General features: G+C 53.8%; 1 protein-coding gene across 1 annotated transcript; it reads left to right on the plus strand.

The window, feature by feature from the left end:
- Positions 1-27,725: 27,725 nt before the first annotated feature.
- FHOD1 (formin homology 2 domain containing 1) lies at positions 27,726-88,184 on the plus strand. Its single transcript, XM_065416354.1, has 25 exons — positions 27,726-27,902; positions 48,887-48,993; positions 49,843-49,907; positions 59,728-59,795; positions 61,707-61,812; positions 63,660-63,754; positions 65,982-66,093; positions 68,224-68,318; positions 68,511-68,654; positions 69,451-69,680; positions 70,159-70,266; positions 71,439-71,462; positions 73,824-73,877; positions 76,260-76,390; positions 77,417-77,533; positions 78,852-79,705; positions 81,117-81,269; positions 82,923-83,105; positions 83,585-83,704; positions 84,728-84,889; positions 85,056-85,246; positions 85,647-85,839; positions 85,924-86,086; positions 87,140-87,316; positions 87,941-88,184. Exons 1-25 carry the CDS (start codon positions 27,726-27,728, stop codon positions 88,021-88,023), a joined length of 3,912 nt encoding a protein of 1,303 aa, XP_065272426.1. The 3' UTR covers positions 88,024-88,184.
- Positions 88,185-139,994: the final 51,810 nt, after the last annotated feature.

The raw sequence follows: 139,994 nt of genomic DNA on the forward strand, positions 1-139,994 counted from the left end.
GTCTGGGAGGTGTGCTGGGCTGTGAGGGTGTGGAGGGCGCTGGGCAGTGGGGAAGCTTTGTGTGTTTTGGGGTGCTAGACAGTGGGGGCCTGTTGGGGGGTGCTGGGCAGTGGGGGGAGATCTGTGTGTGTCAGAGCACTGGGGGTCTGTGTGGGGCATTGTGTAGTGGTGGTGGGGCTGTGGGGAAGGGCACTGGGAGGGAGGGAGGAGAAATCTGTGCGTATTGGGAAACTAGTGAGTGGGGGGTTCTGTGTGGGGTGCTGGGCAGCTGTGGTGGGGCTGTGGGCGGGGGGGGGCGCTGGGCAGGGGGGGTGGTGTGCACAGCACTGTGCATTTGTGGTGGAAATGTGAGGGGGTTGTGGGGGGGCTCTGGGCATAGTGGGGCGCTAGGCAGGGGAGCTATGTGGCGCAGCATGGGCCCACCCCCAGCAGAGTGTGTGCAGACTGGTCCACCTAGCTCATGGCAGAGCCAAGGAAAGGAGGCACCTGCCTTCCACCCAGGGCAGGCCAGGGCTGAGCACGGCTAAGCTGCTGCCCAGGTCACTTACCCACACTGGCAAGCAGGGATTGCACCTGGCGGCGTACATCTGCCCGCTGTACAATCGGGCGCTATTTGTCCGGATAGTCAGGTAAAATTTAAAATTTGGTAGTGAAATAGAAAATGAGTCGATTGGGAATGTCCCATTAAACCCGATTGGGATCTGTTATCTACTGGCAATTTTGGTTTTTTAGGTTGTTTTGAGGTGTAACACAATTTACAGTAGGGATTTGTAGTTTACAGTTCTGAACCACAGTGCATACCATAGGACAAACTACAGTGGGCCCGTAATAACACGTAAGAAGCACAGAGACTGCGCGGTTCTTTTCAGTGGCTAGCTAGCTAACGGTCTTCAGCCAAAAACCCCAGCTGAAATGGCAACGGCAAGGGAGGAGCCAACTACCAAAAAACAAAAAAGATAGTGCAGATACAGGACAGAATGGGAAGCCACTTACCCCTGGATTCGGAAATCCTACGAGGGTGATTCAAAAGCCTTTTGTAAAGCATGCAGGAAGGAATTTAGCATTTGCCATGGCGGTGAGTCTGATGTTAAGCATCATGCTGATTCAAAAAATCATGAACAAAACGCCAAGACTCACAAGAGCAATACCCTGGTCTCACATTTTTTCAGCAGGCCAAATGAATCCTTCAATAACAAGGTTATCGCTGTTGAGCTAACTCAAGTTTACCATACAGTAGTCCATCAGCACTCCTATCGCTCGTGTGACTGTGAACTTAAACTGGCACCTACCTTGTATCCAGATTCAACGATTGCGAGCATGTCAGCTGTGGCCAGACTAAAGCAGAGGCATTGATGAAAAATGTGCTGTCACCGCTCTCAACAGAATTTTTAAAAGACCTCAGCAAGCCAGATGGTCCCTATTTCTCAGTTGCCACAGATGCATCTAACAAGGGCAATGTGAAAACTTTCCCCTTATCGCTGAGATACTGGGCACCCGAACATGGGGTCCAAGATAAACTGTTAGATTTCTATGAGCAAAGCGAAGAAACTGCAGAGGCAATAAGCAACACGTTATTTGAAAAACTTGCAACACACAAACTAGACCTAAACAAAATGTCTTCCTACAGTGCTGATAATGCAAACATGAATTATGGAAAGCGACAATCAGTGTACCAGAATTTAAAAAAACAAAACGAAAATATCTTGCCTGCAAACTGCCCTGCCCATGTTGTGCACAACGCCGTGAAACGTGCTAGCAATACCCTACACGTTGACATTGACTCTGGTGATTAAGACATTTAGTCATTTCAGCAGTTCTGCTAAGAGAGTAGCAGCATTGAAGGATATGTTTGACTTTGTGGATATGGAGTATGTCACTTTACTGCGGCATGTTCCGACGCGCTGGTTGAGTCTTTTCCCAGCTGTAAACAGGCTTGTAAATATGTGGCAGGCTGTTAAGTGCTACTTTGTATCTCTAGGCAGTGAGAAGTGCCCAAAATCTCTATGGATGCTGTTCTCGGACATGGAAAATGGTGAACAAGGTGAGGGGCCAAGCAAAGTTGAGGTTCATCTGTTTTTCCTCCAGAATGTCCTGAAAATCTTCAATGATACTGTGCTCTGTTTGGAAAATGAGAGTATGACAGCATGTGAAGTGTACGCCATAATGAATACTCTGAGAATTCAACTTCAGCAACGGAAGAATGATAAATTCTTTGGCTCCAGAGCTGAAAATGCATTAACTGAGATGCTGCCTGTCACTGCTGCATGTCTCCAGAAAGACTTCATGACATTTTATGATGTGTCGATCCTATATTTGGAGAAATGGTTTGATTTTTCAACAACTGGCTACTTGTTCAAAACCAAGTGCTTGAACATCAAAGTTAATAGGGCATTCGAATACAAGGATCTGTCTGCGGCCGTGACAGCTGTAAACCTCCAGAAAACAGTGGATCTTGATCAGCTCTATGATGAGTACTGTATCATCAGACATCAACTCCAAGTTGGAGCCTGGAAACTACTCAGTTGGGGAACTCTGGTCTCAAGTGCTGAGAAACAAGGACGGTAGCACTGAATTCCTGAACGTGACAAAGCTGGTGTCATACGTGCTCAGTATACCAGTAAGCAACGCATACACAGAGTGTGTATTTTCAATCATGAAAGGTGCATGGACTGATGTCCGGAATCGAAGCAGCATAGACTTGGTGCGGAGTGAAACCCTTGTCAAAATGAATTTCCGGATGAGTTGCAAGGACTTCTACAGCTTTGTGATTGCCCAGAAGCAAGTCATGACTATGGCAAAGTCATCCAAGAAGTACTAGACTTCTGGCATGTCTGAGAGGTATGCAAATTGGAAAGTTGATTTATTGACTGAATAAAAAACCCGGCCCTTTACCCCTGTTGTTTGTTTAGTGTACAAATAAATCTGTAGGTTTAAATATGGATTACGGCTAAGTCTATAATTTAGTCAGGGGGGGCGTGACACTCACTGATTCCAGACCGCTGTGACTTAGTTTGCTTCAGCTGTCAGTGGCTGAAGCTGGGGCTGAAGGCGGGACTGGGGGCCTCCCCTCTGTGACTGCGGCTGGGGCTGGAGCCAGGGCTAGAACTGCGACCCTTCGTTCCCCTGCCCTGCAACTGGGTCTGACTTTGCAACCAGGATCTTGCGCCCCTGTCCTGCGGCTTCAGCCGGGCGCTGGAGCCGGAGCCCTGTGCCCCTGGCCCCGTGGCTGCTGCTGGGGGCTGGGGCTGGAGCTCGAGCCAGAGCCCTGTGCCCCTGGCCTTCTGCTGGGGGCTAGAGCTGGGGCCACGAGTCTTTGCCCTGTGGCTTGTGGTGCAGGCTGCAGCAGGGGCTGTACACCCCTCTTGCACTTCCTAGGGCGGTGCGCCCCCTCTCATGGCTCCAGTCGGGGCTGTGCACCTGTGGCTCCCCCACCCCCCCGCTCGCCCAATGTGTCCTGATATTTCACTCTTGCAATCTGGTCACCCTAAGGCAATATGATATTTTCTGTCTTATTCTCTGTCCCTTTCTTAATGAGGCCCAACATTCTGTTCGCTTTTTTGACTGCCGCTGCACATTGAGTCGATGTTTTCAGAGAACTATCCACAATGACTCCAGATCTCTTTCTTGAGTGGTAACAGCTACTTCAGACCCCATCATTTTATATGTATCGTTGGGATTATGTTTTCCAATGTGCATTACTTGGCATTTATCAACATTGAATTTCATCTGCCATTTTGTGGCCCAGTCACGTAGTTTTGAGAGATCCTTTTGTAGCTCTTCGCAGTCTGCCTGGGTCTTAACTACCTTGAGTAGTTTTGTATCATCTGCAAATTTTGCCACCTCACTGTTTACCCTTTTTTCCAGATCATTTATGAATATGTTGAATAGGACTGGTCCCAGTACAGACCCCTGGGGGACACCACTATTTACCTCTCTCCTTTCTGAAAACTGACCGTTTATACCTACCCTTTGTTTTCTATCTTTTAACCAGTTACCAATCCATAAGAGGACCTTCCCTCTTATCCCGTGGCAGTTTACTTTGCTTAAGAGCCTTTGGTGAGGAACTTTGTCAAAGGCTTTCTGAAAATCTAAGTACACTATATCCACTGGATCCCCCTTGTCCACATGCTTGTTGACCCCCTCAAAGAATTCTAGTAGATTGGTGAGGCATGATTTCCCTTTACAAAAACCATGTTGACTCTTCCTCAACAAATTATCTTCATCTATATGTCTGACAATTTTGTTCTTTATTATAGTTTCAATCAGTTTGTCCGGTACTGAAGTCAGGCTTACCTGCCTGTAGTTGCCGAGATCACCTCTGGAGCCCTTTTTAAATTTTGGCATCACATTAGCTATCCTCCAGTCATCTGGTACAGAAGCTGATTTAAATGATAGGTTACAGACTACAGTTAGTAGTTCTGCAATTTCACATTAACTCTTGGGTGAATACCATCTGGTCCTGGTGACTTATTACTGTTTAGTTTATCAATTTGTTCCAAAACCTCCTCTAATGACACCTTAATCTGTGACAGTTCCTCAGATTTATCACCTAAAAAGCATGGCTCAGGTTTGAGAATCTCCCTCACATCCTCAGCCATGAAGGCTGATGCAGAGAATTCATGTAGTTTCTCCGCAATGGCCTTATCGTCCTTGAGTGCTCCTTTAGCACCTCGATCGTCCAGTGGCCCCACTGGTTGTTTAGCAGGCTTCCTGCTTCTGATGTACTTAAAAATGTTTTTGCTATTACTTTTTGAGTCTTTGGCTAGCTGTTCTGCAAATTCTTTTTTGGCCTTCCTAATTATAATTTTTACACTTCATTTGCCAGAGTTTATGCTCCTTTCTATTTTCCTCACTAGGATTTAACTTCCACTTTTTAAAGGATGCCTTTTTGCCTCTCACTGCTTCTTTTACTTTGTTGTTTAGCCACGGTGGCACTTTTTTTGTTTCTCTATGTTTTTTAATATGGGGGATACATTTAAGTTGAGCCTCTATTATGGTGTCTTTAAAAAGTTTCCATGCAGCTTGCAGAGATTTCACTTTTGGCACTGTACCTTTTAATTTCTGTTTAACTAACTTCCTCATTTGTGTGTAGTTCCCCTTTCTGAAATTAAATACTACAGTGTTGGGCTACTGTGGTGTTTTCCCCACCACAGGGATGTTAAATTTAATTATATTATGGTCACTATAACCAAGCGGCCCAGCTATATTCACCTCTTGGACCTGATCCTGTGCTCCACTTAGGACTAAATCAAGAATTGCCTCTCCTCTTGTGGATTCCAGGACCAGCTGCTCCAAGAAGCAGTCATTTAAGGTGTCAAGAAACTTTCTCTCTGCATCCCATCCTGAGGTGACATGTACCCAGCCAATATGGGGATAGTTGAAATCCCCCACTATTATTGAGTTTTTATTTTAATAGCCTCTCTAATCTCCCTGAGCATTTCACAGTCACTATCACCATCCTGGTTAGGTGGTCGGTAATATATCCCTACTGCTATATTCTTATTATTAGAGCATGGAATTACTATCCATAGAGATTCTATGGTACAGTTTGGTTCACTGAAGAATTTTACTTCATTTGATTCTGCGCTTTCTTTCACATCTAGTGCCACTCCCCCACCAGCATGACCTGTTCTGTCCTTCCGATATATTTTGTACCCTGGTATTACTGTGTCCCATTGATTATCCTCATTCCACCAAGGTTCTGTGATGCCTATTATATCAATATCCTTATGTAATACGAGGCACGCTAGTTCACCCATCTTATTATTTAGACTCCTAGCACTGGTATATAAACACTTTAAAAACTTGTCACTTTTTAGCTGTCTGCCATTACATGATGTAATTGAATGGGACTTCTTTCATTTGACTGTTTCTCATCAGATCCTACCCATATTTTATCATCTTCCATCCTCTCCTCCTTACTAGGACATGGAGACTCTCCATTAATAGATCCTCCCCTAAGGGATGTCTCTGACTGAACCACATGCTCCTCTGCACCTGTCGGCTTCCCCCCAGCCCTTAGTTTAAAAACTGCTCTATGACCTTTTTAATGTTACGTGCCAGCAATCTGGATCCATTTTGGATTAGGTGGAGCCCATCCTTCCTGTACAGGCTCCCCCTTCCCCAAAAGTTTCCCCAGTTCCTAATAAATTTAAACCCCTCCTCCCTACACCATTGTCTCATCCATGCATTGAGACCCTGCAGTTCTGCCTGTCTAACTGGCCCTGCGCGTGGTACTGGAAGCATGTCAGAGAATGCCACCATAGAGGTCCTGGATTTCAATCTCTTACCTAGCAGCCTAAATTTGGCCTCCAGGACATCTCTCCCATCCTTCCCTATGTCACTGGTACCTACATGTACCACGACCACCGGCTCTTCCCCAGCAGTACACATAAGTCTATCTAGATGTCTCGAGAGATCCGCAACCTTCGCACCAGGCAGGCAAGTCACCATGCGGTTCTCCCGGTCATCGCAAACCCAACTATCTAGGTTTCTAATGATCAAATTGCCCAATACTAATACCTGTCTCTTCCTAATAACTGGAGTTCCCTCCCCCGGAGAGGTATCCTCTGTGTGACAGGATACCACATCATCATCTGGAAGGAGGGTCCTAACTATGGGATCATTTCCCTCTGCTCCAGTTGGATGTTCTCCTTCCCTGGGACTTTCATCCTCCTCAACAGCACAGAGGCTGCCAGACCGGGGTGGGACTGTTCTACTGTGTCCCAGACAGTCTCATCTGTGTACCTCTCTGTCTCCCTCAGCTTCTCCAGTTCAGCCACTCTGGTCTCGAAAGCCCGTACATGGTCTGTGAGGGCCAGAAACTCCTTGCACCGAATGCACACATACGCCACCTGCCCATAGGGTAGGTAATCATACATGCTGCATTGGGTGCAATAAACTGGGTAGCCCCCACTCTGTCACTGGATTTCTGCCTGCATTCTCTTCTTACTCCTGCAGCTTGTTCCTTTGTTGTTCTTTTGTTTTTATCAGGGGGTGGTTTTGGCTTTAAGTTTACAGCTAGCCCCCTCTCAGACTTCCCCTCTGAACTCCCTTGCAAAACTCCTGTTAGCTGCTCCTGTTCGCTAGGCCACCCACATAGCAGGCCCCAGCATAGAGGGCATAACTGGGGCTGGGGAAGAAGAGGGAAGGGGCATAGCCAGGGTGCACTGCACTCCAAATATTCACAGCTACCCACGGCTCCTAGACCAAGGCAGAAATTTAAGCGGCCCTAAGGCTGCTCTAACTTACCCCGAGGCCAAGCAAACCCCGAGTGCCCCTGGGATATGGGGAGCACATGCCCAGAGGTGGCTTAAAGCTGGGTGCTGGGAGAGAAGAGCTGAGAATCAGGGCCCAGGTCTCTATAGCTTTCAGACAGTCTTTGTGAGTGCCAGTTGCTGACTCCACAAGGTGCTTTATCTCCTCTTGTGTCTGGGAATGGGGCCCTTTGGAGGAGAGAAAGAGAGGACAGCTCTCTCCTCCGGCTTGCTACCCTCGGCCTGTCAAGCTGGTTATTGCCACTGGTGATGTGCCAGAGAGCTTAGCAGTGTGACAAGACCCACAGTGGGTGACACTCTTCTGATGGGCTGCTGCTCAGGGGCCCTTCCCCTGGGAAGTTCCTGGGTTCTCTTTGCTCCCTGATCTGGCCCAATTCACTCCACTGATCAGAGGGAGCAGCAAAATTTTAACAGAAGCTGCCACCTCCCTGCCAGTTTACTCTTTTCAGGAAAGGGAAGTGTTACCCCGCAGAAGAGACACTGAACCGCAGTACCTCTTCCTGTGCAACGCGGCGTGAACCATACCACAGCTGACTGGGGCCAGGGGGAACAAAAAGCCCATCCAACTGCAGTGCAACGTTGCCAGTGCCCATGAGCCTGTTGCAGGGGCACAAGTAAGACTCACACCTTGGTGGCTAGAATCACTTTTACAAATGCATTGTCAGTTGCTGTGGCCAGGGCCGGCTCTGGCTTTTTTGCCTAGGGCCTCCCTCCCCCCCCCACCCCCACCCCCCACCCCCCAGCACGGCAGGGGAGGGTGCCGAGCCCGGCCGTGGGCCCGCAATCCCCGACCGGCCGCAGCGCCGGGAGCAGGGAGGAGAGCCCAGCTGGGGCTCTCCGCTCTCCCCGACCGGCCGGAGCGCCGGGGGGAGGGCGGAGAGCCCCCAGCGGCCAGAGCGCTGGGAGGAGGGCGGAGAGGCCCCAGCGGCCGGAGCGCCGGGGGGAGGGCGGCGAGCCCGGCCGGGGCACTCCGCTCTCCCCGACCAGCCGGAGCGCCGGGGGGAGGGTGGCGAGCCCGGCCGGGGCCCCGCCGCGCCGCCCCCCTCCAGGCGCCGCCCCAAGCACATGCTTGGTGGGCTGGTGCCTGGAGCCGGCCCTGGCTGCGGCCTGACCTTACACCTCGTGACCTCGGGCCCGGGCAGCGTCGCCTTCACCAGGGAGTGTCGGGATTTGGATCTATTTTTCTACCTTTTTAATTGTTTCAAACATCAAACCTGAGCCATGGCAAGAGGCTTTGCTGAAGACCTGGCTTGCCAGCGTGATGCATGGTGCTTCCCTGCACACAGCGGCTCCAGCCGCCGTGGGCCCCTCGACCAGTTCTGAAGAAGAAAAGGTCGGCAGACCCCCCCACCCGTTTATTACTGTGTCATTTTAATATGTGCTCACAACTCATCCCCATGCCATGACCAATCACAGCTGAAGTAGTAATAACGTGGCACTTAGATTGTCAAATACAGCCGTCACTGCTTAAAGTGATCAGTTTGGTGCAAGACGGATGCCTTGCTAGCATGATTTAGCATCTTCCCATCCCTCCGTGGAGGTGCGAGGGTACACCTTGTTTCTTGCCTTCTCAAGCCAATGGAAAAGGGTCTCTTAACATCCTCACTTTTCCCATCTCTTTTCATTTTGGATGTTCCACAGGCTTCAACAGACTTCCCCGATTGTTCAAGAGTTTACAGAGAAATGGCTGAGAGATGCTGTGATGGGGCGTTCACCTCATACTTGCCCTGAAAGAGTTAAGGCAGATTGATAAGAGGGGGTGGGGGGTACTTAACCCAACAGGCCACAGTTGAGAGGAATCGGGGACTAAGCAATCCCCTGACTGAGGGCGGCAGCCCAGCTGGAGAGGAATGAGCTGGGTTGGGTTTATAAGAACAGGACATGGGGGGCAGAAGGGGGCGGCTGGGAAAGGCTGCAGTCTCTCCTTAGGTGAAGGGAGGTGTGTTTGGCGGTTACAGGACAAGTCGTCCTTGGTTGTACCCTGGGAGTGGGGAGTTAGGAGGCTGGCAAACCTGGAGAGGGCTCAGGGAAAAGTGGTAAGGTCTAGAAGGGAACAGACCTTGACTGCTGTCTAGAGGGTCCCTGAGCTGGAACCTAGGGGGCAGGCCTGGGTTCCCCGGTCAGCCACTGAGGGACAGGCACTATGAGGCAGTGAATGGGAAGAATGCCCAGGATTGTTGAAGGAGACTTTGGTACCCCGCAAGGAGAAAACATGTAGTGATCTGACTGGAGGACTGAGGCAGCAGCAGCTTGTGTCATGAGACGACTGCAGACCGAGTGAGAGAGGTGGAGAGAGATGGCGTACAACTGCAGGAAGGGGAGTTGACCTGGTGAGTTAGTCCCCAGAATGGCCAGGAGGAGGCGCTATCCTAGCAGTGAGTGGCGTACTCCTGTCACAGACACCATGTCTTGCAGCAGCTTCTCGTTAATGACTCCATGGATTACAAGAGCTGGTGATGCTGATAAACAGTAGCAGGAGAAAACTGTGTGTGGTGTAGTAGTTTGCCATGTTTTTGAATGGAATCGTTGAGGCTGTTTTGCGGAGGGTATGTTGAAATGGGAAGACTGACTGATAACAGTTTGAACCATAGGTGTGATTGGCCTGTGTCTTTATTTGGTTTTGATGGCCACCAGTTCAGAGTATCCCTTGCACTCAAGCAACGACAGTCAGGCGCTCCAGCACAGCATGCCCAGTCAACGCCGCACTTCTCAACAGACTGTTTTCAAAGATTTAAACATCTGCAGAGATTCAAGGGGCAAAGCTTCCCCAATAAGAAATCGACTACACACTGTCACATTCATACCTTCCATATGTCAACCACTTAGCAACGTTCCGCACCCCGGGCACTCATCTAACGGCAGAGCAAAGAAGTGGCTACAGCTTGTTCTAGCCTTGAATGGTTCGATGTTGTCTAATGTTCTTTTGTGTTCTGCGAGAAGCCCCATTATTAATAAAGGAAGAAGGTCAAATTATTGTTGCCTTTTCTCTCAACATGACTGACGTCATGTCCTCAGCCGGCAAAGCCTGCTTTCACAGGCTAGATAAGATGCTTCCAAAGCTTTTGAATGGTCATTGCCAAAAATACAGGCAGATTTTACAGTGTGTTTTATACACCCAGCCCTGCAAGTTTCCTCCGTCGCAGTTGCACAGCTATCTGCAGCTCCATGGTAGTGCTGAAGCCCCTAGCACTGCACGTTTTTTCTGCAGAAGTGGTCGGTGGCTCTCTGGTAGCACTGAAAGGATTCTGCTGCGAGCTTCCTCTGCAGCAGTGACAGACGTGCCTCCCTGCTCTATGGACTCACCAGAGCTATAACGCTGCGAGCTTCCTCTGCAGCAGTGACAGACGTGCCTCGCTGCTCTACGGACTCACCAGAGCCATGGCGCTGCGAGCTTCCTCTGCAGCAGTGACAGACGTGCCTCCCTGCTCTACGGACTCACCAGAGCTATAACGCTGCGAGCTTCCTCTGCAGCAGTGACAGACGTGCCTCGCTGCTCTACGGACTCACCAGAGCTATAACGCTGCGAGCTTCCTCTGCAGCAGTGACAGACGTGCCTCCCTGCTCTATGGACTCACCAGAGCCATGGCGCTGCGAGCTTCCTCTGCAGCAGTGACAGACGTGCCTCCCTGCTCTACGGACTCACCAGAGCTATAGCGCTGCGAGCTTCCTCTGCAGCAGTGACAGACGTGCCTCGCTGCTCTACGGACTCACCAGAGCTATAACGCTGCGAGCTTCCTCTGCAGCAGTGACAGACGTGCCTCGCTGCTCTATGGACTCACCAGAGCTATAACGCTGCGAGCTTCCTCTGCAGCAGTGACAGACGTGCCTCGCTGCTCTACGGACTCACCAGAGCTATAACGCTGCGAGCTTCCTCTGCAGCAGTGACAGACGTGCCTCCCTGCTCTATGGACTCACCAGAGCTATAACGCTGCGAGCTTCCTCTGCAGCAGTGACAGACGTGCCTCCCGGCTCTATGGACTCACCAGAGCCATGGCGCTGCGAGCTTCCTCTGCAGCAGTGACAGACGTGCCTCCCTGCTCTACGGACTCACCAGAGCCATGGCGCTGCGAGCTTCCTCTGCAGCAGTGACAGACGTGCCTCGCTGCTCTATGGACTCACCAGAGCTATAACGCTGCGAGCTTCCTCTGCAGCAGTGACAGACGTGCCTCCCTGCTCTATGGACTCACCAGAGCCATGGCGCTGCGAGCTTCCTCTGCAGCAGTGACAGACGTGCCTCCCTGCTCTATGGACTCACCAGAGCTATAACTCTGCGAGCTTCCTCTGCAGCAGTGACAGACGTGCCTCCCTGCTCTATGGACTCACCAGAGCCATGGCGCTGCGAGCTTCCTCTGCAGCAGTGACAGACGTGCCTCCCTGCTCTACGGACTCACCAGAGCTATAACGCTGCGAGCTTCCTCTGCAGCAGTGACAGACGTGCCTCCCGGCTCTACGGACTCACCAGAGCCATGGCGCTGCGAGCTTCCTCTGCAGCAGTGACAGACGTGCCTCCCGGCTCTACGGACTCACCAGAGCTATAACGCTGCGAGCTTCCTCTGCAGCAGTGACAGACGTGCCTCCCTGCTCTATGGACTCACCAGAGCCATGGCGCTGCGAGCTTCCTCTGCAGCAGTGACAGACGTGCCTCCCTGCTCTATGGACTCACCAGAGCTATAACGCTGCGAGCTTCCTCTGCAGCAGTGACAGACGTGCCTCGCTGCTCTACGGACTCACCAGAGCCATGGCGCTGCGAGCTTCCTCTGCAGCAGTGACAGACGTGCCTCCCTGCTCTACGGACTCACCAGAGCTATAACGCTGCGAGCTTCCTCTGCAGCAGTGACAGACGTGCCTCCCTGCTCTACGGACTCACCAGAGCCATGGCGCTGCGAGCTTCCTCTGCAGCAGTGACAGACGTGCCTCCCGGCTCTACGGACTCACCAGAGCCATGGCGCTGCGAGCTTCCTCTGCAGCAGTGACAGACGTGCCTCCCTGCTCTATGGACTCACCAGAGCCATGGCGCTGCGAGCTTCCTCTGCAGCAGTGACAGACGTGCCTCCCGGCTCTACGGACTCACCAGAGCTATAACGCTGCGAGCTTCCTCTGCAGCAGTGACAGACGTGCCTCCCGGCTCTACGGACTCACCAGAGCTATAACGCTGCGAGCTTCCTCTGCAGCAGTGACAGACGTGCCTCCCTGCTCTATGGACTCACCAGAGCTATAACGCTGCGAGCTTCCTCTGCAGCAGTGACAGACGTGCCTCCCGGCTCTATGGACTCACCAGAGCTATAACGCTGCGAGCTTCCTCTGCAGCAGTGACAGACGTGCCTCGCTGCTCTACGGACTCACCAGAGCTATAGCGCTGCGAGCTTCCTCTGCAGCAGTGACAGACGTGCCTCGCTGCTCTACGGACTCACCAGAGCTATAGCGCTGCGAGCTTCCTCTGCAGCAGTGACAGACGTGCCTCGCTGCTCTACGGACTCACCAGAGCTATAGCGCTGCGAGCTTCCTCTGCAGCAGTGACAGACGTGCCTCCCGGCTCTACGGACTCACCAGAGCTATAGCGCTGCGAGCTTCCTCTGCAGCAGTGACAGACGTGCCTCCCGGCTCTATGGACTCACCAGAGCTATAACGCTGCGAGCTTCCTCTGCAGCAGTGACAGACGTGCCTCGCTGCTCTACGGACTCACCAGAGCTATAGCGCTGCGAGCTTCCTCTGCAGCAGTGACAGACGTGCCTCCCTGCTCTACGGACTCACCAGAGCCATGGCGCTGCGAGCTTCCTCTGCAGCAGTGACAGACGTGCCTCGCTGCTCTACGGACTCACCAGAGCCATGGCGCTGCGAGCTTCCTCTGCAGCAGTGACAGACGTGCCTCCCTGCTCTACGGACTCACCAGAGCCATGGCGCTGCGAGCTTCCTCTGCAGCAGTGACAGACGTGCCTCCCTGCTCTATGGACTCACCAGAGCTATAACGCTGCGAGCTTCCTCTGCAGCAGTGACAGACGTGCCTCGCTGCTCTACGGACTCACCAGAGCCATGGCGCTGCGAGCTTCCTCTGCAGCAGTGACAGACGTGCCTCCCTGCTCTACGGACTCACCAGAGCCATGGCGCTGCGAGCTTCCTCTGCAGCAGTGACAGACGTGCCTCCCTGCTCTACGGACTCACCAGAGCTATAACGCTGCGAGCTTCCTCTGCAGCAGTGACAGACGTGCCTCCCTGCTCTATGGACTCACCAGAGCTATAACGCTGCGAGCTTCCTCTGCAGCAGTGACAGACGTGCCTCCCGGCTCTATGGACTCACCAGAGCTATAACGCTGCGAGCTTCCTCTGCAGCAGTGACAGACGTGCCTCCCGGCTCTATGGACTCACCAGAGCTATAACGCTGCGAGCTTCCTCTGCAGCAGTGACAGACGTGCCTCCCTGCTCTACGGACTCACCAGAGCCATGGCGCTGCGAGCTTCCTCTGCAGCAGTGACAGACGTGCCTCGCTGCTCTACGGACTCACCAGAGCCATGGCGCTGCGAGCTTCCTCTGCAGCAGTGACAGACGTGCCTCCCTGCTCTACGGACTCACCAGAGCCATGGCGCTGCGAGCTTCCTCTGCAGCAGTGACAGACGTGCCTCCCTGCTCTATGGACTCACCAGAGCTATAACGCTGCGAGCTTCCTCTGCAGCAGTGACAGACGTGCCTCGCTGCTCTACGGACTCACCAGAGCCATGGCGCTGCGAGCTTCCTCTGCAGCAGTGACAGACGTGCCTCCCTGCTCTACGGACTCACCAGAGCCATGGCGCTGCGAGCTTCCTCTGCAGCAGTGACAGACGTGCCTCCCGGCTCTACGGACTCACCAGAGCCATGGCGCTGCGAGCTTCCTCTGCAGCAGTGACAGACGTGCCTCCCTGCTCTACGGACTCACCAGAGCTATAACGCTGCGAGCTTCCTCTGCAGCAGTGACAGACGTGCCTCCCTGCTCTATGGACTCACCAGAGCTATAACGCTGCGAGCTTCCTCTGCAGCAGTGACAGACGTGCCTCCCTGCTCTACGGACTCACCAGAGCTATAGCGTTGCGAGCTTCCTCTGCAGCAGTGACAGACGTGCTCAGCAGCTGTGGAGTAGTGCCAGGGTGCCTGTCATGGGATGGGCAAGTTTCAATATTTCACCTTTTCTGGCCTGGGGCGGGGGGGGAGTACTAATTGGCTGGTCTCTACTTTTAACAAAGCAGCAGCAGCCCTCATTCTTTAAAGACTTGCTTGGTTAATTTTCAGCCAACTGACTGGCAGATCAGCCACTACTGATCTGCCAGCTGCTGGTGGCCGTGGACCATGACTTGGAAAGCACTGGCCGAGGAGGGATTTTCCTCTGAAATCCTGACAGCAGTTCAGGGGAAAGTAGCTTTGCCCTGTGACATGCTGGTGCTAATGAGCTTGCACATTGGGCCCCATACAGGGCATGGCCACGTTTCCAGAGATGCTGAGTGGCCAGTGTCATCAACAGGAGCTGTGGGCAGCTGCATCTCTGAAAATCAGACTCTGGGTCTTCCCCAGCCAGGCGCCACCAAACCTCTCCCATAGTTGGTCTCTGCAGCTGGCCTGAGAGAGAGGTGGCTCGTTCTTAGTGATGGGCTCTGGGGTTAATATCTTGCAGGAAGGAACTGGTTCTAATCTGGGGAAGGGAGGTGGGGAGTGATGACCAAGCAGCCACGGCAGTAGTTTGGCTACCACCAGGAGAGCAGAGGATGCTACTGTTTGACACTCCATGGAACAGCGGATTACAAAACAAAGCCTGTGAGGGCCCTGCGGCAGGGCGACGACTCACCGGCACGGCGCCTCCTGCTGGTCGTCCAGGGAATTAGCTCTTCTCCAGCTCGGGAGCGCCCTCTGCCGGCTGATGTCTCACCTGCCTCTGGCCCCCGTGTCCCTCCTGGACCCCGGTGCCCTTTCTCTTGGGGTTCTGCTCTCTGCAGTATCCCCACAGATTCTGGGTCTCCCCACCCAGGGGAGCCCCCAACCCTCTATCCTCCCCTTGCCTCAGTGGCTACTGCCAGTCACCATCTAGCCCCCGCTCCCTGGGAGAGACGGCAGTGTATAAACCACTCATCATCGGCAACAGGGGTTGGACCAGCGGCCTCTGCCTATATCTGGGCTGCCCCTCTGCAGCCCTGGTACCTTTTTGTGGGCCCTTAACTAGGCCTGGAGCCTTGCTAGGCTGGAGCTCCCCAGCTCCCTCTGCCCTTCCCCAGCACTGCTGCACCCTAGGTCCCCTCCTCAGCTTCCCAGGCAGCCGGGTCCTTCTCTCTCAATGAAGCTAGAGAGTGTCTCCTCTTGAGCGCCTGGCTCACAGCCCTTTTATAGGGCCAGCTGTGGCCTGATTGGGGCGTGGCCTCAGCTGTAGCTGCTTCGCCAATCAGTCTTTCCCCAGCCACAGCCCTCTCCAGGGCTGCTTTTAACCCCTGCGGGCAGGAGCAGGATGATTACCCCGCTACAGGCCCCAAGGAATGACCACTGCGGCCAGGCTAACCTAATTGGCACCAGCGTGAAGGGGGCCTGTCACAGGGTAGCTGAGAGGGGGTCAGGCACCCAGCCAAACTGTGACAGGGCCCCAGCAACCTCAGAGTGAGGGAGACGCCGGCTGACTCAGTAGCCGGCTCTGCAGTGGCCTGAGGGTGAATCAGGCCCACAGACCCCAAGCTGAGTTTGCAGGGCTGGTTGTCAGACCCCCATCTTTCCACGGGCACACCGAGCACAGGGGACCCAGAAAAGCAAGAGTCCCACAGTGCCACTGCTACAAAGACCCTTCTTGGAGTAGAAGTAAGAACTCTATTCAGGCAGCACAAGCCCAACCCTCAGGCACAAGGAAGATGAGCGCTGGGATATGGAGTTTGCTTAAAGTTTGGCCCCCCATTGCCCTGTATGGGGCTAGGCAGCCCTCCAGAGTATGCGAGATACAACCTCACAATGCTCTGCCCTCAGTCTTCAGGCTACTCTCACCTAAACTGTAGCTGCTCCATTTCCCAGACCTGAAGAAGAGTTCTGTGTAAGCGCCAAAGTTTGTTCTCTCACCAACAGAATTTGGTCCAATAGAAGATATCTCCTCCCCCACTTTGTCTCTCCAATAACCCAGCTACAACACGACTGCACGGCTCATTACTTAACAGAGACAGCTCAAGGAGGAAGAGCTGTTTGGGGACGAACAGGCCAAGGCTGAATGACGAACACTGCAGATGAATGGATAGTAGGACTGTGCACCCTGAGCCGTGGAATGCAGCCACTCCTCTCTGCTGTCACACTATTACCGCAGTCATCTGTACGACAGGACCCTCCTCCTGGGCTGGGCTGGGGTGGGGAGCCTCGCAATAAGTCTTGTGAGACTTTGTGTGTGTGTGTGTGTGTGTGTGTGTGTCCCCGTCCTATGCCAAGTAGCAAGGATTTGCAGGGGGAGAAGGGCGGCCGCTGAGCTCCATTCTCTGTCTCCGAGGCTGTTGTGTTGCCTACTCGCCCAAGGCTGTTGGCTCCCTGCCCAGCAGCAGCAAGACACACCTGGTCTCTGCAGACAAGGCGGGACACAAAGCTGCGTGGAAGCATCTAGTTACCTTTGTAATGTGCAAAGGTGCAGGGCTGTGGGCTTGTTCACCTGCCACAGGCCTCGGTTGATAGGTCCTTTATCTCCTCTGCTCCGTGTCCCTAGCAATGAGGGGCTGCTTCATTCCCCCGTATTCAGTCGCACCGGCCACTATAATCATCCCTACATCTTTTGAGGCTGCTCCTGGAGCTGCCCTGGGGGCCATTAACTCCCCCGTGCTTTTCCCCGGTCTCCCCTCGTCATAGACGTGCCTGCCTTGCAGTGAAACCCATCACTGCCTCACCTCAGTCCCCTCAGCCTTCCCCACGCAGGCTGGAGCTGATGCCCTGGCCAGGGATGTGGTTAGTGTAGGCCCATGGGTGCAACTGCACCCACAGAAATCAGACCCCGATTAACCAGTGTGCACTTGTGTAGGGCCCCCCTCTCAGGTTTGGCCCAGCTGTCCCTCCGTCATGATGGAGGGGCGTCCGGGCCAAACTTGAGCGAGTGGCACCGGAACCTGGCGCACAGGGTCACAGCACTGCTCAGGTTTGGCACCTGCCATCGATAGGATGGGAAGCAACTGAACCAGGCCCAGATCCCACCCTCGCCATTGCCGGCATCATCACACCAGGCCCAAGGTGCCCCGCCAGGCTGAGAGCCAGGAGGTCGGAGTGGGACCAGAGCGACCCCTTCCATTGGCAGCAGGGCTAGAGGCAGCACCGGGCACAGGCCCCACCCCCAGTTCTGCACAGGGCAAATCCCCCTCATCACTGCAGCGAGGGCAGCAATCCCACAGGCCTGGGCCTGCTCTGCCTTTAAAGGGCCAGGACCTAGGCAGTTTGGCCTAGCAGTCACCGCTGGGCTAAGGTCTGCCCACTGGGGACAAGAGTCACGGGGCCAGAGTAGAAGGAATCGCCAGGCCAGGTCCCATAAACAAGGGTCGGAGTCAGGCTGGGGTCAGAGACCGGAGATCAGAGGCAGTACCGGGCTAGAATCGAGGTTGAAGTCAGGCTGGGAAGTCTGGCATTGCAGCAGGGCACGTCTGTGTGGCTGCCCAGACAACTTCCTCGGGCAGCCCCTGGGGTTAAGTCGGGGCACTTGGCCAATCAGAGGGCTGCAGGATACTGTCACTCTGGGTCTCTTGGCAGGTACTTCCTGTGGCACCTACTCTCCACAGTGCTCCCTGGGTGTGCCGCTGCATAGCCTCCTGGTAGCACTGTTGCCCCAAGCTCTGTACACCTTGGGTCCTTATCCTGACCTCTAACGTGGCACCCATTGACTCAGGAGGCTACATCCACCTGTGCCTTAGCCTTCCAGCTAAGTCAATAATTAAAACTTCCCCCCATCTGGAATAACAAAAGTCTAACCCCACGAAGAGTTCTTTCATCCCACTTGGGCTCCCCTACAGCCTACCTTCTGGGCCCCTATGATGAATGTACCCCTGTAGTCACATGCTACTGTAATAAGCTTAGTACAAAGTATGCCTTGGGAGGTTTCGTTTGAAAACTAATAACTTGCTGGTCAGTTACATCATGGTGAAATGTATCTACACAACATTATATGTGAAGCTATGAACATAAGCTGAAACCATGGCTGACGTGTGTTTACCAGACAGGTCTAGGAAGTAGGTGAACCTGTTTCTCAGAGACAAAGGACAAGTCCAGCCAGGTGTTATCAAAGTTGATGGGCAATTGTCTATCCCAGGGATCGGCAACTTTGGCAAGCAGCCCGCCAGGGAAAGCCGCTGGTGGACTGGGCCGGTTTGTTTACCTGCAGCGTCCACAGGTTTGGCCGATCGCAGTTCCCGCTGGCCGCAGTTCGCTGTCTCAGGCCAATGGGGGCTGCGGGAAGGGCAGCCAGCACATCCCTTGGCCCACGCTGCTTCCCGCAGCCCCCCTTGGCCTGGAGTGGCGAACCGCAGCCAGTGGGAGCTGCGATCGGCCGAACCTGCGGACGCGGCAGGTAAACAAACCGGCCCAGCCCACCAGCAGCTTTCCCTGGCGAGCCGCGGGCCAAAGGTTGCCGATCCCTGGTCTATCCAGTGGCTATTCTTTGACAAGGAAAGGGGGCAGGAACAAAGAGATGTGATCTTAGCAAACATCAGCATAACACCTCTTCCCCACCAGACTCCATGTCTCCTTGCTCTCTGCTGGAGAGAACTTTTTCTAGGGGTCACTCTCAGGAAAATGCATTTCAAAGGGTGACTGAACTATAAAAGTGAGTGGCAAAAACATCCCAAGTTCTCTCTCCTTGCCCGTCTCTCTTTCACCCAAAACCAGCTGTTGGACATTGGGAACAGATCCTGGCCTGAGAGCTTAGTCAGCAATATTACTGGAACCTGTGGTAAGGGACTTCACCTTGAATCAAGTCTAGGATGTTAAGTTTAGAAAGCCTTTTATCTTTGTTTTTCTTGTAACCATTTCTGACTTCAATGTCTCATTACTTGTACTCACTTAAAACCTCTCTCTTTGTAGTTAAATAAACTTGTTTTATGCTTTAATCAAAACTAACTCAGCATTGTGAACTGTATGGGCAACTCCATTTAAAATGGCAAGCTGTTGTTTCTTGATTCCCTTAGAGGGGCAACAGACCGAATATATCTCAACTGTCCAGGAGAGGGCTGGGAGTGTGTTGGGGTCACTCTACAAGTAGTAACCAAGGCTGGTGGAAGCCAGAGCGTGACTGGTGTGTGCTGACAGGCTGCTGGGATCAGAGATGCTGGACCAGGCTGTGGCACAGATGCTCAGGGTGTGACTTGCTTGCTGGAAGGCTTTTTGAGAGCGACTCAAGCTGGAAGCTACACCAGCAAAGCATTGTGAGGCACCCAAGGTTACAGGGCACGGCTTACACCCCAGAATGTCATAGTTCCCTTTAAGTCTCTTTGCTTTGGGATTGAACGCTGACTACTAGGCTACTTCCCTGGAGTTTCCTGCTTGTTCTAGACCCTACTTCAGGGTTTTCCACAGAAGCCCAGCTCAGTCCTTGCTATTTTCCCCTCAATCTGATTTTTCTCCGTGCTTTTAAAAGGCCCAGCTGTTTTATCAGGCTGTCACCTGACCCCAGTTAGGCTGGGAGGATGCTAATTATGCCACAGGTGGGGCTGATGGAACAAGGATGGCTAGTCCAGGCCTCCTGGCCCTGCACTGGTAAAATAAGCACATCACACTGGATATTGTTTCCCCATGTCCCATACTCACCTAGCAGCTGTTAAGAAGGGGATGCAGAGTGTTCTTCATTTTTATTTTGGTAGATCTTGTGTTGTGCTCATTATAGACACTGTTAGGAATTCACTGACAAAAACAGCGTTACTGCAGAGTTAAATTTGTCCAGTGGCATCTCGTGCCCTTCCAGAACATTGAGCTACTAGGATGATCAGGGGAATGAAAGGCCTGTCTTATGAAAGGAGACTGGAAGAGCTTGGCTTGTTCAGCCTAGCCAAAGGAAGGCTGAGAGGGGATCAGATTGCTCTCTGTGAATACGTCAGGGAGTAAACACCAGGGAGGGAGAAGAACTATTGAAGCTAAAGGACAATGCTGGCACAAGAACAAATGGATATAAACTGGCCGTGACCAAATTCAGGCTGGGAATTAGAAGATTTCTAACCATCAGAGGAGTGCAGTTCTGGAATTGCCTCCCCACAGGAGTTGTGGGGGCAAACAACGTAATTAGTTTTAAGAGGAAGCAGGACAAATTTATGAGTGGGATTGAATGACAGGGTTGCTTGTGATGGGGGGAGGAGGGGGCAGTCAGGGTCTGGTTTATATCTTATGTTCCTAAAAGCTCATGCTTCAGGGTTCCAGCTGACCACTGGCAGGAGTCAGGAAGGGATTCCCCATCCAATGTAATATGGGGTGGGGGGGAGTCGATCTACCTTCCCTGAAGCCTGTGACATAGATGAGACATTGGACAGTGTGGGCCAGGCTCTGAGGCAGCACCAAACATTCTCTCTCTCAGGTGCTTGGCTGGCTGGTTCTTCTTCACATGCACAGGGTCTAACTGCCATATTATCCCCATACACTTCGTTATAGTGGGATGGGAATAATGATCGCGCTTTGAAGTTTTTGGCATGTGTAGTTACCAACAGGACCGGTGAAAGAAACCTCAGCTGTGGTCTATGTCCCAAACACTTAAGCATGTGAGAGAAGACTGGTGTGACTCTCTCCTTCTCCACCCTTCCCTCACCAGCCCCTGCAACATATAGCCCCCCTTCCTCACACACCATGTCCAGTTCACCCTCCCCTTTCCGTCCCATTCAGTAGTTAGCAATTTGGTAGAATTTGTGAATTTTAAGAAAAGCTGTTTTATTTAGGGGGCTATATTCTGGGAACATCTCACTCAAATAGCCCCAAATTTGGATCACTAACCCTACCCTGCACCCCTATGAACCACAGCAGATTTCAAGATAAGCTGAGGAAGCATGCCAATTTTAGAACAATTAGAAGAATCGACCTTTAAACAGAAAAGTCTTCTCAGTCTTAACTGTATCAGAGCTGGTGCTCCACTATAATATTGTATTAAATTAATCATCAGCAAGGGCTGTGCTATATATGGGGGGGAGGGATAGCTCAGTGGTTTGAGCATTGGCCTGCTAAACCCAGGGTTGTGAGTTCAACCCTTGAGGGGGCCATTTAGGGAACTGGGGTAAAAATGTGTCTGGGGATTGGTCCTGCTTTGAGCAGGGGGTTGGACTAAATGACCTCCTGAGGTCCCTTCCAATCCTGATAGTCTATATCCAGATCCCCAGCACAGGCCAATCCTGAAAGCATAGGAGGCTCAGGGAGGCGTGAAGTGGCCTATTCATCTCAATGGCATGGTCTCCCTTGAATGAGAACAGGTGGAGAGGAGGAGAGGAATACAGCCTGAAAAAGTGCTCTGCGATAGGTGAGCTGCTCCATCAATCGCAGTGGGTGTCCTTATTGACTCCACCCCCTGGGAAAGCCTGTCATATGCTTGTTCTGACCTCAGTCTCAGCAGTGTGTTCTTGGTGCATGTTCCCAGCATGCCTGTTCTCAGCTCCCCATGCAGAGAGGAAGGGCTTCCCCCTTTGCTGGATCACATGGGGGACAGGGAGATGGGCTCAGACGCTTTCAGAAGGAAGAGGGCCCTCAAATTCTGGCTCACAGAGAGAAGGGCTTATACACCCCCTGGGGGACAGGGGATCAGATCCCACATTGAGGGGTGGTCAGGGAAAGTGGCTTAGACACTCCTAGAGGGACAGGAGTCCCCAGGCTCAGGGGGAAGGGAGAGGGCTCAGACAATCGCAGAATGACAGGGACCCACTGATACCTTCTCATATGAGGGGGGGGGGAAAGGGAGAGGGGAACGGACCATGAGAATGGCAAGGCCCCCAGATCCCTGATGGTGGGGGTACGGAAAGGGGCTTAGAAACCTACATGGGAGGAATACTACTGCTCTGCTTTAATACCCAAACACTGAATATTTTCAAATATTTCTAGACTATTCCAAGTGAATACTTTAGCTGAATGGTACACCCTATGCACACCCTACTGTCCTGCGTTAGCAGGGGACTGAATGTGTAAGAACTGCTGCAGTGGAACAGACCAATAGCTCACATGGTTAGGTCTCTTGTTGCCCATGTTGGAAGTGCTAGGGGGAAAGTGAAAACCTCTCTCTAAGGAATCCGTTCAGTATCAGACAGTTTGGGGAGATTTCTTCCCGATGCTGGTGCTGAGCCGCTCACGTCCTGACTCAGGAAGGTTTAGAAGAGATACAACTAGATTATTTTCTTACATTTTGGAGACAGAACTCCAGGCATCCTTCCAGAAAGGCCAAACAGGTTCCTTGTCATCCCTTAGTCCAACCAACCTCAGCATTTTCTCATAGATCCTGATTCTCTAGCAGCTCTATTTACCCAGCACCCTTCGGTTTTCCTTGATCACTAGGGTGACCAGATGTCCCGATTTTATAGGGACAGTCTGGATTTTTGGGTCTTTTTCTTATATAGGCTCCTATTACCCCCCACCCCCATCCCAATTTTTCACATTTGCTGTCTGGTCACCCTATTGATCACTCTGCTTTTGAGGGTTGCTTGCTACTTCTGTTCCACTTTGAGCTGTCCAAGCAGACTCTAGCATTCCATTACAGCGGCTAAGCCAATCTGTATTACACTATTCAGCCACTAGGTAGCACTTCGTGCACAATATCTGATTTAAACAAACCTCACCCAACCGGGCAGAACATTAAAGGAATGTATGAACACAGGTGGAGTGTATAAGCAAGCTCCGTAGCCAGTCCACAGCCGGTAGAGGAGCATGACAGATGTCAGAAGTGAACTAAGAACAGAAACAGATGGAAAACAGCAAAGATTACAGACAGAAGGAACAGGATGCAGGATCTCATCAACATGCCACTCTTCAATGCCCCAGAGAATGTCAGCTTTGACAAACCTTCACAACAGACAGGCTGGAAGCAGTATTTTGCAAGTTTTTGAATTGCAATCAAATTCCACACACACACACAAAACACCCTGGAGATATACAGGTATCTAATGTATGCTATGGGGAAGCAAGGCAGAGAATATCTTTAAATCCTTTGACTTTACTGAAGACAGCCACAAAGACAACTCTGAAAGGGCTCTGGCTATGTTTGATGCATACTTTATACCTCAGAGAAATGTGGTTTAATGAAAGAGCATGTTTTCACCAAAGAATTCAAGAACCGGGAGGAAACGTTGAATGTTTTATAAGAGCTCTGCATGCATTGGCTTACAAAGACAAAAGCTTTGCATTCAGATTGTATGTGATCAAAGGACCATAGACCAACACCCTATGATGGGCCTAGTGAGAAAGATGGAAGAACTCGATGGAATATTTGGTGATATTGGACTTTTGACAGGAGATCCAGTACAAGTAACCTTGAGACAATGCTGCACCATATAGCGTACGTACACCTCACACGATTCCTATCCCACTGCTTCATAAAGTGGAAACTGCGTTAAAGAGAATAGAATGATTGGCTGCTGAGCCAAAAGCATGATGTGTCCCAGTGGTATCAGTTATAACGAAAAATGGAAAAATATGAATCCGTATGGATCTTAAAAAGACAATGAAGTAGTTGTGGGGGGGGGGAAAATGCTCCTAACACTGGCTGACTTGCTCCCCAAAGTGAAAAGAGATACAGTATTCTCCAAGCTGGATGCCTCAAAGGGATTCTGGCAAATTCCTTTAAACCACAGAAAGTGCTAAACTAACTCAATTTATCACACCCTTGGGGAGATTTTACTTTTGAGGATTACCAGTGCACCTGAAATTTTCCAAAGTAAGATGGCAGAACTACTAATGATCGCAGGAAGCCGTAGAATCTCCTTCAGGCCCTCATGCACCATCCAGACTTCTGTGATAAATGATTATTACCAAGAATCACAGACATTAGGTTTCAAGAATCAGGGGGTAGCCGTGTTAGTCTGTATCTACAAAAACAACAAGGAGTCTGGTGGCACCTTAAAGACTAACAGATTTATTTGGGCATAAGCTTTCGTGGGTAAAAACCTCACTTCTTCAGATGCACAGAGTGAAAGTTACAGATGCAGGCATTCTATACTGACACATGGAGAGCAGGGAGTTACTTCGCAAGTGGAGAACCAGTGTCAACACAAGAAGTGAGGTTTTTACCCACGAAAGCTTATGCCCAAATAAATCTGTTAGTCTTTGAGGTGCCACCAGACTCCTTGTTGTTTTTGACATTAGGTTCTTCCAGTTCCAAAGAACCAGACACACATTCCAGGTCATTTAGATTTCACCCAAACCCATGCTGGTAGCCAATCCTTTAGTAACTAAAACCTAAAAGTTTATTAATATACAAAAAAGGAAGAGAGTTATTAGAGGCTAAAATGAATCATATACATTACAGGTGGTTTCAGAGGTTGTAGATCAGGTTAATAGCAGTGATGTTAAATCTGCCAGTTTGTAATAAGTGGCTCTGGTTCATCCCAAATATTGGGGTCCTCAGTCCATTGTTCTAAACTCTTCTTTGTCAGAAATCATAATCCAGAGATGTGGAACAGGAAAGAGGCTAAGAAGTGACGTCACAGTCTCCACTTTTATATCCTCAACCTACGTGCATGGAAAGTTACTGGCACAAACATGAAATCTTGGATCATCTGTCCTTACATGCCATTGTTGAGTCATGGGTCACCCAGTGTCAGCATGCCTTCTCAGAGTACCTACTCAGGGTGGCTCACTGAAGAGTTGATTCTCTTTATGGGCCATAAACACATGGCTGACTAGCCTTGATGCAAATCTGTCTTGTGGGTGATATCCAGGAACACAACACATTTGAGATACAAACACATAGCAAAACTTCATAACTTCAGATACAATGATGATATATGGATTTAAATAGGAAAATAATACTTCGCAGCTCATAACATTTTCATGGATACCTTACAAGACATACTTGTATGAGATTTATCACAATTGTGCACCAATGGTGATACCTTAGTGTAAACATGGTCGTCTTTCTTTTTATACAATGTCACAACCATCTCAGACAAGCCCACGCAAAGCCTGGAGGTTATGGGATGGAAGCCCTTGGTGTCAGAAGGAAGATCTGAACAGCTGGTTCTGAGGCAAGCTTTGTCTCTATAGGCAAGTGTGTAATGAACAGGCTGGTGTGTGTATGCATGTACCTCTCATAGTTCCCCTGGCTGTCATGGGCCCTGCCTTGCTAACAGATAGCAGAGATTCTCCATTAGCTCAGGCGTCGGGGCCCTGTGCTTTGGTGCAGGTGATGGGGATTCTGCCCCAGCCACAGCTGTGAAGCTCTCCAAGTCTGTCATGTGCAACACAGAGGCACATGGCAGTTCCAACTGGCTGTGGAACTGGCACAAGAGAGCTGTACCTCCCCGAGTTACTCCTTCGCCATCCCAGTGATCTGTTCAATGCAGAGAAAAGGTTGTTACAGAATAGAACAGGGTCAAATAAAAGCTGGCCACTGTAATTTGCATGTGTGAGTGACAGGGGCCAGACCCCTCTGCTGGAATTCCAGCCTGGGACTCCCCAGGTCCATGGAGCTGAGCACATGTGAGTGCTGGGGTGCGCTTGCTGCCATGTGGGGCTCTAGGAGGCCTTTCCTCCTTGCCACCGCCGTGCAGTTGTGTCAGGGTCAAAGGCTGTCAACAGCCAAGGGGCAGAAATCAGCCCTGTGTGCGCCAAAGGCCCCAGGACAGCACCGACCATGTGAGTGGCCTGAGCAGTGCCCTATGGGTGTGTCAGTGCCATGTTCAGCCAGGCCTCGCAAGAGCCACAGCTGTGCAGCTAGCACGCTGGCTTGTCAACAGAGAACTGACGGCCAGGGATGAGTCTGTTTAAATTCCAAACACCCTCTAGTGGGCACATCTGGTGATTAGCAACTTTAATGAGAGCCTTAGCCCCAGGTGTCCTTTCTCTCCTAGTGCTGGGAAGGGCCAGGCCCCAGGCTGGCAACACGGTTCTGCCAGGGCTCAGACCTGCACACAGGTGAGGGAACCTGAGCAGAGCCAGTGGCGCATGGCCAGACAAGGGGTCTGGGGAAGGCAACAGCTCCATCCTGAGCTAACCGCCCACACAGTCCCGTACAGCAGCCCAGCTAGCACATTTCATGTATGCTCCATCACATGACCCCACTTGTGCACCCCTTACCCGCCTAGTGCCTATGGGGATGCTCACATATCCCCTTCTCTGCTAACACCTGTACCTCCCTCCTGCGCCCCTTCTCCTCTCCTTCCCCCTGCACCCCCTCAAACCCCCTCCTCCCTTTACCCCTGAACCCCTTCCTCCCCATGCCCCCTTCACCCCCTCCTCCCCTTTTCCATGCACCCCCTCAAACCCCCTCCTCCCCATGCCCCCTTCTCCCTGCACCCCCTCCTCCCCTTCCCCCTGTGCCCCTTCTCCCCTAACACCTGTGCCACTCTCCTGTGCCCCTTCTCCTCCCCTTCCCCATGCACCCCCTCAAACCTCCTCCTCCCCATGCCCCCTGCACCCCTTCCTCCCCATGTCCCCTTCACCCCCTCCTCCCCTTTCCCATGCACCCCCTCGAACCTCCTCCTCCCCTTCCCCCTGCACCCCTTCCTCCCCATGCCCCCTTCCCCCTGCACCCCCTCCTCCCCATGCACCCCCTCAAATCCCCTGCACCCCTCCTCCCCTTCCCCCTGTGGCCCCTTCTCCCTGCACCCCTTCCCGAGCCCCCTGCACCCCTTCCCCTCCTCCTGTGCCCCTTCTCCCCTAACACCTGTGCCACCCTCCTGTGCCCCTTCTCCTCTCTCCCCCTTGCAACACCTCCTCCTCTTTCCCCCTATGTCCCCTCCTTCCCGCACCCCTTCTCCGCTGCCCACTGCGCCCCTTCCCCTCCTCCTGTGCCCCTTCTCCCCTAACACTGTGCCCCCTCCCCTGCACCCCTTCTCCTCTCCCCCCTGCGCCCTCCTCCCACTGCTCCCCTGCCGCGCGCCCCAGGCACTTGGTGCAGCTGGTCCCCTACCTCCAGCAGCCGCACGGAGCTCGCCCGGCCCGGCCCCGAGCCCTGCCCGCGGCGGGGACAGCCTGCTCCGGCCGCTGGGGAGCGCTGGGCCCCCGGGCGGGCTCCGGCCGGCGCTGCTGCGCCTGACCCTGCGGGAGGGGGCTGAGACCGCTGCCCCCCCGTGCGCCGCCCCATTGTCACGTCCCCCCCGCCGCGGGGCCCGTTAGCCGCAGCGAGACAGAGCCTGCCCGGCAGCGCTGGCCAATCGGCTGCTCTGTAGTGGCCGGTTGTCCCGGTTACCGGCGAGCGATTGGCTGGAGGGCCGTAGCCCCGCCCCAGGCCGGACAGCGGGGCGGGGCGCGGGCTCGGCCTTGCGCTGAGGCAGGCGGCGCGCGGGCAGTTGCGCCGGGTGGGCGCGCGGGGAGCAGCGCAGCGCTGCGCCCATGGCGGCCGGGCCCGGTGCCGCGCTCTGCCGCCTGCAGTACCTGGATGACAGCGACCCCTTCTCGTGCGCCAGCTTCCCGGAGCCGCGCCGCGCGCCCGTCCACCCGCTGCCGGAGGCGCTGCCGCTGGGCGCGCAGCTGCCCGCCCTGCACCGCCTGCTGGGCGCGCCCCTGCCGGTGAGCGGCGGCCCGTGCCACTGTCCTGGGGCGGGGCGGGGCGGGGCGGGGCGAGCGCTGGGTGGGGGCCATGCGGCGGTGGGGGGCGGGGCTGGTGGAAGCTGTGTTGGGGGTGGGGCCTGCACAGAGGAGCGGTGGGGCTGGGGCTGGAGGAAGTGGGGTGGTGAGGGGAGTCGCGGGGGGCTGGGGGGCCTGCACTGGGGGGGGGGCCTGCACAGAGCACAGGCTGGGGCCTGCAGGAGGAAGCGGGGTGGTGGCAGGGGCGTGGGCTCGGTGAGGAGGGCTGGGCAGGAGGAAGTGGGGTGGTGGCAGGGGCGTGGACTCGGTGAGGAGGGCTGGGCAGGAGGAAGCGGGGTGGTGGCAGGGGCGTGGGCTCGGTGAGGAGGGCTGGGCAGGAGGAAGTGGGGTGGTGAGGGGGCCTGCAATGGGTTGAGGGGGTGCTGGGCTGGAGGAAGCGGGGTGGTGACAGGCCCTGCATGGTTGGGGGGGGTTCTGTGCGGGGGGGGGAAGGAAGTGGGGTTAGGGCAGGGCCTATGTATGGACTGGGCTTGTTGGGTGTGGACATCCCGATCTTGTGCAGCCCCCTAGCTGTCTCGGCACCTGAAGAAGTGGGTTTTTACCCACGAAAGTTTATGCCCAAATAAATCTGTTAATCTTTAAGGTGCCACCGGACTCCTCGTTGTGTTTGTGGATACAGACTAACACGGCTACCCCCTGATACTTTACAGAGTGTGTAGAACTTCCCCATTTTCCCCATCCCTGCTTCACTAGGTTGGTGCAGGTTTGTGCCTTGGGGATAGGCTTTTGGTAGGAGCAGGCCTTGGAGCTGAGCCATTACAGCGAATTGTTTGGGCAGTACCGAGGAGGGACCAGGGGCTGGGCCAGTGAGGATGGGGTGGAGGGATTTGTGCCCTGACCTCTAGTAGCTGTTTCATTATTCATGGAGGAGTTGGTTGGCTTGTCCTTTGGTTGGTTCGAAACGTTTAGTCAGGTGAAATCAATTCAGACTGGATTTCTCATTTCCCATGGAGACCTGGCAGCATCGGGCAACTGTACTGGGAGACATCGCTCCTCAGCATCCAAGCTCAAATCCATTCGATAAACCCCCCTATGCACACAAAGAATGGAAACGGTCAGCATAAGGTCTTGTATTTAAACATAGCCTATAGCTTGCTGGTTAGGGCCTGTGTCCGCTATTCCTGTGTAGCATAAACATTCCTCTAGCAGCGTATTCCTGGTTTAACAACCACAGTTTTAGCTGTATTCTGAAATGTCATCTCCAGTAGCACAGGGCCCCAACACCAAACTGATGCATTGACTAAGAACTGACTTGAAGGAAACAGTGATGTCTTCTGAGTCACCAGCACCGCTTCCTGCACCATCTGGAGTTTATATAACGTTTCTTATACACTGAGGATTCTGTTAACTGTGACTGAACAGGCAAAAGTGTCAGCCATTCAGGGTGCCACAATAGCTCTTACCCAGTCTGAAAAATCAGACCTGGTTTAATGAAGAGTGAGGTCGAGCAGGACTTCTGGGCTGTCTTCACACTCTTGAATAGTGGCCTGTAATTTTTAGCTTTCCCCCTGGGCACAAGTGGGAGGAAACTCCTCGGAACGATCCTACTTCTCACAGTGCAGCACCCTTTGACTGTTCTTCAGTGGCAGCTGTGAGGATGAGCATCAGCTCCTCTTTTTTTTTCCATATGCAACCTTGGACACTTGGTGCGTTAGCTGCCTCATCTGGAGTTTCTATCCTGTTGATGGGGTGACAAAACCCCTGAACTACTGGCTAATGGGGCATGAGTGTTAACTCTCCACATGTAGATAGCTTGACAAAGGATTGCATTTTTCTTTGGAGAACCTATGTATTCTATGGTATGTTTCCTACAAAGTGCATCCCAAAATGATCCAGAGCTAGATGAGACAAGAAATTATGAGGATAGGCAAAAAGTAGAGTCACAGCTTCAAAAATGGCAGAGGGATACAGTCAGAGCAGACAGGAGCTGCAAAGGAGGAGGCTCTTAGACCAGCGTTGACAAGGTTGTGTGTGGTCACAGAGCAGGCTGGTGCAAAGGGGAAGGATCTGGGTGGAGAGAAGAGAGGAGGTTTATGAAGTCTTCTATGGAGGGTTTGTAAATCAAGGCAAACTTTGACTTGGACTGGTCCCTGTAAGGAATGGGAACCAGCAGAAGTGTCTGAGGATGGGGTTGATGTGGTCATGCTTTGAATGTATGAGGAAATGGCAGCAGCATTCTGGAGAGCTGGAATGCTATGTGGGGGAGTGGCAGTAAGTAGATAAGGCAAGAGGTGCTGACGGTCTGGTTGCGCGTGTTGTCAGAGGTGGAGTTGGGGATAAGCAGATCTGCAAGCTAACAGTGACTGGCATATGTGTGCACATTGAGGCTTCGGAGGTTTCTGGAATGATTATCTGGGCCCTTCTGCAACGCAGGCTAAAATTAACTGGAAATTGTCTGGTTTCCTTCCCGGCACTCTTAAGTGGGTTATCTGGGAGGAAGCGGACAGGCGCTTGGAATGTTCTCTACTTCAGTGGGAGCAGGGCCCTGAACATGGCAGAAGGCTTTGTGCTCTTAGTGTGCAGTTACTCAGTCCGGCACTATTCAGAGATTCCAAGGCCGGAAGGAATCATTCTAGTCATCTAGTCTGACCTTCTGTAAACAGGCCTACGGCTGGTCTATGGGAATGAGCTGCTGGAATCTCAAATTGTCCCGCACATCATCGTTTCCATGTCCCATGGTATCTGTATAATTTGACTAATTCTGATCTTCGGTCTGCCTCTTCTGGGCCTGGATGCTGTAGCAGTCTTCTACTGGGGCACATCATGGCATGTGAGGTGGTGTGCTACCCGGCCTTGGGGGGCCTAGATTAGTGAGCTACTGTCTCCTTCCAAAGTGGGGAGCTGGATTTGGGGAGTTCAGGCACTTTGTTTTGTATTTAAGTGGTTCAAAATTCCAGTGAAAATCAGTAAAAACTGAATGATAGCCTTTGTAAAACCTGGGACATTTTTGATAAATGCCTTCCACATAGGGCATGGAAGGGGGTTAACATGCAGGTTGGGGTAGTGTGAATAGAGAACTCTGTAACTCAAAATGGAGACCACTTACGCTGTCCTATTCTGTGCTGCCCCACTTGGCAGCAGGGAGCTGTTTACCTTCTGTTAACAAAGAAACTACTTTGTGAGGCCAGCAGAAATAGCTATCCAGGTGGAACTTATTAACCAACAACCTGCTTTTCCTAGGGCAGTGAACAGCTAAGCAGGGAGTGCCTCGCCTCGCCTTTACTTGTTGGGGAGACGAATGCAGTTGTCTGATCCAGAGCACACAAAGGCAGAGACGGCATTAAGTGTCTGCTGGCTTTAAGGTGTCCCATCCGCAGTGGTACCACCATGCTTTTGTGAGGAACCCTTCCTTGGGATGCATGATTGTACCATGTCTTCTAAATGTCATTGACGTGTCTTCCCAACGTATTCAAAACTCTGGGGTGAAGATGAAAAAACACATTCAGTAAAACATCCCATAGATCCTTGTGAAATCTGAGAGGTGAACTAAAGAAATAATACTGGGAAGAGTAAATAAGTGAGAGATGGAAAACAGGGGAGTTCAATAGGGAGCACAAAATGATACGCGGCTCATTTACTGGTGATTCTAAACTTGCAAAGGTGCGATGGGCAACCAGAACAGCTTCCTGCTGCTATAACTAGCAGTGAATTGGCCTCCCAGTTAGAGGCTGGAGGGAGATCTCAGTCCTCTTTTTCTGGACACCACCCATTTTATTTGTGGGAAATGGTTCATGACTGGAGATGAGAGCAATGTGACATTGGGTAAGTACAAGGGAATGCATCTCAATGCTGCATTGTTCAAAACCCAGCCAAACGCTCAAGCAGCGGTAGGATAGCAAAACGCACAGAAAGGCCAGTGGAGGGAGAGGGGGAGGGGGAGGGGAACCTTGCAAGGTGCAGATTTTGGGATCAATTCAGATAAACACCCAGGGTTTAAATACTTATCTGAACTGTATTTGAAGCTCCATCCCTCAGTCAAGCTGGATGGCCATTCCTCTTCTTTCCCCATAATGCCTGGAACTATTCCAGTGGAGTTTGGCTTCCCCCACACTTTTTACCTTGGGGGGAGGGGCGAGCATTGGGTTTTCACTCACCTCCAATCTCATGTGAGCGGACAGCAAGCCTACTCTCCTCTCCACTGTTTTTGTGGCACTTCCACCATCTCTTCCCTTCAAAGGTTTCCTTTTCTCTCTCCTTCCACTCAAATTCCTATTGCTGTTATTTTTGTTTCCCCTGGAGGACCGGATTGCTTTCCCCCTGTGGCTCTAGGGGGCCAGATGATACTCCTCTCCCACCCCGTGATGGAGCAGGGCTCCTCCGGCTTCAGCCTGCCTTGCAGCCAGGCCTCGTGTGGAGGAGTGCCAGGGACTGGGAGGAGCAGAGGCAGAGCAGGATGCGCTCAGTCAGTCGCTCCAAAGGAGAAGAGGACTCGGCCTGCTGCCCACCACTGCAGCAGCCAGCAGTAGAGGCAAGGGGAGCGTCTCAATGCAGGAGGGCGGAGTAGGCAGGCAGGAAACACGGGCCAGATACATTTGACTCCCACATGAGCTTGGGAGCCTTGGCGTGTGTGGATAACAGAACTTGTTGTTAAACCTTCCTCTGACCCAGACACGTGCCCTTTCATCCACATCTTCATTTTTCTTGGACTGAACCAGTGTCATGTCATGAGATATTTTTTCAAGGGTGACTAAGTGGAGTTAATTTGGGAACAAACAACAAAAGCAATGCCTAACGAAGCAAACAGATCTCTGGCAAGGGTTTTCCTCTCTGAGCCGGACTCTGTGTGTAATAAGATCTTTTCTGTTGGACTGGAGGGGATGTTATAACGAGTGTGGCAGGAGAGATTTCGAGAAGGGATGTACATCTAAGTGGGGTAAGGAAGACTTGGAAGTCTGTCAAGGCGCATTAGGCTTTTTTAGAAAAATATCCCACAGGACCCTGGCAGTGATACTCTTCCCTTTGTCACATAACCTGAAATGTCACTGGTGAGCTGTCTTCCAGGGTTTTCAGTTTCATGTGCAATAGTCCATTGTCCTTAGCAAACTCTGTGAAGGGCGGTAGGACTCGGCTCCATGATTGCATGAAGGGGTCAACTCGCTGGCGCCGCCTCGTGGCCAGGCGTGGCAGCTCTCTCTCTCTGTTGGGGTCTCCTGCAGGTGGCTGCTCCACCTGTGCGGCAGCCTGCCTCTTCCTGTGCCGTGGCTCTCCAGCCAGGTCACTTTAAAGCCTCTCCCCTTCTGGGCAGCGTCTGATCAAAAAGCAAGGGGAATTAACCCAAATAACCTGAGTTAGCAAGGGAGAGAGGGGTACGCCTCCCTCTCGGGGCGTGTGGGGATCTGGCCCTCCCTCCCAGGCAGTGGTTGTCTGGGAAGCTCCTGCCTTCCCTCAGCCCTTTCCTCAAGGGCTAACAGTCTGTTCTTTCTCTGCTCTGACCATGTCGGCTGTTCTGCTCCCCTTTTATCTCCCCCGCCCCACCCAGCCTGTGCCTGCCCGGCAGGTGTGGCGGGGTGGGCCTGGCTCAGCCCAGAGCAGCTCCTTAACCCCTTGTTGACCAGTGTGGGGTTTCCATGCCCCATCACAGATTGCAACCCCCCTTTTTACCATATGCTGCCTTCATGTACTCCAGTCTTCTAGGTGTGCCCGCTGGAGTTTGTAAGCCCAGGGTGGACTCTTGAGCCCTACTAGCTGCCAGTATTCTGTCATTTGAGATCTTTGAGTCCTTATAGGGCCACAGTCTTGGCCTGGAAGAGCCATAATTTGTAGAGTGGCATCTTTTGGCAAGAAAGCAGCAGGGAGAGGGTGGCCCTGGGGCACCCTCCACCTTGCCTTGGAGGACAACCAGCGTTCTAAAGTGCTGGTTTTGGTCTTATCTTTAATACCATTCTGGGTGCAACACATCCCCTCTGAGCAAGCAGTAGTGAAACCTCCAGTAGACTAAGCCTGTTTAACTTATTCACAGCCAAATTTCTGGATCTCCTTTAAGAGCCTGTCTGCATTAGAGAAACTTGCACCAGTGTCGTCATGTCAACATCTTTACCCCAACGTAGACTCTCAGTACCTGCGTAAAGTGGGGCTCACTCGGATAATTTATCAGATTAAGTTTCCCAGAGGTGTCCCTGAGGAAATAGCTGATACTAAGCTTTCATTCTCTACATTGCAGCAAAACTGGGCTATCCAGCCCCCCAACACAAGTATTGTGGTACTCTCTTTCTTTTCACCAAAATGTAGTCCAGGTTGTATTTATCCTCTTTCAGAGACTGCTGTTGGGGAGGCAGCTGATGCAGCTTGGAAGAGGAGGTTTAGGCGCTTGTCTTCAAAACAGAAGCCAAGCTAGGGCCTGTTTATAAATCACAAATATAAACTGGGTACCAAATAAGGGTCCTGTGTATTTAGACCAGACGTGGGCCAACTACGGCCCGCGGGCCACATCCGGCCCGCGGGACCGTCCTGACCGGCCCGCGGGACCGCCCTGCCTGGCCCCCGAGCTCCCAGCCTGGGAGTCTAGCCCCTGACCCCCCCCCCAGCTGTCCCTCCTCCCCCGCAGCCTCACCTCAGCGCGCCCCCGCAGCACAGTGGGCAGGAGAGCAGGGAGGGAGGCTCACCCACAGCCTCTGGGGAGCAGATGGGCGGCGCGGGTGGCGGGAACGCAGCCGGAGGACTCAGGAGGACACCGGGCGGTTGTGCAGCCGGCTGGACAGGAGCGGCGGTTTCCCCTTCAAAGCACTGCTTCTCTCCGGCCGGCTGCGCGGCCACCCGGTGTCCTCCTGAGAGAAGCGGCGCTTTGAAGAGGAAACCGCCACTTTTCTCTGGTTGATGGCGGGGGGGGGGGGGGGTCTGGGAGGGGGCGGTCGGGGACAAGGAGCAGGGGGGGTTGGATAGGGTGTGGGGTACCAGGGGCCTGGCTGGGGGCAGGGGTGTGGATAGGGGTCGGGGCAGTCCGGGGACAGGAGCAGGGGGGGGTGTTGGATAGGAGGTGGGGTCCTGGGGGGCCTGTCAGGGGGCGGGGGTCTGGATAGGGGTTGAGGCAGTCAGGGGACAGGGAGCAGGAGGGGTTGGATAGGAGGTGGGGTCCGGGGGGGGAGTTAGGGGACAAGGAGCAGGGTGGGTTGGGGTCCCAGGGGGGTGGTTGGGGCAGGGATCTCGGGGGGGCAGTTAGGGGACAAGGAGCAGGGGGGGTTTGATGGGTCGGGGGTTCTGAGGGGGGCAGTCAGGGGGCAGGAAGTGGGAGGGGCCGGATAGGGGGCAGAGACCAGGCTGTTTGGGGGGTACAGCCTTCCCTATCCGGCCCTCCATACAGTTTTGGAACCCCAATGTGGCCCTCGGTCCAAAAAGTTTGCCCACCCCTGATTTAGACTGAAGTATGCAAGCAGGTCTGTCATTCTGATTCAGCAAATGCAAGCAAGTTGTCAACACCACCACTTGTTTCCATCTGTCAGTCAGCAAAGGATAAGTTACAATAACTAGTGACGCCAGAAAAAAATACCGTGGAGATGCACCAGTGTGACAATCTTAGGAGCTCTCTACTGTTGTCTGGTATTTCCAGCCTTCCTTTTAAAAAACAAACGGCTAGCCTTTCTGCTTGGGTAGAAAACCACTGTGACATAAACCAATGCAGGGCCTTCCGACTCTGCACGTGCACAGAATCAAACAAAGCCACAGCCGTCCCATTCATCTCAGCAGGGAGTGAATTCTGAAACCCAATAATGACAGTTTAAATGTCAATATTTTAAACTATTTAGTGTTGATGGCCATAGCAGAAACATCCACTTGGGTGCAGGGATTTCTTCAGAACCAGCTGGGGTGGCCAGGCGTGGAGCAAAGGTTGTGTTCTTTGTCTCTGTTCTGCGAGCCAAGTGCTTGTGGGCACTTGGGCATCTTGGGCATTGCTACTCGGCAATCACGGCATGGCAAACCTTGGGGATATATCTATATCTATATATCAAGTGATAGGTCAGAGTTTCTTTAAATGCACTGCGGGGGTTGAAAAATAAGAGCATTGGTGGGGTCATTAATAGCACAGAAGAGCTGGAAATTATTGCTAATTACTGAAGCAAATCACAGGAGGTGGAAGTGACTTCTTCACACCTGTGCTGGATAAAAAGAATATTAATGGCATGTCCATGCAGTGTGCCTTTGTGTGATCGAGGACAAGCCAAAGGAGACTGGAATTATGGTGGAAAGCCAGTATCTAGACAGAAGTGAGACAGGCAGAGGGTAAAGACAAGGTGATGCTCTTGGTGCTAGGAGGAGTAAATGGGTGAACCTTTAATAAGTTTTGGTAATGGAAAAGTACCCGGTGCTCAGAAAACAGTGACTCTTGTTCCAGTGTTCAGGAAGAGGCTGTAGGAACACCTGTATTAGGAAAGGGTTTTTAAATACTTGGGATATTGTAGCTTACAGCTACATTTGGAAAAGTACAGGCTAATAGGTATGAGTCAGCTTGGATTTGTGAAAGGCAATCATGTCCCAGATTGCTGTCTAAAATAACTATCCTCGTGAGGTTTCTGTTCCTAGATTCCACTATATACCCCTGATACTTGTAAGAAGCTTAGTCAGGTCCCTTACACACATGGTTCCATGTTTATTTGGGGAAAGGAAAAAGAGCAGAATTAGGCACACATTACATCAGGACAGCATCCAGCCTGGAACACGGGGGTCTGCCCTATGCACTGCAGTCACTGTACACGCACCGTCGTTAGGCATGAATAGTTAGCCTTTTCTCCTGGGCCACCGAAATAGGGTAAAAAGCTAACACGGGGGCTAAAACCACCCTTGTTGTTTGGGCCTGCGTAGAGAAGTTATGCCTCAATTTCTGTGTCCCATATAACCCTCCCCTTCACAGCACTGATTAACTGGGGAGAGAATAAAATGACGTTTTTCCAGATTTGGGGCCAGTTTAACTAAATGTGTGTGGGGGCGGGGGGGGGTGTTGATTTTTTTTAACTGATTTAGTTTAAACTGGTGCTAGCCCCTGAATGGTCACTCTTAATTCAGTTTAAGAGTGGCTGATTTTAGTTTAGCTTATGTCTATTCAATATTTCCTTTCGGAGTTTTACAGTTAGCAAAAGCATGCGTGGAAATGCCTGCTCCAGCCACTTAGAGCTTCCTGATGGGAGAAGGCAACACCATTGTCCACCGTGGAGTTTCCAGGGACAATTGGGGACACTTGAACCCCATAATCCAGGGGTTCTCAAACTGGGAGTCAGGACCCCTTGGGGTCGCAAGGTTATTACATGGGGGGTCGTGAGCTGTCAGCCTCCCCCCCAAACCCCGCTTTGCCTCCAGCATTTATAATGGTGTTAAATATATTAAAAAGTGTTTTTAATTTATAAGGGGGGTCGCACTCAGAGGCTTGCTATGTGAAGGGGTCACCAGTAAAAAAGTTGAGAGCCACTGCCATAATCTCTACTATCGCTCTCCCTAGTAAGACACCTGTGTGCTTGCAAAGTGTTAGCCTCCTTCCCAAATGGATATTATCACTTTAAACTACCCAGGCCATCCTGTCAGACTGGTAAAAGGGCCATGGTCAGAGCTTCGGCCCTAGGACTGACCTTCCCGTTTGCATCACTTGGCAGAGTCTGTGTGTAATTCCCCTGCCAGGATGTGTGACAGTGAGTGTGCCTCAAAAGCAATGTAAGACTCAGGCTGTGTTAAAAACAAGGTTTGTGAAGAATGAGAGAGTCCTATTACCAAAGAGAGTCCCCATCACAGAGCTAGTCTGATGCACCTTGGAAGCTAACCTACGTAGATACCAGTGTGGGATTGCTCCAGCCGGTCCTGGCCTCCCCAAGCCCTTAGCAGGGCAGTTTGTCAGAGATCCTTCATGGCATCAGGTGCCTGCTGCCAAATCCCCCTGGAGCTGGCCCAGTGTCACTTTCTAGGTTACTTTGCAGTCATGTGCAATCCTACTCACGGCCTTTCCAGGCCTCTCCCCCGGGTCTGTTTCGTGTATGTTTTCTGTAGTCCTTTCCTATTGGAATCAGTGCCTTTGATTAAACATTTCCCGTGTTCTTCTGGTTGTCTATCCACATAGTGGGTGTCTCAGTGCAAGGACGTGTCTTCGTACACAGGGACTGGATGTCCCATCCCTGCCACCCCTTCATGGCTGTTTCCTGTTCTAGTTTGCAGCAGCTCTTTGGAATGTTAATTGTTCCTGGCTTTAGGTGTTAATCTGAAGCCAGTTCAACATCCCCTTGAATAAACGGTTAAAGTGACAGGCCATTTTAAGATTATTTCACAGGTGAGTTCTTGACAGATTTAAACTGAGCTCTCACACTGACTCAGAGTAGAGACATGGTTCTGTCCCCCGGACGCCTCTCCCCGTTACAGCAGTGGGTGGCACTCACCTGACTGCTTCCAGCAGTGTTACAGCAGCATCTGGACTTCAGTATTTCTGGTCAGGGCTTTTGCTGCGAGTGTGTCCCAGAGCCTTGTTTGGGTGAAGGAAAGGAACCAAACCTAGACCCTGCCGTTTTCACTGCCCTCTCGTGCAGGAATTCCCTGTCATGGGAACTGCCTGTAAAGGGCTCGTGAGCCGACTGGAACAGCATGTCTCTGTCCCCAAGGGTTAGCACTAGGAGACAACATGTGCCTGGGGTAGAATCCAAACCACGAACGCTGCGGGTGGAGCTGCATTCCTGCCACGCTCACATGAGAAACTGGCATCTGAGTTCCTGCAGCAGCCAGTTGGCTGGCTCATGTAGTTAGGCCCCCTGAAGCAGGCATGGACATTGATGCTGACCTGCTTGCGATTTAGCAGTTAACGCACTGCGGGGTTGCTAGCGAGGCTGCCTGGGAAAAACGGGGGGCTTCCCCTGCTTACTCTGCGTCAGACGGGCGAGTTCCGTGTTTAGTTACAGCCCAGGGGCTGGGATGCGAACCTGGAGCCACTTACACCCCACAGTCTCCAGCACAACTCCCATAGTGACAGGGAGACGTTTGCACAGAGATCGAGAGTCGAATATGGCCTTTATGTAGGAAATAAATCTCTTCATCGGCACCTCATTGTCACGTTCTGCATGGGTCAGTGGGAAATGCTTGGCTTAGGGTGACCCGCTATTTCTGTGCTCTGTTTTTCTTCGGCCCTCCTCCCCATCCTGCCTTTCTCAGTTACCCTCCCTCTGCCCTGACTCTGTGTCTGCAGCAGCTCCCAATTTCCACCCCTCCCTTCTTCCCTGGGTTTCACTCCCAACCCCTTCTCCATTCCCTTCTCCGCTAACTTGATCAGCAAAGAACTAATGATTGCAGACATTTAATAGGTCCTCTCTACACATCAGAGTTAACACCCTAGTGAGAATCTGGAGAGTTTGTACCGCTCAGGCAGACAGTACGGCATTGGCTTCGCTGGGTTCCCATTTGAATGAGTCTATACTCTTTCTGCGTAACCAGGAAGGGATAGAAATGTGCCTCGTTAAGGGTATGTCTACACTACAGGATTAATCCGAATTTATATAATTCGAATTTAGGAAACCGATTTTATAAATTTGAATGTATTCGGCCACACTAGGCACCATTAATTCGGTGGTGTGCGTCCAAGCTACCGTAGTAGCATCGATTTCCAGAGCGTTGCATTGTGGGTAGCCAATAACATCTAATTGCCAATAACATCGAATTGCAGCCACACTAACCTTAATTCGGATTAACAATACCGATTTTGACGCTACTCCTCTCGTCGAGGAGGAGTACAGAAATCGAATTAAAGGGCTCTTTAATTCGAATTAAATGGCTTCGTTGTGTGGACGGGTCAAGCGTTAATTCGAATTAAAGCAGCTAAATCCGAATTAAAGTCGTAGTGTAGACCAGGCCTAAGTGAAAGCTGAGGTTCTGCAGAATCTGTATGTCGCGTGAGCCACACCAGTATTTCAGTGCGTCAGGTGACCCATGGGTTCGATACCAGCCGCAGAGTAAAGCCAAGGCTACATGGTTAATAGTAACACTCTTCTAGCACGTTGTAAATGATTTGGGGACCCCAGGGGATGCAAAATGGCATACAAACCACATAAGAATCCCATCAGCACCCAAGAGTGACGTAGCAGCATTGCCAGCCCCACATATTCGCAGACCATTCGTCAGGCCTTAGAAATTATGAGATTGGCTTAAAAGTCACAAGACCTTTCAAAAATGATACATTTGGGGCTTGCTTTGGCCTCTAGTTTTGAGCCTTTGGGTCGCGCTGGAGTCACATTTTCAAGCTTTTCTCTGCAAAGAGGAGGGCTAGGAACTTACTTGCATTTTTAAATTAAAACTAAGATTGTCATGTCATCATCTGTAATCACTCCTGGAGCTGGGGCTTAATTAAAACAACAAATATTACAAGGATCGCGACAAAATAGCCAGAGTTGGCAGCACTGCCAGTTTAGGTTGGAACAAATCAGTTGAACCGACTGGTGGAATTGACGTTGGCAGAAGGCCCCATCGCTTGCAGTGGAATTTGAGACGTCCCAGGGGAACACCCCCGAAGTGTTCAGTGGTTAGCTTTTCCATCACTCTAGCACTACATGAGTACATCAGTTGACAGGAGAGGAGAACAACTCCTCTTGAATCTCCACCACCACTTCCTTCCGCACCCACATGATCCTTGGCATTGCCTCCCCAAGTACAGGTCTGTCTCATCTTACGCTGGGGTTACGTTCCGCAGTCAGCGCGTAAAGCGAAAACCGCGTATAGTCGAAATTACATTGAGTTGAATGGCGGGCGGAATCGCCCGCACTACAGGTACAGTATTAAAATTGGTATTTCTCTCTTTTTTTTTTTGGTTTTTGCCAACCGCGTAAAGCTGAAATCGCGCATGTTAAATGCGCGTAAGATGCGACAGACCTGTACTGACCCAGCCTGATTCCTTTCAGCTGCATCACAGCTTGCAGCCAGTGGCAGCTGTTGACAGGTTACCAGATGCGACTCTTAGCCAAGAGGGGAATGAGTGGTCCCCGTGTGCAGATATTGTTGGGGGTCTGCCAGTTAGAACTTAGTCTCCAAAGAAGGGGATCAGTACTCGTGAGTTCCAGGCTCCTAGTCTTGTGCCCCATCCACTAGGCCATGTTTCTCCCCTCTCCCCCCCCCCCCCCCCCCCCCCGGCTATGGGAGGCACATTTTGGCAGAGGGCCTGTGATCCCAACTCTAGCTACATACTTCAGGCAGAGTGGTGAAAAGAATAGCCATTGTTGATGGAATCAGAGAGAGAGGGCTGGATGAGATCTTGAGAGGTCATCTAGTCCAGCCCCCTGCGATGAGACAGGACCAAGTAAACTTAGACCATCCCTGACAGGTTTTTTCCAACCAGTTCTTAAAAGCCTCCAATGACAAGGACTCCACAACCTCCCCTGGAAGCCTATTCCAGCGCTTAATTGCTCTTAGAGTTAGATGGTTGTTCCTAGTATCTAACCCTGCCTGCAAATTAAGCCCATTACTTCTTGTCCTACCTTCAGTGGACATGGAGAACAATTGATCACCGTCCTCTTTGTAACAGTTCTTAACATACTGTTATTAGGTCCCCTCTCAGTCGTCTTTTCTCAAGACTAAACATGTCCAGTGTCTTTAACTTTTCCTCATAGGTTTGGTTACCTAAACATTTTATCATTTTTGTTGCTCTCATCTGGACTCTCTCCACTTTCTTTCCTAAAGCGCGGTGCCCAGAATTGGATGCAGTACTCCAGCTGAGGCCTCACAGTGCCGCGTAGAGCAGGACAATTACCTCTCATGTCTCACATACGAGACTCCTGTTAATACTCCTCAGAATGATGTTAGCCTTTTTCGTAACTGCATCATATTGTTGACTCATTCAATTTGCGATCCACTCTTACTAAGGCTATGATTATGTCATGGAGGTCACAGAAGTCACAAAATTCGTGACATTTTCTGCCCTGGGGCTGGAGCTCCCAGCCAGCCCCACCCACACAGCTCCCAGCCCCCGCCCCTGTGGGCAGCTGGGGGGATCCGGGAGCCCCAGCAGCAGTGGGTGCTGAACCCACCTACCCCTTTTGCCAGGGATATTTTTCGTGGAAGTCAGGGACAGGTCACGGGCTTCTGTGAATTTTTGTTTATTGCTCGTGACCTGTCCATGACTTTTACTAAAAATATCTGTGATAAAAACTTAGCCTTATCTATGACCCTTAGATCCTTTTAAACAGTACTACCACCAAGTTACAGAGTAGCAGCCGTGTTAGTCTGTATCCGCAAAAAGAACAGGAGTACTTGTGGCACCTGCTTCAGGCAAATACTCACCAGCAACCACACACCACAGAACAAAAACACTAACCCAGGAACCTATCCTTGCAACAAAGCCCGATGCCAACTGTGACGGTGCTGCCCATGGGAGCCAGCTGAGGTCACTCAATCAGGGTGAACTGCAAACAAAACGGGGCAGACAAACCCCAAACGCTGGTGGATATTCCAATACTTAGGTTTACCAAGCCAGCACAAAACAGCTTCTGTAGTACCTCACTGGTTACTCAGAAGTTCAAACAACGCAGTTCCCTTAAAGTGCCCAGCCTCAGGCCTCCATCCAGACACACATGTCAGATATGATGATGATTACTGAAAATCTTACTTCATCATATAAAAGAAAAGGTTCTTCCAATCCCAAAGGATCAGCCATATACCCAGGTTCAATTATAACTTAGATCTTACCCAAAATACACACTATAGTCAATTCTTATTAACTAAGCTAAAATTTATTAAAAAAGAAAAGAGAGAGAGTGTTGGTCAAAAGATCAATATACATACAGACTTGAATTCAATTCTTGAGGTTCAGATGCATAGCAGAGGTGAGCTTGTAGTTGCCAAAAGTCCTTTTAGAAATAGTCCATAGGTTATAGTCCAATGTCCATATTCAGGGTGGCTCCAGTCAATGACTGGGGATCTCAATCCTTGTGGTTTAGGGTTTCCCCCTCTTGAAACCCAAAGCAGATGTGAGATCATATAGCATCATGTCCCAGGGTTCTTGTACATTTCCAGCAGCCTTTCGGCCTGAGAAAACAATAGGCTTAATTCTCCTTCTCTCAAACATCCTGGCAATTAGCACAAGGTAATCTATCCATTAAACAGTTCGGATACAGGTTACCACAACCTTCAAAGAGACATATAGACAATAATACTATTTCACTCAAGTATCATCATAAATGTTAATATTCCTTTTTGATCTTTGAATTAAAGTTATAGCAATAGACAAGACTTGTTTGCTCACATCACAAGACCTGAGCAAACATCTACCCTTGAGATCTCAAACAATGCAGACTTGCATTTCAAAGCTCTATTCATTTACATATCTTCCTAACCAGTTTCTACAGTTCACCCCTGGGTCAGGTCAGTCTGAGTTAATTAACTCTTTCTGGCCCTGTCATCTTTCAATGAAATATTATTTTACACTCATAACGTCACACCAACTCTGTCCACGTATCTATTCAAGTGACACCATCGTAGGACCTAATCACATCAGCCATGCCATCAGGGGCTCGTTCACCTGCACATCTACCAATGTGATATATGCCATCATGTGCCAGCAATGCCCCTCTGCCATGTACATTGGCCAAACCGGACAGTCTCTACGCAAAAGAATAAATCGACACAAATCTGACATCAGGAATCATAACATTCAAAAACCAGTAGGAGAACACTTCAGCCTCTCTGGCCATTTAGTAACAGATTTAAAGGTGGTAATTTTGCAACAGAAAAGCTTCACAAACAGACTCCAACGAGAAACTGCTGAACTTGAATTGATATGCAAACTAGATACTATCAATTTAGGCTTAAATAGAGACTGGGAATGGCTGAGCCATTACACACATTGAATCTATTTCCCCCATGTTAAGTATCCTCACAGCTTCTTGTCAAACTGTCTTAAATGGGCTATCTTGATTATTGCTACAAAAGTTTTTTTTCTCCTGCTGACAACAGTTCATCTTAATTAATTAGCCTCTTAGAGTTGGTTGGGCAACTCCCACCTTTTCATGTTCTCTGTATGTGTATATATATCTCCTTACTATAGGTTCCATTCTATGCATCCGATGAAGTGGGCTGTAGCCCACAAAAGCTTATGCTCAAATAAATTTGTTAGTCTCTAAGGTGCCACAAGTACTCCTGTTCTTTTTACCACCAAGTTAGTTATTCCCCATTTTATTTTTCCTTCCTAAGTGTAGTACTTTGTACTTGTCTTTATTGACTTTCATCTTGTTGAATTCAGACCAATTCTCCCATTTGTCAGGGTCATTTTGATTTCTAATCCTGTCCTCCAAAGTGCAAGCAGCCTTTCCCAGCTCGGTGTCATCTGCAGATTTTATAAGCACACTCTTCACTCCATTGTCCAAGTCATAAATGAAAATATTGACTAGTACTGCACCCTGGATGTACCCCTGCAGGACCCCACTAGATAGAGCCGGCTAGTTTGACAGTGAACCGTTGCTAACTACCCTTTGGGTATGGTCTTTTAACCAGCTGTGCACCCATTACTAGGCCACATTTCCCTAGTTGGCTTATGAGAATGTCATGTGGGACTGCGTCACAAGCTTCACTAAAATCAAAATATACCTTGTCTACAGCTTCCCAGGCCCACTAGGCCAGTGACCCTGTCAAAGAAGAAAATTAGGTTGATTTGGCATCTGCCGCTGAGTTCCAGAGTGTGAACAGGCCCCTCATATGGCTATCCTTGGTGCTCACCAATCATGCTGCAGCTATGGGCTTACTGGCATAGCTTGATGCCTTTGGCAGATGAGATCAGTTTGGGTCCGACAGCTTTTTATAGTGGCACGACAAGGCCTTACCGTTCCTTGCCGAAGAGTGCTAGGAAGTGCACCCCAATGTTGGCCCGTGGGCTGCATCCTGATGTTTCTGTGCTGCTTGGCACCTGGCAAAAGGAACAATAGGTATGTCTCGGCACTGACCAGCCTCCTTAAAATCCAGTTGTACTGGTAGCAATAAGTCCAGATACTGCTACGAGGCAGTGAACGGTTTTAGTTGCTACTCTGCACTTGGATTGTTCAGTGTTAAACTGAGATGCAGCCACAGATTTGCCAGTCTTATGTAGGGTCATATAGCTCACCCATATAGATAATAGGTGTGAGGGACCAATGTGATCAACTAGTCTGACCTCCTATATAGCACAGGCCAGAGAATGTCACCCAATGTTCCTGCAACCAGTCCATACTGTGCAGCTGATCTAGGGCAGGTTATGTTCAGAGAGGCAGCCAGTCGTGATTGAAATACCGATAGAACCACTGAGCTAGCTTGTGTCTTTTTTGCTCTTTTTGCCACACTGCCAATAGAAAGGAAGAAGGTGAGCGTGACTGGGTTCCAAATAAGCATTTAGAGCAAACGTGCCAGGCCTAGCTCTATGCTTAGGGTATGTCTACACTGACAGAGTGTTTGCGCTGTAAGTGTCACCGGTGACAGGGAACCGGTGAAAGTAAAGCGCTGGTTTGTGTCCTCACTCAATTCCTCAGGCGCCAGAGAGTGTTGACACTACCAGCACTTCCATCGCGGATGAGAGCAGTGCTGTAGGGCAGCTGTCCCACAGTGCAGCTCTCTCGATAGGTCCTGTGGGAAGGGGGGGGTGAGCAGAAGGCATTCTGGGTCCCTGCTTAGTGCCCCGTGTTGCCCTGCTTCATGTCCCAGCAGCCCCATTACTTCCTTGTTTCTTTCGTGGCATTTTTTTTACCCCCCCTGCTGTCTGGCTGCTTTCCCTGCCCCATCTACAACCAAAGGGAAAGGGAGTTTCAACTTCCCGGGGCTTACAGGGGGAGGGGCGGACATCCGTTTACTTGGCATCAGAGCAGCGGAGATGCTGGCCAGAGTGGTCACTTTTGGAACTGTGGGATATCCTTCGGAGGCCAAAAGGTGTTTACGCTGGTAGAACGTGTCTTCACTTTCACAACAGCGCAAAAAGAACAGCACAAAGGACTGTAGGCCTCTCGTGAAGGTGGTTTTCTTTTTGAAACTCAGAAGTTTCACCGCAAAAAGTCATTAACAAGTGTAGACGCTCCCGCGGTTTTAGCGCAAAACATGGACTTTTTGTGTTTTAAATGGTAAGTGTAGACACAGCCTTAGAGTTGCTCTGGCTAGGTTCTGGCGGTGTGTGCTGCCCACCACACACAGCTCCGCTGGAGGGCTCTCGGAGCATTTAAAGAGATACCTACCTCATTCCTGTATACTGCTGGCTAGAAAAGATGCATTAAAACTGTCCGCTTTTTTAGCGGGACCAGTGAACTCGGCTGACAGTGTCGTCACTATGAGAAGGATCTAACAAAGAATCAAACAGACGTAAATTGGCTTGTGACTTGCCATAGCAAGATACCAAGGCCAGTAAGGCCCTGCCTTCCAAAGGCCGAGCGCGAGGGCACGTAGTTTGATCTGCAGCATGTGGGGCCGGACTTGCAGAGGATCCACTCCCTGATGTCAGTGCAGAGTGAACCTTCCAGACCACGAGAAGGAGCTGTGATGTGGGATTTCCTGTCCGGAAAGAGCTGACACCCAATCCCTTCAGGCTCCCCTTTTACCCATGGATTGATTTCGGTGTGTCAGCTGAAATGGATGTTTGCCGCCGGTTACTGGTTGAAATCGAATGCTGCCAAGTCTATCTGTGTGTGCCGGAGCCAGATCCCAAGGTGTTCTACCTCCTGCTTCCCCTCGGTCTCCTGACGGTATCCCAGAAGGAAGTGCCTTGTCTGTCACAATGTGGAGAGCTGGGGTTGGGCCCCTGCCCTTTCCATGGAGGGTGCTTTGCAAGAGAGTCTCTGTGACAATCCCTGACCCCAGAGCAAGAGTTCCTGTCAGACATATCGGTACAGAATTCAGAACACCAGCGTGAGAGAAGAAGCTGGGCCAAGGGTGAAGCTGGTTCCAGCTGTGTGTCTGAGGGAGGTGGGCTGTGGGAGTCGGAGGAAGAGGCAGCGTTTGGGCAAGCGGCTCCAATTCTAGGCTGAACTGGCCGGGAGCTGCACTTTCCCCTCGTGCTGTTCAGGAAGGGAGCCTCCTTACGGTGGCTTTTCTGACTTTCCTCCACAGGGCTGAGATCACCAGTCCCTGCTTGGCACTCTCCCCATCGCCCTGCTGGAAGGGGGCATCCTCTCTTGTAGGAGAGAGGGAGGGATCTTACCGCTGTCCACCGCAGAGATGGCAGGCAGAGCCTACCTGGCTTGAGGCCAGGGCCACATGGCCGATCCCCTGGAGTGGTTGCATTGTGACTCAGGAGTGGCTGAACTTGTCGGGGTTGTGCTCCCCTGCTCGGAGCCCTGTATTTTGGGATGTGAATGCTGCACAGCCTGGAGGCTGTGATTTTCATGACCGTCAGGAAGCGGCCAGGCAGCGATGAGTCAGCGTGCAGGCTTTGTCAGGATCATGGTGATGGGTGAGTCACCAGTGCCTGTGTGTACGGAGGGTGTGTGCACATGTCCCTCTGCCATGACACCCTAGAGATGCAGCTGGCTGCGTCTCTAGGGTGTGTGTTGGAGGGATGGGTGGGGGAGAACTGCTAGCACCTAGTCGCTACTTTAGGGCTGGTATGGTGTCCTCTCCTCTCATCTCACCCCCACTGCTGAATTGTCCCTGCCCCACTGCTCCCCTCTATGGGTTGTCTTTATTCCCCGCCCCCTTTCCTTGGGGGCTCCTTTTGGGCCTCTTTCCTCACCTGCTGTCAGCTCCGTCAGTGGGCTCCGTAGCGCCGTGCTCAAGCGCTGTAGAGATGAGGGGACCAGTGCATTTCACCCAGCTGCCTGCACGGGACCGTGAGCTAGCAACGGAAGCAGTGACTCCGAAATAGATTCGGGGGGAGGGTGGATAATCAGCTGAACGGGAGCTCCCAGTGGGATGCTGTCACCAAAAGAGGTAATGTGATCCTGGGCTGCATAAACAGGGGAATGGTGAGTAGGAGCAGAGAGGTTATTTTACCTCTGTATTTGGTGCTGGTGCCACCACTGCTGGAATCCTGTGTCCAGTTCTGGGATCCATAATTCAAGACACATGTTGATAAATTGAAGGGGGTTCAAAGAAGAGCCCCGAGAATGATTAAAGGATTAGAAAACCTGCCTTCTAGTGATAGATTGAGCTCCTTGAGTCTATGTAGCTTAACAAAGAGAAGGTTAAGGGGTGACTTGATCCCAGTCTGAGTTGCTACATGGGGAACAAATAGTTAATAATGGGCTCTTCAGTCTAGCAGAGAAAGGTCTAACGCGATCCAATGGCTGGGTGTTGAATCTAGACAAATTCAGACTGGAAATAGGGCGTAAGTTTTTAAGCGTGAGGGCAATTAACTATTGGAACAATTTACCAAGGGCCCTGGTGGATTCTCCACTGACCATTTTTAAATCAGGACTGGCGGTTTTTCTAAAGGATCTGCTCTAGGAATGGTTTCGGGGCAGGTCTCTGGCCTGTGCATACAGGAGGGCAGACTAGATGGTCACAATGGTCCCTTCTGGCCTTGGAATCTCTGAATCTGGTGAGGGGAAGAGAAGACAGGAATGTGGAGAAATGGCCTGTGAAACCCCGAGCCCGGGGGTGGGATGGGACAGAATGCTGCTGCTGAGGGGACACGGAATAGGAGTTTCTGGACTCGTGAGTGACTTACACTCTGGCCCCCTAGAGCTGAACTAAAGTGCCTCAGTTAAATCCTCAGCGAGCCGTTTCCAAGGCGCCGCACGGCTGTGCAACCCCACAAAAGGGGATGGCAGTAGCTGGGCGTGAGGGAATGGCTAGGGAGTCGCATGGTTGAGAGGCGGGGGCAGATGGTCTGGGAGTCAGGACTCCTGGGTTCTTCTCCTAGCCCTGCTGCTGACTGGCTACTTGTCCTCTACAAGTGCAGAGTGGCAGTATAGTTCTTGGGGTGCCTCACACTGACCCTGCTCCCCACGACCTCGCTATGCATTCCTCCCTCCTGGTAGCAAGCACCATCACTGATCTGTGGGGGGTCCTTGTGTTTGCAGCTGGCGGACTGTACGCTGCAGGTCTCACCATCTGGACAGTACCTGGATCTTGATCTGTCCCTGCTGGAGCAGAAAGATGAGCTGGAAGGATTCTACGAGGAGATCAGGTGAGTTGCTGGAGTCGCAGATATACCTGTCTGAACCGAGGGAGTGGGACATGAGTCACTGTCTCCACTCAGGAGACTGCCCAGCCAGACGACATGACCCTGCTTCCCCCACCTTTGCCTTCTCCAGATGCCCCCATGGAGTGAGACGCTGATGCACGTTGCTCTTCTGCCTGCCCAGCAGGATGGAGCAGACGGTGAGGGGCCTGCGGGGGAGCAAGAATGGCTGGAATTGGGGCTGGGGCTGGTAGAGTCACTTGGGGGATTCACTCCTTTGCCAGCTACTTCCTGGATGTTAAACTGAGCCCCTGGGCTGAGGGCCTGGTGACAGGCCAGTTTTGGTCAGGCTCTAGGGCAGTCTGTGGGGAGTGAGGGACCTTGGACTTGAGAGCTGTGGGGGGAGATCAGGCCTGGAAAGCAGGAGCGGCCACAGATCAGGACAGATGTACGCTGGCAGAGGTGCGTGGAGGCCCCAGGACAGTGCACCAAAGAGCTGCCCGTCCCCCCCCAGTGTAACTGCGTAGATTTGGTTTCCTGAGGGTGGTTGTGATGATCTGGCAGGCCCCAGCAATAGCCGGGTGCTGCTGCTGTCAGTAACCTGTGGAAGTGGGGCATGGTGGGGGGAGGGGAGGAGCTGTTCTGGGGGAGAGGTGGCTGGCAGATCATTAGGGGAGCAGAGCTCTGGCTCTGGTGCTGAGTATGGAGGCAGGCTGGTGCCCATTGGTCGGCGTGGGTCTGGGCCTTGCTGACTTGTAGGTTCCCGATGGCGGTGCTGTGAGCAGGCCCTGGCTGCCCGCGAGCGAGGCTATTGGTGACATTTGCGGTGACTTACCTGCATTCCTCTCGTTCCAGCAAAGGGCGGCGGCCAACTCTGATCCTGCGCACGCAGCTCTCCGTCCGAGTCCATGCCATCCTCGGTGAGTCCCTGATAGCCAAGGGCTCTGGGCCCAGGGCCTTTGCCTTTAACTGGCCCAAGGCCACTCGAGCCAGGAGCACTGTGACACAGGGCTGTGTGGGGCCTGGCTACTCTGGCCCGTGGGTTAATTGCTGAGTGCTCCTGGGGGCTGGCTCCCGGCTCCCTTTCCCATGATCCTCTGAGCTCCAATGTTCTCTCCGGCTTCATGTCTCTGTCTGCCATGGCTGGGTTTTCCCAGCCCCTGTCACTGCCACGTCTGGAGATGAGCAACTGGGCAAGGAGGGGGGCAGGCTCTGAGGTGGCACGGAGCATTCTCTCTCGGGTGCTTGTCTGACTGGTTACTGCTCACATGCTCAGCATCTAGCTGGTTGCTACCACGTGGGGGGTCGGGAAGGAATTTCCCCTGGGTCAGACTGGCAGTGACCTGGGGAGGTTTCACCTTCCCCTGCGGCGTCGGGTGCGGGTCACTTGCCAGGATCATCCGGGATATCTCACTTCATCCTTTCCCTGCCATGGCAGGGGCCTCGGGCACCTAGGTCCTTCCTGTTCTCTCCATGTGGCGTGTAATAACCTGGTCTCCTGTGGGCTGTGATACTTGGGGGTTGGGTTCCGTGTGGGGGTGCTGGTGGGCTGTGCTGTGTCGGAGATCAGACTGGAAGACCTGGCCTTAAACTCTGACTCGGGTCATTGTTCCTCACGTGGCTCTTGGGGCTGAAGGGGTTAATTGTTTTCAGCACAAAGAGCCCAAGTACAACAATATTTTTGCCTGTGATACTGAAAACATGCCGCATGCTACAAATATTCCGGGTCGCTTAGGCAAGCTCTAAATATAGACTTGGAAAGTACAAACGACTGTCTCTCGTGGCCAAGAACCCCGATGGAGGGTCAGGCATCCAGTGCTGGGAACCAGCATGGCTCCTCGGCACTGGGTGTCTCCCCGTTCCTGAGCTTGGTGCGGAGATCACGAGTATTGCACAGGGGTGCTGTATTAACGAGATCTAGAGCGGCCGCCCCTTTGCTGCAGCCTGGGGCCCTCCTGCTGGCAGCCCGCGGGGAGCTGACATGGGGGGTCCTGCTCACTCGGCACGGGTCCAGCTACTAAAATGCATTCAGTCCTTTCCTTGCATCGCTCTTCCATGTGGCCAACGGCGGGAGGTAGGCCTGCACTGAGAAGGCTTGAGCCCCTGCTGTTCTGTGCAAGAGGAGCCCAGGTGATAACTGCTGAGTAGGTTACCGAGGAGCTCTGTCAGCCTAGACCAGCCTTTCCCAAACGGTGGGTCCCAATCCATTGGTGGATCCCAGAAGGGTTGAGTGGGGTTGCACATACCCTGGAGGCGCTTTCACTTCCCCTGGAGGAGTTTTTACCTGGACAGCGGGCCCAGGCCTGGGAAGGTGGAGCATCCCCCTCTGTCTTTGTGCCTGTAGTGTCTACCCTTTCCCTTCCCGTGTGCCTGCAGGTCTCTTAGGGACAGCCCCGCCCTGGGCTCCAGTGCCGTGTCAGCTAATTGTGCAATCCTTTCCCTGCAGAGCCGCTGAGGTCAGGGCTCTGCTGTCTGTTGGGGCTTCCCAGGCTCTGGCCGGGTTAGGGTCTGCTCTGCTGTGTGTCTCTGGTGCTCGGACATTCCAGCAGCTGGAGGGGGCAAAGGTCACCTGAACTGCAAGTTAACCAAAAGTCCTAATCAGCGTTCCTGAAATCTTCTCGGAAGGCTGCTGCTTGCCTCGTTAGAGCTTCTGACTGAGCCACCTCAGCATGCTGTAGAGATCAGCTGGATTGTGCTTTTAATACCTGCCTGTCAGACAGCAGGAATCAAGAGGCAACCAACAGTAGAAACTAACCCTAAACTAAACACCAAACCAGCAGAAACTTGCCAGCAAGTTAAAAAAATATGTATTGAATGAATGGACTATAAGGTGGATAGAAAGCTGGCTAGATCATTGGGCTCAACGGGTAGTGATCAACAACTCAATGTCTAGTTGGTAGCCGATATCAAGCGGAGTGCCCCAGGGGTCGGTCTTGGGGCCGGTTTTGTTCAACGTCTTTATCAATGATCTGGATGATGGGATTAATTGCACCCTCAGCAACTTTGCTGAAAGCAATGAACCCCTTCAGCCACTAAGCTGGGGGGAGAGGTAGATATGCTGGAGGGTAGGGATAGGGTCCAGAGTGACCTAGACAAATTGGAGGATTGGGCCAGAAGAAATCAGATGAGGTTCAACAAGGACAAGTGCAGAGTCCTGTACTTAGGACGGAAGAATCCCATGCACCGCTACAGGCTGGGGACTGTCTGGCTAAGCGTCAGTTCTGCAGAAAAGGACCTAGGCATTACAGTGGACGAGAAGCTGGATATGAGTCAGCAGTGTACCCTCGTTGCCAAGAAGGCCAACGGCATATTGGGCTGCATTAGTAGGGGCATTGCCAGCAGATCGAGGGAAGTGATTATTCCCCTCTATTCAGCACTGGTGAGGCCACACCTGGAGTATTGTGTCCAGTTTTAGTCCCCCCACTACAGAAAGGATGTGGACAAATTGGAGAGAGTCCAGCGGAGGGCAACGAAAATGATTAGGGGGCTGGAGCACATGACTTAGGAGGAGAGGCTGAGGGAACTGGACTTATTTAGTCTGCAGAAGAGAAGAGTGAGGGGGGATTTGATAGCAGCCTTCAACTACCCGAAGGGGGGGTTCCAAAGAGGATGGATCTCGGCTGTTCTCAGTGGTGGCAGATGACAGAACAAGGAGCAATGGTCTCAAGTTGCAGTGGGGGAGGTCTAGGTTGGATATTAGGAAACACTATTTCACAAGGAGGGTGGTGAAGCACTGGAATGGGTTACCTAGGGAGGTGGTGGAATCTTCTTCCTTAGAGGTGTTTAAGGCCCGGCTTGACAAAGCCCTGGCTGGGATGATTTAGTTGGGGTTTGGTCCTGTTTTAAGCAGGGGGTTGGACTAGATGACCTCCTGAGGTCTCTTCCAACCCCAGTCTTCTATGATTCTATGAGTACAGCTATAAACCCCCCAGCTGCATACACTATACTGCAGGACATCAGCCCGACACCATGTCATGGGTGCGTTGAAACAGCAGCGTTCACAAGTCAGCTCTGACAGCGATCAAGTGCAGGATTCCAGTCTGCGCTGGGCAAAGGCGTTGGTCTTGGCCAAACCAAACACATGAGCTGCACTGCTCTGGTGCAGCCATCCCTGTGGTCAGCGGGAGAGGAGCGTTAGCTAGAACCCTTGCTCCCTCCAGCCACTGTTTGCAGAGGAACCTTCAGGGTCAGGGCATCAGGATCTTCCTTTCTTTAGCTGGAAACTGGACTTGTGACCCAGGTGTGTCAGGCGTGCAATGTGCAAACCAGGCTGCTTACAGAGCAAAAGCTAGGCTGGCTGCTATCTTTGCACATAGACTTGCCGGGGGGCTGGCGGCTGGAGCCTGCTGCAGGCAGACCGTGCATGGCTGCTGCAGGGCTCCTAAACTACTTTCTGACTGTGATTCAGTCACACAGTCTTGCCCTCTTCCTGACTCGCCTTTGCAGCACTTCCGCTGTAATCAGATGGCTGATGAAACCTTATTTACCTGGATACATCATGGTGTGTTTGTTGCTCTTTGGGGGACACCCGTGAAACGCAAACTTTCTCCCAGACCTACCAGACGGGCTCTGGGGGAGACACCATTGAATGGGCCTTCTCTGGCTGCTGCTAGCAATGGTGATTTGCGTGATGTCTGCAGCAGGCTTGGCGCTGCTGGCACAGGAAGTCGCATGTGTTTTTCCTGTCCCTGACACATGCGGAAGGATGTGTCTGAACACCAAGTGCCTCCTTCACGTTCCTGCAGAGATGAGATTTGCCTACCGCTCTAACCCAGGAGGCCTGGCGAGGGAACATGCTAACTCTTAGATTAGTGGGGCGGGGGGGCCGAAATTTGGTTAACTTTTATTTTGCCAGCTTGGTCAGCAGTGTGACCTGACTGTCTTCTCGGTGTCTCCAGACCTTCGCCCCTGGCATCTGCCTTGCTTCCAAGTTTTCCATTAGATCAGCAGGCACGGCATGGCCCTCACCACCTCAGACTGCTGGGCATGCAGCATTTCTATTCGCTCCTGGCCTGCTGGAGATAGGTAGGGGATGGGGGAGAACCTCTCGGTCAGTCCCCTCTGACGCCACTCATGTCAAGCCCGACAGGCCGAGCAGTTTAGCAGTTGCTGCTTCAAGATGTATGTAAACCCCGTCCAGATCTCTAACCCCTCTCCCGCTCTGCTGGGTGTGTGAGGGAAGCAGGCCTGGCTCTACAGAGCACGGGGGTGAGGCTGTTTCTCAGTGTCAACAGATGTGGGCTGTTTTCTGTTCCCCTTTATTGCTCCCCCTGTGCTGTTTGACTCCTCCTGTGCTCCAGGGCAGTGCCGCTCCCCTATCCCTGGAGGCCCCTGCAAGTTGAGCCCATCTGTGCACAGGGTGTGGTCAGGGCCGTCCTTAGGATTTATGGGGCCCTCTGCAGTATTGTTAAACTGGTGCCCCTGTGCCGACAGCAGCCCGGGCTCGCATGTGTATTTTAGAGAAGGGGGGGGGGTCTTTTGAAGGATTTATTTTAAAAACTGTCTGAAGGTCCAAGCATTTAAGGCTAAAGATGAATCCTCAGATTGTGCATCTAAATATCTATGCGAGGGTTTTTTAGAGATGTGATTTTATCATCTTCACCATCACACTAATGAAATATTTTTAAAGCAGATTTTAAACTAAGGTCCTGTAGACTGACATGTCCTGAGTAAACATGACCGTGATGCACAACTGTTTCCGTCAGTAAATTCAGACAGTCTATACCTGGGGGTTGGCAAATGCCTGTTCAATGGCTCCATTACCCCGTGAATGGCTCGCTAACAGTTTCAGTGTTGTGCTAATAGGTCTGGCAGGCTGGAGGCTTTTTCACTTTTAAGTACTAGATCCCCTCTGGAGGAAGACTGGGGCGGCTGCAGCAGCCAGCTGTGGTGGGAGCCTGCAGGAAGGGTCAGAACAGGGATAGGAAAAGGCAGAAGGGTGGACACTAAGACCCAATAAAAAGAACAGGAGTACTTGTGGCACCTTAGAGACTAACAAGTGGGCTGTAGCCCACAAAAGCTTATGCTCTAATAAATTTGTTAGTCTCTAAGGTGCCACAAGTACTCCTGTTCTTTTTGCGGATACAGACTAACACGGCTGCTACTCTAAGACCCAATAGTGCCCCAAATTTTCGGGTGCCCTACACCAGGGGTTCTCAAACTGGGGGTAGGGACCCCTCAGGGGGTCACGAGGTTATTACATGGGGGGTCGCGAGCTGTCAGCCTCCCCCCCAAACCCCGCTTTGCCTCCAGCATTTATAATAGTGTTAAATATATAAAAAAGTGTTTTTAATTGATAAAGGGGGGTCGCGCTCAGAGGTTTGCTAGGTGAAAGGGGTCACCAATATGAAAGTTTGAGAACCACTGCCCTACACAGCCTTATATGCCTAAGGACGGCCCTGGGGGTGGTGCAGGGGGGAGGTAGATGCTTTCTGCCAATGCATGTTACCTTGGACATACCTGTGTGCCATCACCTGGCCCAACCTCCAGTGTGTCCAGGGCTAGCTGGGGTTCCTCCCACTCTGACTGACTGACTGCAGGGAGGAGACATTTCACCTCCCTCCCTAGTTTGTCTCTCAGCTGTGTAATGACAGCAGCAGGGCTCAGAGGGAGAAGGGGCCAGGGGCAGGAAAGCTGCCTCTTGGGTGTGAAAATCTGAGGGCTCTTGCTTGGGAAGGGTTATCCAGGGGCGCTCTCTTGCAGGGACTCCAGAAGAGGGGGGTGAAGGGGAGTGCGCCTTCCTCTTGGAGCATAGAAAGGGCTGTCTGGGGACTCGCTCCATAGAGCATGCAGATCTGCACCTGTTGTTCCTGTGCTCTGATCTCCATAAGGCAGTGAGCCTTGTGCCGCTGATCCATCGCTCTGGGAGCTAAGAGGGATAATCAGATCTCATGTTGCAGGACATCAGCTGATTGTGCCAAGGGTCAGGAAGGAAGCTGCCCCATGTACAGAATTGTACAGCTTGTCAGACGCGGCAGGAGAGGTTTTCACCTTTCTCGGACGCATGAGTCTCTGAGCGCTCTAGGAGGTGGGGTAGCAGACCAGACGGAGCAGTGTCTGACGTGATGTGGTGGATCCTGTGCTGCCTGGCTTTAGGTGTCTGCACTGTCCATCTGTGTCCCGCAACAATGACATGGACCCTCTGTGCTGAGAGCAGACGTGCTTGATTTTCTGCAGTGCCTTCCGTCCACGGGAGTGGGCGCCCAGCAGAGACTGTGCCGGTGAAGTGCTAGTGCTGCTGTGCTGGGCCGCCTGGCCCCTGGCACAGCCTGAGACACTAAGCCCTGATGGGCTGTCAGCCGGGATTCTGCCATTGTGTCCTAGGAGTGTCACCGTCCGCCTGGATGGAAAGAGCCCGCCCTCTCAGACTGCGGGGGAGAGCCGGCAGGGGCTAGCTACCTTGGGCTCCGGGCCAGGGGAGAGCAGGAGGCCATGCTTCTCATCGGAGTTCCTGTTTCTTCTCTGCGTAGGAAGCCAGAGGAGATATTTATAGCATTGTTATGCAAAAAGAAAAAAAGAAAGAAAACAGGAAATTGGCAAGTTCCAGATAACCCGCCATTGCCAGGCCGTAGCTGCTCCCTGGCTGCCAGGCCACGTGTCTGCTTCCCCCAGACCCCAAGGCTGACAGCAGGCCCTGGGGGCCACGGGCTCCTCTTAGTGCTCGAGGGAGGAGCCACAGCAGGGCCTGCCTGCAGCCAGGGGCTCCAGGAGCTTCGCGAGACCTTCCCAAACGGAGCAAACGGGCTGAGACTGAGCAGGGGCCCACACCTACTCCGAGCTGAAAGTAGCGGTTGAGAATGGAGGGAGGGAGCTCTTGTCTTAGCACCCTGCAGGTCCAGGGTTGGGAGCCGAGGTGGAGGGGAGGACGTGCACCCCTACGGGGGAGATTCATAGCTCAAGTGCAGCTTGCTGCTGGGGGAAGGATCTTGCACTCTGGCTTAGAGCCCTGCGCGGGACTATTGTTTTTAATCCCACTACCACCTGCTCCTGGGTTGTTTCTTGCATTTTTATCCCGCTCCCACCTGCAAAAATCTTAGATCCCGCACGAGAGACAGATTCCCCCATTCCCCCCAAAGTTCATTAACATATTACAGGGGGGCCAAACTGTGGCTTGCGAGCCGCATGCGGCTCTTTTACAGTTAAAGTGCAGGGCCCCCTGTTCTCCCCCCCGCGTTCTCCACCTACCAGACTGGGGGGAGGCTCGGGACTTCTGCCCTGCAGCTGGGTGGTGGGGCTAGGGGCTTCTGCCAGAGACGACTGGTGCCTGCTGAGAGTGGGGGTACAATTTAAAGGTTTGGGGCCCCCAACAGCTTGAGTCACACACACCCCCAGGCTGCAGGGTGGGGCCGCTGCTTTAGCTCCATGGGGAGAGGCAGCAGCAAAAGCAGTGGCTCTCCCTGCAGCTTCCAGCTGTTGCCACTGTCTCTCCCCATGGCCCCAGCAGCGGCCGGCCGTGCAAGGAGGAGGCCTGGTGACACCACGTGACCAAGTAGGACCAGCAAACCTTGGCAAAAATCTGGGGAGGCACATGACCCCACGTGCCCCTCCGCCGTGTGTTGCCTCCGGCTTCTGCCCCGCGGCTTTAGGCCTGCAGGGAGCTGAAGCCCTGAGCCCTGGCTGGCACCTCCCATGGGGCTGAAGCCCCAAGACCCCCCTCCCTGCGTGGCTGAAGCCCCGAGCCCCGGCAGGCGCCTCCCACAGGGCTGAAGTCCCAAGTCCCGGCAGGCGGGCCCCAGCTTTTTGTCGTATGCGGCTCGGGCGGTCAGTAAGTTTGGCCGCCCCTGGCATATTGTCTATATATACGGAATACAGACACAATTTTTACCACTAAAAGAATATAACAAATCTGGCTTTAAACCATGTTAAAAAAATACTTCAACTCCTGTTATAATAGACATCAAATCTCTTTCTATCCCTCACTTAAATTTAAGTATTAAAACCTTTATTTAAAAAAGAAAAACTTGCTTTACATTGCTGCACTTCTATGTATGACAAACTGCTGTCGTGTGTATATCCCACGGAATGTCAAAACAAATTGCACCACAGTTTTGCCTTAAAGACGCAGATGTTTCTAAAGATTATAATCATTAAGTTGTTTAAAAAATGTTGTAAACGGCTTAAGCATCGCTTTTAGAACTTTGAAACATACCTTTCCAGTTATTTATCTGTCAGGGTTATTACTGCTTTTTGGGAAACGTTTAATTGAAAAGCTGCTCACAGCCTAGGGTTTTGATAGAAATACATTTTAAAAAGAGGCTCAAACTAAGTGATCAATAGTAAGGTCAAATGAAACAGCAGGCATATGGGGGTGCAGTCTGTGGGTCTGGAGCCCAGGGAGTAGGTACAGGGAACGCTGGGCTGGGGGGAGGTGGTGGCGCTGGAGCTTATGAGGACAATTCAATTCTTAGGTTGTTCGGATGTCGGGCGCTTTCTGGCTGCCGTTGCCAGGGCGAGAGCACGGCGTAGCTTCTCATTGCACACCCTCTCAGCTGGGGGGCGGAGGGCGCTGTCCATGCTAGCCACGCTGTAAGCTGTCTGGGGGCACGGTCAGGCTCCCCAGCGGGAGCGCGGTGTCTGCATCAGTCTCCTCAAAGCATCCGCTGCAGCTGGCGGGCTCAGGAAGTGTTTGTTAGCCCTGGTTTCACGATTGGGTCATTTCCTACGTACAGGGTCTAGCTCGGCCCCGGGCTGGCATCCCGTCCGTGTCTGGCTGCCCCCGGGAGCAGGGTGGGTGGTCTCGTGGTGGTGCTTGGCCTGAGTGTGTGTCATTCTGCAGGGGTTCTCGCATGGCAGGTGCCGCCCTGACTCCCGAGGGCTGCAGCCTACAGAGAGCCGAGCACCTCCCTTCCTGGGGCGTGGGGAGCTGACCGGCTCAGGGAGTGGGACACAGGCCTTGCGCTGTGGGGCGGAGAATGGGATCTGGAGCCTTCTCCTGGTGGGAACTGGTTCCAAGCCGGCCCCAGCTCGGTCACTTGAAGGTTCTTGAGTCCTGTGCTAACCCCTCCTGGAGCGCATGGCACTGCCTAGCGTTCAGGCTCAGCACAAACCCGCTGGGCCGCGAGATGAGGGGTTACCACAGCATGCAGTCCTCAGCACGGGGAGGCCAAGGAAACTCACCCCATCTCCTCCCCTCCTCCCTGCTGCAGCACCCCGGGGTCCCAGCAGGCGGGCTTCTCTTGCCACCACCCCGAGGGGAGGAGATGGGTGCCTGGGACCCCTTGGGAGTCAGCTGAGGGGCGCCCGCCTGTACTGGGGGGGCAAATGGGCCGAGCCGGCCATCGTGGTAGGTGGCAGGCGCGGGGCTAGGCCAGGAAGCAGGGCTATCCTGCTGGGCAGAGCCAGGCAGCCTGCCCGCTGGAGCCCTCGAAGCCTCATTCCAGCACGGGCGCCCCTCGGCCCCTGGGTGGTTCAGTCCTGAGCACAGCGGCCACTGGCCCGCACGTCGGTATGGGCAGCCAGCCTGGCAGGCCCAATGCCCCAGCCCGTCTGTGTCACACCCCTTCCTTCCAGGGGAGGGGGTGTCCCCAGCTTCGATCCCTGCCCCGAGGTGAAAGTCATGTCAGCGGCACCAGCCCCCCTCCGTCCCCTCTGCAAAGGGAGAGGGCCTGGCCAGCGTGCGCTCTGCCCCTCTGCTCTGGCTGCAGAGGGGAGGGTTCGTGGCTTTCCCCATTGCTGGGGTATGCTCCAGGGTCCGTGTCTCCCACCCCCCTAATGCAGTGGCTGTGTTTCCTTCCCTTCCAGAGAAGCTGTACAACTCCCAAGGGCCGGAGCTGAGGCGCTCCCTCTTCTCCCTCAAGCAGCTCTTTCAGGTACGTTCCCCCAACCGCTCTGTGGGGCACCGTCCCACCCCGCAGCCTAGTGACCTCAGGCCCTGTGGGCCTGTGCCCAGGGCCATGAGCTGTGCAGGGCTCCGCGGGGGCAGCTGGTCATGGGGGGCCTGTGGCGTTAAGTGATGCTGGGGGATCCCATCAGCCCAGCCCCCCAGCTGCTGCTTTGGGTGATAAATTCCCCCGTGTATCCTGCCTTTCCCCCATGCCCGATTCCTGCTGCCCCCAGTTCGGCACTGACGGAGCTGCAGGGCTTAGCGCCTGGGGAGCGGGGGCTCTGGCCCAAAGCCAGGAGAGGTAGTATGGGGTTTGTTAACCCAGCCCCTGCCCCCTGGGGGGCTGCAGATTTGGGCTGGCGCCTTGAGCCTCACCTGTCAATCCCTGCAGCACCCCGCTGTGCCACGGCTTCTCACCGAGCAGTAACCAGTGGGGTACAGCACAGGCACCGCTGTCACTGCTATCTTCCCCCCTGCTGCTCTCCCTCCTTTCCCCATGGGGTACAGCACAGGCCAGCCAGCATGGTCCTTCTCCCCTCTCCCCCACACACCCACAGGGTTTCGCTAAGCCCCTTCGTTTTCAGTTTAAATCGATTTTTATTGAAAAATTCCCACGTTTTACAAAAAGTATTATTCGTTTTTTTCTGATTTTTCACCCTACTTTTGTGTCATTCAAATATATAAAAAATAACTTGCTTTATTAGGAAAATACAAACACATATCTTATGAAATGTAATTACGATAATACATTAGTCTGTGGGTCTATGCAAAGCCGTCTGTTAAAGTAAGGCTCTGTATTAGTCTAGAAGAGACACACAATAAACAAACAAGCACACAGGCAAGCTCTGAAGTGCGTGCGCATCTGAATGTCCTGATGAATCTCACGCCCACCACAGACATATTTCAAGCTGTTAGCAGATAACGGTTTAAAGATTTGACCCACTAAAATGGGAAGAAAACAAAAATCTGTGTCAGAATATGTTTCAGAACACAAGGAAGCATTTGAAAATTAATAAATTTAAAAAAAAAAACAGGAGAAAAGGATGAAGTTGAGTGTATGCGCTGCAAATGGTGTGGCCGAATTACTAAATGAGAACTATTAGCCTATAAATATTTAAATTCTACACTAGTAAACTCTTTATTCAGATGAAAAGTTTTATGTAGAGAGATTGTTTTCTTAAACTCAGAAGCGGCAGCATGTGTTCTGAGTCCTGTCCTAGTTCTGCAGCAAACCACACTGATGAATGGAATTCAGAGCATTAATTTACGGAATACTTTTTCCCCATCTTTCCATCCACCAAAATAACCCCCGATATTTACCCAGAAAAATGAATTGGTTTCTTTTGCACTGATTTTCCCCCTGTTCTTCTTGTGGTAATAAACACGGATCAATTCCTGAGAAAAATTAAATAAAATCAAAACTGAAAATGAAGGGGCCTAGGTACAGCACAGGCACCGCCGGCACCGGTCCCTTCACCCCCCCGCCGGCTCCCCCACCCCTCGGGTACGGCACAGGCACAGCCGGCACTGGTCCCTTCACCCCCCCAGCCGGCTTCCCCCCCACCCCCCCCCCGGGTACAGCACAGGCACCGCCGGCACTGGTCCCTTCACACACACCCCCCCCAGCCGGCTCCCCCCCCCCCCTCGGGTACAGCACAGGCAGCGCCGGCACTGGCCTCTTGTTGGACCACACCTCCCCTAGCTGTGGGGTATGGGCAGCCCTTGGGCTCTCCTGACCCCCAACACCCTTCTCTATCAGTCTTGCCCTGTCTGCCCCATCCCTGCCTTAGTGGGGGTATGACTAGGGCCTGTTTGGGCCTCCTGTCCCCCTGAAGCCGTGACTGGGGGGTCTGGACCCCTGCGGGTGGATCAGTGTGATCTCTGGTTTGTGCTGCAGGAGGATAAAGACCTGGTGCCAGAGTTCGTGAACTTGGAGGGGCTGATATGCTTGATCAAAGTGGGAGCTGAGGCCGACCAGAACTACCAGAACTACATCCTGCGAGGTTGGTGACAGGACTGGCCCTCTGGCCTGCCCTGCGGCAGGGCCCAGAGCCACTTGTCTGCCTATCTGGAGCCCCCTGGTTGTGTGTGTGTGTGTGGGGGAGATTTTGGGTCTAGAGCCCCCAATGGCGCAGACACCCACACATTGGGTGTGGGAGTCCCAGCTGGAGAGGGAGGACTGCTTGGGAGAGGTGGCAGGCATCGTAGGCTCTGCCCCTCTCTGAGCAGCGCCTCTGCGCCGGGCCCTGCCTGCGGGTGAGCTCTGAGCAGGGGCTGTGCGGGACGGCCCCCTGCACCGCGGGGCACGGCGGGTGCTGAGCTCTGCTGAGTCTTGGCTCTGACTGCTTGTGACCGGGGTCCTAGTGGGGGTCAGTTGTGGTCACTCAATTAGGGTGAACTGCAAAGAATGGAGCAGCCAAACCCCAAAACGCTGGTGGAGATTCCAATACTTCAATTCACCAAGCAGGCATAAAACAGCTTCTTTATTACCTCCCTGGTTACTCAGAAATCCAAACAACACAGTTCCCTTCAAGTGATCCAGCCTCAGGCCTCCATCCAGGTACCCACATCAAAAATGATGAAAATGTCTGTAAATCTTATTTCATCCTATAAAAGAAAAGGTTCTACCAATCCCAAACGATCGGACACATCACCTCCCAGGTTAATGAATGTTTCAGATCTTACCCAAATACACGCTACAGCCAATTCTTATTAACTAAACTAACATTTATTAAAAAACAAGAGAGAGAGAGTCTGGTTTAAAAGATCAATATACATACAGATTTGAGTTCAATTCATTGAGGTGCAGATTCATAGCAGAGATGGTGAGCTTTGTAGTTGCAAAGAGTTCCTTTAGAATTCAGTTCATAGGTTATAGTCCAATGTCCAAATCTCACATTCAGGGCGTACCAGCATAACTGGGACCGCAGTCTTGCGTAGGATGTCCAGACATCCCGATATTTAGGTATTTGTCCTGCGTCCTGATTGATCTTCGGTCGGGACTCTGCACTCCGCTTTTTTTTTTCCCTCCGCCGGCAGCACTCGGCTGTTCTCGGCTTTTTTTTTTTTTTTTTTTTCGTCTCCTCTGACTGCTGGCAGCACTCAGCTGTTCTCGGTTGGTTTTTCCCCCCCCCCCTCCTGAAAACCAGAGGCTGAAGGTATGCATAGCTAAGGGAGGGTGCATAATCTCCTCTGACTGCCCGCAGCACTCGGCTGTTCTCGGCTTCCCCCCACCACCACTGCCGGCAGCACTAGGCCACAGTAGGGAATTGGGAGAGGGAGCTGTTTGTGTCGTTACACCGGCAGCACTCGGTTTTTGGGTTTTTTTGCTCCGCCGGTGACCCCCCCCTTGTGTCCCGATATTTTCTTCCTGTCATCTGGTCACCCTAGTCTTGCGACTCAAACTTCCCCTGATGAAGTCTAAGCAGATCTGAGATGATGGAATCAGGACCCAAGGGTCTTTTATACAATTTCATGTCCTCTTTGACAAGTTGGGAGTTCCTCGGGGAACAAAAGGTCATTAGGATGACCATCACCGGTACTTAGCTATACAAATTAACATAAGGCCATTTGCTTGTTCCTCCACCATTCACAGTACATTTCAAAGAGAGATGAATACGAGATATCCCATATTTACAATTCATTTAAATGCTAGGATCTTCTTTTGACATCTGAATTATCAGAATACAGCACAGATAGGGACTGTCGATTATGTTGTGGACCCTGTTCATACATATGTAAATACACAAAAACACAGTCATGATCTCCCCATGTGTCTTTTGAGGGTTATTTATTTTGCAGGATGTTTAACCCTTTCTAGCCATGCGTCACACTGCTCTTTCCCTCCCAGCGCTGAGCCAGATCATGCTGTTCGTGGACGGGATGTTGGGCGTGATCACGCACAACGAGACCGTGCAGTGGCTCTACACGCTCTGCGGGAGCATGGTGAGTGAAACGGAGAGCACGCCCTGCCGCACCCCTTTGCACCGGGCCATTGCTGTCTGCTCCCGGCCTCCACTCCCTGCTGCTTTATTGCAGCTGGGATTTGTCAAGGGCAGGGCTTTCCGTGCACTGGCACTGCACTTTCCACGAGGAGCGTGCTGGGGGTGAGGCTGCTGAGTGCTCTGAATCCTCGCTCACCCCCAGTGCCAGGCCTGGGCCTCGCTCCCCGTCCAGCTGGGCTCTGCACATGCTCGCTGAGGGCAGGTTAAGCAATGCTCTGCTCCGAGCCATGTTTGGGGGCTTATTATCTATATACCTGTAGGGCTCAGACCTCACGCTGTGGCGGCTGCGCACATGTATTCCAGAGCAGTCCTCCTCTGAGCGCTGGTCCCTAGGTGTGTTCCACACGTGGGCACGCGTGCGCCATGCACCCGAGTCCGGCATTTCTTCAAAGCGGTGTCCATAGACTCGCCTCGTGCTCCCGACCGATGGTACCAGAGGCCAGTTCCTTCTTACCGCCGCAGGGCCTGAGTCCCGGGATTCAAGAACTGCCCTCGCTCCTTCTCCATCAGCGACGAGCATCACTGGTGCCGGTGCTGTCTGGGTGAGGCACGTCTCTCTGCCAAGTGCAGGGTGTGTAAATCCTTCCTGCCCAGAACTGGAGCTCCGAATGAAAAAGCTCCTGATGGAGGAGGCTATGCCCAGGCCCAGGAGACATTGTTGGTACCACCTCGTCTATGTAAAGACCGTCTGGCTGCGTCAGACAAGCCGGGCCCTTCAGGCATCTCTGCTGGAACTCCTTTGATTCCGGGTCCTGTGGTGACCTTTGTGACGTCGGAGGATCTCTTCCTCCCCTACCTGCAGTCTCCACTCCTGACCCAAAGCAGGAAAGATTCGACTAGACTCTGCTACCTGGCTAAATGGTGGCAGTTTTCGGCCTGGACGCGTCCCCACCAGCATGCGCTTGATACTGTGGACATGCCATTTATCCATGGCAGAAAGGTGGTGGGGACAAGCCGTATCCTCACAAGGGTTTCTAAGTCAGTTTCAGGAGGCATCTTAGAATGCTACAAAACAGCAAAGCTTCCCCGTCGTGGGTGTATCACAGCTCGCGCCGTGTGGGCACCAGCTGCCTCCCCGGCATCCTTCTTGGACATCTGCAGGGCGGCGATGTGGAGTTCCCTCTGTGCTTTCACAGCGCACTGTGCTCAAACAGTCAGCAAGAGCAGAGGCCGCCACAGGGACGGCAGCACCTCTGCTGCCAGCTTCCTCACACCCTCCTCCGGCCTGAGCCCTGCTTGTGCAATACACCTAGGGGCCAGCCCTCGAAGTAGTGGTGGTGGTTACTCACTGTAACTGGCGCTTCTTTGAGAAGTGTGGTCCCTATCTGTATTCCACCAGCCCACTCCGTCCCCTCTGCTTCGCATCCGGCCGGAGCAGCATCGACCTGCCCTGCCTCTTATACCCTCAGTCGGGAGCGCAAGGAGAATTACTGCACACGTGGGGGTCGACGGCCATGGCTTTGAAGACATTCCGGACTCGGGTGCATGGCACTCGCGTACCCACATGTAGGATACTGTCTCGAAGAACTTCCATTACCCCACTCGGTGCGTTTGAACAGCATGCCCAGGAGGGCTCGCTGGCACTCGGTCGTTTCCTACCTACCCAAAGGGATCCTGGTAAAGGGGGTCCCTTTAGGGGCCTTTCTCATTGAACCAGAAGCTGTAGAGATGCCCCCATTTCCTGCTGCGAGTGGAGTTTGACACTGCAGGGACAGAATGTGCCCAACCGCAGGCCAAGGGGGGCTGTGAACAAGGCTGGCCTCCCTCAGGGCACTTGGCAGAGCTGCCTGGCAGGTTTCAGAGTGGTGGTAGCCGTGTAGTAGTGGTGGTAGTGGAGGAGTCCTTGTGGCACCTTAGAGACTAACAGATGACAGAGACACAGCCAGGACTAGAAGTGCTAGCTCGGTCTGGGGGCTGCCTCTGCTCCGGCCGGCACCAGCCCTCGGAGTTTGTTCTCTGTGTGGCACAGCTTGCTGGCTGAAGTGTGGCCCTGATCCTGACCAGCAGCGGCCTGTCTGGCACCCAGAGCATTGTGTGCTGGGACCTGACCTCTCCCCTCTGCACTGAGGACCCGGGCAGCTGCTGTTGGCTCTGCTTTCTGTGACTCGAGTGCGGAACAGTGAGCTCCTCGCACGCCAGCCCTCTAATACGCCCCTCTGCCTCCCCAGTACCGCCTGGTGGTGAAAATGGCGCTGAAGCTGCTGCTGGTGTTTGTGGAGTACACGGAGTCCAATGCCCAGCTCCTCATCCAGGCTGTCAACACGGTGGAGCAGGCTAGAGGTGAGCGCGGCAACCCCCCGGTGCCTGGGGGAAGCCGCCTGGCAGGCTGTGAGCTGCAGTGTGCAAACACTCGGGATTGAAATAGGGGTGCCCTGGCTGGGTCCCCTCATGGAGTCCCCCCGCCCCCTGCAGGCCCCCTCCGTCACAGTAACAGCGCACACTCACGTCAGAGAGACTCAGGCCCTGCACGCTGCCCGGGCCAGCACTGGAGGGCAGGCCGGAGGCGCGGGGCGTTGCTGGTAACCAAACCCTCATGCTCCTGGGGCAGGGATTTGGGTGCATGCGATTCAGAAGGCTCGGCTATAAACGTCCCATCGGGCTGCACGCTGGCTGAGCCGGTAGAGGAGCACGGCGCCCCCAGGAGGCCCAGCGGCTGCGTGGCGCTGTGATGTTCTGGAAGCTCAGCAGCAGCTCTGTGCTTCAGATGGGAACTTGCTGCCCTCCCACCGTTCCCTCCCCAGCCTCAGCCCGCTCTGCCGCCCTGTCTCGGTGTGCTCTCTGCCCAGAGCCGGCCCTTGGGGCAGCAGTCCTCTCTCCTGGCAGCCCCCCGCTGCCCGGCCTGCGAGCTCCCCATCCAGCCTGAGCCTTGGCGTGCCGGGGGGCTGGGTTGTTCTTTTAGAAGATAGCTGCTGCAAGACAGGAAACCTGCCACCGTAACTCTGCAGCCTCCTGCCTGCGTGCCATGAGAGCCGTGTCTGTTCCCGGGGCACACCACCTCCGCAGCAACGCGCACCCATGCTGCTGCAGCAGCTGGCCCTCGCCCTGGCGAGCCGGGCCCAGGCTCTGGGTAGGACTGTGAGCCCCAAGGAGAGCGGGATGGTCCTGTGGGCTGCCCAGCCGCATCCTGCAGAGGGGGACTAGCCAGGGATGTCCCAGGCTAGGGGCAGGGTCTCAGGCTGGAAAGGAAGCTGCCAGTGCTCTGTGGGATTTACAGGAGACGCACTGTACTGGGAGGAAGAGGGGGTGCCGGTCTCTCTGGGCCCGGTGCTCTGTCTCGGAGAGCAGCTGGGCGGTGCTGGCCTGCATGTGGTGCTACAGCGACCTCTGCTGGCAGGTCAGGGTATTGAAGTGTCTGTCCCAGTGGTGAGTGGACCCTGTGATCAGGGCAGGGCGGGAGCCGCCACACTGCACCGCCAGGCTCCAGTTTCCTGGTCCGCACTGGTGCCGCACTCACCTGTGTGGCGCTGGGACTTCTGGGGTACGTCCCAGGCTGCTTTGTACTGCAGTGAGTGAGATGTTCCTTCCCAGGGAATTGTGGGGAACGTGTCTGTCTGGGCCACGCGGGGGGAATTGTGGGAAAGGTGGAGGACTGTCAGCAGTCACGTGGCTTAACCAGCCCCAGCGAAGGCAGAATTTGAGATCTAGCTACAGCCAGGCCAGGCCAGCTAGCCTGGGGTTAAAGCAGCAGCACACTGGAGTGAGAGGAGGATGGGAGGGGGCGACACCCTGGTCAGAGCCCGGGTTAACTCTGCCGTGAAGACAGAGGAGGAGGGGAATAAAGCTCGTGTAGGGATCCTCCTTCTGCATGTGGTATCTCCATGGTGCAGGCTGTGCTGGGTCTCTGGTAACAGATGGCGCTCGGGCGCCTCCGTCACACCAGGGCCGTGCATGTCCTGAGGGGGGCAGATGGGGGGCAGGGCCATCCCAGAGAACACCTCGGTCTGAACTGGCTGGCAGAGAGCCAGGTTCCAGCCTGGTGCGGCATGCTGCAGGGGCTGACAGCTCCGGAATTCCCACATTCGTCGTCTCCCCAGCACTTGGTGCGCGGTGTGCTGGCTGGACCAGTGGGCCTGGCTACTGTCCTCACATGGCAGTAAGCCCCACTCGGAGGCTCTCGGTGGATCTGTTAACACAGGATCCCCTTTCGGAGCTCCCACCTCCCTGGGCGCAAGCAGGCTGCAGCTCTGAGTCCTGGGTCTCAGGTGCAAAGCTCTGCACGGGACACGCAGTGTAACGAGCTGGTGGGGGCTCTGCCCCCTGACGCTTCCTCGGGGGGGAGGGATGGGGGAGGGAGTCCGGAAGTGGGCCGATCTGCCTGGCTGCTGGCTGATGGGGGGGGCACCAATCACGAGGAGGAAGCCTGCCCTGCTCAGGGACCCTGTTTGCCAGGCTTGTGGTGCTGTTTTCTAGGTGCGTATCCATGGTCCAACCTGGTTGCAATCTTAGAGGAGCGCAATGGGGCTGACACGGAGCTGCTGGTGTTTGCGATGACACTTATCAACAAGGTCAGTACCGCGAGGCAGAGCGGCCGCAGCTCGGCACATCCTGGGAGTGGCTCCCATGTTGCTCCTTCCTCCCACCCCTGCCCTTCACCTGTGCAGTCCTGCTCTGGGGCCTGGGCTGGGAGGTGTGGGCAAGAGGCCTGCTAGCCCCTGTGCCGCGGGCTGGCCTGACTGCGTCCCCTTGGTGTTACTCAGACGCTGGCAGCCCTCCCGGACCAGGACTCATTCTATGATGTGACAGACTGCCTGGAGCAGCAGGGGATGGAGTGCATTGTGCAGCGCCACATGCACAACAAAGGCCTGGATCCTGACGTGAAGCAGCAGTTTGCAATCTACGAAGTGAGTGCATTTCCTCTCTCCATGGGCCGCAGCCCCCTGCCCCTCCATCTCCCCTGCCCTCAGGTGCAGGCCAGAGGTTTGGAAGGACTCACCCCCCCCCCCTTACGCAGGGGGTTCTGGGATTGCCCTGGCCACACCTACAGGAGCATCCTGCCTGCAGGGAGGTGCCCCGGAGGTTGGACAGGAAAGTGAGGACCTGCCAGGTACTGACAGATGCTCCAGCCTCCGTGGGGCTGGGCAGGTCACTGGGCTGTTGGGAGAGGCCTAGCGCTGCCGACCCCCAGCATGTCCAAGGCTCCAAGCGCTTAGGCTCCTGAATGGCCTGGTGGAAATCTCACTGCTTCCCGGTGAGCCTGGGGTTGCTGCCCCACGCAGCAATGTTGTATCTCAGCCCAGCCAGGCATGATCCCAGCTCCCCTCCCCAGCCCGCAGAGGGGATGGAGAAGGTCTCTGGCTCGCAGAGGGGTTGTGCTGAGGCTGCAGTAGCTGCACTCTCCCCTGTTGTCACACTCAGCATCCCGTGGCTAGACGTTAGTTGCTCCCCAGTGAGGCCGATGGGTGCTGGGGGCGTTCACGCCTCTTGGAGCCGTTGGTTTAGGCTGTCGGCAGGCTCAGGCAGAGGAGAGCATCAACGCCGTAGGGACGGAATAGGTCAGGTGAGCAGGGGCAGGCAGGCAACAGCTGAGCCCGGTGGGCATAGGAGCCCCATGACAGCACGGGGTAACAGGGCCCTACAGCAGCTGGGAGGCAGCCCAGCGTATCCTGGCACCCTCTGCCCGTGTGCTGCTCTCCGCAGAGCTCGCTCAGACACGAAGACGGAGTGGAAGAGCTGCCGCTGGGGGCGCGCAAGGAGCGGCGGAAAACAGACGAGAACCGGCGGGGCCGGCGCTCCCTGGGTGGCAACGTAGATGCTGGAGCCGGTGCAAGCTCCCCAAGCCCAGCCGTGGAGGACAACAAGCTGCCTGAGCCCTCCAGCCCCCCGAGGGAACCCACTGCCGAGACGGGGACGGAGAGCAGCCCAGCTCCGTGAGTACTGGGCGTTGAGCAGGGATAGGCAGGCTGGCCAGTAGCTGTGTGCGGTGTGCAGGAACAGAGCTGGGTTCTGGGTGTTTGGGGCAGGACTGTTCGAAGGGTTTGGGTGGTACTGCAGAGGCTGGGGCAGACCTGAGGCCGTGGGCTGGGCATGCCCAGCCAGGGATCTGCATGTGGCGAGCTGTGATCTGCTCCATCTCCCACTCCTCAGGGCTGGCTTAGCCACGCTGGACCTGCAGGGCTCCTGTCCGGGCGCTTAGCCTGGTTGGGCACCCTGAATGAAGTGTCTGCGGCCAGGCCCCGAGTCTCCGTGTGCACCGCCTGCAGGTGAATGATGGGGTGCTGTGTGTGATCCATTGAAACGTAACAGCAAGAGCCCCTCTCGGTGCATGCCGGGCCCTGCTGGCCGCATGACTGCAAAGAGGGACTGGCTCGTGGGGCGTAGGCTGAGTCTGCGTTGCTGCCGTTTCAGGCCCTGCTTCGAGAGTGTTTACAACAGCACGTCCAACGTGCGGCTCTCTGCGCCGGCCTCCCCGGAGGAGAGGGAGCACCCCAGCCTGGGGGAGAGGAGCGTTTTCAAGTGAGTTGCCTCAACTTGGCGGGAACTGAGGAGTGTGTGCTGGCCCTGCTGGGGCATGGCGCAATACAGGCCTGGGGGAGGCTCTGGGCAGGACACTGAGGGAGCGTGAGTCTGAGGAGGGGCACTGCGAGGCCAGAGGGACTGTGAGGCAGACACACCTCTTCCCCACCTCCCCCCCCCCACTCCCTGTCCTGTCCCCTCTCAGCAGAGATACCCCAGAGTGCGTCTACACAGCAAAATAAATAAATAAATAAACCACCTGAGAGCCCAGGTCAAGTAACTCAGGCTGGGGCTGTGGGGCTGAAAACAGCAGTGTGGATGTTCCTGCGCGGGCTCTGAGACCCTCCCCCACTCAGACTTGGCGCCAGGGGTTTCCTTTGCAGTGTAGACGTCCGCACACTGACCTGAGCTGGGGCCTGTCCATGGTCTCAGGCGCTCTGGGTGTGTTTCCGGCAGTGGGTCGGTGGCGCTGTTTAGCCCCAGGGCCCTTCCTGTGGGAGACCAGGGGGAGCCCATCGACAGCCCATCCTCCTGGGCCCCCGGCCTGCGCAAGAAGGGCTGTGTGCGACAGGGAAGGCCGGTTGTGGATCCGGAATGGTTCCTAGGGCTTGGGAGCCAGCCCCCCTGTGGAGGAGCAGGGTTCCTTGGGAGCTCCAGGTGATGATGGGAAGGGAGCTGTGTGGAGGGAAGCTGTCCTGGTGTGCAGGAGGGGTGTGTAGCGGATGGGCTGGCAGCACTGCGTGAGAGGGACCCAGCCTACACGGTCCACACTCGCGGGGCGCTCTGGAGTCAGCATGCTGACGTACCCCGTGGAGACAGCACACTGAGGGGGGGGTTCCCAGCTGTTGGCCTCTGGGCCCTGCTCAGCTGGGTGGAGGCGTCTAGTGGGTGATCAGTACCCTCCCAAAGGGGGAAAAGGGGAAGGCCCTCCAGCATGCAGCCAGCGTGCTCCCCCCGCAGAGTGGGGTCTCTGCGAATAGCGGGATCCCAGCCAGCGCCATGGGAATGGCCTGCCCGCCTGCCCACTCCTCTGCTGGCGGTGCCCCCTCGGGCTCAGCTCAGGCAGGCTGTCCCCAAGTGGATGGGTGGCATCTCTAGCTCCAGCTCTCACACTCTCTGCTCCTTCTCTCGGCACTGATTCTCCTCTGCCTCAACTTTCTTTCCTTTTTCAGACTTCACCAAACTGCCCCTGTTTGGTAAGTGACACGGAGGCTGCGTGCGTGTGCATGTGACCCTTCCCGGCATGCTCCTCCCGCGTGCTGTGGCTAGTTTTCTCTCCCTGCCTGCGGCTGCTCTGTCCAGGCCACCTCTCCCGGCGCTCCATTAGGCTGGAGCGTGGGCGCTGCACTGGGGTTTGCTTGCATGCGGCTGCATCTGCTGCTTCCAGGCCTGGGTCTCCTCTGAGTGCTGGCCACACGATTCCGTCCCCATTACATGCTTCGCGTTGCCGGGCAGCACTTCCCGAAACTGCTTCGCTGGGCTGGGAGCTACGTTCCACTCAGCAATCAAGGTCCCATCTTTCCTGATCACTGACCACTGAGCCAGCCACACGAGGCTTTCTCCTAGGCTGGGGCCAGAGACCTCCTCTTGGCACTGAGCTTGTCCAGCCACCTCCACGACGACGCAGGAAACCCCCTGCTTGTCTCTGCAGCGCTTCCCCCCTCTGCCCCTGTCCTCTCTCTGCAACCTTGAGGGCCAGGAGAGCACCATGCAGCCTGCCCCACTTCCCCTCGCCAGCATGTTGGTTCTGAGTCAGCCATAACCCCAGACATGGTGCGCAGAGCGCGCAGCGAGCGACCGGCTAGCCCGCTGCTGGGGCGTGCGGAGCGGCCTGGTGCAGGCCCGTGAGGCCTGAGCCGCTGCACTCTGACTGCTGGGCTGGCAGTGCCATCCTCGGGGTTGGGGTCTCTGTGTGAGTCCCCCGTGCTGTTCATTTGGGCTGGCCCCTTGTTCTGTGCCTGGATGGAGGGGAGCGGGGAGCTGCCTGGTTATGGCCGGGTGCCCTTGGGGGTTCCAGCATCGGGTTCAGCAGCTGGGCCTGCCCCAGGGCGTCACTAGAACCCGCGTTCCGGAGGCTGCTGTGCGTGGCTGGAGGCCGGCTGTGTTAACTGACAGCTCATGTGCTGTGGGCGCCGAACTGGGTGTGAAAATGGCTGCCCTCCAAAATGGCTGCCCGGACACCCTCTGGTGGGCGTGGTGGGTGTGGGAAGGGTGGCAGCCCCCCACCCCTCCACGAGCCCTTGCGAAGGACTGGCCCGTGTGTGGAACCCCATTCCTTGCCCCAGGGACCTTCGCCACGGCTGCTCCTGTAACGGTCGTGGGGGGGGCACCTCTGCTGAGGGAGGGGACGACCGGACTGATGGTGGCAGCCTGTCGAGTGACCAGCGTGCGCTATGCCCAGGGGGCTGTCGGCTGGCCTGGGGGGCAGGAGGAGCACACAGGGGTGCTGAGCCCCTTGTCTCTGAGTGCAAGTGCCAGTTTGTCCCATAGTTAGTGGAACTTCGATTGGCCAGGGCTGCTGCATGGCAGGGATTTTCCCAGTCTGGTGCGCAACGGGCGCTCTCAGCAGAGGTGGGCCCAATGCAGCGGCCGGGGGATGTCCCTGGGCTGGACAAGAGGCTCAGAGCGGCACGGGGGAGCGCCGATTGTGCTGGCAGATGTAGGATATGTCGACACTGCGAGTTAGCCCAGGGTCAGTAGAACACGACGTAGCAGAGCTGGGGTTTGCTAACCTCGGGCTTCAGCATCTACACTCATTTGTAACCCCAGGTTAGGAGAGGTTGGGTCCCAAGCTGGGGCTCCAGCGTCTTGACTGCATTATGCAGGCCCGTGTCCAACCACCCGTATCCCAGGCTTCCCAGCATGTGACTGCTCTAGCCCTTTGCGGGGAAGACGTGACCGTCCACCAAACGTGACTGCCAAGCAGACAAGGAAAGTCGGGCCGTGGGATATTTTTTGCCGATGCCCAGAGCACAAGTCCAGTGGGGCTGCGTCTACCCTGCAAAGCAATAGGGGTCGGGCCCCGGGTCCTGGCTTGGACTCTGCTCCCTTGTGGGACCCTGGGCTTGCCTTGCAGTGTAGACATCCCCTTAGGGTGCGTCCACACTGGAGCTGGGGGTGTGATTCCCTGGTCCCCGTGCTAGCTCTGATCACGCTAGCCTGATCAAATAGTGTCGCCGGGAGGGGCTGTCTGCCCCCAGTACAGTGCCAGCCCAGATACTCCGCACGTACCCCTCACGCTGCTCCTAGCGCACTAGCTCGGTCAGAACTGGTGCTGTATGTCGCCCTGAGGTGGAGCGGACGCCTGCAGCCCAGATGTGCCCTTAAGTGGACTGGCCTGGAGAGCGCTGGGGAGAGCAGGGGCTGGCAGCACAGGGGGCAGTGCCGTTCGCTCTGGGGCGTGCTGTGCCATTTGTGCTCAGGCTGGAACCCATGAGGCTGCCCTGATGCAGGGCGCCGGCCGAGTGGAGCTGAGAGGCGGCTGCCGTGTGGAAAGCATGCGGAAAGCATGGGCCGCGCCGCGCCGGGCAGCGGTGCTAACTGCTCTTTTCTCTCAGGCGAGAGGAGAGCCCCCCTTTGCGTGGGGACAAGCCCGTTCTGAGGAAGTTTGAGTAAGTACAGATGTGGGCGCATCTTCAGATGTGCCCTGGGTCCCGCTGGAGCCAGGCCTGGGCGCCCCCGGAACAGAGCAGGGCTCAGGTGTTGTTCTCTAGGGTAAATGTCACATGGTCATGGGAGCTGGGGGCTGATTGTCTCCCACACATCTGCCTCCCCAAGGCGTGTGCGGCTGCACTTCCCTCTGCCGAGCTGGGGGACAGCGCCCGTCCGAGCCTGGCTTGGGTGGAGCGGTGCCAGGGCAGAGAGACTGGGCTGTGGAAAGAGGGGAGATTGGTTTCCTTGACTCCCTCCAGCGTGCTTTGTGGGTAACTCAGCCCCCACAGCGAGCGATAGACACACATTGGTCCCAGCCCTAGCAGGACCCTCCAGCCCTGCCTAGCTCCTTAGAGCACTCTAGCTTGGGAAGCCGCGAGCTTCAAGCCCGTGTGCTGGAAGATTTTTAGTGTTTCAACCTTTCCGGATGTCTGGGCTCCCTGGGCAGTGCCAGAAGCCAGTGGCTTTTGGAGCTAGAACCCTACAGAGTTCAATAGGGGCCCAGGTCCAAGTCTGCGAGAGCCTCTGCTGGGGAAGGTGTTTGCCTGGCGGGACTCCGGAGCTTTGGGGAGCCGGGCGCCTATGTCTGTAGGGGGCAAGCTGCACCGCAAGGGCTGACGTATAGCGCTGTGAATAGATTGTACCCTTAGCATTGCCTTTGAGGATCGAATCAGGCAGCGCTCGTGGCGTGAGCAGAAACCGACCTGCTGAATAGTAGGGAGAGCTGGCGCGGGCGTCCAGGCCAGCCGGGCACAGGCTCTGCGGCGGGGCCCCTGGATCCTTCAGTGCTGCTGTGCCGCCAGCTGCAGCATTGCGGTGGGTCCCTTTCCGTGGCAGACGTCAGAGTGTCGTGAATTACATCGGACAGGGGGTCGGTTGGTCAGACCAGCAGCCCCTGGGCTCTCAAGCAGGATGAGATTGCTCATTTTGCCTGGCCACCCCGTTTTCCATTCCGAGTGTGCTGCAGAGGTTTGCCCGAACAGCATAGGACCCAGACGTTGTCAGGGAGGCTGGAGACTATGGTTGCTGGCGCTTTTGGCACCAGCGAGTCAGTTTGGGACTGAGAGATGCACACATTAGCTGGGTATCTCTTGCTAATACGATCAGCAGTAAAGTAGTTAACTCTGAGCCCTAATGATGGCAGTTTAATTGTTAGCTCTGCAGTGAGGGGAAGGGGTGTCTCCCCAGGCTGAGCGGCTGTTTCAGGCTGAAGGCAGACTGGGGAGACGGCAATGGAGCTGCACCCGTTTCCCAGACCTCAGGGTGACATCACGGCCACTAGTGCTGGGGGCAGCTTCTTCCTCTAAATAAAAGCTGGGTTCCTGGAGCGTAATTTTGCAGTGAGCGGCACATTTCTCAGCGAGTTCTGAGGCTGCAGGATCCCCCAGGCCCTATGGGAACTGGCTCCCTTGTTTTCAGTTAGCCTGTGCCCTGGGTTTTGTTACATTCCTAGCTACCCCCAAGGCTGAGATTTAAAGCAAGCTCATGTAATGTCCAGGGAGCCCCGGAAACCTGAGAGGAGCCATTTTTGACATCTTTGAACTGCCCCCCCGTTGAACATTTTCCTGGGGAACTTCCCCAGCCTGCCCGGAGAAGGGGGGGCTGTCGATCCAGGACACCAGACGAAGGGAGAGTCCCTGCTCTGTTAAACTACCTTCAACACACTCGGCCACCCTAACTCTGGAGCCCTTCCCGTCTCCCCACTGGCCTCTCGCATGCCTGCTTTCCCCACAGCCAGAATGTGTCCGCCTCTGGGCTGTGGGTGGCAGCTGCCAGCAGCACATAGCAGCCTGGCACAGTGCTGCACATGAGGGTGGGGAGCGAAGGCAGCAGGATCTTAGCTGGGAACTGCAGTGTGACCCCGGCCCCGGGGACCACTCGAATCCCTAGGCAGGAAGACTGCACCATGCGTGTTGGCAGCTTTCGGGGGGGCTGCCCATCGCGTAATGGGGCCGGGAGTGTCAGAGGGGGCAGTGAGGTGATTTACAGGGTGTGTCAGAGCTGAGCGGATGCCTGAGTTTTCTCTGCCCCAGTGTGGGAAGGAGGAGCTGGGGACACCAGGGCTCCCTCATGCGCAGGTGCCCGGATGTCTGGCCAGGCTGTCCCGGCGGCGGGAGGGGAAGGCTGATGGACCTGGGTGGCTGTAGGCTGGTGCTGGCCTGACACACACATGGCTCCGCATACCGTGTGGTGGGGTGTGTGCTCTGACCCGAGAGGCGGAGGGTGTCAGGCATGCCAGCAGTGCTGTCCCGGGACACGGCTGCCTCTGCTAGACACGTGCACCGTGGCCCTGTGCCCCGCATGTATGCGGCTGGTCGCAGACATTCAACTCCCTTTTGCAGAGCTCGCTTCTTGGAAAACCTGGCTTCATCCCAAAAGGAGAAGCTGTCTGCGATGTCCAAGGGGCGGCTTGACGTCCTCGCCGAAGCCATTCCAGGGGGCGGCCAGCTCAGCCCAGAGCCACCCCCAGCAGGTACGCAGGTCCCGTGTGCCTGGTGTGTGCCATGCAGCCCAGAGGGGCGGTGTCACCCCCAGCAGGTATGCAGGTCCCGTGTGCCCAGTGTGTGCCATGCAACCCAGAGCCACCCCCAGCATGTACGCAGGTCCCGTGTGCCTGTGCGCGCCATGCAGCCCAGAGGGGCGGTGCCACCCCCAGCAGGTACGCAGGTCCCGTGTGCCCAGTGTGTGCCATGCAGCCCAGAGCCACCCCCAGCATGTACGCAGGTCCCGTGTGCCCGGTGCGCGCCATGCAGCCCAGAGGGGTGGTGCCACCCCCAGCAGGTATGCAGGTCCCGTGTGCCCGGTGCGTGCCATGCAGCCCAGAGGGGCGGTGCCACCCCCAGCAGGTATGCAGGTCCCGTGTGCCCGGTGCGTGCCATGCAGCCCAGAGGGGCGGCGTGCCACCCCTAGCAGGTACGCAGGTCCCGTGTACCTGGTGCGTGCCATGCCGCCCAGAGGGGCGGCGTGCCACCTCCAGCAGGTACGCAGGTCCCGTGTGCCTGGTGCTTGCCGCTGCCTGTCACTTCCAGCCCCTCCCTTCCCAAGTGACCGGGAGCCAGGCTGCAAGGTCTCATCACAGCCCCCTCCCTTCTGGGGCCCGTGAGCACCTGGGGGCAGGGATCCAGCTCCAATCCTGCTGCAGGCCTTGGCCCACTGGGCGTGTGCTCCGGACAGCTGGCAGGACGGCAGGACCATGGGGCTCTGCCTGGCTCCCGTGGGAGCGCGCACAGACGCAGCGCATGGGATGTGGGGCTGGCTGTGCAGGTACCAGCCAGGCCAGTGTCTGTGTGAGCAGCCGCCAGATGCCGGGAGCCCCCTCTCCCCCGGAGGAGTGGGACCCGCCCACTAGGGAAACTCCCCACCATTGCAGGGACTGCGCACACACCCTGGGGGCGGGGGGGGGCGGTGATGCCCCAGGGGCCAGCCCGCACTCCCCACCTTGCCCCTGCCCTGCCCAGCGGCGCCAGGCTGCCTAACGACTGCTGTGTCCGGGCTGCAGGGAGGCTGGCGCTGAGCGAGGAGAAGGAGCAGAATGAGACGGCGAACGAGCAGGAGCCGCGCCTGCCGTCAGTCGGGATCGCTCCGGGGAGGGACGAGAAAGGAGACGGCACATCAGGCAAGGACCCGCCCTGGGACACCCTTTGGCCAGATGCTCCTGCAACCTGAGTGACCCCCTGCTCCCCTGCCCCAAACGCGCCTGCTTCAGTCACTAGGGACCCAACCCCCCACCACCTTGAACCGCCTGGTGCCTCCCAGAGCCCCCTGCTGCTTGCCTTGGCTCTAGCATTCCCGCCCAGTTGTGCCAAGCGGCCGCCTGTCCTGCCACCCCAGAGAGGCATCTAGTGCCGGGGGTGGGCTTTGCTGCAGCGGGAGTCACTGACCTGGGGGGCCTGGGCAAAGGGGCTGTGGCAGTGAGAGCGGGGGGGCACAGTGGGCGAAGGGGCTGTGGCAGTCAGTGGCGGGGTCTGGGCAAAGGGGCTGTGGCAGTCAGTGAGAGCGGGGGGGCACGGTGGGCGAAGGGGCTGTGGCAGTCAGTGAGCGGGGGGGGCACAGTGGGCGAAGGGGCTGTGGCAGTGAGAGCGGGGGGGGGGCTGGGCATAGGGGCTGTGGCAGTCAGAGCGGGGCGGGGGGGTCCCTGGGCGAAGGGGCTGTGGCAGTCAGTGGAGGGGGGGCTCTGGGCGAAGGGGCTATGGCAGTCAGTGGAGGGGGGGCACGATGGGCGAAGGGGCTATGGCAGTCAGTGGAGGGGGGGCTCTGGGCGAAGGGGCTATGGCAGTCAGTGGAGGGGGGGCTCTGGGTGAAGGGGCTGTGGCAGTCAGTGGAGGGGGGGCACGGTGGGCGAAGGGGCTGTGGTAGTCAGTGAGAGCGGGGGGGCAGTGAGAGCGGGGGGGACACGGTGGGCGAAGGGGCTGTGGCAGTGAGAGCGGGGGGGGGGCTGGGCATAGGGGCTGTGGCAGTCAGAGCGGGGCGGGGGGGTCCCTGGGCGAAGGGGCTGTGGCAGTCAGTGAGAGCGGGGCAGGGGGGGCCTGGTCGAAGGGGCTGTGGCTGTCAGTGAGGGAGTGGGCACGGTGGGCAAAGGGGCTGTGGCAGTCAGTGGAGGGGGGGCTCTGGGCGAAGGGGCTATGGCAGTCAGTGAGAGCCGGGGGGGAGTGTAATGGAACTCCTGGATGCCGGGTTGAGCTCGCAAACTCAGAACGGCATGCCATGGAGGTGCCTGGTCTCTGCCCCCGCCCCATGTCCAGCGCTGGGCCTTGCAACGCAGGAGATCTGGGCCTCGGAGCCAGGACAGCCTGCAGGGAAAGGCGCCAGACCAGCTATAGCCCGACGTCTAGGGAAGTGCAGGTGAAGCGTGCTGGGGTGCAGGGAGGCGGTGGCACCGTGCCCGTGGGAAGGTGAATGCCCTGGACACGCTCTGTCCTCTGGTTCCTCCACAGGGCGCTGTGTCCCCCCGCAGGAGAGTGCCGATCCCTGCCGCTCCATCTCCTCGGACAAGAAGCTGATGCGCGACATACTGTTTGCCAAAAGCCAAGTGGAGCCGGAGCGGGACCTGCTTGTCCCTGAGGCGTCAGCCTCTGCCCAGCGCCACCGAGCGGCTGGGGACCAGCCGAGCCAGGCAGGGCTGCAAGGCAGTCAGGACCTGGAGAACGCCAGGCCCCATGGCAAGGCCCCTGACGGGCAGGTCTCTGGCGCCCGGACCCGGCTCCCGCGCACCCAGTCCAGCGTCGAGGCAGAAGCCAACGCTCAGAACGTGGAGCGGGCCCTCCTGACCCCGTTTAAAAAGGACTTTGAGTTCATGTGGGATCGTCTGGAGACCGGCCCCATGCTGCTGAAGATCAAAGACCTGGACTTCTCAGACCTGGGTGAAGAGGAAGATTTTGATGCCTTAGAGCAAGGGGCAGTAGGAAATGACTCTTTCCATGTGCCTCCTCCACCACCTCCTGGCACTGGGGCACTGACTGCAGGAGGCCTCCTGGCTCCCCCACCACCACCCCCTCCTCCTAGCTGTCCCCCACCCCCCGGCTGTCCTCCGCCCCCACCACCCCCTGTTCCTGGCTGCCCACCCCCTCCTGCCTTGCTGGGGCCCCCTGCGCCAGATGGCCATTCCCCTGCCAAGAAGAAGAAGACTGTGAAGCTCTTCTGGAAGGAGCTGAAACACCCCAGTTCCCGTGCTGGGGCTGGCCGGTTTGGCCGGGGCACCGTGTGGGCGTCCCTGGAGAGAGTGGAGATTGACGCGGCCAAGCTGGAGCATCTCTTTGAGTCCAGAGCGAAGGAAGTGCTGAGTTCCAAGGTATGCAGCAGGTCGGGGGCCAGCGGGCCAGTCCTGACAGCCTGCAGTGGGTGTTGGGGCACTGTGGGGTGTGGCCCGAGCACTGGCTGCCGTGGCATGCAGGGCTCCCTGGGACCGGCGGGTGTCTCAGGTCCGTAGAGGAATATTGCTGGTGCGTGGGAGGGGCCCAGTGTGGAGCAAAGGCCTGGATTAGCTGGGTTTTCCTTGTCACTCCCTTTCTCGTAGCGTCAAGAGGAGGATGGTCCTGCTGGACTTCCCGGAGCCTGGGGGGGTCACAGTCCCGGGCCCACAGTCCGAGCGATGCTCAGACACTGCACCCTTGGAGTGGTTCCTTTGGTTTGGTGCGTCGAACGTCGTAGGAAAGCGCCCTCCTGGGTCATGGATCCCGTCCCTGCTGGCATACGCAGCCTGTGGACTAGTAGCCCTTTGCGGGGAAAGTGGAGTGAATTCAGTTTGTCAGTTCCACTGGAAGGTCTCACCGAACCCTCCTGTCTGTGACTGGTCCCCTGCTGGTAGCATCCCAGCTGTCTTCCCAGGGCCGTGCTGGTCTGCACTGCTAAGGCAGCCCAGGCTTGAGGGTGGGAGACGGGGTGGAGGGTAGGGCAAAATCCAGGTTTGCCACATGCAAAAAGATAAACCCAGGAGCAGACCGATTCCACGTTTTCTCCCAGGGTGTAACAGCCGCCCCAGCCGAGTGTGCGGTCCGGGGTGGGAGGATTGTGTGGCTTCTCAGAGGAGCGTAATATACCACGAGAGTGGAGAATGAAATTCAGCTCTGTTGGAAGTGAGCTAGTGGATCCAGGCTGCCCTGCACAGCCAGATCCTGGCTCTACAGGACCCATTACAAGCGACGTTTCTGTAGCAGACAGTCTGTCTCCACGGCTGGTACCCAGTTTGGGGTGCATGCCGCTATTTCTTGGTAACTGACCCCAGAGAGAGGGTCCACTCTTCCTTGGGGCCAGTCGAGCCCGGGTGCATTAGTGTCCCCTCACTGGAGAGAGAAGGGGCCCCGTCTCTCCAGGCACAGCTCGTCTTGCACCTGGCATGGCCAGTGGCATCTCTGACAACCCGAGCCCAAGGAGGTGCTGGAGATGCTGGCTGTAGTGAAAGTGCAATAGCTCTGCTGTGACCCCTACCAGCGTGCAAGGCCGTGCTCTGAAATTGCAAGTTCTGTGGGGTAATCTCCTCACCCACGGGGGTCAGGAAGGACCTTTCTTCTGGGGATAGCACTGCACCATGGCCTGGGTGCATGGGAGGGTGGTGAGGTGGAGCTGCCTTCACCGGATCCTCTGTGTTTGAATAGCTCAGTGGCCTGCCGGGGAAATGTGGCTGTGTTTCAGGGTAGCCCGTGCGCTCCTAACCTGCCTTTCGGCCCCTTTTCTTCCGTTTCCCATTCCCCCCCCCACCGAAGAAAGCTGCTGACGGGAAGAAGTGCACGGTGGTCCTCGACCCCAAGAGGAGCAATGCCATTAACATCGGCCTGACGGTGCTGCCGCCTGCTCACATCATCAAGACGGCCATTCTCAACTTCGACGAGTTCGCCATTAACAAAGAAGGGATTGAGGTGAGGCTGCAGCGATTCCTCCCACGAGCCGTTTCTGGTAGTAAATCTTTCCGAGTAAAGAGCAGATGAGCTCCAGCCCTGGAGGGTCACCCTGCCCAAAGCGCGTCTCAATCCGTACTGGGTTTCTCCTCAGCACCCCTGTCTCTTGTCCCTGCCATGCACAGAGAGGCTAAGGGACTGGCCCAAGGCTGTCTGTGGCAGAGCAGGGCGTTGAACCGTGTCCACTAAATCCTAGACTAGTGCCCGGACACTGGACTGGCTCCTGGAGAGGCCAGCCGTCCTCCCTAGCCTGTAGTGTTCTCCGACAGCACTCCGGCTCCAGGGCTGCACATGCCACGCGGGTTTTCACAGACCTGCACAGCCCAGGCCAGAGCATTTCACTGTGTGGTTCTGCCTCGACTCAGCACCCTCTGGAGCACAGCTCTTAGAAAGAGAGGCCCAGGTTTGATTTAAAGGCTGCAAGGGACAGGGAATCTGCCCCAGCGCTAGGTCACCTGTTCCAAAGCTTCATTATCTTCATTGCTAAAAAGGTGCACCTGATTCCGGTTTGGCCAGCTTCCAACCACTGGATCTCCTTCAGTTTTTATCTGTTCGGCTAAAGAGCCCTCGGGTGTCAAAATCTTCTCCCCATTGGCCCAGGAAGCCGCCCATCCAATATTCTGCTAGAGGAGCCTTAAATACCTTAAATAATTATCCTGTCATTCCTTCGGGACGTGGGCAGGGTGACTCCCAGGCCCAGTCCCCAGCTCGACACAGGAAGGGAGTGCTGGGGAGAAGCAGCTGCTGTTAGTAGCGTGGGAGCTGGCGCATTCCCTTCCCCAGCCTGTGGATGTTGCTGTGTTGGAGAGTGAGATTCCGGCACAGGCCCTGCATTGTTCTTTCCTGACATCCCTGTGTGACAGTCGCTGCATCTAGATGCTGGGTGGGCAGCCCCTGCGCATAGCTGGGTATTTGTGGGTTCCTTGCAAACAGCGTCTACCCCAGGCTGGCTGACCAGTCTCTCCCGGCCCTTCTCCAGCTCCAGAGTTCATCTGATCTCATTGCATTTTGGTTTTGCCCTGGGCTTGGCCCGTGGATGCCTGTGGTTTGGGGAGGATGAGTGGTTCCCCCACCCGCTCTGTCCTTCGCTGCCATGTGGCTTAGCTTTGCAGGAGGGGTGCTTGACTGATTGCTCCTGGTTCCTCACTAACAACGAACGGTCCCTTGAAGGAGAGCCCCGCGTGCAAGCCCTTGTGAAGGCAGACTGGAGAGTGCTGTAAGATTGCATCCCCGTCCCCATCCCCTTTGCTCACAGCAGAGCTCACTCCCGGCTTCGCTGGTCCTTGTGTTCTCTTCTAGCCAGAGCGAGGAGAAAAGCACCCGTGCACCCCCAGGATATCGGCACTCCGGAGAGTTACTCTGCTGAGGCCAAGAGCGCGCAGGCCTGAAGGCTGTTTGGTTGCCCTGTGCCCTGTCGATGCTAGTCCCGGTATGGGGTGGGTGAGGTGTCAGTACTCGCCCAGGTGGGCATAGCCCAGTCCAATGAACCATGATCTGTGACCCTTCAAGGCTACCACTGAAGCCAGCTTGACACAGTACTGCTGGTACTACTCTCTGTTTGGGCAGCTAGACCTGACCTGCTGCCTCGGACGTGCGGCTCCTTGTGTCTTACAGAAAATCTTGACCATGGTTCCCACTGACGAAGAGAAGCAGAAGATCCAGGAGGCGCAGCTCGCCAATCCCGACGTCCCCCTGGGCTCAGCCGAGCAGTTCCTGCTCACCCTCTCCTCCATTAGCGAGCTCACGGCTCGGCTCCAGCTGTGGGCATTCAAGCTGGACTATGAGAGCATGGAGCAGGTAATGGCACAAACCCAGCCCACTGGCCGTTTCCCCGGCAAACCAGACCATGAACATCCCTGACCTTTGGGTTTGGTAGTGCAGATTCCCCTGGGCATTCCCCTGGATCTCTGCACCCCCTGCCGTGCCTGGGGACCCTGTGGCAATTCAGTCCCTGCCTGCTGTTTGCTTTGGATAGGGGCATGGTACAGCCGCGCTCAGCAGCTGTAGGCCAAGGGCCCGGGCCCGCTCTGCAGGGGCCAGCAGCCCAGCCTCCCAGGTGCAGGAATTCCCCTGGCTCGGGTGAGTTCCGCGTCCTTCCTGCTGAATCCAAGGTCAGTGAGCCCACGCGGCGCTGCCCCCTGTCCCAGGGCGGAGCGGGACCCGCGCTGGCTGTGGCTAGGTCCCTGGCTTCCGGGCGGAGCGGTGAGTGCGTGCGGGGGCTGGAGCTGGGCGTCGCTGATTTACCAGTCACAGCAGCTGCACCTTTCCCTGTTCAGGAGATCGCGGAGCCTCTGTTTGACCTGAAATTGGGGATGGAACAGCTGGCCAAAAACCAGACCTTCAGGTGTATCCTGGCTACTCTGCTGGCCATGGGGAACGTCCTCAACGGCTCCCAGGTGAGGGGTAGAGGGAGGGACCTGGGGTCTCCTGCAGCTGCCCGCGCAGAGCTCCTGGGGGACGAGGTGGCTGCCAGCCGGGGCTTAGAAAGGGATGCAGAGTCCCCGGGGGGAACGGGGCCGGGCCGCCATCGAAGCTGTGCGCCCAGACCTGCAGCTGTGCCTTAGAGAGCAGGCAATGTGGGGCTAAGGTGCCAAGCTAGGTGGGAAATGCTGGGGGGCGAGGGGGGCTGGCTGCTGAGGGGGCCAGTGCCTAGCAGCAGGGGGACCTGTAGGGTTGCGCCCGGTGGGCTGACAGGGCTTAGTGCTGGAGGCTGGTCTGTTGCGTTGCTGCAGAACATACCGAGATCTTGTCAAGTGAAAATCCAGGCAGGGAAGTGTAAGGGAGAGCAGAGCGGAGGATGGAGTCCCCTACTAAGGGGAATGGCTATCTGTGGAATGACGGTGTTAGGGCCCGCCTGGGATTGCGCCAGGTGCTGTACGAACACATTGTGAGAGGCAACCCTGCCCCCAAGAACTCATGGGCTAAACAGACAAGGCGTGGGAGGGGAAACTGAGGCAGAGAGGTGACGGCCACGCAGCAGGTTGGCGGCTGTGCTCCCCCGTCAGCGCTCTGCCCACTGGACTACGCACTGGTGTCCAGGGAAAACAAAGTGGGAGTAGACTGTGTGCAAGGCGGCAGTGCCAAGCTGCGGGTGGTCAGAGCGATCTAGAGCAGCCCCAGCTGAGACGCTGGGCCATAGCTGAGCTGGGCGGAAGGGGGTACAGAGAATGTCAGGAAGGATGGGGGGAGGGGCTAATCGGATCAAATAGCTTCAGCCTCCAGAGGAGCAGATAGCGTGGAAACGGTGCTGGTGCATACCCCTGCCAGGGAGGGCCACAGGCCTGGGATTGCAGCTGTGAAACTCAGCCGGAGAGGCAAGGGGCAGAATCAGCTGCTGGGAGAGGGCAGTTGACTCCGGGAAGCGGGGAGGGGTGACCCGGGCTCCCCTGGCTCTGGCTGAGCCTGCGTTTGGGTTTCAGAGCCGGGGCTTCGAGCTCAGTTACCTGGAGAAGGTCTCGGAGGTGAAGGACACCGTGCACCGGCAGTCTCTGCTGCACCACCTGTGCCACACGGTGGTGGAGAGGTTCCCCCAAACCAGCGACCTCTACTCGGAGATCGCAGCCATCACCCGCTCAGCCAAGGTAAGAGGCGTGTCGGAACCGGCAGATCTTCCAGCTGCCCCCAGCCCCGCGGACCCGGGGAGCAACACCTGAGCCTGGCGAGCTGCGTGGGTCATGTGGGGACGCAGGGCAGCGAGGGGATCCCGAGCGAAGCACGGCCATGGGTGTATCTTCACTCCTTCCTCAGGTTGACTTTGACGAGCTGGCGGAAAGCCTGAGCCAGCTGGAGCGACGGTGCAAAGCATCATGGGACAGCCTGAAGGCCATCGCCAAGCACGAGACCAAACCGGGCCTGAAGAGCAAGCTGGTGGACTTCCTGAAGGACAGCTCCCGGAAGATCCACGTTCTGAAGGTGGTGCACAGACGCATACTCCACAGGTCGGTCTGCCTGCTGGGCACAGACCCCCCGGGGCTTGCTATGGCTGCCCTCGTGGGGCAGGGGGCGAATGGGGGTGGGGGGAGAATTTGGCTGGGGGGAAGGGGTGAACGGGGGTGACAGGGTAGCAGGCTGTGGGGGGGGGAGCATTTGACTGGGGGGAGGGGAAATGTTCCTTATTCCCAGTGGAGTTGAGAGTGTTCCCAGCTCTGCGGGGGCAGGGAACTGGAGTGGGGGGGGAGGGCTGGCAGAGGGGGAGGGGGGGAAATCCGGGCTGATTCAAGGACTCCCCCTCCCTTCTGGCAGTGATTGTCAGGGTAGCCTGAGGCGGCTCCAGGTGCAGGAGGGATCATGGGCCCCCCGTGTCCTCCCCTCGCCCCCAGCTGCTCCGTCTCTCGGCAGGTTCCGCTCCTTCCTGCTGTTCCTGGGCTACCCGCCGGCGGCCGCGCGGGACATGAAGGTGACGGGGTTCTGCCGGCTCCTGCGGGAGTTCGCCCTGGAGTACCGCACGTGCCGAGAGCGCGTCCTGCAGCAGCAGCGCAAACGGGCCGCGCACCGCGAGAGGAACAAGACCCGGGGCCGGATGATCACGGAGGTACGGGGCTGCCCTGGGGGCTGGGGGCCTGCTGAGCCCAATGCCTCCCCTTCCCCTCACGCTGGCCGTCTCCTCTCTCCGCAGATGGAGAGATTCTCCGGCATGGCCGACAGCCCTGAGGCAAAGCCCTCTCCAGCCATGGGGTCGGCCTGCCCAGAGCAGCAGGCGGATGCAGGCCACGAGACCATGAAGAGTGTGTTGAGCTCGGCTGTGGAGCCCCACAGCCGGCGCAGCAGGGCCAGCCGAGGTAGGGGTCCGCGGCCAGCCCGGTGACTGCCCTTGCCCCAGGGCGGTGCGGGAGGGCGCGCCGGGCGGCAGCTGGCATCACCCTGACGGCATCTCCATGTGCGGCTCTGCGCAGGCCCCAGGCTCAGCTGGGCGCGTGCCGGGGCCCCACACTGTACGGAGCGGAGCCCGGCTCTCCCAGCGCACTGGGCTGTGGGCACGGATCCCAGCCCTGTCTGTGCTGCGGCTGCTCCCGGGCCCTGCTGTATTTGTGGGACCGCTGGCTCATTCCTGCCCATGCCCCAGCGCCTCGGTGCTGGTCTGTGAGCAGCCAGGGCCCCCGTAGGCCCCGCGACACGAACTGCCCAAACGCCCCCCTCCGATGGAGGACGTGACACTGGGGGTCCTGCCATCCCGCACCCCCCACACACACCTAGAGGACAGGATGCTGGGGGCCCGGCCAGCCCGGCCCTTCCTCTCTGGGGCCCAAGTCTGGGGTCCTGGCTCGCTGCCCAGCTCAGCGCTGCTGGGCTGCCCCATTCATGGGGCCCCTTGGGATCGGGGAGATGGAGCTCGATTACTGCTGGGCCACTTCCCTCAGCCTGCAGCGGGGCTCGCTCAGGGGCAGGCAGGGTGCAGCACTGCTCCCCAGCCAGGTACGGCCCCATGGGCTCCAGAGCGCTGGCCTGAACTGGGGGACACCACGCGGCCCACTCCCCAGCTGCAGGGCATTTGGGGGGAGCATGGGGTGTGGGAGGGATTGCTGGGGTGCAGAGGAGAAGCTGTTGGACTCTTGGGGATGACAAGCATTCAGCAGTGGTGGGAGGAGGTGCTTGCTGCGGGGTTAGGTGATGGGTTTGGCAGTGGGAGGTGGGTTTGGCAGGGGGCAGTAGGGCAGCCGCGGGGGGAGGTGGGAGCTGGCAGCTGAGGGATGGGAAGCAGCCGAGTGGCTGTGGCAGTAGGGTGTGGCAGCCGGAGGTGTTGGCTGGGAGGGGGCTGAGCTTGGCAGGGGGACTGGCTGCCGCACACCAGCTGCTCCGGTCCCTCGGCCGACGTTCCTGTGCTCTCCGGGCAGGCGTGGGTCGGTCAAGCCCCTCCAGCGGCTCCGTGCCCCAGGACGACAGCTCCGGCTCCCCGGCCGACGCCTCGGATGAAATCATGGATCGTCTTGTGCAGTCCGTCACCCACAGCGCCGGCCCGCGGCCGGGCGCCACCAAGGAGCGCAAGAGGTCACGTGTCAGCAGGAAGTCCAGTAAGTGCCATCCCCGGGCAGAGCCTGCCATGGGGCCAGGGCTGAGCCATGCCATGGCATTGCTGGGCAGGAGGGGCTCTGCCTCTGCCAGCCAGGGTGACTGCTGGGAAACTGGCCTCATGGTGTCCGGTCTGACCCGCTGGGCAAGAGAGTCTTCGTGTGCAAAGCCTGTGGGAAGCGGAGCCAGGAGCTGTGCAGGCCCTGGTGTGGGCACTGCCCTGGTGCTGCTGCCAGCCCATGGGGGGAGCGGGCAGGGGGCAGACCCCAGGGCGCCCACCATAGCCCCAGCTGGCTGGTGCTGAGGGGCCGCGCAGGCTGGAGGCTGTCCCACTCCTGCAGAGCCCGGCGTGGCGGCTGGCCCAGAGCCCGCAGAGCAGGCGTGGGCCCCTCCGGCCTGGCGGCTGGGCTGAGCGTGTGGCCGTGTCCCGGTTTGGGTGGGCTCACTGGAGTCTCCCCCGTGGCTGCTCAGAACAGGCGTGATGGCGGGGGCGGAGGGGGAGGGCCGCCCCCTGGGCAGGGTCCTAGAGCCATTTGCCGCCCAGCAGACCTGAGCTGTGCCCTGCCTGCTGACCCGCCCTCCGTGTGACGCCGGCAGCAGGGCCCTAATTCTGCCTTTCTCCCCAGTGCGGCGGACTCTGAAGAGCGGCCTGAGCGATGACTTGGTGCAGGCCCTGGGCCTGGCACAAGCTACCGGCGTGCAAGTGTGACGGTTGCCGTGGCCAGCGGAGCTGCTGCGGAAGGAGCCTGCCTAGAGCCCGCGATGCCCCACTCCCCGGAGCGAGCGGGCCCATGAACGCGCTGAGCGGGAGCCCGGCCGGCCCAGCCCCGCGCTCTGCGGCCTGGAGGAAGGCAGTCGCTGGGCAGGGCCGGTGCTTGGGGAGCACTGAGCCCCTGCCCCGGGGTCGCAGCCCAGCATGACTGGCACCACTGGAGCCCCTCTGAAGCGTCGCCTGCTGGTGCTACAGGATGGGCACTCCCGCCACAATGACTACTGCTTCTCCCCACCCCCACCATGGGCCTCCCTGCGTCCTGTCCCCCCCACACACCCTGCCCTATGTGCCGCTCCGCATCCTGCCGTCCGTCCGGCCCGTGCTTTCCTGCAGTGGGGCCGTGCGCCGAGTGGATTTGCTCTGGGGACACTGTAGCATTTGAGCCCTTTGTGAGTAGCTGGCGAGTGGGACGTGTGCTGTGGATTAGTTTGGCTGGGCCCTGCAAAGAGAAGCGCTGGCTGCGGCAGAGGCTTGGGCATGGATGGGCTGATAACACTGCCACCGCACTCCATCTCCTTGGGTTTGCATCCTGCCTTTCCCCTGCAGGTCGCTGGATTCCAGGGCTTCTCCGAGACTTCCCAGGGTCCCGCTAGGAAGCGAGTAGCATTTCCCTGGTGGCTGGCACTGGCTGGCACCTGCATCCTCCCAGGGCTCCTGGCCCTTCCTGGGTGCTGGTGATGGGCAGGGTCTGTGTGTGCACTAGCTGAGCAGTGCGTGGAAGCCCCCCTCCCCTGGGGGAGCGCAGGGCTGGCTGGTCGCCGGGGATGTGCAGTCTGACCCCCGTTATGGTGAGTCGGGTTGTGTGCGCTGTAGCCACCCTCCAGCAGCACCTGGGGTGGGAAGGTCCCAGGGCAGTCGCTGGGGCCGGTGCCAATTGGACTGAATAAAGACACCTGCTGTTGATTGCTGTTCTGCGGTTCTCTGTTCAATACAGCCGGGCAGGAGCCCGGCTCTCCTCTTCCCTGCCCATCCCAGCTGCGTCTAAGGCCACTTGGTCACAAGGTCACTGAGCTCCGGTCACCCCCATGGTGTGCAGGGAGCTCCTCATCCCACCCCTCTGAGCCGTGGGTCGCTGGCTGTGCTCCCATCCCCGAGGGGCTGTGTTTGGGGCCCGCCAGTGGCATCTACCCTCTCCCTGAGCTCAGCTGCGTTTCGGCCCCTGGGGTCGTTGGCACGGGCGCTGTGCTGGGGTGCGGGGAGGGCGGGTACTGAGACGAAGGGCGTGGGGAGGCCGGGGCGAGGGGGGATGTACTCCAGTGGTGCCTGCTCCAAGCAAGGGGGTGTGCTGTGTGGCACTATCCCCTGCCCCCAGGAAAAGCCGCCCCCGTTCCCTGCAGAGCCCGGCCTGGCGCGGCAGAGGGGCTGGAGGTGGGTTCTGGGGGCGAGGCTCATAGCCTGACTCCTGGGCTCGTTTGAATGGTTCTATCAGGCCCCAGAGAGAGGGTCTGTCCTGGCCTCGCTATCTGCTGGGCCTGGGGGCCAGTGGTGCTAGGGAAGTGCGGTCGTTACCCCAGCAAGGCCAGATGCTCTTCCCGTTCCCCACGGCCAGCAGGGGCAGCGTGTGCAGCCCTCCGCTAGATTGCACATGGAGCTCAGAGCCCAGCTGGAAACCATGGGGGTGTGAAGTCTGGTGAAGAGTTCGGGCCCTCCAATGCACCTGTCTGGGCCAGGCTGTGCTGCTGAGTGGGGCCAGGGATCCTTCCTGACCCTTCTGGCACTGGTGACCAGCTGTGCACTGAAGCCCAAGATGGGGAGACCCTTTCAGTTTTTACCTGAGTGCCTCACTTGGGCAGGAGGCCCCCACTGCGCAGCACTGCAAACTACAGAGGGAAACCGAGGCACACACAGAGTTTATAAAAATATTTCAGAAAATTCCCCATGGCATACGGAGCAGGCCGAGCGTTCAGTCGTAGGAAACCGCAGAGGGCGCTTGCGGACATGGAGCGTAACTAGCAGCGCCAGGACAGTGACACAATTCTCAGGAAAGTGTCCACAGGCTCTTTAATGCTCACAAGTGAGGCCCTCAGTGCTACATCTCAGCTCCATCCCTGCTCGGACATCACGGAGGGGACCGTGGTCTGTGGGAGAAAAGTAAAGGGGTTTGGCTGGGTGGCCGAGTGGGTCATCTCCTGGGAGTAAAAACACTGCATGTAGTAAGGCAGCGGAGTGTACAGTGGAGGCACGCTTCAGTGCTGGAAGCCGGGTAATAAACAAGGAATTAGGCTCAGTTATGAAAGAGATCGGCTATGATTTTGACCCCTGCCCCTGGTGGGAGGAGTCACATGACGGGGATGTTACAGTCACTGGATACACCCTGGTCAGGAAGGACAGAGTGAGCAGAAGGGGCGTGGCCTGGACATCACAGATCCTGCCCCTTGCACTAGTGACTGACAGTTCAGTTCAGAGGGGCAGGAGTATTAACTGGGTCAGTGTATTAATGATGTGTCACAAGGCAGGATTCTGGGTGGTGTCTGTTATAGAGACCAGTCGGACAAGGGAGCAGGATGAGCAGCTGCTTAAACATCCATCCCTAATGTGTAGAAAGAAAGACCGTGTTATCGGGGGGGATTTCATTGTCTGTGGGGAGGCATGCTGGAGCTTTCATGCTGCCCCTAGTAAGATATGCTTGGAGGTTCTAAAAATTATAGATGACTTTCTGACACAAGAATTGGGGTCATTCCTCATTCTGACAGATACAGCTGAATTGATCATAGAACTAAATTTGATGGTTGCGTAGGCATAAGCCATCATGACAATTTCATTTACTAGGTGCAAACAGAATATAGTCAAGTCCAGGAATATAGATACTTGATGCTTTAAAAGGGCCAACTTCCCCAAAATGAAAACAACCATGAGCAAAACTGAGGGGGAGGAAATATTTAAACATGCAAATGTGGATGATGATTGGGAATGGTTTAAGAATGCTTTATTAGATGCAAAACCAAACAGCAGACACTCACTGTTCTGCAATCACAAAAGAAGGCTTTTTAATTAATAAAAAAAATCCTAGTGAAGAGGAGAGGTGAAAGAAGCAACAAAAATGTACATATAAAAATGGGGAAGCTGATACCATGGAATACGTATCAGCAGGTAAGAAATGCAGACAATTGAAAAGGGAAGCTAAAAGTATCCGTGAAAAATCTATGGCAGTAGGACCAAGGGGGAGAATTTTCAAAAGTGCCTAAATGACTTAGGAGCCTGAATCCCATTTTCAAAAGTGACTTAGGTTATTAGGGTCCTGAAAAGGTGTGTGATCTGGAAAGCTCTTCAGCTGCACCATACCATGAGAGCCAGCAGGCAGGAGAAAAAGGCCAGCTCAGGGAAGGGGCTGGGGTCTCTACAGACACCCAGCATTTAACGGTGCCATAAAGCAACCCTTGTGGCAGCTTGGCACACCTAAGTCCAGCAGGACCCCTCACTCCTCGGAGTCTCTGGGGTGCCTGCTGGGGAGTTGCTCTCTGGCCCACTCATCCTTGTTACTGTGACACTTCCCCCAGTATCTAGTCTGTTCCCTGCCACAGCTCGGTGCCATTGCAGCATGTTGCCTGAGCCTGTGCCAGTTCTTAGAGTGCTGGGAAGCCACATAACACCACCTTTCCCCCCGACACTTTCTAAAGACCCTCTAACAGGAAAGGGAACGAGGCCTGTTGTTACAAGGAAAACCTGACGTTACAAATGCTTCAACTCTTTTAATAAAAGGTTAAGAGGATTGTCAATGGTGTGTTTGCCGTGGGACTAAGCAGGCTGAGGTCTGTGTGCCAAGCCCCAGACGGGGACATGTTAACACTTTGACTCTCTGGGACCATGTATTCCACTGAAATTAACACAGCAGGGGCCTGCAGCTGCTCAGGAGTGTAACACGGGGTCCTATGCTGCTTTCCCAGTCTCTCAGGGAGAAGAAGGGGAGCCTCACTCAGCCTCAATCTCATGGAGACGTGTTAAAAGAGCAGCCACACGGGGTCAGACCAATGGTCCATCTAGCCCAGCAGCCTGTCTTCTGACAGCGGCAATGCCAGGTGCTTCCGAGGGAACGAACAGAACAGGCACTGAGTGATCCATCTCCTGTCAGCCAGACCTGGCTTCTGGCAGTCAGAGGCTTGGGGACACCCAGAGCACGGGCTTGCATACATTCCTGACCATCTTGGCTAATGGCCATTGCTGGACCTGTCCTCCAGGATCTTATCTAGTTCTTTTTTCAATCCAGTTATAGTTTGGGCCTTCACAACAAGTTCCACAGGTTGACTGTGCGTTGTGTGAAGAAATACTTCCTTTTGTTTGTTTTTAATCCTGCTGCCTGTTAATTTTACTGGCTGACCCCTGGTTCTTGTGTTATGAGAAGGAGTAAATAACACTTCCTTATTTACTTCCGCCACACCAGTCATGATTTTATAGACCTCTTCATATCCCCCCTTAGTCATCTCTTTTACAAGCTGAAAAGTTCCAGTCTTATTAATCTCTTCTCATACTGAAGCTGTTCCATACCCTTAATCTTTTGTTGCCCTTCTATGCACCTTTTCCATGTCTGATGTATCTTTTTTGAGATGGGCAAATAGAACTGCATGCAGTATTCAAGCTGTGGGCGTACCATGGATTTATATAGTGATATTATGATATTTTCTGTCTTACTATCTATCCCTTTCTTAATGGTTCCTAACAATCCCTTAGCTTTTTTGACTGCCGCTGCACATTGAGTGGATGTTTTCAGAGAACTATCCACAATGACTCCAAGTTCTTTCTTGAGTGGTAATAGCTAATTTAAACCCCATCATTTCGTATGTATAGTTGGGATTATGTTTTCCAATGTGCATTACTTTGCACTTATCAACATTGAGTTTCATTTGCCATTTTGTTGCCCAGTCACCCAGTTTGGAGAGATCCCTTTGTAGCTCTTCGCAGTCTGCCTGGGACTTAACTATCTTGAGTAATTTTGTATCTTTTCCAAACTTTGCCAACTAACTGTTTACCCCTTTTTCCAGATCATTTATGAATATGTTGAATAGGACTGGGCCCAGTACAGACCCCTGGGGGACACCACTATTTACCTCTCTCCATTCTGAAAACTGACCATTTATTCCTACGCTTTGTTTCCTGTCTTTTAACCAGTTACTGATCCATCTTATGCCATGACTGCTTAGTTTGCTTAATGGCCATTGGTGACAGACCATGTCAAAGGCTTTCTGAAAGTCCAAGTACACTATATCCACTGCATTACCCTTGTCCACATGCTTGTTGATGATCTCCAAGAATTTAATGGATTGGTGAGACATGATTTCCCTTTATAAATACTGTGTTTTCTCTTCCTCAACAGATCATGTTCAGTCTGTGTGTCTGATAATTCTGACCAATTTGCCTGGTCCTGAAGTTGGCCTGTAATTGCCAGGAGCGCCTCTGGTGCCTTTTGTCACGGAGTCCCCTGGCGATGCTCTGGAACTGCTCCCCACAAAGCCAGTCAGGACTTTGGGGAGCCTCCTCTCCCTTGGAGCAGACTGTCTTCAGGGCAAGAAGCTCACACGGCTTCACCTCCTGGGTCTCTCCTTGGAGCATTCAGCATATGCCCCTCCGTGCGCTTCCCACAGCGAGTCCGCCCAGACAGGATCCTGGGGAAGCCAGAGGGTCCTGCACACACCCTCACTTCGCAGTCAGATGTGACCCTCAGCCAGCCAGTAAAACAGAGGTTTATTAGATGACAGGAACATGGTCTAAAACAGAGCTTGTAGGTACAAAGAACCGACCCCTCAGCCGGATCCATCCTTGGGTCCCGCGAGCCAGACACCCCGTCTGCCCTCACTCCTAGTCCCAGCCAGCTCCAAACTGAAACCCCCTCCAGTCCCTCCTTCTCTGCTGAGTTCCTTTCCCGGGCCAGGAGGTCACCTGATCTCTTTGTTCTCCCATACCTTTAGCATCCCCTTGCAGGGGGGAAGGGCCTGGCCATTAGTTGCTAGGCGACAGAGGGTCGGTCAGAAACTGAGGCACCCACACAGTATTCAGAGGAAACATTAAGAACAGTCCCACTTCGTCACGCCTTTTTAAAAAATTGGCATCACATTAGCTATTCTCCAGTCATCTATCACAGAAACGGATTGAAGTGGTAGGTTACATACCACAGTTAGTAGTTCTGCAATTTCACATTTCCTTCAGAACCCTTGGGTGAATCCCATCTGGTCCTGGTGACTTATTGCTCTTAAATTTATCAATTTGTTCCAAAATCTCTATTGACACCTCAATCTGGGACAGTTCCTCAGATTTGTCACCTAAAAAGAATAAATTGTGTGGGATTCTCCCTCACATCCTCTGCACTCAAGCCCAATGCAAAGAGTTCATTTAGCTTCTGTGCAACGGCCTTGTCTTCTCTGAGTGCTCCTTTAGCACCTCCTTTGTCCACTGATTGTCTGGCAGATTTCCTGCTTCTGATGTACTCAACAATTTTATTTATTTTTTATTTATTATGATGATGATTATTATTTTGCTGTTAGTTTTTGTGTCTTTTGCTAGTTGCTCTTCAAATTCTTTTTTGACCTGCCTACTTCTACTTGACTTGCCAGGGTTCACTTCTTTCTATTTTCCTCAGTAGGATTTGACTTCCAATTTTTAAAGGATGCCTTTTTGCCTCTGACCACTTCTTTTACTCTGTTGTTTAGCCATCATTTAGTAAACTATATGAAGATTTATTAAATAGGAAAAGGAAATTAGAGAGTTATTTACAAGGTTAAAGCAAGCCAGCATAAACATACAAATGAGTTTCTTAGGTTTCAAAAGGTAATATAGGTTTCTATCATCAGCAAGCTCTATTTGTCCCTTAGGGCTAACCCAGGCTAAGCAGCTGGGGATCTCTTGCTTATGCCTAGGAACACCTTGCCCAGCCCCCCAGAGTACAAGCAGCACAGAGATACCTAGTTCCTTTAGTTTGGGGTTCTCCTCCGGCCATGTGCTCTGAGCTGCAAGCTTGGCTGATAGGAGGAGTCAACGTGCATAACTCGTTTTCACATGGAGAAAGGGGCGTAACAATTTCTGTAGAACAGCTCTTCCCACTAACTAACATCCTGCCAGGAGGGCAGGGGACTGGACTAGGTGACCTCTCAAGGTCCCTTCCAGTCCTATGATTCTAATGTCCTTCTCCTGTATGGCGATTCTTATGCAGTCACCGAGGCTCACAGTACAGCTGCTCAGGTACTACATTACAATGTGGAATACAGACGTTACAAGTAAGATCAGTGCAGGCAGCAACTTACAAGCATTTAATAGAGCCCAGCCTCAAACCTTTCTTATAATTCTGATATCGATCATATTAGTATTAATCCACACGTGAGCCAGATTGCAGCTATGTACCTGTTCGTGTCCAGTTGAGACCTGGGGATCTTGGTGTGAGCTGGCGCCTGCCCTGCCAGCGTCACAATATTGTACCAAATATTTCATATGATAAGGTTTGACAATATGGAAATGAAATGTTTCAATGGTCCTGATTCAATATTTTTTGACATTTCAGTTCCCCAGAAAATTTTGAAATGTTGGGGTTTTGTTCCAATTTGCAATTTTTTTTTATTTTTTTATTTTTTTAGAAGTATCGGGATTTCTGTGGAACAGAAGTTCCATTTTCCAACCACCTCTATCTATCACCATAGCATCTAAGGCAGGGGTAGTCAATAGGTGGACTGTGGGCCAAATCTGGACCTCCAGATGCTTTTGAACAGACTGTGAAATCTTTTTATTTACTTATTATCATTATTATTATCATTATTGTATTATTTTCTCTGGAGTCTGGACCTTGACTATACCTTGACCAAGAAATTTGGACCTTGACAAAAAATAATTGACTCCCCCTGATTTAAGTTCTGTATGTAGACAGAGATTTTCTTTGCCTGTTTTTGCCTCGTGTCAGTGCAAGATGAACTCCAGAGCAAGACTCCTGAGCCGCATGAGGGACCCAGTGGAGCTACAGACACCGCTGATGGCGTCCTGCTATCAGTATGTTCAAAGGAAGAACACGGTGCAAACCTTTGCACCATGCTCTAGAAGTCATGCAGAACTGGTGCCTGTCTCATCCTACAGCAAAGTTCATCCTGAGTCAGTAAGGTATATGGCTACAGTGAGAGGGATCAAATTAGATACAGCTTAAGTGAGTGTGAAACAGAAAGGATTGTATGCCCATGTAGAGCTGGAGAGAGCCCTGGACATCTTGACCTGCCTGTCCAAGGTTGCCCTGAATGTACCCCACGCTGAGAACTACCAAAGCACGAGAGTGGAAGTACTCAAGCAGATTTCAAGATGCTCAAGCCTCCCTGCATTTTCTGAGTGAATCCCATGTGGGTAGAATGTGCTGGTGTGAAAGACTTGGACGCTGAAGCCCTCGGGCCACAGAACAACTTCTGCAAAGCAGCTGCAGGGCCGCTGGGGCCTGAAGACATCCCCACCTCTAAAGGAGAGAGGACGAGTCTGTTTCCACGGACGGTTCTCTGCTGAGTGGCCAACAAGGGGCCCCATAGTGCCAAGGTGATGGCTCCAGCTAGGGACCAGACAAAGTTGACCACCTCATTGAGCAGGGGGCCAAACAGCCTTCAGACAGTAACAGCTTCCAGTCGTTCCTGGCCTGACCTGGCCTCCATCTGGGGAGCTGTTGGTGAATGGAACAGGATAGAGGGCTCTTGCCTGAGCTCCAGCTTTACTTGAGCAGGTCACCTGTGACTCAATGCACCCATGAAGGCCTCAGTAAAGGAGCCACTGACCAACACCATGTGACCGGGGTCCCAAAGGGGCCACACTGAGATTGCTTGATCAGGGCAAATGGCAAAGAATGGGGTAGACAATCCCCCAAACTGGTGGTTATTTCTAATACTTAGATTCACCAGCTACAAAACAGCTTCTACAATCCCTTACTCCTGACCCAGAAGCAGTTCCCTTAAAGCAACCCTGCCTTGGGCTTCCCCCCAGACAGCCTAGTCAAATATGATGAGATCGGATTACCAAAAATCTTGTTAATCATATGAAAAGTTCTATCAATCCCAAAGGATCGGACACATGACCCACCAGGTTAATGAATGTTTCAGAACTTCCCCAAATACACATGTACATCCAATTCTTATTAACTAAACTAAAATTTATTTAAAAAAGAAATAGAGTATTGGTTAACAGATCATTATACATACAGCTATGAATAGAGTCCTTAGGTCAGTTTCATGGTCGAGACAGTGAGCTTTGGAGTTGCAAAGAGTCCTTTCAGAATTAGTCCCTAGGTTGCCGTCCAATGTCCAATATCAGGGTGATCCAGATGGAACTGGAGACCTCCGTCTTGTGGCTCAAGCTTCCCCTGATGAAGCTTAAGCAGCTCTGAGATGAAAGGATCAGGGCCCAAGAGTTTTTATAGAGATTATTGGCGGGCTGTGATAGCGTCTTGACAGCATGCAGTCCTTGGGTGAACAACAGGCAATTATCCTAGCTTTGAAGTAGACAACCTATTTCCTAAGCATCACCGATAATTAGCTACATGGATTAACATAAGGCAATTGCCTGTCTCCCGCCGTTTGCAGGTGATTTACCACAAATGTTTAGGCAGCATTAAGACAGTGATATTGCTACATTTGCAGTTCATTTAAATGTTAACATCTTTTTTTTTGGATCTCTGAATTAACAAAATACAGCGATAGTCAGGAACTGTTTGGTTACATTGTTAACCTCTAACAATATAAATGTAAACGCACAAACACACACATTATCTACTCATGTGTCTCTAAAGGTTGATTCTGGGTCGATCAGCCTGTGAGTTGTGTAACCCTTTCTGGGCCTGTGTCACACGCAGTCAGCGCTCTTTGCCCCTCCTTGGCTTTCTCAACCTGTGGACCAGGAACTCGACAGTTGTCTTAACCTTAGAAGCTGGTCCCTCCAGCGTAGGGTGAAGGCACCATGGTAGGAGATAGAGGGGCAGGTCAATGACCGGGGGTGGTGGTGTCAAATCGAGTTAACTTTCCTCTAGCTGCAGCTGCTCAGTCAGCCTTTGAACCTGCAGTACTGGCAGCGTCTCACCTGCGTTTGCTAGGTAGGAAGGATCTGGTGGGACAAGTGCCATGATTGAGTGTGTCTGTGTGTGTGTGTGTGTGTCTAGATGGGTGGGGGAGCAGGAGGTGTGTAGCAGCAGCTCCCTTATGCGGATGCTAGCCCAGGAGGTTTTCCCCTGAGTCCTTCCTGTGGCTGTGGCCCTGACTCCAGAGTGTGCCGGTGCCCAGCCCAGCACGAGCCCCTCTCCTAGCTCTGGGCTGGAGACCACATTGCCGTGGAGAATTGGAGAGGGGAGAGTTGTCTCGGGATGGCAGCCAGAGTTCATGTTTGGCTCCAGCACACCCACGTAGAGGTGCTGATGGATGGCAGCCAAGAGCCCATCCTGCCCACTGCCCCTGTTCGTCACTGCCTGGCAAAGGCGGATCTCTGCCCACCAGCTGTGGTGCCCACCTGGCGTGGCACTGGCAGCACCTCGTGGTGGGAACAAGCCTTGGATTGTGCTGGGTTCCTGGCCAGGATTTCTCACCCTGGGAACTGTAAAGGTACATTTGTTTCCTACCTGTTCTGTTTCCTCACTGTCAGAGAGGGGCTGGCAGCGCTCAGGCACCTTTATTGCTCTTGGCTCCCCGTTGGTTCCTGTGCTGCTTTAATATGCTCCTGCCACTCATGCCAGAGGAGAAACCAGCTGCTTGGCCTGCAATATGCCCATGAGTTGTGTGTCTTGGAGCCAGTGGGACAGAGGCAGGTGCCAGCCCTTGCCGGGAGGAGCTCCCAGGCCTAGGGGAGCTTCATTAACCCAGCTTAATGGGACTAAATCGGGGGGCCCAGATAATCTTCATCCAAGAATATTAAAGGAACTGGCACATGAAATTGCAAGCCCACTAGCAAGAATTTTTAACGAATCAGTAAACTCGGGGGTTGTACTGTACGACTGGAGAATTGCTAACATAGTTCCTATTTTTAAGAAAGGGAAAAAAAGTGATCCAAGTAACTACAGGCCTGTTAGTTTGACATCTGTAGTATGCAAGGTCTTGGAAAAAAATTTGAAGGAGAAAGTAGTTAAGGACATTGAGGTCAATGGTAATTGGGACAAAATACAACATGGTTTTACAAAAGGTAGATCATGCCAAACCAACCTGATCTCCTTCTTTGAGAAGGTAACAGATTTTTTAGACAAAGGAAACGCAGTGGATCTAATTTACCTCAATTTCAGTAAGGCATTTGATAGGGTTCCACATGGGGAATTATTAGCTAAATTGGAAAAGATGGGGATCAGTATGAAAATTGAAAGGTGGATAAGGAACTGGTTAAAGGGGAGACTACAACGGGTCATACTGAAAGATGAACTGTCAGGCTGGAGGGAGGTTACTAGTGGAGTTCCTCAGGGATCGGTTTTGGGACCAATCTTATTTAATCTTTTTATTACTGACCTTGGCACAAAAAGTGGGAATGTGCTAATAAAGTTTGCGGATGACACAAAGCTGGGAGGTATTGTCAATACAGAGAAGAACCGGGATATCATACAAGAAGATCTGGATGACCTTGTAAACTGGAGTAATAGTAATAGGATGAAATTTAATAGTGAAAAGTGCAAGGTCATGCATTTAGGGATTAATAACAAGAATTTTGGTTATAAATTGGGGACGCATCAGTTGGAAGTAACAGAGGAGGAGAAGGACCTCGGAGTATTGGTTGATCACAGGATGACTATGAGCCGCTAATGTGATATGGCCATTAAAAGAGCTAATGCGGTCTTGGGATGCATCAGGCGAGGTATTTCCAGTAAAGATAAGGAGGTGTTAGTACCGTTATACAAGGCACTGGTGAGACCTCATCTGGAATATTGTGTGCAGTTCTGGTCTCCATGTTTAAGAAGGATGAATTCAAACTGGAACAGGTACAGAGAAGGGCTACTAGGATGATCCGAGGAATGGAAAACCTGTCTTATGAAAGGAGACTCAAAGAGCTTGGCTTGTTTAACCTAACCAAAAGAAGGCTGAGGGGGGATATGATTGCTCATTATAAATATATCAGAGGGATAAATACCAGGGAGGGAGAGGAATTATTCAAGCTTAGTACCAATGTGGACACAAGAACAAATGGATATAAACTGGCCTTTGATTACACTGCTCTACAGCCAAAATGCTTCTGAAATAAATGTAGTCAAACTTTACTAATTCTGGGTCACTGAGAACGAAAATGATGCTTAAAATTGTTGATTGGCTCTAGTTTTCAAGATATGCTATTGGGTCAGTAAATACGACCCTTGACTTGGGAATGGCGGAGGATAAGTGAGTTATAAAGGGAAGGGATCTCAATTTAAACCAGAAATGACTAAAATACATCTTTGACTGGATCTATGAATAAATCTATGACTGGGTTTGGACAGTACTTGCTTTTTAGGCAAAACAATGAGTGATGCAATCTGAAGCTGGTATTGCGTCATACATGATATGAATTGCATCATGTTATTCCTAGAAGTCATGGATGATGCAATCATAACGAAGCTTACATCACTCTGCTGAACAAATTGCCCTATATCAGCTCTAGAAATCATATAGTGTCGTGCTCTCTTATTTGTCAGTGTTTGATTTTGCAAAGGGACACATTTCTGTTTAGCCAAAGTGAGCAGAGATGCCTCGTACTCGTGAACAGTGTAGTGCAGATAACTTCTGCTATGTTTGTGGTGAAGTGACTTTTGCATCACAAAAGCGCAGTATAGCCACTATGGTTAAGAAAGCCTATCACCTTTATTTTGGCTGCAAAATTGGAGATCAGGACAAGAGGTGGGCCCCACACATATGCCGCAACACTTGTGCAACAAATCTTCGCCAGTGGTTGAACAGGAAAAGGAAATCTATGCCTTTTGCAGTGCCAATGATTTGGAGAGAGCCAACAGATCATACCAGCAATTGTTACTTCTGCATGGTGCCTCCAGTTGGGAAAGGTGTGTCAAAGAAGAAAAAGTAGACTGTGCATTATCCAAACATTCCATCAGCTATACGCCCAGTACCCCACAGAGAAGGACTGCTGGTTCCTGATGCACCAGAATCATTCTCACTTGAGTCAGACGAGGAAGAGGAAGAGGATGAAACTTCTGGTCCTGAACCATCAATGTCACAGGACCCACATTTTCTCCCATCCTCCTCCTCTGAACCACACCTCATAACACAAGGTGAACTGAATGACCTTGTCAAGGATTTGGAACTACCCAAGAGTAAGGCAGAGCTGTTGGGCTCCAGACTACAGCAGTGGAATCTCCTGGCAGGTGATGTTAGGGTTTCCATGTTCCGTGACCGTCAAAAGGATCTTGTCCCATTCTTCTTCATGGAAGGTGATCTTGTAGCCTGCAACAACATCGATGGTGTGATGGCAGCCCTCAACATCGTTCACGATCCAGATGAGTGGAGACTGTTCATTGATTCATCGAAGACGAGTCTTAAAGCTGTTTTACTGCATAATGGCAATGTTTTGCCATCAATTCCAGTTGGTCATGCAGTCCATATGAAGGAAACCTATGACAACATGAAACAACTTTTGAGGTGCATAAACTATGACCAACATCAGTGGCAGCTTTGTGGCGATTTGAAGGTTGTTGCTCTCTTGCTTGGTCTGCAGACTGGATACACAAAGTACTGCTGTTTTCTCTGCGAATGGGATAGTCGTGCAAGAGATTCCCACTACATCAAGAAAGATTGGCCACTCCGACAGTCATTGGAGCCTGGGAGGAAAAGTGTTCAGCATCCACCACTTGTTGAATCAAGGAAGATTTTGTTACCACCCTTACACATCAAGCTGGGTCTGATGAAGAACTTTGTCAAGGCCATTGACAAAACACAAGCAGCTTTCAAGTACCTCCGTGGAAAATTTCCAAGGTTAAGTGAAGCTAAGATAAAGGAAGGTGTCTTTGTTGGTCCTCAGATTCGTGAACTTCTTCGAGATGATGCATTTGACCATGCACTGCGTGGCAAGGAAAAGACGGCATGGAAAGCCTTCCAGTTAGTGGCAATAAATTTTCTCGGAAACAACAAGGCAGACAACTACAGGTTGTTGGTGGAAAACCTCCTCAAGGCATACAAAAGCCTTGGTTGCAACATGTCACTAAAGATACATTTTTTGCACTCTCATCTAGATTTTTTTCCACCGAACTGCGGAGCAGTGAGCGACGAACACGGCGAGCGATTTCACCAGGACATTGCAACAATGGAGAAACGCTATCAGGGCAAATGGAGCCCATCAATGCTTGCAGACTATTGCTGGACAGCGACAAGAGATGCTCCATTTAATGAATACAAGAGACAAGCCAAGAAGCGCCGAGTAGACACTGAATAGGACTAAACTATGTACATAATAATTTTTTGCCTTTTGTTTCATAATAAATTTTATTTATAGAACCCTTTTGCTGATTTTTATAGTGTTACATAAACAGGACAGGTGAAATATTATCATGTAAAGCAACCATAAACACATGAAAAGAACTAGGTTTACAATTTATGATTAAAACTCTACTATCTACACAATATACATAGACATAAAATGTAAAAACTGAAATATCTTAGAAACAGTAGCCAATCAGTTGTTTTAATTGTCATATTTGAATTCAGCACATCAAAATACATAATAAATAGCACATTTTATCTCTGAAGCAGACGACTTCTCAAAAATTGTAGACCAGTGTTATTAGCAGGTAAATATGCCCAATGGTCTGTGATAGGATGTTAGATGGGGTGGGATCTGAGTTACTACAGAGAATTCTGTCCTGGGTGCTGGCTGGTGAGTCTTGCCCACATGCTCAGGGTTTAGCTCATCGCCATATTTGGGGTCGGGAAGGAATTTTCCCCCAGGGCAGATTGGCAGAGGCCCTGGAGGTTTTTCGTGTTCCTCTGCAGCGTGGGGTACGGGTCACTTGCTGGAGGATTCTCTGCACCTTCAGGTCTTTAAACCACAATTTGAGGACTTCAATAACTCAGGCATAGGTTAGGGATTTGTTACAGGAGCGGGTGGGTGAGATTCTGTGGCCTGCGTTGTGCAGGAGGTCAGACTAGATGATCATAATGGTCCCTTCTGACCTTAAAGTCTATGAGTCTATAACCCCCTGAGCATCATCAGCTCAGCAAAGCCAAACCTCTCAGCCCCCAGGGGGCCTCCTGGCCCACTACCACATGCACCCAGCATGCCCTCCCTTTCACTGGCTGTCCTCAGCCACAGGTCTCCTGGCTGACCCGGTAGGACGTTCTGGGGTGCAACCCCGAGCAGCGAGAGCTTGTGTCACTGTCTGCCCTGTAATCCTGGGTGCCGTAAATGCTCCCAGCCAGGACACCCGCAGACAAGCATGCAGGTCACACCCTGAGTGGCTGTGTATGCGCAGCCCTGGCTCAGTGCTCTGAGCCCCGCAGCCCCACCCTGGTCTCCACCAGCCTTGGTTACTACTTACAGGGTGACCCCAGCACACCCCCGTCCTGAATTTCTCTAAAACCATCTGCCTTGCATTGTCCAGCCCTCTTCTGGCCCGCTCCGAGGAGTTATGAAGTTTGCGGTTCCCTTTAAAGGAACAACACAACGGCCACGTACCACCTCACTGGGGTTAACGAACACTCTGTTTTATTCAAAGCACTGGACTGGTTTGTAGTCAAAAGTACAGCACAAAAGTCCTAGGTTCAGTGATCCTCCTCATCCTCACTGTTCACACCAGGGGTCTGACTCTTGGGTTCCTTGGAAATATCCATGGTGCTGTGTAGCCGGGGGCGGGGGGGGGGGGGGGGATGTCTCTGCCAAGCATGGCATCTCTTTGTAAAAGCAGCAGGTCTGCGGCTTGGCATTGGATCGACTGTTGGCCTTCCTGGCCTTCTGGTACGCCTGCTGTAGCTCCTTGGCTTTCCCCCGGCACTGCTGCTGGTCCCTGTCGTAGCCTGTAGATGTCCATGTTTCTACAGGTGGTTCAGAGCTCTGCCTGCACAGCCTCTTCTCCCCACAGGCCCAGGAGATCCAATGTCTCCTCTGTACGCCAGACCAGAGTGTGTCTGGAGCACGTCGCCGGCATGGTCAGCTGGGCAGTTACAAACAACAGTGGAGAGCTGCTAGGTGTGCTCGCCACGCTGGGCAATCAGGAAAAGGCATTTCAAAAATTCATGGAGATGTAAAGGGGCAGGGGGCCTTCTGGTCTTCATGACTCCTGGGCCATGGAGTTCACAATTGTGACCAGAGTGGTCAGTGTCTGGCATTGTGGGACAGCTGCTGGAGGACTGTTGGGGCAACATCAGTAATGCAGTCTTTACACTCACGGTGCATTGGCCTCAGTACATCAACCATGGTTCTGTGCCGCTCGGGGAGGAGGTGTTACACCATTGGCATAATGGGGCGCTTACATTGGTGAGAGAAATTTAAGCATAGACACATGCCCAACTAGATCGATGCAAGGTGGCATATGTCAACCTAACTTTGCAGTGTAGACCAGGCCTGACAAATACATGGCTGGGATTAGCCTGGCTCACCTGTGCATTAGTATTGTTAAAATAGGTCCGAGGGTTATAAAAATGTGTTTAGCCATTATGGAATGCTTGTGAACTGCTTCCTGCATTAATCTGACTTCTAACAGCTGTATCCCGCGCCGTAAGGTAACATCGGCGCGGTGGCATTGTGAGCCTCTGTGCCTGTGTAAATCACCAGACAGGAGAGAGACATTAACTAGAGTGAAGGGCTGATCTGCAACAGGAGTCACAGGGAAGGTTCAGCAATGCCAGCCAGACGATTGTGGAACATTAAAGAGGACAAAGGACATTTGTTGTTTTGCTCTCCCCAATCTCCCTGTGAAAATGAGTCGTGCAAGTGAATTCCTCCCGTCAACTGAGTTTGCAGCTCAGAGCACAAGTGAAGAAGGGGATAAAACCCCATAACAAGGGGATAAAACCCCCTAACAAGAAGCTGTAGCTCAATGCTGCTTGGACTCTGGGGCGAGGTTTTCTAGGCATAAGCAAAAGATCCCCATCTGCTTAGCCTGGGTTAGCCCTAAAGGACATATAGAGCTTGCTTATCACAGAAGCTTCTATTACCTTTTGAAACTTAAGATTGGAACTCATTTGTGTATCTGTTACCTACTTTTACTTTGTAAATAACGTGTTTCCTTTTCCTATTTAATAAATCTGTAGATAGTTTGTTATAGGAGTGGCTACAAGCGTTGTCTTTGGTGTGAGATCTAAGGTGCAATTGTCCTGGGGTAAGTGACTGGTCCTTTAAGATTGGAAGTAACCTGAATATTGCTGTGATCTTTGGTATAAGGGACCATCTATCACAAAGGCAGGCTCACTTGGGTGGCGAGAAGACAGAGCGCCCCTGGGGACGGTCTGTGACTCCACATTAAGGCTGTTACAGTGCCTGAGGAGTTCACACTTGATACTTGGGTGGTGCAATCTCAGTATAGAACTCACAGCCGAGGTGGGGTCTGTGCCCTGGTTCTGCTCTGAGGTTGGTACCCGCGCTCTTAAGCCACTGCAGGACAGCTGAACGGTCCTGAAGCTGCCCACGCTCGTAAACCTGGACTGCAATGGGGCCTGCTGAAGGTATTGCCAACTGGCGTGGGAAAGCGTCCTACCATGGAGGGAGAAATAAGGCTGCCATCCCAGCAAACCTTCGTTGGAGGATTGCAGAGAATCTCCATGAAAGTTTCATCAACATCTCTCAGGGTGATTCCAGGGACATCCCTGTTACATGAACAAACTGCTCCGCAGGGCACCACCTGCCTACCTTTACAGGGGAATGCAAAGCAGATAACAACTCTACCTCTCTTTGTTGCACCACTGCCTCTTCTGGGACGAGTAAATTAATGGGAAGTCGATAGCTGTGTTCTGCTACGTAGCGGGCACCAGCAGGACAACACTGCAATGGGCAATACATTTACATGCTTACCCAAGGTTCCTTCATAGAATCATAGAATATCAGGGTTGGAAGGGACCTCAGGAGGTCATCTAGTTCCACCCCCTGCTCAAAGCAGGACCAATCCCCAACTAAATCATCCCAGCCAGGGCTTTGTCAAGCCTGACCTTAAAAACCTCTAAGGAAGGAGATTCCACCACCTCCCTAGGTAACCCATTCCAGTGCTTCACCACCCTCCTAGTGAAATAGTGTTTCCTAATATCCAACCTAGACCTCCCCACTGCAACTTGAGACCATTACTCCTTGTTCTGTCATCTGGTACCACTGAGAGCAGTCTAGATCCATCCTCTTTGGAACCCCCCTTTCAGGTAGTTGAAAGCAGCTATCAAATACTCCCTCATTCTTCTCTTCTGCAGACTAAACAATCCCAGTTCCCTCAGCCTCTCCTCATAAGTCATGTGCCCCAGCCCCCTAATCATTTTTGTTGCCCTCCGCTGGACTCTTTTCAATTTTTCCACCTCCTTCTTGTAGTGTGGGGCCTAAAACTGGACACAGTACTCCAGATGAGGCCTCACCAATGCCGAATAGAGGGGAATGATCATGTCCCTCGATCTGCTGGCAATGCCCCTACTTATACAGCCCAAAATGCCGTTAGCTTCTTGGCAACAAGGGCACACTGTTGACTCATATCCAGCTTCTCGTCCACTGTAACCCCTAGGTCCTTTTCTGCAGAACTGCTGCCTAGCCATTCGGTCCCCAGCCTGTAGCTGTGCATGGGATTCTTCCGTCCTAAGTGCAGGACTCTGCACTTTTCCTTGTTGAAGCTCATCAGATTTCTTTTGGCCCAATCCTCTAATTTGTCTAGGTCCCTCTGTATCCTATCCCTACCTTCCAGCGTATCTACCACTCCTCCCAGTTTAGTGTCATCTGCAAACTTGCTGAGGGTGCAATCCACGCCATCCTCCAGATCATTAATGGCTGGCCCGTGCTTGATGGCTGGGACTGACTGGACTGCAGCAGCGTCTCAAACAGGTCCTGCTCGCAACATAGCTGGATCCCTGGTCACATGTCCCCCATCCTCCTCTTCCTCCTTCTCCACTTCCTCATCCTCACTGTTCAGGCCAGATGTCCGTGTCTCGGATTCCACGGTGGTCTGCAGGGTGCCTGTGGGGTCTCTGCCAAGCATGGCATGCGTCTCCTTGTAAAAGTGGGTCAGTGTCAGGCATTGTGGGACAGCTGCTGGAGGACTTTTAGGGTCAATATAGGTACGACAGTGTCTGCACTTGCATTGCGTTGACCTCAGTACGTCAATCATGGCTCAACGCCGCTCAGAGAGTTGGTGTTTCTGTGTCAGCGTAACAGGACGCTGATGTTGGTGGGAAACAAATTTAAATGTGGACACAGGCACAGCTAGGTTGACCCTAGGCGGCTTACGTCGACCTCACTTTGTAGTGTAGACCAGGCCTTATTTCCATCAGGAGCTGCACCACTGGAGTGAGGCTGCAGGGTTGTTTCTCTGGACTGCTCTGCCGGGGATAAACCAAGGGTTTGTTGCTAGATTCTTACCAGGATCACGTGTTAGTGGGAAGTGGGGAGCAGAGCAATCAGTTCTGTGTTAAATGACAGGACCGATGTTTCCAGGTCCGAGAAGGAGCTGCCACAGCAACTCGAGATGGAGAGAGAACCCTGCAGCGCAAATGACTCTCTTGTGCCGCCTCTGGCTGGACTTGGCCATAAATCAACGCTCTGAGAACTAGCCCTGTTACTAACTCGAAATGCAATAAAAACCCAGTGAAAAGGCCTGGGCTCTGCACAGGGTTCAGGTGCCTTTGCTAACCAATTAGCTAGAAGCACAGCAGAGTGGCACTAAAGCGCAGCTCTTCTATCAGCTCCACAGAGAACATTTACTAAACACTCCTGGGAGAGGAGCTAGCCAGACCCTGGAAAGCTGTTTCCCACGTACTGGGGTGATGGGAATCTTACATACGTCTGCAATCAGACTGCACCAATCCACGCCCAGACGCCCAGCTTCCCGAGCAGAGTCCGAGACGAAATATGGGCCTCCTGCCTTCCATCACGCTCCAGAAAATCAGCTGCAGCCTGTCAAGGCTGATTCCCCGCTCTGGCACTTCGAGTGCAGAAGGTGGGGGCCCGCAAGGATTCTAAAAATTAATACTGGCCACTCCAGGCTTGTATTAAACTCCCAAGGTTACAGCTTCTCCCTGACCAGGAGCGGCAACAGGGTTTTTGGCGCCCTAGGCGGGGGTCCTTCCGCGCTCCCGGTCGTCATCGGCAATTCTGTGGCGGGGGGGGGGGGTCCTTCTGCGCTCCCGGTCTTCGGGGCACTTCGGCGTTGGGTCCCGGAGCGAGTGAAGGACCCTCTGCAGAAGTGCCGCCGAAGACCCGGAGCGCGGAAGGACCCCCTGCCGCCGAATTGCCACCCCCCCCAAATCCTGGCGCCCTAGGCGACCACCTAGGTCGCCTAAATGGAAGCACCGGCCCTGTCTCTGACCTTGGATGGGTAGATGATGCCACCACCCAAGTGCATAAAAAACCCTGTGAGACCCCAAGAAAGTGCATGTGGGAATTCCTTCCACGTGGGAATTCCTTCCTCAAGCTCTTTCATCCCACCCCCCACCCCCCCGGGGAAGAGCTGAGAAAGAAAAAGGAAATCAGCTGTTGCCACCAGCTAATCAAACAACATATGCACAAACCTCTTAGGACACAAAAACCCAATCCTGTTCTTAAAAAAGGTAAATTTTATTAAAAACAAAAAGAAAGAAAATACATCTGGAACTTAGGCTTACAAGCAAAACAAAAGTGCCTGGGGTTAGCACAGAGGAATCCACAAGCCAATAAGAAATAAAAGAGAGAAACCTAATCGCGTCTTCCTAAACATTTCCTGATCCACTTACATAGCTGGGATTTCAAATGAGTAGTTTCTAGGTATGATTTAATGATTTTTCATACCTGGTGCAAGCTCTTACAGTGTAGTCCAGCCCTGCTCTCTGGGAGAGCCACCACAGACAGACAAAAGGGAAGTCTTGTTTCAATTTTAAAAAGTTCTAGCCTTCCCATTAGTTCTTTTGGCCAGGTGCCATTCATTTCCTTTTACCTATGCATCGCAGTGAGACTTTTTAACCCTTTAGAGGTAGAGCAAGTAGAGAACAGCTACCATGAGGGATTTTATAGCTACTGGCTGGCTGGGTGTCCATAAAAGGGAGCTATCCCCTCCCCGTTCATTTAGCACACAGCCCAAGCCACTGCACTCATAAATAACGCAACACAAAGGCCAACTACTCTCCCGGACGCCCAGCCCAGCCCTCCAGTATCCCTGTGCTCAGAGGGAGACTTGGGGGCCTCACACACCCCCCTTGACACCATGACTGAATGACACCCAGCCAGCCCCCCGGAGATAACACTCAAAGCCGATACAGAACACCATTCAGACATACCATAAGGCAACTGGACACACAAAAGTCTCCTCCAAGCCCTTCCCCCATCACTGCCCTCCATCGCCTCCCCTCAGCCCTGAATGTTCTCCTCCATCACCTTCCCCCTCCCCAACTCCAGACTGGGAGTACCAACCTCAGGACAGACTGTTACGAACCAGGGCATAGACCCCACATTGGCTGTGAGTTCTATTCTGAGATCTCACCAATACAGCAGGGCTAAACCCGGCCAAGCACTGGGGATCTTTCGCTTATGCTCAGTAACCCTGGCCTCTCAGAATCCAAGCAGCAGGAAAGATCCAGTTCCTCTTTGTTAGGGCCTTTTATTCCTCCCCCATCCTGCTTCTGCTTCGAGTTGCAAATTCAGCTGTGGGGAGCAATTCACTTGCATGTCTCCTCTTCATGGGGTTGGGGGCAATCAACAAAGTCTCTTGTCTTCTATGTTTCACAATAGTTTGTCTGGTGTTGAGGGGCCTCTTTTGTTGGGCAGAAGACATCATCTCCTGCTGGAAACTAGTATTTCCCACTTGTTAGCGCTTTCCTCCAGGCTGGTGATTTACAGTTACACGTAAATATTGCCTGGTCACATGGCATACAGATACAGTACGTGAGATTAATGCAGGCAGCCACTCACAGGCATTTCACAGTCTAAACACATTCTTACAATTCTAATGCCCGTTTGAACAACGATCAAACAGGTGAGCCAGACGGGTTCCCGCTGTGTATTTCTCAGTGTTCAGTTGAGACCTAGGGGCCCTGGCATGAGCTGGCACCTGGTCTACCAGCGTCACAGGGACGTCAGCAGCAGCTGTGCTCTCTGTGTCTTTGTTACCCTCAGTCGTGAGGTATGAGCTAAAATCACCACCTTCTGTGGAAAATGGTGCCAGTATTCAGTGTCATTGCCCTGTACTCATAGTTTCATGCGACCAAGCAATTCCCTCCTCCTTTCCTTCACCCCTGGAGGGCCGTAGTCACCATGGCTGGTGCTGTGAGTGGCACCGCGGACAAGCGCTCCGAAGCAGAAGTGTCAATAAGCATGTCTGGTTTAAAACTTTCCAGAGCAGGGGAAGGGAGTTCTGAATATTAACATTCATACAATCATAGGACTGGAAGGGACCTTGCGAGGTCATCTAGTCCAGTCCCCTGCCCCATGGCAGGGCTAAGTATTAGCTAGACCATACCCTGACAGGGGTTTGTCTAACCTGCTCTTAAAAACCTCCAATGATGGAGATTCCACCACCTCCCTGGGCAATTTATTCCAGTGCTTAACCACCCTGACCGTTAGGAAGTTTTTCCTAATGTCCAACCTAAACCGCCCTTGCTGCAATTTAAGCCCGTTGCTTCTTGTCCTATCCTCAGAGGTTAAGAAGAACAATTCTTCTCCCTCCTCTTTGTAACAACCTTTTATGTACTTGAAACTGTTATCATGTCCCCTTGCAGTCTTCTCCAGACTAAACAAACCCAGTGTTTTCAACCTCCCCTCACAGGTCATGTTTTCTAGACCTTTCAGCATTTTTGTTGCTCTTCTCTGGACTTTCTCCAATTGGTCCACATCCTTCCTGAAATGTGGCGCCCAGAACTGGACACAATACTTCAGTTGAGACCTAATCAGCGCAGACTCCTTTCCTTGGTGACTGTACTGCCTGCGGTACCTCTCTGGGTGTTTTATCTGCAGCTGCTGCTGCTGCGGCCTGGAGAGGTTCCCCCACCACATCCGCAGAATACCCGAGCCAAATATGGAGGAGGAAGAGGACTCAGGATGACCGTTCATCGAGATCCTGCAAGTCAGTGCTGCCTCAGACCATGAGCACAGGGCCTGGAGGATGAACATTGCAGACAGCCTGGAGAAGGAAAGAGTGGAGAGGAGAGAGGCCCAGGTGTCCCATCAGGAAAACGAGAGGAAGATGCACCAGGACATAATGGGGCTTCTCCGGCAGCAAACAGCTGCTGCAGACTCTTGTGGAACCTACAGGTTCAACAATCCCAGGCTCACCTCCCTTTGCAGTGCGTGGGGAACGCTCTTATAGCACTCAACATTCCACATGGCAGCCCTACGCCTAGCACCCCACACCGAGGGACCACACCGCTTCACTTACACTGGCCTCGGAGAGCCACAGTTTCTGTATGTGTAACTACAATGGACAGAAATGTTCTTTCCCTTGTTAAGTTCTGTTCCATTCATTTATTAAGCTTTTAATGTATTTGCTTTTAAATTGCATGGATATTTTTTTTTGCAGTGGTTTTGTTACTCCATAAAATTCTATTATTTGGAAAATAAATCATCGTTATTAGTTCCCAACACACACTGCAGCATGCCTAGCTGTACTGAAAGCGACCAATTCCTTGTTACTGTGCAGTGTGACACAACGCATGGGATCAGAGACAAACACAGTGTAATAATCATAAATGTACAGCAAGCGCTGCAAATGTGCTTGCTTTGAACGTCCTTTTCTCCCTCTGGGACACCTGGCACTGGCCACTGTCGGGAGGCAGGATGCTGGGCTAGATGGACCATTGGTCTGACCCAGTCTGGCCATTCCTATGTTCTTAATTTTTAACCACTTGTTCGCCTTCACTTTTCTGTTTCTCCCGTTTTCTTTCTCTCTGTTCTGGAATCTGGAACCTGAGCTTTGGCTGGTTTGCTCCTGGACACAAGGGGGGACGGTTTAGCCAATGTCCCAGTGCTAAGGCACCACATGCAGCTGGCATCCCCCCTCCCCGTCTGCCTGCCTGGCAGATAGTGCCGGCTGCTCATGCAGACAGCGTGTCTGGGTGGGACTGGCAGACCCACCCCAGCATATTATCAGCAGCACCAGCTAGAGTGAAGGTTGTCCAGCGGATCCCATTATAAGACCCTGTTTTCAGATGCTTATATCTTTGCCTAACTTCAATTGTTCAGGCTGAAATTTTCCATGCTGGGCATCTGCCTCAGGCTCTGTTTTTGGAAAGTTTCAGCTAAAACAGCTCAGCCGTTTCCCAGAACAAAAGCAGGGGAACCGTGTTGTTTTGCCATGTTCCAACGATCCGTAGAACTGTGTGTTGAGATGCTCCGGTGCCGCCATGCTTTGAAGCAGGGACTTGGGGTTTGGCGGGGGGAGGGCACCCTGGTGTCAGGACGTGCCTTTCGCTGTTCCCACAGAAATCTGTACCCATCTAGCCAGGTTACAAACCTGTGACAATCCCAGTTGGGTAGAGGCTTGTTTGAGGTCGGCAGCAAAATTCTCTGAAGAGTTTGTCTGGACTGAGCGTGCTCTGGTCCCTCAGAGCCCCTGTATGTGACCCGACTGAGCATGCTCCAGCCCAGAGCTGCAGTGGCTGAGCGGGACTTTCCCAGCAGTGGTTCCCTCCAAATGCCAGGGGCTGGAGGCTGCTGGGCACCTGAACTGAGAGCGGGGAGCCTGCCTCTCCTGTGCGCTCAGTGCTCCTGAGCCTGGAGGGGGAGGAGAAAGGACCCAGGCGCCAATGCAGAGAGTGAGGAACAGAGAAAGCAGGGCACTGATGGGCAGGAGCTCAGGTGAGACGAGTGGACAGGAGCAGTAGTAGTGGCGGGCAGAAGATGGGGGAGGGATAGGAACAAGATGGGGGCAGGAACTGTAGGTGGCAGGAAGAGGCTGGAAGGGACAGGAGCAAAAGGGTCTGTAATGGCTGCAGAACCTACTGGCAAAGTGTGTGTCTTATCCCCATCATGTGGCAGGTAGAAGATAACAACCTTCTACTGCTACCAGCTACTCTGTTAGCTCCCATAGCAGAGGTCTGTGCTGTGGATCCAGAGATCCCACGTGGGGGTCAATAGGGTTCCAGAATGTGACATTTTTGTTTTTTTCAATTTTTAAGTTGTTTTTTTTAAATAGGAAATTACATTAAAAATCATGAAAGGAATATTCAGGTTGCAAAGTCAAGCACTCCTTGCTGGCGTAAAGGTTTTCTCTGCAACCTCTTAATTCAACGCTTGTGCATCTGTATTATGATACACACTTTAATGACATGATCACATACAATTTTTCCCATAGACCCCTGCCTCATTCAGTGCACAGGACGGACCTGCTCTGGGGATGACGCGGGGCTGCGTAGTAAGACCCCAGCCTCATTTGTTGCAGAAGTTGGGCAAGTGTGTGGTGAATGAGGCAAGGGATTGTGCAAAGAGAAAGGACGTGTCCCATAAGCCACCTCCTCCTCAGTGCCTTGGAGTATTTTCAGGAGCCATCTCCAGGCCTGAGGAGGAGGTGGCTTATGGGTGACGTCCAGATCTGCCCAAATCAACCACTTTTCCTGACAGATCATCTCTGTGCATGCCGGGTTCCCTGGGTGGGCAGCCCAGGAGGGGAACAACTGCTTGTTAATCCTCCAGGGAGTCCTTTCCCCGCTGCCCCGTGTCGCAAAAGCTGTATGTGCAGGAGGGACCCAGGGCCTGCAGTGTTCACTCCTAATAGTGAACTCCATGAAATGGGTGTGTCATTCATTCCCTCTCTCTCCATGGGCTCCACCACACAGGGCTGAGGCAATCAGTCAGTCAGGAGTCACCGCAGCCACTCCCCTACATCCCGCCCTGGAGCGGCCCGGGCTGTTGAGACTTTCAAGGAACGAAGAACAAGTTCATCTGACTCACTTGTTTTCCTCCTCTACAAGGGCAGCTCCAAGCAGGGTGTGTTGCATTCACGTGCCCTGGAGGTGACAAAGGAATTTGCAAGGACCACGTCAGAGAGGAAAGTTTGCAGCCTCCTGGCCAACTGTACATAACGGAAACACTGCAGGCTATTGCTGCTTCTGGAGATGATGGCGCCAATGGGACCCGCCAAGGAATGAACTACCGTGGCCAAAGGCAGGAAAACCCCTTCGACAGAGGAGGATCATCGTTATCAAAATCTGCTGGCAGATCTCATCAAATCAGCATGGAGACCTTCCCACCCTCCATAACTAGGAGAGACAAACCCCCATCGATATCCGTAGAGGGCCAGATCCACAGTGCACTCTGTCCGCTGGGCACCACGTCAGCGACGTGAAGCTGCTGCAAACCTGACTCGGCTGCTCTGCATCACTGGAGTGAGACAAAGCGGACGGAGTGAAATGGTGAATCTGGCCCATAATTTCCATTCCAGCCCCAGGCCTGAAACCAGACAAAGAAATCGGTGGGATCTAAGCATCGCTGGAGTGGATCCGACTGCACCTTCTTTATTGCAAGATAATGTAGACCGGGAGGAACCATTTGGACTTCTCAGACACATTGCTGGGTTCTGCATTAATAGTAATCACCCAGGAAAAAGACCCAGGCATCTCCCTGAGAACCTTTGCTTGAGGGACTGCAGCCCTGAGAAAAGCAAATGTCGCCCTTCTGCGAGGTGGAGCCGGCAGCAACAAGGGCCAGGTTCAGTATGTAGAGATTCCTTTTCACCAATACAACACAGCCCCCACCCAGTGACCTGGGACAATTACACACCACCCTCCGGGCGCCTCTCAGAGGCCATACTTCCCCTCTCGCAAGCACAGAGTCTGAGTGTAGCAAAAACTTTTAATAAAAGGAGGGAATTAACTCAGCATTAATTTGGGAAAACACCACAACTAGGTTCATAAACACAAACCATGGGCAAAAGCCCCACCCCCACGTAAGTTGGGCAGTGTCCTTTTCCCCTCAGGGTCTTAAATCCAACAACCCAACAGTCTTCTTTGCACTTTCCCAGGTGGTGAAGCACCCGGGTAGGCACAAGCTCAGCCCTTGGTTTCAGGACCCGCCAGTGGAGCAGGCCTGTAGTTGTGGAGTGGCTGAGAGCTTAAGGCACTAGACTAGAAGCCCATTGGACTTTGCCAACACAGCCTTGAATCCTGCTGACGCCGCACCGCTGTGTTTCCTTGCCGTGCAGCCACTCCTCAGAGAGCTTATGAGAGGGAGGGAATGCGTCTCTGGGTTCGAGCAGCGGCTCTGCTAAAGACACCCTTTGGCCTGTGGAAAAGCCTCCAACGGTGACACCTTGAACCCCTCGCCTTTCTGCCATTGGGAGGAGGCGCCTGCTGCTTCACCCTCTGGGCTTGCTTTGGCAATGTAGGGGTGTGGTGGGACAAGGCCATGGGCAGTCCTTGCCATTGGGGGGAGGGGGCGTGCCCAGGCAGGTGTGAGTCCTGCTGACTTTGAAGTGATAACCCCCCCCCCGTTTTCTCTTCTCCTGGCTGGAGCCTTTGCCGCACTGACGCAAGCAGCTCCAGCAGCAAAGCCCCGAGAGGGGGACGCTGGGATCTTGCAGGTAGGGTGACCAGACGTCCCGATTTTATCGGGACTGTCCCGATATTTGTTTCTTTGTCCCGCGTCCGGGGACACTGGACAAAAAAGAAATTTTGCCCTCGGCTCTGGCGCTGGCGCCCCCCGTCCTGGCTCCGCCCCCTCCTTCCCCCATTGGCTCCCTCCCCAAATCCCCGCCCCGGCCCCGCCTCTCCCCCAACCACGCAGCATTCCTCCTCCCTCCCAGGCTTGCAGCATGGGGGCGCAAGCCTGGCGGCGGTGCCTGGATCCTGGAGCTGGTGAGTCAGCTCCGGCACCCGGGCACCGGGCGGGCAAGGGAGGGAGACGGGGGGCTCAGCTGTGAACCCCCCCGCCGCGCCAGAGGGCTCCTGCACCCGGGGCCGGGAGCGCAGCCTGGAGGCTGCTCCAGCCCTGCAGCCCGCGGGGCAGCGCGGTGGGTCTGGTCGGGGGCAGCGCGGAGCGGGCAGGAGCCGGGTGGGCGGCGCGGGCCGAATCCCCGCTGCTGCCAGGGAGCCCCGCGCCGCTCCCTCCCGCTCGCGGCTGTGGCTCCTTCCCGGCGGGACGCGCCCCCCGGCCTGCCCCGGCCACATGCGGCGCGCGTCCAGCTGCTCCTTCCCGGCGGGAGGGAGACTAGGCGCGGGGGACGCGCGCCGCATGTGGCCGGGGCAGCGGGAGGCGCGTCCCGCCGGGAAGGAGCCGCAGCCGCGAGCGGGAGGGAGAGGCGCGGGGCTCCCTGGCAGCAGCGGGGATTCGGCCCGCGCCGCCCACCCGGCTCCTGCCCGCTCCGCGCTGCCCCCGTCCGGACCCACCGCGCCCCGCATATGCCCGGGGCGGGAGGCTCCGCTGGGAGGACAGCGCGCGGGGCCGGGGCCTGCTAATGCCCCAGGCCCCTTTAAAACTCTTTATTTTTTTGCCCCCCCCCCTTTTTTTTTGCTCCGCCCCCGTCCCGATATTTTCTACTACTAATCTGGTCCCCCTCCTTGCAGGTCACTTCCGCGGAGGTGTCAGGTGCGGTGGCAGCGGCGTTACTCTCTGCTGGGTACGTGTGCCGGGGTTTGCCCGGGTTCCATTTATTTGTTATGGCTGAAATCTAACAAACGGTCTCTGCTGATGTAAGCAGGGTCTGAACTGGCTCTCCCCTGACATCTAGTGATGAGCTGGGGGAAAAGACTTCAGGAACCAACCTTGTTTGACTAGACAGGTCTGCTCTGCCTAGGTGCGCAGTATGATGGAGCGGTTTGGCCCAAATGATTAATTTGGGCTGGTGTTGGCTTGCAAGTCACTGTGGTGTCGGCTGCAGGGGTGATGAAAGGTTGTGTGAGTGGGGGCAGCAGAAGTGTGCTTGGCGTGCCCTGACTGAGGGCTCTCAGTTTACCAGGCATGATCTTAACACAGTCCTTGAGTTCTATCCGTTGGCTGCTTTGTTTGGACTAATTCAGGCTCTGTCCCCCTTTTCCCATCAACATCTTTTGCTGTTGGTTATTGTGACATTTTATGGATTTTCACAAGGAAGGTTAGTTTGAAGGCTCGGTTATTGCAACAAAGGCAAGTGACTTGGGCAGTGTCACCCTGCAGACCAGTGGCAGAGCCAGGAGGAGAACCCAGGTCTCCTAAGCCCCACTGCCGCCATAGTTAAGGACAATGCTCTCGATCTCTCTCCGTATTTCTACCAGGCCCATCACCATGACATCTGAGTGTCTAAGCCGAGCATTAACGGCCTGGGGTTAGGAAGAAATGTTCCCCATGGGAGTTATTGCACAATTGTCCATTCTGGGGGGTCACACTTTCTTCTGAACAGCTGGTTCTAGCCACAGGTAGAGAAAGGGTACTGGACTGAAGGCCACTGGCCTCATCCAGGATTACATTTCCTATGTTCCTGTAGCAAACTCCACAAAGGGAGTTGCGCTGTTAACATCCATTTTTAAGTCTCACCACACAGCCGCTCCCCCACCCTTTACCTCCCAATCACATCTCTGTTGCACTGCGTCAGCAGCCTCCTGGGATCACTGCATGGATGCCAAAGGATGGTCTGCAATGCCAGGCTACTGCTCCACTCTAGAGGCATCACTGAGGTTGCTCAGCACATGTAGTCTAGGGACTAGGCCCGTGAAGAGCATGGTCAGGTCGTGTGGAGGTTAGCAGCACACTCTGATTACGGTGGACGAGAAGCTGGATATGAGTCAGCAGTGTGCCTTTGTTGCCAAGAAGGCCAACAGCATATTGGGCTGCATTAGATGGGGCATTGCCAGCAGATCGAGGGAAGTGATTATTCCCCTCTATTCGGCACTGGTGAGGCCACATCTGGAGTACTGTGTCCAGTTTTGGTCCCCCCACTACAGAAAGGATGCGGACAAATTGGAGAGAGTCCAGTGGAGGGCAACGAAAATAATTAGGGGGCTGGGGCACATGACTTAGGAGGACAGGCTGAGGAAACTGGGCTTGTTCAGTCTGCAGAAGAGAAGAGTGAGGGGGGATTTGATAGCTGCTTTCAACTACCTGAAGGGGGGTTCCAAAGAGGATGGATCTAGACTGTTCTCAGTGGTACCAGATGACAGAACAAGGAGCAATGGTCTCAAGTTGCAGTGGGGGAGGTCGAGGTTGGATATTAGGAAACACTATTTCACTAGGAGGGTGGTGAAGCACTGGAATGGGTTACCTAGGGAGGTGGTGGAATCTCCATCCTTAGAGGTTTTTATTGCCTGGCTTGACAAAGCCCTGGCTGGGATGATTTAGTTGGGGTTGGTCCTGCTTTGAGCAGGGGGTGGGACTAGATGACCTCCTGAGGTCTCTTCCAACCCTAATCTTCTATGATTCTATGACACAGCCACCCACTGGAGGGAGTAGGAGAGCAGGAGGGTAAGACGTTAGCCGCTGGGCAAGTCACAGCTCAGTGTTCTGGTGCATGGGGAGGCAGGCTGGCTCCAAAAGCTTTGGGCTGGCTTGACCCCAAAATAAAGCCATTGTTCCCCTTTGGCTCACGGGGGCACTCTGTCTGACCCTGGCACTGTCGTGGCTGGAGGGGACACAAATCCAGCCAGAAGCACCAAGAGCCAGGAGGGTGGCAGGGAGTTTAATCACCTCACCCGACCTGCCCTGCTGGCAGACTCAGCCCAGCGGCCAAGGGCTGATGCTCTCCTTTCGCCCCGAGAGTGGCACGTTGGGGCGTTTGCCCTGCCGCTGCCCATGCTACACCAGGCCTGTGCATTGGGGATGCCGCTCTGCCGGGCTGGCAGCTTTGCCCCGCCCTGCCTTTCCCCAGGCTGCTCCACCACTCTGACGCAGGTTGTAAAGGGCAGCCTGGCACGCGGTAGGCAGCAGGTCATGCCATGTGAGCCGCCCACCCCTGACATCACGTGCTGAGCGAGGGCCTGCGTGAACAAGTGCTTGTTTTTCTTGCAGGTCTCGGCTTTGGAGCCTTGGAGCTGCTTTGCCTCCCTCCCCCAACCCCGTCCCCCAGGCTCCAAGCAGACGCTGGCCTTGAATGGTGCCTGAGGGGCTTGAATTCGCGCTGATGAAAATAAAGCCAGGCTCATAAAGCATGAGTCGTGCAAAGGTCTTGGTGCGGAGAGCACTGCTACAATGAGCGATGGGGGCTGGGTGGGTGCACAAGGCCTCTCCTGGAGCAGGGGCAGGCTCCCGGGCCTGGTCTGTTCACTCCCTCTGGGGCACCTGGCATTGGCCACTGTTGGCAGACAGGACACGGGGCTAGATGGGCCATTGGGCTGACCCAGTCTGGCCGTTCTTATGGTTTGTAGCCGCACCAGTCCAGACCCACCCTCAGTTAGACGGGTTGCTGACCTGGGGCCTCTGTAACTTAGACACAACGCCGAGGTCTGAGCAAAACCAACAATGCTGGCTTGGGAACAGGCGCCTGCCATGGCCGGCAGGGCACTGGCCTCGCTTTCCTGGAGCGCCGAAGCACCCAAATTCCACCCGGAAAACTTCTCACGGTTACCCTTGCTATTGCCTACGCCTACCACTAGGAGGCAGCACACCCATTGTACTAGGGAGAGGAAGCATTGGCCACCCTGGATACAGCCGCCCTACTACCAGCCTCCCCGGGGAGGCCCCTGCAGTGCCAGCTCTTCCTTCTGTGCTACTGTCACACGTGGGTGACTGAAGGGAAGAAATGCAGAGAGGCAGCCAAGTGATTTGGGGCTGGCATGAGCAGAAAGTTCTTAGTAGCTGTGCGCTGTACCTTGCCGGGGGGAGGGCGGGGGAGAGCATGAGAGACACCTCCCCATATCTGCAGCGAGTGGACAGCCAGGCAGGGCAGGGTAGTGCAAGGGGCTTAGCGCCAGAGTGATACGCTGAACAAAGCAAGGGCAGAGGCTGGGTCTCAAGAAGCGTTTCCTGACACTGAGATCTTGCAGGACTGAGATCTTGGATGGGAGGGATAGCTCAGTGGTTTGAGCATTGGCCTGCTAAACCCAGGGTTGTAAGTTCAATCCTTGAGGGGGCCATTTAGGGATCTGGGGAAAAATCTGTCTGGGGATTGGTCCTGCTTTGAGCAGGGGGTGGGACTAGATGACCTCCTGAGGTCCCTTCCAACCCTGATATTTCTATGATTGAAATAATCTCCCCAGGGATCAAGGCAATCTCTTGGCTTATTTAAGAATGGGCTGGCCTAAGAACTGAAAAACACACCATTGTGTTGGGGACAGTCCTGCTCTGGCCAGGAGACCAGGCTAGGTGTGACCGGAGAGGCCTCTGCCCTCTAACGTACTGTGAATGTCCACATATCTGGCTGGCAGAGCTCCTGTGCACATGGGATGGGGCTCCAGTGGCTGTTTGCACTTTTGCAAATGTTGGCCATGCTGGGCAGCCACCTCCCATAGCTCTGGGTCCAACAGGAGAAATGGGTCACGGATTAAATGAATCTGGTCAGCATCACCTAGTCCCTCCCTGGAAGTCAGTTGTCCATCATGCAGCCACTACCCAATTGGCACAACTAACAGCCTTTGCTCAAAGGAGGCCAAGGACTAGACAGCGGGTGTGGCCACTTGTCAAAACTAGGGGCACTGGCAAAGCTCTGGTTCAGGGGAGCCCAGGGCTGGGTAACGGATCTACTGGTCATTCCCACTGACAGTGGCCAGCACCACATACTTAGAGGAAGATCCAAGAATACCGATAATTGTCATTTATGGGATAAGCTGCCCAGAGAGGACGTTTCTTATTTAGCCCCTCTATTAGTGGTTGGTTCATGCCCCAGAGCACCAGGGTTTATACCCTCTAAAATGTTTCTTTGCTAATCTATCTCTGCATGTTCCCATCATCCGTCAAAATGTCTAATTCTCTTCAATCGTCTGAAGCTTTTGGCCTCAGTGTTATCTTGTGGCAAGGAGTTCCACGTGCTTTGTGTGAGTTGTATAAAAAAGTATTTTTGTTTCTCAGCTTTAATTTTACTGCCTTCATTTTCATAGACTGTCCCCTTGTTCATGTATTACGAGGAATGGGAAGCAGGAGGACCTAATTGACCGTCTCTTTACCTTCATCTCTTTATTTCTACCATGTGGCCTCTTTTTCGTCTCCTCCCCAACTAAACAGCCTTAGTGGTTGCTGTCTCTCTTCTTTCCAGGCCTTGCGGTCCTTACATCCTTGTTCGGATGGGGTGCAGAAGTGAACGCAGTACTCCAGGTAAGGGCACGCAGTTGCTTTACATAATAGCATTTGCAATCCATTTCTGCAACAGAATTTGGGAAGCTATTTTATGGATTCATAGATTCCTAGGCCAGAAGGAACCATCATGATAATCCAGGCTGACCTCCATATCACATGCCAAAGAACCCGTCCCGTGACTCCTCCATCCAACCAACATCTTCTGGATGAGTTTGAGTAGTTCCTTTAGAAAGAAACATCCAATTTTGATTTAAAGACTCCCATGTGATGGAGAATCCACCACATCTGTTGGTAAGTTGCTCCAATGGTTAGTTACCTCACTGTAAACATTGCACCTTATTTCCAGTCTGAATTTGACTTCATATTCCAGCCATTGGCTCTCATTCTGCGTTTGCTAAATTAAAGAGCCCTCTTCTGTCACAAATCTTCTCCCGTGTAGTTGCTGATAGACTGTAATCAAGTCACTTCCTAACCTCTTCGCTTCAATGCAGTGTTGTTGTAGCCGTGTTGATCCCAGGATATTAGAGAGACAAGGTGGGTGAGGTAATAGCTTTTATTGGCCCAACTTCTGCTGGTGAGAGAACAAGCTTTGGAGCTTACCCAGAGCTCTTCTTCAGGTCTGGGAAATGTATCTGAGTGTCACAGCTAAACACAAGTGGAAGGGGGAACAGATAGTTTAGCATCGGTAGTTAACATATTTCAGGGGCCCATTCAAGGTGAAGCGGCCCAGTAACACCGCTCCCATCACGGGAGGGGGGGACTGGGGAGTTGGGCAGGATATCAAGGGCCATGCAGGCGGGGAGAGGCATCTCTCCCCCCGGCCCCAGCCTGGCCGGAGCTGCCGCAGCAGGGGAGAGGTGCCTCTCCTGGCCCTGGGCTGCTGCGGCGAGAGAGGGCCACCACAGCCCTGGGGCAGCCTGCACCCCATACCCATCATCCCCGGCCCCACCCCAGAGCCCTCACCCCTAGCTGGAGCCTGAACCCCCTGAACCCCAAACCTCTGCCCCATCCCTGAGCTCCCACCACACCCCAAACCCCTCATCCCTGGCCTCACCTCAGAGCCTGCACCCCCAGCTGGAGCCCTCACCCCCTACACCCCAAACCTCTGCCCCAGTCCTGAGCCCCCCCCCCCACGCTGAACCCCTCGGCCCCACCCCGCCACACATCACCTCCATATTGGTGCACATCACAAAAAAAATTCCACACATGGACGTAAAAAATGAGAGGGAACGTTGGAGTTGGGGGGTTTAGATTGTTGTAATGAGCCATAAATCCAGTGTCTCTGTTCAGTCCATGATTGTTAGTGTCTAGCAGAGTTATGAATTTAAGCTCCTAGGCTCATCATTTGAAAGCGATTTGCAGGTTTCCTTTGAGGATGAGTGCTCATAGGTCAGACATAGAGCGATTGCTTTGTGAAAGGTGTTCACCCACAGGTGACAGGGTGTTTTGTCTTTGATCAGTTTCCTGTGTGCGTTCATGGAGAGTACAGTGAGTGTCTGGTTTCACACACACAGTTGTTTGTGGGGCATTGTGTGCACTGCATGGGGTACCCCACATGTTGTGATAGGCATGTGCAGGGCCCACGGATCTTGAAAGGTGTGTTGTGAGAGTGTTGATCATTGTAGCAGTGGAGATATGTCTGCAGGTTTTGCAGCTGTTGTTCTGGGAGCGTCTAGTGCTGCTTTGAGTTGGTGTGTTCTGGCCTGTGGGGAGCTTGCTTCTGATGATGCCCTTGGAGAGGTTGGAGGCTTGTTTGAAGGCCAGAAGTGGGGGTTCAGGGAAGATTTCTTTCAAGGTATGGTCCTCATCGAGTATGGACAGGTTCCAGTGTGGGGTGGCAGGTGACAAATAGAGGCATGCAGTCCGAGAGGGTTTTATTTCTGCATTGAAACAGGTTCTCTCTGGTATTTGGGTGGGTGGCCCGTTCCATCATGCGATCTGCTTCTCTGATGGAGTGTCCTGTTTTGCTAGATACTAAAAACAATGGCCTGAATAGAGCCACTGGATTTAGGGCTTATTACGACCAGCTGTATCCCGTGAAATGTGCGGTATTTGGTAACAGAGACAAACTGTAAGTCATTTACTTTGTTATATTTTTGATTGCTTGTTTCTGTATGAAAATTAATAAAACAATTAATCACAATTAAAAAAAAAGAAGAAAAAACCCACAATCCTTTGCTTCTGAGTGCCCCAAACTGGGCAGCCATATCCTCTGCCAAGCACCAGGGGCAGGTCCACTGTAACTGCCCCAGCACTCCCGCCTGGCCATGATCCCTGTGCTGTACTCCCAGTGTAGGGGAGGGCATGAGCATGGCCAGGCCCCGAGGTCAGAGCGTGTCATGTCGCAGAGAGGATTAGATCCGCCCGTAGTTCAAGGGACGTGGCAGGGACAGAATCACAATTCAACTGGGGACATAAGGAACCCACAAATTACCTGTACAAATAAGTGCTCCAGTAAATGACTCCCCAAAGGCAGTGGCTGCCGAGGTGGGCGTGGCTTAGTGGGGCTGTCACATCCCTCCCAGCATGAGGAACGGGGACGGGTTTATTGCACACGGTGATGGGAGAGGATGGGTGATACACAATGGGTTTGGTTTGCAAGGGGAAGAGGCTCTTGTGACCGTGTCCTTTGCTACGGTTCTCAGTTATGCACGGCTTGGGGGTATCGCTGGGACCATCCCCCAGCTTGAGCAATGGGTGACAGCTCTGCTTCCCCAGGCGTCTCAGAGTCAGGGCTGCTGACTCCCTGCCCTTTACTCCCATGGGCTCTGCAGAGCCAGCCCAGCCCTGGGAGAGGGACCCAGAGTCTGCTCCTTCTTGGGCATCATCAACACAGCTGTTTACTCTGTTGCAGCTGGTTGCACCTGGGCAAACCTCTAGAAGGCCATGGGCTGGCTCATGTGTCATCGAGAGCATCTTTTGTCCTCAGCCTTCCGTTTCTGAAGATGATGCAATTCTGTGCCCTCAGGCTGAGTCTGCAGGACTGACTGTGAGAACTTGAATCTGATCTGCAGTGACTGAGTGACACGGAACGTGGGCCCCACCACGTCACGGTTCAGAGCAGAGCTCCAATGTGACAATCTCTGGGTTAAACCAGGCCATCTTCTTCCTCTGGGTTTGCTGGCCGCACACGCTCCAGGGGCTGGCTCCGTCAGCTCTGCTTGGACAGAGACTTGGAAGAGTAATCAGAGAAGGAAGTCAAGTATCAGGGGGTAGCCGTGTTAGTCTGTATCTACAAAAACAACAAGGAGTCTGGTGGCACCTTAAAGACTAACAGATTTATTTGGGCATAAGCTTTCGTGGGCAAAAACCTCACTTCTTCAGATGTATAAACATCTGAAGAAGTGAGGTTTTTGCCCACGAAAGCTTATGCCCAAATAAATCTGTTAGTCTTTAAGGTGCCACCAGACTCCTTGTTGTTTTTCAGAGAAGGAAGGAGGCAGAGGGGTGCCACTGGAGCAGCAGAAAACATTCAGCACACAGGCAAAAGAGTTGGTGTCACCTTTCCTGGGGCTGAGAAGTGAAGTCTTTACCTTTGTTCCCAGCTGGACCTGGCTGTCCCAGAGGAGTCCATCGCTCATCTGATGTGACGCACGGACCATTACATTTCATCCAGTTACCCCATATTGAGCCCAATAACTTTGGCTAAAGCGTGTCTACCATGAAGGCATCTTGGTTGGATGTGGCGATATCAAGAGATGGAGAGTCCGTCACTTTCCTAGGTAGCCTGTTCCAATGGTTAACCACCTTCACTGATTTAAAAAAAAGTGACTTATTGCTAATTGAATTGGTTTGGCTTTAACTTCCAGCCGCTGGTTCTTGTTCCTCCTTTCTCTGACAGATTCAAGATCCTGTTAGTATTATAGAAGATTAGAGTTGGAAGAGACCTCAGGAGGTATCTAGTCCAACCCCCTGCTCAAAGCAGGACCAACCCCAACTAAATCATCCCAGCCAGGGCTTTGTCAAGCCGGGCCTTAAAAACCTCTAAGGATGGAGATTCCACCACCTCCCTAGGTAACCCATTCCAGTGCTTCACCACCCTCCTAGTGAAATAGTGTTTCCTAATATCCAACCTAGACCTCCCCCACTGCAACTTGAGACCATTGCTCCTTGATCTGTCATCTGCCACCACTGAGAACAGCCGAGCTCCATCCTCTTTGGAACCCCCCGTCAGGTAGCTGAAAGCAGCTATCAAATCCCCCCTCACTCTTCTCTTCTGCAGACTAAATAACCCCAGTTCCCTCAGCCTCTCCTCGTAACTCATGTGCCCCAGCCCCCTAATCATTTTCATTGCCCTCCGCTGGACTCTCTCCAATTCGTCCACATCCTTTCTGTAGTGCGGGGCCCAAAACTGGACGCAATACTCCAGGTGTGGCCTCACTAGTGCTGAATAGAGGGGAATAATCACTTCCCTCGATCTGCTGGCAATGCCCCTACTTGTACAGCCCAATATGCCCTTAGCCTTCTTGGCAACAAGGGCACACTGTTGACTCCTGTATTTTCACCCCATGAAGATACTTATGCGCCATAATTGAGTGACCTCTCAAGCTTCGCTTTGATAAGCTTAAACCTAGAGAGCAAATGAAGTCGTTCACTATAAAGCTTCTTTGCAGCTCACTTTTGTGCTCTCTTCGGCACTCTCCCCAGATTTGCAACGTCCAGAGCTGGATGCAGTTTTTCAGTACACAGAGCAAAATCACTTCCCTAGTCCTGCTCACTTTTCCCCTGTTTGTCCATCACCTGAGGCCTTTTTGCCCCAGCATCCCACTGGGAGCTCACGTTGAATTGCTTGTCCACTATGACTGCTACGTCCTTTTCAGAGTCCCTGCTTTCTAGGATACAGTTCCCTATTCCGTAGGTCTGGCCTGCATGCCTTGTTCCTATATGAGGCCCTTCCATCCGTCTGGATTTAAATGTATTTTGTTTGAATGAGCCCAGCTCCCCAAGCGATCCAGCTCTCTGTATGGCTGCCCTGTCTTCAGCATTACTTACTCTCCGCCAATCTTTGGCTCGTCTGCAAATGTTAGCAGCAGCGATTTTATATTTACTTCCAGATCACTGGTGAAAATACTGAATCGCATCCGGCCTAGTACCGATCCCTGGGCATCGCCACTAGAAATCTCTGATGCTGATGCTCCACTGACTTGCAGAGATCTTTCGGGTAACCAGTTCTGAACCCATTTAACGTGTGCTTTACTGGGATTGCATAGTGCTAGTTTTTTAATCTTCATCTCATGTGGTACTGTGTTAACCGCCTTACCAAAGTCTAAATCTAGGACACCTATGCAGTTATCTTTATCAACCAAACCGGAGATCTCATAAAAAAAATAGACTCTGGTTTGTTTGACATGGCCTATTTTCCATAAACCCATGTTGATTGGTATAAAATATATTCCCCTCCTTTAATTCTGTATTGATTGAATCTCCCATCAGCTTTTCCATTATCTTGCCCGGGACTGATGTCAGGCTAGCCAGAGCAGAGTGCATGTTGCCTCTAGTCAGCGGCAGAAAGGAAATAAATCATGGTAAGGAGGGGGCTAGGAGTTACGTCAGCCCAGTTGTTCTAAGCGCTCTGTGGGTGTACAGGATGTGCTGTTCTGCCGAGATGTGACATAACCCCCAGACCTGTTTATGGGCTGGAGATGTCATAGCCCTGTCTGCAAGAGCCAGGGTGTTAACCACACGGTCCTGACCAAATTCCAGCTTGGTAATTATATTCTGCCTCCTTAAAATTGTTCCTGCAGTTGCAATGGGTTGATTTATTCTGCCCGGAGAGTAATTAGGCACTGGGACACTTTACAAAGGGCCGTGGTGGAGTCTCCATCTTTTAATTCGTGAGTGGCTGTTTTCCTAAAAGATCCTCTGTACGAATTACTTTGGGTCAGTGCAAGGGCCTGTGTCATGCAGGAGGTCAGACCAGATGATCACAATGGTCCCTTCTGGCCTTGGAATCTATAGGGTGACCAGATGTCTCGATTTGATAGGGACAGTCCCGATATTTGGGGCTTTTTCTTAAATAGGCTCCTATTACCCCCCATCCCCATCCCGATTTTTCACACTTACTGTCTGGTCACCCAAGGAATCGATGAAGCACGTCCTGTCCTCAGAACTCTTGTCAGTGTGGCTGCTGCAGTGTGGTTGCCACTTCCCAGCCCGGCCCACGGTGAGAGCATGGATGCAAACGGGTGAGAATGTAGCCAGGCCGGGCGTCCCATGCAAGGGCGGCTCTATGTTTTTTGCTGCCCCAAGCACGACAGTCAGGCGGCTTTTGGCGGCATGCCTGCGGGCGGTCTGCTGGTCATGCGGATTCGGCGCCATTTCTGCGGGATGTCCGCCGTGCATAGCTGCCGCCGAATTACCGCCGAAGCTGCGGGACCGGAAGACCTCCCGAAGGCTGCCTACTGCCACCCTCACAGCGACCGGCGCGCTGCCCCCCGCGGCTTGCCGCCCCAGGCACATGCTTGGTGCGCTGGTGCCTGGAGCCGCCCCTGCTCCCATGGTCATTAGCCTGGGCACAAGGAAGGCAGGACCCCACCACAGAAGTGGAACTGTTGACATCTTCAGAACCTTCCCCCGTGGCTCAGTCGCCCACAGCCCAGTCCCTTCCCAGCTAAGGGCGTAGCCATGTCCGCTCCTGGCTGAGCGCAGTTCAGTTGAGGGACCCCTCCAAGCAAGGCCGGCTCCAGGCACCAGCATTCCAAGCAGGTGCTTGGGGCGGCAATCTGCAAGGGGCAGCAGTCCGTGTGTGTTTGCTGCCCCAAGCAGCGCGCCGAATTGCCGCTGCAGACGGCAGGGGCAGTCTGTGTGCCGTTAGGGCGGCACACACGTTTCCGCGGCGGTGGCAATTCGACGGCAGCTTCTATGTTCAGCTGCCCGCGGCCGCAATTCGGCGGCTTCTGTCTTCCGGCTGAAGACAGGAGCTGCCGCCGAATTGCCGCTGCCACGGAAACGCGCGTGCCGCCCTAACGGCTCATGGACTGCCCCCGCTGTCCGCGGCGGCAATTCGGCGCGCTGCTTGGGGCGGCAAAAACAGTAGAGCCGGCCCTGCCTCCAAGGACTAAGGGCACATCTCCGCTCCTACGGTGCCTATCCTCCGTCCATCTAGACCAATGACCTTCCTGTCTGGGCACAGGGCCTGGGAGACAGATGGGGAAACGGAAAGCTGTGGGACCCAAAGGAGGGGCCTGTGGTCCAGGTAGGCCGGACAATGATGAGGGGGGGCCCCTCCTCAAGCCGTGCTGAGCTGGTCCTGGGCCTTGCTGTGCGAGGGGGGAGAGCAGTGCAGGAAGTGTCTTCAGCCATCTCCCGCCCCAGGAAATGGAGGGTGAAGCCTGGTCCACTCTGGGGGATGGGGCAGTGATAAGACAGGGGAGGCAAGAGGAGCGCAGAGCAGAGGGGCTGAGAAGTTGGGCGGGACGAGGAGCCAGGGGTAGGGTGGCCAGGTGTCCGGTTTCCACCCTGACGGCTCCTGGCGTCGCTTGGGGGAGGGGGCGGAAGCCGGAAAGAGACAGGGCGGGGGCTTGGGGGAAGGGGTGGAATGGGGGCGGGCTGGGGCCGGGGCCGATAACTAGCGTGGAAGCAGCCGGCACCAGCTCAGCAATGCAAGGGTTAATGGTGCAGGGCAGACAAGGCATTACAGGCCCTGTGGGAGAGGACTGGGATGTGCTGGAGCCCACAGTTGTGCTTCCTGGAGAGGAGTGAGGACAAGAGTCTTCAGGGCGAGACAGCCGGCGCCAGCACACGCTTGCCTGCCAGAGCCACTGGGCAGGAGCTGGCAGGGCCCGAGGCAGCCTGGCTCCTGGGAGGGAGGTTGCAGACCAAGCCCAGCCCAATGAGTGGGAGGCAGGCAGGGGGAATAGTCAGGGTAGAGAGGGCACGCATCCCCTCGCTGCATTTCCTCAGCAGCCCCCTCCATTGGGTTAGCACGCTGCCCTTTATCCTCCCCAGTGCCAGCTCCAGGGATGACCTGGATCAAAGAATCTTGACATCTTTTTATGATGAGATTACAAGTGCGGTTGACACAGCTAATAATGTTGATGTAATAACCTGCTGCGAGGCATTTGACATGGCATTGCACAACATTTTGATGAAGAAACTAGAACGATACAAAATTTGCATGGCACACATTAAATGGATTCAAAACTGGCTAGCTGATAGCTCTCCAAATATAATTGCGAATAGGGAATCATCATGGAGTAGGTGTGTTTCCAGTGTTTTTAATGGGGTCCTGTAGGGTCACAGAATCATAGAATATCAGGGTTGGAAGGGACCTCAGGAGGTCATCTAGTCCCACCCCCTGCTCAAAGCAGGACCAATCCCCAACTAAATCATCCCAGCCAGGGCTTTGTCAAGCTGGGCCTTAAAAACCTCTAAGGAAGGAGATTCCATCACCTCCCTAGGTAACCCATTCCAGTGCTTCACCACCTCCTAGTGAAATAGTTTTTCCTAATATCCAGCCTAGATCTCCCCCACTGCAACTTGAGACCATTGCTCCTTGTTCTGTCATCTGCCACCACTGAGAACAGCTGAGCTCCATCCTCTTTGGAACCCCCTTCAGGTAGTTGAAGGCTGCTATCGAATCCCCCCTCACTCTTCTCTTCTGCAGACTAAATAAACCCAATTCCCTCAGCCTCTCCTCATAAGTCATGTGCCCCAGCCTCCTAATTATTTTCGTTGCCTTCCGCTGGACTCTCTCCAATTTGTCCACATCCTTTCTGTAGTGGGGGGGCCCAAAACTGGACACAATACTCCAAATGTGGCCTCACTAGTTCCGAATAGAGGGGAATAATCACTTCCCTCGATCTGCTAGCAATGCCCCTACTAATGCAGCCCAATATGCTGTTGGCCTTCTTGGCAACAAGGGCGCACTGCTGACTCATATCCAGCTTCTCGTCCACTGTAACCCCCAGGTCCTTTTCTACAGAACTGCCACTTAGCCAGTCAATTCCCAGCCTGTAGCGATGCATGGGATTCTTCCGTCCTAAGTGCAGGACTCCGCACTTGTCTTTGTCCTGCAGTGATTAACGTTTTTATCAATAAGCTGGAAGAAATCATAAAGTCTTCACCGAAAAAGCTCCCAGATGATAATGAAGAGGACAGATCACTGATACAGAGCATGCTGGATTGCTTGGTAAACTTTGTGCAAACAATATGTTTGAATATGGCTAAATGTATGCTTCTAGAAACAAAGACCGTAGACCATACTTACAGGATGGAGGAGTCTATCTGGGGAAGCGGTGACTCTGACAAGGATTTGGGAGTCGTGGTGGTGGGTGATCAGCTGAACATGAGCTCCCAGTGTGATGCTGTGGCCCAAAGGGTTAATGCCATCCTGGGGTATATCAACTGGGGAATCTTGAGAAGGAATTGAGAGGTTGTTTTCCCTCTGTGCTCAGCGCTGGTGTGACAGCTTCTGGAATATTGTATCCAGTTCTGATGTCCACAATTCAAGAAGTATGTTGATAAACTGGAGAGGGTTCATTCGGACAAGAGCCACAAGAACATTTAAAGGATTAGAGAACCTGCATTATAGTAATAGACTCAAGGAGCTCCCTCTATTTAGCTAAACAAAGAGAAGGCTAAGGGGTGACGTGATCGCAGTCCATAAGTCCCTGCATGGGGAGCACATATTTAATAATGGGCTCTTCAGTCTAGTAGACCAAGGTATAACAATGGGTGGAAGTTGAAGCTAGACAAACCCAGACTGGAGATAAGGTGTAAATTTTTAACAATGAGAGTAATTAACCGTTGGAACAATTTACCAAGGGGCATGGTGGAGTCTCCATCACTGGCAATTTTTATAACAAGATTGGGTGTTTTTCTGAATTAAATCAGGGCAGTTCTCTGGTCTGTGTTATACAGGAGGTCAGACAAGATGATCCCAGTGGTTCCTTCTGGCCTTGGAATCTATGATTCCATGAACAGCCCTGAGCTAGGATGGGGCCATGAGGTACCCGAGCTAGGCATGCTGGATGACGTCCTCCATGAGGGGATTGGGAGATGGTGGCTCTTACAGAGATCCAGGATCTGACTGAACGGGGCGGTGTTCAGGAGGGCTCCTGGGAGTTAGTGCCCCGCAGCTTCAGTAAGGTAGGTTTGGAGATGACCTTTCCTCAGAGGTCCAGCACATGAATGAAGCCCTAGCGAGGGTACACTGTGTCTTCAGCACCAAGGAGGAAATTAATTTGGCTCTGAAGAGTGCCCCCCCCCATTTAAGGTAATTAGTGGAAGGTTCCAGGGTACCCAGGGTGAAATGGGACACACACAGTTACTTCAGAGGAGTGGGCCACCACACCGAGCCGGAGGGCCAGACAGACTAGAAGGTGACCAAGAAGCACAATGGCAGTTGGCTCCACTCCAGCCATACTGGGAACAATTTTCCAAACCTGCCCAAGCCATGTCTCTCCCTGGGCTCCTGGAGGGAAAGGGAACCAGCGCTTGGCTGTGACGTAGCTCTGCAGACGTGCGGGGCACGTGAGGGACCACAGAGCAGGGGGAGCGCTGGCCTGTGGCCCTACGCTCATTCTAGAGAAGATGCACGTAACCCTCACAGAATGACGAAAAGTGTCTGCAGGTTCAGGGAAAAGAGATGATACAGGGGGCTGTGCCCAGGGGTAGCGTTAGTGGCCATTACCCTGGTGAGCTGGGTGGCATTTCCTGTGAATGATGTTTTACCTCAGAAGTGGTTAGCTACTCGTGGGAGCCGTGTGGAGTGAACAAGTATCCTCAGGCCAAGGGCCTCTGGAAACGTTTTGTGGCCTTTTGAAAACAACGTAATGAACCTTGGTAGGTCTGAGTTGGGAGTGCGGCAAGGACCCCAGCATCTGCCGGTCACCTCTGGGGGGGCTCTGCAGGAACCCACTGGGTGTCCCCTAGATATGAGGAGAGGAGAGCAAGGGGGCATTGTTCTAGTTCCATGCGACTGGGCAGAGCCCGTCCTACGGCCTGGGGAATCCAAGCTACTTGAGGTGCTAAAGGATCCAGAACATCTGAGGTGTGGACAGAGGAGGCTGTGATCAAACTAGGCCGAGCTCAGGCAAAGCAGAAAACCAGTTATGATAAGCAGGACAAGGCAAGGATGGAACAGCTGGGTGATGGTAATAAACCCCAGCGGTTTGTAACGAATTCCGGGCAGCTCGGGAGGGACCTGGAAAGCTTGTGCAATTAGAAGATGAACTGGCTTATGTGGCTGAACTCTCCAGTTTGAGGAATAGCCACTGAGTCTATCCTAGCAACATGTCAGCTCTGCACGACGCAGAAGATGGTCCCCGAGAGCAGGAAATGTGCAGAGCGCAAAGGATGGAGTGGGATGTCACTGGCCTGCCAAGGCAGCCCAGACCCCCCAGTGGGGCAGCCGGGAGCCCCGCCCTGGTGCTCCAGGGCAGAGACATGTGGCAGGGCCCTCCCGCCTGGGGGAGAATCTCGTTAATGGTCTGGGCCTCCCGCCGCCGAATCCAAGGAAGGCTGGGGACTTACAGGCACCGGCCAGCTCAGGGAAACTCAGCCTGAGGCTCACGAGCCGCATGTGTCTCTTTCATGTGTCTCCTGCGGCTCTTTGCAGCGTGTGATATTAAAACACCGTGTGATTTCATTATTAAGCAAGCCAAGCGATTAACCAATCAGGAGGCTTTGCCTATGTTATTAACCAATTGTAGTTGATAAAATAATACCTGCTCAGTCATTTTGCTATGAGCATTATATATATATATATATATATATATATATATATATATATATATATATATATATATATATATATATATATATATATAAAATCTCAAATACTTCCCCATCATACTGTTTAAATATGGATCTATAGTGAATGGAATAATGAATTCACACGGCTGTGGCTCGTTTGGGTAATGCTGATGGCTAATTTGGCTCCAGAACCACTGAGGTCTGAGAATCACTGGGCTAGCGCCAGCGAGGCTGCTGCACCATTCACCTTGCGATGAAGTACCATACAAGGTGTTGCTTAGACCCGCTGGCTAAGCTCAGGGTTAGCGGTGGATGACACGGCAGCCTCTGCACCAGTAGTGGGATGTAGGAGGCGCAGAAAGTGGCACAGTTTCTGGGGAGTTGTGCAAGAGGATGGAAGCAGGTGTGAGAGGACTTACCCGAGGGTGGGGTAAGGGCAGGGCCGGTGCAAGGATATTTCGCGCCCTAGGCGAAACTTCCACCTTGCGCCCCCCCCCTCCGGCCCGGGGAGCCAGGGCCATCCCTAGCTATTTTGGTGCCCTATGCAGCCCCCCAGGCCTCCACGGGGGGAGAGGGGACTGGCCCCAGGCCTCTGCGGGGGTGCTGTGTGGGGCCCCGCCCCAGGCCTCCACGGGATGGGGGGGGGGGCTGGTCCCAGGCCTCCGTGGGGGATGGAGGGGAGGGGGGCTGGCCACTTCCTGCGGGAAGTGGAGTGACCCGGCCCCAGCCTGCTCCGCTCCGCTCCCCTGGCTCCCAGCCACGCCGGCGAGTGCGGGGGGGCAGTTCCCCCCTCCCCCCAAGCCTGGGAGCCAGGGGAGCAGACCAGGCTGGGGCCCCAGGCCTCCGTGGGGGAGAGCAGGGGGCGGCGGGCTGGCCCCAGGCCTCCATGGGGGACGGGCAGGAGACAGTCCAACGAGTCAATTTGCTACCAGGATCAGATTATAGAATGTGACTAATTAATGTATCAATTTCCCTGGCTGCTGTTTCAATGCTGGGCTCTCATTTTGCTCCAGCATCAATATGTCTGCGTCGTGCCGGTTTGCCCATGGTGTTCTTTGTTCGATAACGGCCCAGACAATGTCTGAAATGCAGGCCCAACACCTCCAGGTGCGGTGGGAACTTGCCTCATCTGACGGCTGTCTCTGCTCAAGACGTAGTCCTGCCATTGCTAGGTGGGTGATGCAGGTCACACGTGTTCGGAATATGTTGCCATTAGCCGACACAACCCGTGTTAGGGCAGAGAGCCTCACATGGGGGCCACTTACCCTTACCCAGTGCGTCTTGAATCGGACTCATACTGTTGCCGGCACAGGGTGCCCGAGGCAAAGCAACAGCGGGGTTCGTTGCCCAGTGTGCTTCGCGCCAATAAACACACCAGGGGGAGAAGCAAACAAAGTTTATTTGGGATCCCAAAGCGGTGCTAGGAGACTGGCACGTCTCAAATCAAGCACACTAACAGAAACAGCTTTTTTTTCCTTTATACCTTTTGCAGTCAAGCCTTATTCCCCCCCCCCTTCCCCCGCTACCCCTCCCTTCCTCCCCCCCCATTCCTCTCTCTCTACCCCTCCCGTCCCTGGTAACAATTACTAAGCAAATATCAAGTACATTTAAGCAGTTAAGTCATTCTTGGCAGCTATAAGTTTAGCTCGTTAGTAACTTCTTTAAACCGTTATCTTGTCCTTTTTCCCTTTAGCCAGAAACATGCAGGCCTCATTATTACCGCTTGAGCAGGGGGTTGCACACAGATAACTGGTTGCTTACATATTCCAATTGCACCTGGCTTTTGAGGTTGATTAGAGTTTAAACATGGAAGGATAGAGTTTGGTTCACTTAGGCCTAGTGCAGGAAGGCTTCATTGACACTTAGTGGCCTTCCACCCTCCCAAGTTACCTAGGGTGATGCCTAGTGACGTCAACAATACCGCTGAAAAAAGAACAACTAATCACGTGACTGGAAGTGCTGGCAGGGCATGGAGCACTGGTGTGGATGGGGGGAAATGGATCTCCCCAGATAATGCTGGCTCATATAACCAGCAGAGAGCAAAAGGGACATGACCAGCTCGTTCTGGGTTAACGTCGGACACAATCCCAAATGCTAATGGAGACACCTTGATGTGAAAGGGGTGAAAAGTGAGAGTTTCCATTTGCACGCGTGTGCCCACTCTCCCCCGCCCCCATGGCCCCCTTTTTGAGGTATGGGGCCTGGAAGAAAGAGACAAATTTGGAGCAGTGGCTCAGATAAAGACTTCGCTGTTTTGTAAGATTTTCCGATCTCCTCAACCCTACAAACCCGAGCGGTGTGTTCCTTAGTATTGCCTTAGCTGTGCTCATTTCTTTGCCTCCACAGAAACATCCACAAAGCCCCAATCCGCTGAGCTATCGCAGATGGATGGTGCGCCGGAGCTCTAGATTGTTTGCACCCGCTACCAGAATCCAGCATTCCTGGCAGCGAAGAATTTTCCAAGCTGTTTGTGGCTCTAATTGCTCGGTCCTGGGCTGAGCTGGGGTATGTGATCAGATGCTGAGTGGGGGCTGAGCTGTGGAGGCTCTGACCTGTACCCCTGGGCTGGGACACGCTGGGGCTATTCCTGGAGGGGGCTGTCGGCACTTGGCTGAGGGAGGGCATCACACCAGCGTCTCTTAAAGAAGTGATTGTTAGGCCTTGCCCAGGGAATCGTCTCTTTGAAGCTGAGGCTTTGTCCAGTTGTCACTCAGGTTCGGCTTGGAATGGCCCTTCGACTGAGGAAGATCGTTGATAAGGTGTTGACGAGACAACTCTCCAGCACTCCCTGCATTGTGGAGGGCGATTTGACGCCTCCCCAGGCCTCGATGGACTGTGGCTGTCAGCTGTAGAGTTGTGCATGCTCAGCCCTTGTGAAAACCAGGCCATGGGCACGGACACAGGGAAGCACTTCGACTGACTGGGCTTTTGTGAAAACGGAGGCCTCGCGGCCAGGGTGAAGCGGGCGTTTTCACTAGGTTGGAGTGAGATTTGTAAAACCACATTTGCTAGAAAAGGGTCTGTCTGAAATGCAGAGAAAATGGCTGAATAGCTGTTGTGTGCTTTGCCTCCCTCTTTCGTGCTAATACAAGGTTAGCTACAGACTTGACAGGAAACTAAATACACGGGATGGTTTTGTGTGCAGAGAACTTTAGTAACCGAAGGAATTAAAAATCAGAGCGAAAACACCATTATGTTCCACTAAGTCATGAGTGCCTGTCACGGAATGCGATGGAGAAAAATACATGCCAAGTGCCGCAATAGACATTGTCATAAGACCTCGTATAAAATCCTAGAGCCCTGTGCTGTGTGTGAGTAGGATTATTGTTCATCTGTATTATGGTCACGCCTAGAGGTCTCCACCAGGATCACGCCCCTCTTGTGCGAGCCGTTGTGCAAACATACATAGGGAACAGTTTCTGCCCCCAAGAGCTGACATGCTATGTAATCTCGCCTTTTGTTTTCTGGGCGCTGTGTCTTTAAATTCCTACCTGCATGGGAGGTAGAGCTGTACTGTGGAGTCATTCCCCCGCTCTTTGGCCCAGTGATTCTTCAAACAAAGTGGAACAGCTCAGCATCAGGGCTTGAGAAGACAACATACTCTCGCCTGGTGGTCAGGGTGCGCAGCTGGGAGGTGAGAGAACTGGGTTCATAGCCCTGCTCCACAGCAAGCTGAGTGGGGATTAGAACCTGGGTTTCCTATATCCTGAGTGAGCGCTCTTCCTACTGGGTATAAACGGGGCCAGATTTACACCTTACGCGCCCCGAGGCACAGCATCTTCAGTGCCCCCCTGCCTACAGCTGACCTTCATGTTTTCCATAAAAAATGAAACTTTTAACCCACTTTTCGGTGCCCCTAGAACACCAGCGCCCCTAGGCACGTGCCTCCTGTGCCTAATTAGAAATCCGGCACTGGGTATAAATGGGGGGTGGGCTAAGTGTGCTCTGAGCACCCACCTACTGGATCAGGCCCTCTGGGTGAGGGAGGCAGAGGAACGCCTAATTTGAGAATCCTGCCAGGGCTTAGGTGTGAGCCAGGGGGCTGAGCCAGGTCAGGAGTGAGGCAGCTTTGTCAATGGGCACTGGCAGAAAAGTAGCTTCCTAGGGGACTTTGCCAGCAGGGGTTTAGGAACCGGCGGGGTTCGGTGGCAGCTGAACAGGGCTTTGAAGATCCACATTTTGGACTTAGGCGCCTACGGCAGTTGTCTAAGTCCCATTGTCGCTCTGGCCCCTAGTGGCAATGGGCTGCGTGTGCTCTGCCTCCTGCAGTGGGATGCTGTAGCTGAGGAAATGCCCCCCAACGACAGACAGTTATTTTAGTGGCTGTGAGGGTGACACTGAGCTTTCATTCACTTTTTAGCTTTGCTTCTCCCATTGGCAAATGGTCTGTTTGGGCAGTTCCCAGGGGGCCGGAGTTCTATCTCAGAGGGTAACCGGATCCACTTGCTATTTTGGGATCTAGGGGCTTTTACTCCCCAGTGCAGGGCGAAGAGGACATTAAAATATCCACTAGCTGGGAGCAAGTTTAGTTTCTACTGAGCATGGCTGGAGTCAAAGGGGTGAGCGCCAGGGAATGGGCTCTGTACCCCAATAGCAATGCGCTCAGGCAGCTGGATCCCCAGAAAGTGCTAGCGTAGGAGAAGACTCATAGCTAGTGCATGCACCAAAAGACATGAAAAGAATGCTAAGGGTGCAAAGAGAAGCTCCCCATGCCACCTTAGTTCTGCTTCCATGCACATATCCAGTAAGATAGGCGTCAACTGCAGGAGCGCAGACTACATTTTCCCACATGGATCAGCATGAAGGTTTGAACTTAAGCCTCTCAGATCCACAGCACAGTCCCCTACTACATGAGCTAAAAGAGCAGCTCCTAACAGAAGTAGGCTGTTATCCTCTATGTGGACCAATTTCACAAGAGGGCTGTAACACACACACTTGGCAAGTGAATCACACCACTATTTGCAAGCCAGCAAGAGTAGAACCGTGGGTATCCAAAATCCATTGTTCTGTTCCCTGCTCTGGGAGGGGAGTGTTGTCGAGGAGTTAGAGCAGCAATTAATAATAGGTTGGCCAAGTACAGGTGGCTCTGCGGGGTGGATGATACTTACCCTTGCAATATTAGACACCTGGGTTCTCTTCCCAACTGACTTGGATATAAACTGGCCAGCAGGAAGTTTAGACTTGAAATTAGACGAAGGTTTCTAACCATCAGAGGAGTGAAGTTCTGGAACAGCCTTCCAAGGGGAGTAGTGGGGTCAAAAGACATATCTGGCTTCAAGACTACGCTTGATAAGTTTATGGAGGGGATGGTATGATGGGGCAGCCTAATTTTGGAAATTAATTCATCTTTGACTACTAGCGGTAAATATGCCCAATGGCCTGTGATGGGATGTTAGATGGGGTGGGATCTGAATTACTACAGAGAATTCTTTCCTGGGTGTCTGGCTGGTGAGTCTTAACCACATGCTCAAGGTTTAGCTTATCGCCAGGTTTGGGGTCAGGAAGGAATTTTCCTCCAGGGCAGATTGGCAGAGGCCCTGGGGGGTTTTCGCCTTCCTCTGCAGCGTGGGGCACGGGTCACTTGCTGGAGGATTCTCTGCACCTTGAGGTCTTTAAACCACGATTTGAGGAAATCAATGGCTCAGACATAGGTCAGGGGTTTGTTACAGGAGCGGGTGGGGGAGATTCTGTGGCCTGCGTCGTGCAGGAGGTCAGACTAGATGATCATAACGGTCCCTTCTGACCTTAAAGTCTGTGAGTCTTTGACTTCATCTTACAAATATGTGTAAAGTGGGGGGAGGGGGAGAGAGGATGATACATGTCTGCCGAATAGGGAGCTCATGAGCTTTCCATGATATTAAAGGGTGTGACCTACCCAGAGATACTAACAGCTGAAGAGATGACTTAAACTCATGGTCTCTGGCCTCTTAGCTCAGTGCAACGTCCCTGTGTCATAAATACTCTCGCAGGAAGGTTGCACCATAACATAACTATATTTCATAGAATCCAAAATGATAACACACAAGAATTCAAAACCAGAGAGAGATGAAGCAGGCTGCTCCCTAAGGCAGGCAGAGGCACAACTCATCCCTCCTTACGCTGGGGTGTCTGGCCCAGGTCACATGCTTCCTTACAGAGCCCTCCACCTGCAGGCAGGACCAGGAAGACCCCAGAGAATTTAAAGTGATAGAGCAGAATTCTAACACAATTTTCCATACACCATACCCTGAGGCTATAGGGACCTGTCTCTGCACAAGGAGAAATGGGTCTCTCTTTCTTCCTCCCTACACTTTTTCCCTCAGAGAGCTAGAAGAGAAGGATTTTGGATGTGCTGGAGCTCATGGTGATGGGACAGTCTCCTGAACTTAGAGACTAGCCTGCAAACTTGGGACAGATGGCAACACTAGTCCTGATTCACCCGCCAGTCTAGCCCAAAACACTCAACCCACCTTGCTGCAGCACGTCCTATCTCTAGCCAGCCCAGTGCCCCGGGCCTGGGTCAGCTCAGAATGTCCCCTGGAACCCAACACGTTCCACTTGTCCAACCCCCCGGTCTGGGCCAACTTCTGAAGCCCATCCAGCCCATCACAGTGCCCCTTGGCGGATGCCTTGCTAGTCACCTTCTGAGTGACCAGTAGCTGGTGGCTTGGGGAAGTGTCTTTGATTTTAATGGGTCTATCTGAGTGCTACGTGCCATGTCAGGGGTGGGGGCAGGAAAGCTTTGCATCTCATCCATGCGCAAGTCCACCTACAGAAAATGCCTGAATTCCTCTTGGGGAATGCCTGTCACCTGCTGTTTGAGAACATACACCCCCCCCACACACACACACACACACACACGCTGGCATTTCCTGTATTGGCTTTGTTGAAATGGAAAGGCTGTGAACTGGAACCTTGGGTTCCAGCACCACGCCCAGGAAAAACCACCCAGGCCAGTTTGACATTGCAGCTCCTGCCGAGCTGCTGCTGGGGGTTGTGAAATGTGTTTTTCCCCCGCTGCAATGGGGTTTGTTTTTGTAACATGCCCAGCAGCTTTCCCGAGAAGGATGCAAACA

Source organism: Emys orbicularis, chromosome 14, assembly GCF_028017835.1.
Source record: "Emys orbicularis isolate rEmyOrb1 chromosome 14, rEmyOrb1.hap1, whole genome shotgun sequence".
Classification (NCBI taxonomy): domain Eukaryota; kingdom Metazoa; phylum Chordata; order Testudines; family Emydidae; genus Emys; species Emys orbicularis.

Excerpts from the sequence above, each read along its gene's own strand:
- FHOD1 (XM_065416354.1), top strand. The coding sequence starts at position 27,726 with ATGGCGGCCGGGCCCGGTGCCGCGCTCTGCCGCCTGCAGTACCTGGAT. Across the intron at positions 73,878-76,259 it reads CCCGTTCTGAGGAAGTTTGA|AGCTCGCTTCTTGGAAAACC; the intron begins GTAAGTACAGAT and ends TCCCTTTTGCAG. Across the intron at positions 85,840-85,923 it reads GGGGCCGGATGATCACGGAG|ATGGAGAGATTCTCCGGCAT; the intron begins GTACGGGGCTGC and ends CTCTCTCCGCAG.